This window comes from Notolepis coatsorum (assembly GCF_963971535.1).
Source record: "Notolepis coatsorum genome assembly, chromosome: 4".
Lineage (NCBI taxonomy): Eukaryota > Metazoa > Chordata > Actinopteri > Aulopiformes > Paralepididae > Notolepis > Notolepis coatsorum.
In genome coordinates this window covers 21277970-21379541 of record NC_140168.1, presented here as the reverse complement: position 1 = coordinate 21379541, position 101572 = coordinate 21277970, and the positions used below count along the sequence as shown (strand labels likewise).

The window sequence follows — 101572 nt, the reverse complement described above, 5'->3', positions numbered from 1 at the left end:
CTAGAAGATGATGATCATTCTACAAACCCTCCACCGGTTTTCGTATTGGGAGCACGCCGCTGCATGCTTCTCAACTGCAGTTCCTTGCTGTGTTTGTTGGGGTGAAACCTGTCAGGCCACAGCTGAACTGTCGGACATGCCGCTGTTGTGAGGAGCGGTGCGTTCCAGGTTGGGTGAGTAGTGTTTGCTGGCGGGCTCCACTTGTCTGTTAGTGCTATGGGGGCTACTTGACAAAGTTTATGGAAACCGGCCCCAGGCTAGGGTCCTTTGTTTAGCCGTCTAGGCGACAGAAGGCCTTGGTCTGGCGACCATTATAGTTTTAACTAGTGGGCCGCGACCATTGACACTGGTGATCCCTGTGTGTTCTGGACGAGTGGATTCTCTCTGTCACCGTGTTAAGACCCCATCTTTCATATCCAAATGAGAGTATTCCTTCACGAGGGGATATGTGCATGTAATGTGCGATAGCGGCAGATTCATGTTCAAAGTCAGCTATACAGGCCAGTTGGTACTGTGCTGATTCCGCCGGACGTGTTAATGTCACCGTTGTGAAGCGGTGTTGACGTCTTGTTTTCTCTTTTCTCTTAAAAAGTGAGGAGGGTTCAGAACGGCGGCCTGTCTGGGTGAGTGTTATGTCATTGTTTACATGTTCATAGCTTACGGTTAGCCGGTCGGTGGCCTGGCGCGGGGTAGCTTGGCTTCTCGCGCGCCGCCGGGAGCTCGCTCCTGATCGCGTGCGTCGTAGATCGGCGTCTCGCGAGCGGAAGCAATAGCACCCGAACGGTTGGAGCAGCCGTTAGCTTGATGCTATTCTGTTGAACGTGCTTTGATTTTTAACATGTTTTACACTCTTGACCACGACGTCATCCTTGACAGGGGATGTTCGTCGACCCTGCCTGAGCCTAGACGGGGATTGCGTCAACAAAGAGGACTGTAGCGACTGGTGGAGCGGCGACGCTGCCCGGATCGAACAACACGGGACGGCTGTGTTCTACGGTGGCTTGTGACTGCACTTCGCTGATCTGCGTTCCGGGCAGGTACGGGGTTGGCCAGACCTCATAACACGTCTTCTGGTTTTACCTTGCTAAATGTATTGTGAATAACGGTGTTTTTTCCCAAAACGTGTGTTGTTGCAATGCATTTGAGATACGTTGCGGGTTGTGTGTGAGCTGTTTTTGTCACTGGCAGTTAGCTTCTCCGTGCAGGTCGTGATGTATTGATCTGGTTGTTGTGTGAGAAACATCATGGTGTTTATGTGTACCGTGTACTCACTACTAAGGCAACTAACCTATGAAGCTATGCTTGGTGACGAGTGAGTAAAAGAATGTTCTTTCTCAGACTGTAATGACAATGAACAGTGTGTTCACACATTAACAGGTTTTCCTGTTTTAACTGGCCGTATTGAGGGTAAAATAGGAGGATTGTGTTTCCCCCCCCGGTTCCCTGGGGACTTTATCACCTCCTATCAGACATGTTGTGCATTAATTGTGTCTTTTGTGTGGTAGGGATACGATGTAACTCTCAGCTTGATTGCTGAGGTTGTGCTAAATCTGCTGGAGAAACTTATTTCCTAAAGGGAAATTGGTTTGGTTGCTGTCATGTGTGCTTAGCAAGGCCTGTGGTCGATACTAATCAAGAATGATGTATTCTCTCATTGTGAAAAAAAACGGCGTTCCTCTGTTGAGTGTTTTTGCCATTTTTTGTAGGTGATGATGGGTTGTGTGTGTCATGTGACCTACAACTGGGTTGTACTGGCCACAGAAGCACATGTGTATGTTGGACCGGGGTTCTTAGAGCCCTCTCTATTCTGTGTTTTTCCTTAGTAAAAATCAGATAGCAGGTTAGCTCGTGCGCTGTGTGGAGCTGTGAAACGCTTCATAGAGCTGACTATGACTGTGTCATATTCTCTTTTTGTCGTTACGTCGTATCATGGGTGTGGGGTCGTAAAGGGGTGAACTGGTAACCTTTCCTCTCCCCATTGTTCTGTCGGTCAGGGGTACACCCCCTGTCCTTCAAGGTTCCCGTCACGTGGCGGTTCGGCACGTTACGGGGGGGGGGGGGGGGGGGGGGGGAGGGAGTTCCTGGTCCCACGGCCTGGTATATTGGGCGTGTGCACCGCAGGAATTCCCCCGCCATAGAGTACGTCACCGTGCGCGTCTCTGTTGGTAGGACTTCCGTGTGCTGTTCAGGTCCATGTGATGGATCTGTTTTCAGGGGGGGTGGTCAGGGCTCCTCCTCACCAAGCGCCTACTCAGGCCTTCTGTGAGTTCGGACTCCTTCTTCCATGTGAGGAAGCCTCCATCAGAGTACAGAGCCTTCCTCCTCAGATTGTCAAAGTGAGTGGACCCTCTAGAAGGGTCCTTTTCTATTGTATGTATATTCGATTCAATTCGTTTATTGAGTGTGTATGGGTTCGGTGCCTCTTCCCCGGAGGCCCTAAAACCAGTTTTTTACATGGCTCAAGGTGCAATATATTCTTTTCAATCTGTACAGCTCGCGTGGGAAGTCTCTCTGGGGATCCCCGTCTCTTTCCTATGGGAGGGTGGTGGGATGTAAAAATGTGAACATTTTTTACCCCGGCTGTGTAGACTGGGATACATACTGTTGATGCTTCCTTCTTTCTATTCCAGAAGTGTTGGAGTTAGGGAGTGTCACACCCCTCTTGTCGTTCCCCTGGGCGCCTTGGGGATTCAATGACAGGTCTAAATAGCCTGTTCATTGATGGGGGTGTGTCCCGACGCACGTATAGTGCTAGCTCGCTGTAAACAGGCGATTGACTGGCACGCCTTAGTTGCTTGTGGTTGAAACAGCGTTTTTATAAAGCAACTGAGATGGGGGTTTTTCCTCTTCCGGCGACCACATCCCATGACCTGGGTGGGTTGTCGACGGATTCTCGTTCATGTCTGGGGGATGATGACGGGATGGATCTGAACATATGTAGTGGGGTCTCACGCCCTTGGGGTGGGCCACCAGGCGCGGTTCGTCCCGACGTCTGGGTGGCGCCTTCTTTTCATGTTAAGATCAACACGCATATCTGCCCTTCTCCTGGAGTAGGCATGTCGGCGTGGTTAGGGCACGGGACTGGTTCTGGTCACGCTGGTCCAGATCAGTTGAACCCGTTGTCCGCCGGGGATGCAGATCTGCTGTTCTGGTACCCTGAGGGACTTGGGCTTTTTTCAGGGGGAAAAATGCCAGGTCGGTCTGGGTGTCACAGGGTTAAGCGCTATGGAGACCCTGGTTGGGTATGTTTTTACTCAGCACTGTCGTCATGGCTTACAGCCATGCCATTCTGTACGCGCTCGATCTCGTCGGATCTCGGCCGCTACACAGGTTGGTCCTGGTTAGTACTTGGTTGGGAGACCGCCGGGGAATACCAGGTACGGTGTGCTTAGGGGCTGGTTCTCCATTATTTTTCGCTCCTCTCTCACGCATGGCGAAGAGGGGCCTGTGGGGGTGGTTTTTTGACCTCCTCTGGTGACCCTGTGCTTCCCGTACCGCCAGGCCCGGTCCGAAGTGATGTTTGCGACCCGTAGGCCTGGGTTAACCCTTTTTGGAAACTGAAACACTTGTACTGCGGTATAGCCGGTGTATACCCGCAGGTGTGTTTTGGAGTTTTTTCTTGAGGGGTTATAGGAACAACCACCGCATTGGGTAACACCGAGGTGGTTGATTCCCTGGTGTGTTGGAGCAGTGTCAACTCCCGGGTTCACCGTTTGAGGGTGCCCCTGCACGTTCATGACGTCTGCCAATCGTGTCAGCCTTCTCTGCCTCGACCCCTCTGGGTGGGGGTTGTTAAATGGAGGCTTGGTCATGCAACACCGCCAGCTTACGCTCCTTCCGCCGGGGCGGCTGTGTTCAGCTGTCCCCTCTGGCGCCTGTCTCGTCCGCAGTCTCCAGGCTAGGGTTAACAGCCTGTTGCCTGGTTTTTCCCCGGTGCGCTGCCTGCTTCCGTTGGTTAACCTTTTTTGTGTGCTTACGGCCATGCTGACTGCCTATTCTGCAGGGTCAGTGTGCCAGGCGGTGTACTATTGGGGGGACGGGGCCCGCTCGGCTTACGGCCATACCGACCTGAACACGCCCGGTCTCGTCCGATCTCGGAAGCTGGGCAGGTTCTGGCCTGGTTGGTTCCGCCTGGGAATACCAGGTGCAGTAACTGAGGGGCCTTTGTCCGAATACGCTGGCGATGTGGGGGGCGGGGCACTACGTGCCCACCTGGTGGGGTCTTGATGCTGGCATCATGGACTTCTCCGGGCCCCCATTCCAGGGAGTCCAGTCCTTTTGGTGGGTCTGGGTCTTCCTTCGTGCTCCGCTGCTACGGCCTTGCCACGGGGTTGGGTTTGCCCTTGACCCCGTGATTCTGGGGGCAGTAACGAGGTTGTTCCTCCGTTCGTTCCCGGGTGGCATGCGGGTTGTGCGTGTGTGTAGTCGTGGGGTCAAGCCACGGTCTGCTCACCCTGTGCGTTGAGTTGCTTGAGTGCCTCTTCGCACGGTCGGGTCCGTCGCCCTCCCGTGACGTCCCTAATAGGGGGGCTACCCTCCATTAGGGGGGGTCGGGGGGGCTCGGCCCTCCCTGTTCTGATGGTTTTGGGGGGCTGTCAGCGGGGTGTATTTGTCAGCCAAGTGGCTCCGCTTGGCCTCCCTTGTGCAGTAGCGATGCCAAGCTAAGCCACTAACGATACAGAACGTTGGGTTATGACTATAACCAAGTTCTGTTAGTTAGGGGCGATGCTTGGCATCGGACGCCGCTGCAGCCCTTGTCCTCACCTTGTGGTGAAAGCTTGGGAAGGAGGAGAGCAGGTGACCACACACCTGCTTATGAAGGTAAGCTGATGAGGGGTGTGGTCAGACTAATACTGGTATTAGAGGTACATTTGTGGTTTATTCAGTACGCGTGCACGTACGCGAGATAGTGCAGTAGCGATGCCAAGCATCGCCCCTAACTAACAGAACTTGGTTATAGTCATAACCCAACGTTAACTGTGTCCTGGAGTGGTAGTAGTAGTAGCTGTAGTAGTAGTAGATCTAGGTTAACTGTGTCCTGGAGTGGTAGTTGTAGAGTAGTAGTAGCTGTAGATCTAGGTTAACTGTGTCCTGGAGTGGTAGTTGTAGAGTAGTAGTAGCTGTAGATCTAGGTTAACTGTGTCCTGGAGTGGTAGTTGTAGAGTAGTAGTAGCTGAAGTACAACCACACACACACACACACAACACAATAAACACATATACACACTAAACAACGATGCATACAGCAGAGGACATACTGTTAGACCGGAACCCGCTCATAAAGAACCTAATTCTCAAGGTTGGTGTCCGTTGGCAGAGACGTTCAAAGGCCGGGGACACAAAATGGCCTTCCGGAGGTACTTTTGATCTCGACGTATGCGAAGAGATGAATGTAATGATTCGTAACCACAAGCCAGGCGACAGCAGCAAAAAGAGGTTGAAAAAGAGGACAGAAGAGTTGGGGGTAATGAAGCTCTACGCCCAGAAGGGGAGAGCATACAGGCAGGAAGCTTTAGCGCTAAATCAGAGAGAGACGGATATAGGATATATATCCCTGTTGACGCGCTTGCTAGGAATTGGTGCCTGCCGGGACATCATGGGTGATACATCGATGCGAGTGGCATGCGACACGCAGGCCCATGATGGAGACATATTCAACGCGCATAGAGCGGCGTTGTGGTACAAACTCAGGAATCAATATCCATCACGTATTAATCCGGCAAAACTGGCGGGCAACCCCATAATGGAGACGGAAGGGCCTGGCACCTATGTGAACAAAATACTGAAGGAGTGGAGAGGTGAGCTAGGACACAACCCAGAAATTGACCCGTTGCAGAGGGCGATGTTTAGAGAAAGTGTGATGAGAGGGCTTCCAGAGGTGGTTAAGAATAGACTGGAAGACGTGGTGGGGTTAATGGACATGACTTATCCTTTGTTCTGTGCACATGTAACACATAGTGTGGAGAAGCAAAGGGCTCAGGAGCAGAAAGTCAGGGAACAGGATAGAAATGACTCAAGGAAGTTAACTCAGCAACAACTGCAGCCCCAAAGGAGGTTGCAGGCAGTAATGGTGTCATCTGCTACCTCTCCACCCATGCAGGACCAGGGACCCCCGCCTGCACCTCAGGTAGTGAGAAGCTATGGCTATAGTTCACAGAACCAGGCGTCCAGGCGGCAGGCAGGGAATGGGCAATCAGGCCCACGGTTTACACAGGGACCGGGGAACGAACAACAGTTTCCCCGTTTCCACTGTTGGAACTGCGGCATGCAGGGACACAGGGAAATGAGATGTAGGCAACCATACCGTCCCGGCTCGGAGTATGGAAGACCCGTGCGCCAGGGGGAGTCACAAGGGCCCCACGACCAGGGGGAGACAGGAGGGCCCCGAAACCAGGGGGGTAATCACTAGGGGTGCCCAGAGAATGCGACGGGGGGAAATCAAATGATTGTGGTTTCCAAGGGAGCTGAGCAAGAACCTATTCTGCAGGTCCTAGTGGAGGGCAAATTAACAGAGATGATGGCAGACACTGGAGCAGGTTTTTCCTGCATAAAGCAAAAATACGCCGCTCACTTACCCCAGTCTGGACAGTATGTTCGGACGGTCGGATTCTCGGGAAAAACACAATTAATACCCACATCAGATCCAATCTCTATGACGTATAACAACAAGACCATAACAATACCTGTATTAATTTCGGACAGCACCCCGCGCAATCTCTTGGGACGAGATGCAATGTGTAAACTAGGCTGTAAAATCCTATGTACGCCTGAGGGGATTCAAATTGAACAAGACGTGTACCAAATGATGCTACAAGGGACGGGGGAGAAAGAGGCCACTGTGTTCTGGCTGGGCAACATAGATGCAGAGCTGCAAAGGGTCTGTGACCCCTGGGAGCCATTTCTGAAAACCCAACTGCCTCAGTCTAGACAAACAAACATGGAGGCACATTGCACACTACAATATTTGACGAATAGTGACCTAGTTAGGAACAAGGCATGGTTGCAGGGACAGCCCGAGCAGGTGCAGATTAACTCATCTACGATAATTGTAGGGAGACAGGGCGCGGCGTTGAGGGTTAACACGGGTAAATATCTACGGGAACAACATAGACTAAGAGACGCCGCCCCACACATCACTCTGAGAATAAATCCTGGTTACGAATCCGAACATCTAGGTTCAATGATACAGGAATCCGAGACTCAAAGGTGGGTCTCCGCGGAATCTCCGCTAATTTGGAACAGCGCAGATGGGAGTTTCATAAAAATAATGATTTCCTTTTCAGTTTTGGCAAAACCGCAAGTAATCAGATTACCAGGAGACCCTTGCGTTATTCCAGAGGCGGATGCTTTGCTGGAACAGGACATGTTGGCGCGCACCCCGGAACGGTTGTGGTCAAAACACGACACAGATGTGGGTCTAATATTGTCGGCACAGCCAGTGAAGGTCAGGTTAAAGAAGGGTTGTAGACCACCCTTTATCAGACAGTATACAATGAAGCCAGAGTCGGAGGAAGCTATATCACATCAGATTGAGGGACTGTTAAAGGGGGGAGTGCTCGTCCCTTTCAAATCCAGATGTAATACACCTATCCACCCAGTGCTAAAGGCGGACAGGGCTAGGTACAGACTGGTACACGATTTGAGGGCGGTGAACGACGTGGTGTCTGGACCAGAGGCGGAAGTCGCTAATCCACACACCCTCCTGACAAACATCCCGAGTAGCTCGCAGTACTATACGGTCATTGATCTCACGCAGGCATTCTTCAGTGTTCCATTGGAAAAAGAGTCTCAGTATCTGTTTGCTTTTACCCACAGGGGGAAACAATACTCTTACACCCGGTTGCCACAAGGGTTCGCGCACTCGCCGCATTACTTCTCGAAGGCGCTCAAGGAAGACTTGCAAGGAGTGTGCGACACACTACTCAGCACGGTTTTACTGTATGCAGATGACATTCTAATCTGCTCGGATACACGTCAGCAGTGCCATGAGGACTCCATCAAAGTTTTGAGTGGATTGGCCGTGGGAGGCCACAAGGCATCCCGTTCAAAACTGCAGTACTGCCAGCCAAAAGTTGAGTACTTGTCTCGCGTCATTCAAAAGGGCATAAAAACATCTCACCCACGCAACTCGAAGCTGTATCCAAGGCACCTAGGCCATTGACGGTCCGACAGATGATGACGTTTTTAGGGATGACTGGGTACAGCTCTGAGTGGGTGGAGGACTATACGATAGCGACAGCGCCGTTGAGGATGATGATAAAAGAGGCGGGTACAGACAAGCTTCGCACTCCCTTGACATGGACCGAGGAGGGGGAGGACGCGTTCATAAACATTAAGCGTCTGTTGTTACAGGCCCCTGCCCTGGCGCTGCCGGATTATGAGAAGTGTTTCCACCTATTCGTCTCACATAGAGCGCAGCATGCGACAGCTGTCCTGACTCAAACACAGGGGGTGAGTGGGAAAAAACAACCGATAGCATATTACTCTAGAGCTCTTTCGCCGGTAGAGCAGGGTCTGCCACCTTGTTATCAGGCCCTGGCCGCAGCACATTTGATGTATGAGAAGGCAACGGCCGTGACAATGGGATATGACATTTGCATTTGGACACATCACAAATTGGCAAACTTGATTGAAAGAGGCAAATTTGTTCTGACCAGCCAACGGCAACAGGCTTACATGAGGCTCCTGCAGTACTCGGACGTTACGATAAAAACATGCCACGGCAGTAACCCGGCGGATCTGGTACCACTCCCGAGCGAGGGTCAACCGCATGAGTGCGAGGTGGAGGTACAGGCTTTCGTGAAACTCCGTCCTGATTTGGGAGTCGACCCGCTCGCGATAGCAGAACTCTCACTTTTTGTGGATGGGTCCTGCTATCGGGAGGGGGAAAATTTAAGGTCAGGATACGCCGTCGTACAGTGCAAACCTAACGGAGAAACACTAACAAGAAAGGCCGGACAATGCATGCAACCATGTTTGGCCCAGCTTGCAGAACTAATAGCACTAACAGAAGCATGCATAATAGCTAAAGATCGCACGGTTAACATCTTTACAGACTCTGCGTATGCGCATGGCGTATGCCACCTATTCGCGGCCATTTGGAAGGCAAGAGGCTTTAAGAAATCGGACGGCTCACCGATCCTTCACCACAAGCAGGTTGTGGCGCTTATTCAGGCTGTAAAGTTGCCCAAAAGCATTGCTATCGTAAAGTGCCAGGCACACAGAAAAGACCTGTCCTTTGTGACGACGGGAAACAACGCGGCGGACGAGGCCGCGAAGGCGGCGGCTGCGGTGCCGTCCACGGCTGTTCTGATGTTTGCGGCCGAACTGACGACTGAGGTAACTGAGGATAATTTGAGTGATCTTCAGGACTCAGCCACGCAGGCCGAGAAACAGTCGTGGACGGAGAGGGGGGCTGTAAGGGGGGCAGATGGTCTGTGGAGGAGTCATAACGGTTTGATAGTCGCCTCCATCGATCTTCTGTCCTTGGTGATACCTGAGGCTCATGGTGTTGATCACTGTGGAAGAGCAGAGACCCTGAAACGAATCACGAAAATGGGATTTTGGTCCCCAAAGCTTCAGGCACAAATTGACGTTACACTAGCCAGGTGTTTAACATGCTTACAGGGCAATGTGCGCAAAGGAGTACCGACAGTGGCGGCTTACACACCCCTCCCTGAGGGACCATTCAGACATCTGATTATGGAAAATCTGTATGCAAACTAAGCTTAACTGGATTGATGCTTTGCCACTTGCTCTGATGGCTATTAGAAGCAGCGTAAACCGCCAAACACAGCTAACACCGCATGAAATGCTTACAGGCCGCAGCATGCCAGCACCGCCATTTAGACACCTGGCTAGGGGCCCGGCATTAGATATTTTTGAGCAAGATCTGAAAAATATCTTCAGCAAGTGACTAAAATACATGAAGCTGTGTTTCGACAGGAGCAGAGAAAGGAGAAAAAGGGGGTGAAGGAGGCGGAGAAGGAAGCCACCAAACCGAGACTGATCCCTGGGGACCTGGTCTTCGTAAAGGTCCACAAGAGAAAGTGGTCATCACCCCGGAGAGAGGGCCCGTACGAGGTGATCCGATCGACTGGAACGGCAGTCCAAGTCAAAGGATCAGCGACCTGGTTCCACTTCAATCACTGCATAAAGGCCAGCGGCGATCTCTTGGGGGATACAATCGATCGCAGTTATGCAGAACCCGACAAGGAGGGTCCGAGACGGCAACTGGAAGGTGCAGTGCCTGCTGATGCTCCCGCAGATGTTGGCAGCAGTGTGCGGACGGTCGGCCGGGCACAACGACGTCATTGAGAACCGTCACGGTCGACCCGTCCTTGAGGATGACGGGTTTGAGTGGGTAGGAGTCCCACGGGGTCCCGCTCAGGCTCAAGTACCGGCAGGCTTTCATGACCAGGCTCAGAATCAGGCGCCCCCTCTGCCCTCCATCGAGGAAGGGGGGGAGAAGATAAGACTACAACCAAAAGGGGTGTTTCCCGTAGGACCGCAAGGGCATGTTTTTGATTTTGACCATTCCCCCGTTACAGGCGGGGATACTTACCATTATACTAACGAGGATCGGGTTGTGGGGGTAGATAGGAGGGTTGAGCCTGTCCCGAACCAATCACAGGGGACAGGGGTGAGGGGAAAAAGGGAGGTCAAGGACACTGAGTCGGAAGAGGTGGGGGGACAGGATATGTTCCAGAGGACAGCCGGAACGTTGAGGGACTCAGTGGGCTCACTCTGGGCCAGGTTGAGGGGTTTGCTTCCTTCCGGGGAACAAGATGGGGGCGACTATGACTATGACGAGGAAGACCCGGAGGCTGACCCGATGTATAGGGCGGCTTTAGGGAATGAGTGGTTTAAGTGGGTCCAGTACACGAGCGCGCAGAATCAGATAGAGGATTGTTATGTCTGCTCCAAGGCACGTCCGGATAGGCTGCTGGTGAAGGGCACGAAGTTCAGTTGGGCTCAGTGTGACAGGGACGCAGAGGCATGGAAGGGGCCCCATAATAGTCGCCCTTGGTGCGAGGCAGAGTGTTTGGGGTTTCTCGGCTCTAGTCGTTTTAAGGCGGCAGGAAACGTCACGGATTTCAAGGATGTCACTATGCGGGAACGTTGTAGGAAATTGGATGTACGTGTGCAGGGGGTAGCGACGGGGTTGCCAATACCCAGAGGTGTCAAACTATGGCTGACCAAGGATTTCGAGTGCTTGCAAAAGGAGGGGACCCGGGACGTAGGGGAGGTGGCAGAGGGGCGGTGCACTACTATTTGGAGCATCACGACTAACTGCACGAAAGAAGGAAAGTGTGGACACGGGGTCGTGTTAAAGGGAGTGGATACCAACCCACGGCCTGTAGCTTGCCCTTTTCATGTCCAGGATATGGCACTGGCGGACCAATACTGGCTCTGCGGCGGTAGGAGGTTGAGGAATACACTTCCTTTAGATTGGTCAGGTAGATGTGCCCGGGTTCAGGCGATCATGCCAATGGTGGTCCTACCATTATCAGTGACGGAAGGACCTTCTGAGTCTCCTATCTCTCGAACGAAGCGTAGCTACAAGGCAGACCCAAGGGTGTATCTGGACAGCATAGGACAGCCAAGGGGCATTCCAGCCGAGTTCATGGCTAAGAATGAGATTGCGGCAGGGTTTGAGTCTATTCTGCCATGGATATCGGTCAATAAGAACACCGGGTGGATCAACTATTTGTTTTACAATCAGCAGCGGTATCTCAACTACACCGAGGAGGCGTTGGATGCAATGGGGGACCAGATGCACGCGACCAGTACGGTGGCGTGGCAGAATAGACAGGCTCTGAACTGGTTAATGGCGGAGAAGGGTGGAGTCTGTTCCATGTTTGGACAGTACTGCTGCACATTCATTCCGACGAATGTGGGGCCAGGGGGAAAGTTCTCCGAGGCCATGGCTAAGCTGAAGGATTTGAGGGAGGAGTTGAGGGGGAATTCTGGCCGGAATGAAGAATGGTGGGGGAGTGGGGTGTTGGAAAGATTGGGACAGTGGGGAAGCATAGTGATGCAGACAGGGATATCCATTGGGGTGGCAGGGTTGATATTGGTTCTCCTTTTCTGTTGTGGTATGCCTCTCTTGGGTAGGCTGGTAACTTCACACGTAACAAGCCAAATGCTGATGGTGGGACAGAAAGAGATTGAGCCACAAATCGGGCCATGTCCTCAGCTTTATGCTGCCTTAGAGGGAGACGAGGGGATAGAGGATTAGGGGTATGGTGAGGTAGGGACATTTTCTTTTTGTTGGTTCTTTCCTTTAAGAGTGACGGGGGATGGTCTGAGTGCAGTTTTGTTGGTTTATTCCTTTAACTAGGAATTTTAGTCTGATTTTCTAATGATCCTTCGGCATAGAGATTGCAACCATTGAAAATCATTGCATTATTTTTTTTTTTTTTTATTATTTTTTGTTTATTTTACTCATGGTCCTGGTCAAACCGGAATGGGAAGGGGCATCGGCAGAGTGTCGGTTCTGAGCCTGAGGAAGCATTGAGAAGAAGTGGTCTGGGGATCGGTTCTGGGGACTGGAGGGACAAAGGGGGGGGGCTAACGCAGTGGGCAAGATGGGCACCTCCCGTCGAAGATGGGGGGACACGTGGTGAGGTCGGGACCAGCGCCTCCCGTCCAGGCATGGGGACATGCTTCTACGGGGACTGGAGGTGTGGCGTGGTGGTTGCGGTATTGGCAAAATGTGACTTTTTGGCAATACGGTGAGGAGACTATGGCGTGGGCATGGAAGGGGGGCTGAGCGATGGACACTAGGACTCAATGTTATGGAAGAGACAATGTCATTTTTTTTTGGGAGGGATGTTCTATGTTTAGTTCTGACGGTCAACTTCTCCTTTCCCTGATGAGAGTCGCGGTTTCCGGCCGGAACTGTGGCTCATTTGGTAAGCGGTGGAGGTTGGGGGTATTTGTCTGTCAGGTTAGGATTATAAATTGGGGTATTTTTTTGATGTTTTATTATTACTCTTGTTTGGAACGGTTTTGTGTTTTGGTAAGAACGGTAGTCAGCCTTTGTTGGTCCGTTAGGGGTCCAGTGAATGAAGTAAGGTTTCTGGTTTAGATTAGGCATTTAAACTTTTATTATATAATTGTGGTTTCTCGTTTAGTTAGACGTTCACATTTTCTTGGTTATATGATTTGGGTGGGACTAGGGATAGCCCCAAATGGGGGAATGTTGTGGAAAATGTGTATACGGGGGTGGAGGTAGGAAAGGGGTTAGTCTTGACTAGTTTAATATAGGTCAACTAGCAGGGCTCAAAGACACTAGGGCGACAGTCTGGCTGATGTTCTTAAAACAACCTCAAGATAGGCAGATGGACATTTCAGTACATCATATCGTGTGCTCTAATCTTGTGTCTTTTCTCTCTTTCATACATACACAGCACACACACACAGACACACAGACACACACACACACAGACACACACACACATACACACACACACACACACAAACACACACACACACACACACATCTCACTCTCTCTTCGACACACACACACACACACACAGACACACACAGTCGTACAGACATACACACCGACACACACACACACACACACATTCCCTGTGTCACAATACACACATACAATACACACACGTCTGTACACAGACGCACACACACACAGACACGCACACACAATACACACATACAATACACACACGTCTGTACACAGACGCACACACACACAGACACACACACACATACACACACACACACACAAACACACACACACACACACACATCTCACTCTCTCTTCGATGTTCTTAATGTTTTACATCATATCGTGTGTGTACATCATATCTTGTTTATCTCTCTTCGATGTTCTTAATGTTTTTATCTAAATCTATGTTCTTCTTAATGTCTTTATCTCTCTTCGATGTTCTTAATGTTTTTATCTCTTTCCGATGTTAAATCTACGTGTCATCTTAATGAACGTCATGTCATATCTGACATGATATGACACGTCATCATATCTGTCATGTGGGGGCAGGACTGAGAGGGGATTTAGGGGACAAGCAGAGGGATTGAGGGGTAGAGTGTTTTTTGTTCAAGCTGTGGTGATCCTCTGCTCGATCCATAGCTTTTGCTGTTAAGAACTTCTTTTCCTAAATAAATTACCTACTTGTTAAAATTGGAAATATCGTCTCCTGCTGTGTTAAACAACCATCAGCCACAACAATGCCTTGTACATTTTTTCGTATTGTTGAATTTGTCTCTGTTTGTAAAAATAAATACACGCTTGTCTTAGCGTTTAAACTGTTGGACTGTTTCACTCTCTTATTTGGGTCCCGTTCCTCTGTTCCCATAACACATATGTGTACATTGTGTGTCCCATATGTTACTTTATGTTTATATTAGATTTTTTTTTTATATACGCTGTGGGAAGGGGTAAAACGCTATTTCATTTTTCTGTATGTCTTGCACATTAAGAGAAGCGACAATAAAGCTGACTTTGACTTTGACTTGTACTTATGCAATGACAATACAATGACTCAAATCTATAATAAAGTCAGAGCCAGCACCCATTGTCTATGGAGCAGTCCCCAGATTTCACATCCCAGTTACATCATTGATTAGGTTAGGTTTACTTTATTTGTTCAGGGGGGACAGTGTACATTAATAAACATTTTAAAAACGTAAATGTACCCAATTTTAGCCAAAAAGGCTCAATTCCATTGGTAATCCCCCTGCCAGAAGGTACAGGCTAAAATCATATGCAATACAAACAGAATACAAGCAAGATAAATAACATTACAATAAAAACAAAAGCACATAGGACATAAGATAGGGATACAGCCATACAGGGCACAATACAGTCATAGACACAAGGACAGAGCACATCATGACAGATTAGATGGCCCAAAACGCACAATATCCACACACTGCACACACACACACACACACACACACACACACACACACACACCACACACACACACACACACACACACACACACACACACACACACACACACACACACACACACACACACACACACACACACACACACACACACACACACACACACACACACACACACACACACACACACACACACACACATCTCGACGAGGTAAATAGAATACAAGCGGCGAACGTTAACACCGCCATTTTGGTGCTGGGTGATTTCAATAGCGCCAATCTGAGAAAGGTATTACCTGACTTCTATCAGCATGTGACTTGCAACACCAGAGGCGGTAACATCCTAGATCACTGTTACACGCAATTTAAAGGTGGCTACAAGGCTCATTCTGATAGTGGCTTTGGTAAATCAGATCACGCGTCCATCTTTCTTTCATCAATGTACAAACAGAGAATCAAAAGTACTCCTGTAGTCTCGCGAGAGGTGCAGAAATGGGATTTGACGTCGGGGGAGACGCTCCGGTCTGCGTTTGACTGCACAGACTGGAATGTGTTCCGCGACACAGATAACATTAATGTCTACACGGAGACAGTGGTGGATTATGTTTGTACTTTGGTGGAAGAAACAATCCCCACTACCAAAATGAGAGTTTACCCAAATCAAAAACCCTGGGTAGACAAATCCGTCCGTGAAGCTCTGAGAGAGCGCACCAAAGCATACAACGACGGCCTAGTGGCAGGCAACATGAATGACCACAAGGTGGCGCGATACAACGTAAGGAGGACAGTGTCAGAGGCCAAACGGCGCTACAGGGATCAAATTGAACTCCAGTTTGAACAAGCTGACTCTAGAGCTATGTGGCAGGGGCTCAAAACGATGACAGACTACAAAGGCGCCTCCCTCAAACTGAACAGTGACATCTCCTTAGCAAATGACCTCAATACCTTCTATGCGAGGTTTGATGCTGGTAATGAATGAATGAATGAATGAAAACTTTATTAACAGATTGCAGAATGGGTACAGTACAGTACAGCTCAATACATACAATTGTTAAGGGGATGCAGACCAGAGAAAGACTTTCGTCTTGTTTACATCAGGGTCCCCCATTTTCAATTCATCGTAACATATATGACATACAGATAGACAGTACTGCTCCATCTATACATTTATGACATACCAGATTTGCAATTACAGTACTGTTTGTGATACAAAAAGAGTCCAGAAAGAAAAGAGTATATACATTAGGCGTGGAAACTGTACATTGGATTGGGTAGGTGGGGGTGGGGGGGGACTGTACATTGGAGGTGGTTGGGTGGGTGGGGGAGGGGGGGGGTTGGGTAGGAGTGGGGGGGGGGTTGGGTAGGAGGGGTGGGTGGGGGACACTGTACAACTGTACAAACAACACTGTACATTGGATTATTGACAAGACCATACTTGGTAATTTACTGTACATTGGAGGGGGTTGTGTTCGGACATTTACAGGGGCCAGTTTCGGGTTGCAGTCTCCCTTAGGTGTTTTTTGAGAGTGTTTTTGAAAGTGGGTAGTGATTCACATTCCTTTACAGCTTTGGGTAGGGCGTTCCACATTGATGTGGCATAATTGCGAAACGTGTTTAGTCCCTTGTTTGAGCCGAATCTGGGTTTAACATGATTTGTGGAGCTCCCTCTGGTGTTGTGATCGTGGTATTCACTGACCTTTGGGAAGTATTTTGTCATGTACATGGGTACCTTGGTCGTGTAGTGTATCTTGTAGACCAGGCCCATTGCAAGTTGCTGTACTCTGTCGTCTACTCTAAGCCATCCTAGGTTGTCAAAGTGGGCAGGGGTGAGGTGGGTTCTAGGAGTAAGGTCAAGCAGTAGTCTGACCAGTTTGTTTTGAGATGTTTGTAATTTTGTTTTTAGCGCCTTTGAGGTGCTTTGGTACCATGAGGTGCAAGCATAGTCGTAGTACCCTTGAATGAGTGCTCCTGCTAGAGTCTTCAGGGTATTCTTGTTTACCAGTGAGGAGATCCGGTACAAGAATCGAGTTTGTTGGTTGACTTTTTTTATTACATTGGATGCCATTTTGTCACAGGAAAGATTTGCCTCTAGGATGGAACCCAGGTAGGTAATATCTTCTTTCCTTGTGACAATATTGTCACCCACTGTAACTGAGAAGCCGTCGGTCTTGCTGAGTTTGTTATTTGAACCGAAGAGAATGGACTCTGTTTTGCCCATGTGTAATGATAGTTTGTTATCAGCGAGCCATATGCAGATTTTGCCTAGTTCTGAGCTGAGGGTTTTTTCAACCTGTAACTTGTTCTTGTCAGAGACCAGCAGGGCTGAGTCGTCCGCAAACAGGAACAAGTTGCAGTCACAAGCTGACGACATGTCATTTGCATAAATTAGGAACAGTAGCGGACCTAGTATGCTTCCTTGTGGAACACCACAGTTTACTGTGAGGGGGGGGGATAGGGTACCGTTTACCTCCACCATCTGCTCTCTCCCCTCCAGGTAGGATTGCATCCAGCTCACTGATAACAACACCAGCTCACAAGCCACGGCAATGGGGGGGGGGGGGGGGGTCGGCTGCTGATGGAGGCGCAGTGTTCAGGGTAACAGAGCATGAGGTGAGGCGGACCTTTAAAAAAGTGAATATCAGGAAGGCAGCAGGTCCGGACGGCATCCCCGGCCGCGTCCTAAAAGTCTGTGCCGACCAACTGGCCCCAGTATTCACTGACATATTTAACCTGTCCTTAGAACAGGCTGTCATCCCCACCTGCCTGAAGAAGTCCACTATTATCCCTGTACCCAAAAAATCCAAGCCTGCTTGCCTCAACGACTACCGCCCTGTAGCTCTCACCTCCATAGCCATGAAGTGCTTTGAGAAGCTAGTAAAGGGCTACATCTGCTCCTCCCTCCCCATCAACATGGACCCCCTGCAATTTGCATACCGCCCCAACAGGTCCACAGAGGACGCCATAGCCCATGTGCTGCACACAGCAGCATCACACCTGGACAAGAGGCAGGGGAACTATGTGAGAATGCTATTCATCAACTACAGCTCGGCATTCAATACCATAGTCCCCTCCATACTCATAGCCAAGCTCAGGGACCTGGGCTTGAACTATGACCTCTGCCAGTGGGTCTTGGACTTCCTGACTGGCAGACCCCAGGTGGTGAGAGCAGGCAACTGCACCTCCTCATCCATCACCCTCAACATAGGGGCCCCCCAGGGCTGTGTTCTGAGTCCCCTCCTCTACTCCCTGTACACACACGACTGTGTGGCTCAGCGGAGTAGCAATACAATCATCAAATTTGCTGATGACACAGTGGTGGTGGGCCTGATCTCTGCCAACGACGAGAGGGCCTACCTGGAAGAGGTCAAGGTCCTGGCGGGATGGTGCCAGGAAAACAGCCTCTCCCTGAACGTCAGCAAAACAAAGGAGATGATTGTGGACTTCAGGAGGTCGGGGGTCAAGGACTACAGCCCCCTCAGCATCGACGGGGCACCGGTTGAGAGAGTCAACAGCTTTAAGTACCTCGGAGCCTACATATCCGAGGACTTGACATGGACCACACACATTGACAGTGTTGTGAAGAAGGCACGACAACGCCTCTACTTCCTCAGGCGCCTAAGGAAGTTCCAAGTCAGTCAGAAGATCCTTTTTTTTTTTTTTTTTTTTTTTCATATTTTTTTTATTATTGCAAAACAAAAATTATTAAAAGTCAGTACTCAACACATAATGCATAATGAAACTTTCAGTCAAGGTGGTTAAAATACATGCAAGTACAGAAACAAGATAAAACAAAAATAGTCTATAATAACATTTTAACCGTATACATCGTGTATATCCAGCGAAATTACAATTATATAAATGTTAGTATAGAATATACCCCTAATACCTATTTTCTAAAACCCTACACACATATGCTCCAGCTCGACCCCCCCCCCCTCCCGGACCCCCTCTTGGATAGTACCTCCATTATCCCTCACTCCTAACCAGACACTACCATTATAAGCTAGCTTTTATTCTCTCCACCACTTCTACCCACATTGACATTTTGGATTCATTGAGACCCAGAATTCTTGCTGTAGATATTTCTTGATATATCACATCGAGATATGTAAGAAACCAAACTTTCCGGCACATTTTTTCCGGTTGAAACCAGCGTGATGCGATCAGCTTTTTAGCTACTGTGATACCCGATAAAACCAATCTCTTTAGCTGTGGATTCACTGCAAACTCAAAAACATCATTCAATAGTAATACCGAGGGGTGTATAGGTAGGGTTAGGGTTAGGGTTAGGGTTAGGGTTAGGGTAAGAAGATCCTTAAGAACTTCTACTCATGTACAATAGAGAGCATCTTGACCGGCAACATCACCTCCTGGTTTGGGAATAGCACTGCACAAGACCGAAGCAGACTACAAAGAGTGACACGTTCAGCCGAACGCACAATTGGAGGGGGGCTCCCCACCCTCCAGAACATTTACAACAAGCGTTGCAAGGGCAAGGCTAAGAGAATCATTAAAGACTCCAGTCACCCGAACAACTGCCTCTTTGAACTGCTGCGGTCAGGCAAGCGATACCGGAGTCTCAAGGCGAGCACAGAAAGACTCAGAAGAAGCTTCTATCCCCAGGCCATCAGGCTGCTAAACGAACAATGAACACTACACAACAACAACCACCAAACGCACATAGCACACACATCCACACGCACACACTCACTTTAAACAAACACACTGTAGCACCCACTCCACACACTTTATAGCACACACCCACTTTAAACAAACACACTGTAGCACCCACTCCCCACACTTTATATTTATTGATGAAGGATTGCACTACAACTCGTACACCTTACTGTAAATTGTACCTAAATTGTACCTCATCCCATTTCTGCTTTGCACTATATAGTACTGTACATTAGTACACTGCATAGTATTGTATATTATTATATGGTAACTCAGAACATTGTACATATGTCTATACCGAACACTGTGACCTCATTTTCTTCTTCTAAATTACATGCTATACTATGTTATTTGATACTATCTTGTCTAGCACAGTCTCTGGAGCGTAACAGTAAGAAGCATTTTGTATGAAAGTATTCTGTACTTCTGTATGACAACTATTAAAGAAACTTGAAACTTGAACTCTCTTTGATTAGGGGAGAGTGGCATGTGTGTGTTCGTGTGTGTGTGTGTGTGTGTGTGTGTGTGACTGACTGAACTGGGCACATGTGTGAACAGGTGTGAATTCTTAAAATGGGCGACATCCTCGATCCTCTTAATGTTCATAACCGGTTCCTGGAGTCTTAAGAACATATTATCTAAGAACAACATGGGCCAGGGGTTTACAGTGCTGTTTTAAGACATTTAGGTATGCTGTACATTCTGTTGTTTTACTGACTCTACAAATGTCACACTCCTAGACAGAGCTATATCTACGCCTGTACGTCACAGCCTGTCCAATAGACCACCGCAATACTTCCGATATTTTGAGCTCATGGGATTTTGAGCTCATTGACCACTTACATCAAGGCTCTAATCAACATTCATTAATTTTACCCCCCCCCCCAAACACACACACACACACACACACACACACACACACACATTTGCATATCATGTCACAAATGTAACAGTACTATATACCTGTATAATAATAATAATAATAATAATAATGTATTTTATTTATAAGGCGCCTTTTAGGACACTCAAGGTCGCCGTACAACAATTAAAAACAGTTCATTAACAATCACAATAGTTTTTTTTAAATATAAATACAATTTATCAATTTATACAATAAATAAAAACAATAAAATACAATCAATTTAAAAAGAATAAAAATCAGACATACGCCTGCCTAAACACGTGGGTTTTGAGGTGGGTTTTAAATAGGATGATGGAGTCAATGTTCCTGATGTCGGGGGGGGAGGGAGTTCCAGAGGCGGGGGGCAGAGTAGCTGAAGGCTCTTGACCCCATGGTGGACAGACGGGCTTGGGGGACGGTCAGGTTGATGGAGGAGGCAGACCTGAGGGACCGAGTGGGAATGTTGATGTGGAGGTCGGACAGGTATGGAGGGGCGAGGTTGTGGATGCCTTGAATGTATGGAGGAGGATCTTGTAATCAGTGTTTAATGGGAAGCCAGTGTAGTTGGCGTAGGACGGGGGTGATGTGACTGATGACAGGGGTACTTGTTATTATACGGGCAGCAGCGTTCTGGACCAGTTGGAGCTTATGGAGGAGTTTGGGGGAGCAAAGAGAAGGGAGTTGCAGTAATCTAAGCGGGAAGTGACGAGGGAGTGGACCAGGATTGCAGAGCTGTTGGGGGTGAGTGAAGGGCGGAGACGGTTGATGTTGCGAAGGTGGAAGTAGGCGGACCGGACGGTGTTGTTGATGTGGGAATGGAATGATAGGGTGCTGTCGAGGATGACACCCAGACTCTTGACTTGGGGGAGGGGGAAACCAAGGAGTTATCTATGGTGAGGGTGAAACTGGGGTAATTGGTGAGTGTGGACTTGGAGCCAATGAGGACTGTTTTATCACTGTTTAATTTGAGGACATTTGAAGTGAACCAGTATTTGATTTCCTGTAAACAGGCACAGAGGGAAGAGGGAGGGAGGGTGGAAGTGGGTTTGGAGGAAACATAGAGCTGGGTGTCATCCGCTATTTATGTATGTCACATGTATGTCCCTATGTCTATGTCATAATCATAAATGTCATGATTTCATGTAGGCCTATGTTGTGTATGTCATAATAAATGTCACTATGAATTGAAAATGGGGGACCCTGATGTAAACAAGACAAACGACTTTCTCTGGTCTGCATCCCCTTAACAATTGTGTGTATTGAGAGCCGTACTGTATTGTACCCATTCTGCTATCTGTTAAATAAAGTTGTCATCCATTCATTCATTCATCCCCTCGTCTCACACACGAGCTCCATGCAACGCGGAAGTGCAGTGGTCCAACTCTGTGCGCGTGGGGAGTGTGTGTGTGTCAGCTGTTCACGTGATGACGTACTTCCGTAGCGTTTCCTACCACCACCAACACCCCACCCCCTCCCAGCAATGAAGCCGTTTCCGGGCACAGCAGGGTACCAGCAGTAAACATGGCGGAGGAGCTGCTGGAAACAGTCGAGAGGCTCCAGTCTCGGCTCTCGGAGAACCAGGAGCCCCGCAAGGTAACGACGAGTAGAGACTGTGGCCCGGAAAATGAAAACAATCGTTGTGTTGTAGCGAGAGGTCTCAATCGGCCCGGTTCTATAACGTTACGTGGCAACCAACGGCTTTTTAAATAAAGAAGAGGCGCACGTCGCGGTTATGTGGTGCTTTAATAACTTGTGTTACAACAACGGGACACATACACCTTGTGTTGGGCCTTGGGTTGATTTGTTTACACGTGTGCCAACTCATCATAATAATCATTACAACAACAACTGCATGTATACACATTATTAATACAATTTTGGCCATCGCGCTAACTATAGCTTGTTGTTAGTTCTTCAGATGAAATGACCGCCACGGCGATTGCAATCTGTGCTATAGCTAAAGATGAACTAGGCCTCCTTAGTGATCCATGATGGTTAACCTTAGTTGCACTCTTTAGTTTAGTAGGAGTGAAAGGGAGCCAACCTGTAATAACATTGAGTGGGTGCGTTTTTATAACCATTGATTTCACCCTAACGCTAGGCTATAGCTACGCTATCTCATGTAAATCCCCTTCCCCCACGAAGAAGCTATCTCTTTCTGGTGGTATAGCATTGATATAGTTGTGTGTGGCGTGATTTCTGTCAGCCACAGATGAATCAAGTGAACACACAACAACAACCCCACTCTGATTGTTACTATTATTCCATCAATTGACCACCACACACAGTTACTACTAGTTCGCCACCACTTCCATCCATTAGCAGCCAGAGAAGCCACGACACCAGACTTGATGACGCCATGACTGTGCGCAGATGTGTGTTCTTGTGGGGTTTTGCAGTCTCAGGCATCATGACTCATATTATTTACAAACTATAACCAGGAACACAGAGTGATCAGCCCCATTAGATAGTAGTGCAATGTTGTTGTTGTCACAGTGTGCTGTTATTTCTCCTTATCCATTTTTCATTTAGCCTGTAGGAATCAGACGTATAGCTTGGCCCTGGTTTGCTATCAGTTGTATATTGCTTGTGCTCTTGTTAAATGAATGAATGAAAACTTTTATTGAACAGATTGCAGAATGGGTACAATACACAGTACGGCTCAATATGATGCTTCTTCTATTGCCCGTGCTGCTGTTTTTTTTATGTCCGGTGACTGATATCTGAGTCATCTCGCAAGCTGTCACTCTTGTGTTTTTATTTTTTTTTGCAAAACAGCTAATGAAGACTCTGAAAAGGCTGGGGGAGCTTCCGATGACTGTGGACATTCTCGTGGTAAGGCATCGGTTGATCTAATGTGACGGAATCGTCCGTCGTGTAGCCACGCTGTGTGATGGTGCCCTAGTCGTGTTATACTTATAGTATTCTTCCAAAGAAAAGATGCGTTCGTACGGCCTGCTCTTGCGATGGGGGAGGACTGGTGCACGTTGAAGCACGTTGCTGTGTTATATATCTATGGCTGCTGCAGGTGCAGATGCACCGTTCAATGTTGTCACAAGCAAAGTTCAACACACTCTCACTTCCCTTTATGATGGGGCAATAACACTACACTACAGCAGGCCCCGCTCGAGTCCATGTGCTGGGATATTTAGTGCACTTAGCTCTAGAGACCATTAGAGCTTCTGAAGATAATATGCGGATCACATTAACACACGCTGTGCCTCCCAAATATGACGTGATGCACAGACCATACCACTGAAAAAGAAATGCCGCTAAATGGTGCATTTATATAGTGCTTTAGTTTTATCCAAAGCTCTTTAGAGCTTTTGTTCCTCACATTTTACCCATTTGCTCACAATTCACACACAGAAGGCGGAGGCAACCATGCAAGGTGCCGACCTGCTCAATGGGATCAGTTAGGGGCTAAGTGTCTTGCTCAAGGACACATCGACACGCTCCCCGGGAGAAGCGGGAATCGAACTGGGAACCTTCCGATTACCAGACGACCGCGCTGTCTCCTGAGCCACTATCGCTCACCGGACGATACAGTGAAACTAACGGGGGGGAATGTCAGCAGCACTTCACTCAATATCCTACCAGAGCGAGATAGACTGATCATGTAGTCTGATTTATAAAAATAAAAAACTTAAAAAACTTGACTATCGCCCCTTTCTGAAACTGAAGTCCTTGTCCTCTATTCTCTCGTAGGAAACTGGAGTGGGGAAAGCTGTGAACGCTTACAGGAAACACGATGCCGCTGGGGAGATAGCGAAAGGCCTTGTGGCCAAGTGGAAGAAACTGGTTCCCCAGTCGGCCGACAGGTACTTGTGTGTGTGTGTTTCATTACTGAGGTATTAACACATTGGTTGCCAGCCGGATTATCGCTTGGATGCCACCACGTTAATCAATGGGAGGACGAGCACATTTGCGAATGCATAAACTATATATATTTTTTTGGGTCCACTTTTTCTCCCCATCCCCATTTTCTATTTTTCTCCCATCCCAATTTCGTATTATCCAATTCTTCCCTCCCCTGTCTTGAACGTTGCTAGACTATGCCTCCCACTGGTCGGCTGTAGTGAGGATAGAAGCCTTGCATCACGTGTCCCCTCCGGTACACGGGGAGGCAGCCTGTCGCATCTTTTCACAGCAGCAGCTCGAACTCTGTGGCGAGGAGTAACGCGTGGGACGCTCACGCTGCCCCCGCTACTTCCTGTTTCCGCCGCACCGGCGTCACCCAACCGACCTGTAGGAGTCGCTGTCCACAACGTCCAATCCCCACCCTCTAACACTTGCCAATTGTGTTAGTATGAACGACCGGCCAAGCTGGTAGCAACGCCGAGAGCTGGGCTCGAACCCAGCGTCTCATGCGTTAGTGGTGAGCGCCTTGCCCACTGCGCCACTCAGCCGCCCTGCATAAACTATATCTTAAATTATGGCTATGTGTCTAATACACCCGTCGTCGCTTATCAATGACTTGCTTGCAGTCAACATGTACGAAACGGATTGTTTTTTCATCAGTACATTTCCGTTTTATACTGTTTTGATTATGAGTATAGTTTCGGAGTTCTAGTAATTTCAGAGAAATTCCGCGAAAATAGCCATTTACTGGAATACACAAAACACGTTGTCATTTTCCGGCTGATTTATGAATAGTTTTCAAATAAATGCTAGATTATCAAGAGTATTTGTGTTCTTATGCACAATACAAAAGCGGGCTGAAGAATCATTTATTCGTGCCGCGCTCAGCGCCTAACGCCACACACACACACACGTTGTGAAATCTGTGAAAAACAACTCTTGATTACCCCAAAACTGGTAACATAGATTCCTTACCTCAGATCAGATGTTCTGCAAAAAGATGAATCCAATTCCTGATCGCCATTCCAAATATTGATCGCGTTTATTGATCCAACGTTATAGTCTGAAAGCTGCTTCCAGCCTTGCCAGTGAATCTGGTAACACGACACTGCTTGCCAGAGATAGGAAAACCCTGGACCGGAGTTTTTCCTCTGATGCACTTTTTCACTCAATCCAATCCAATGATGTGCATTACCATCCGGGAGACGATAGGGGGCGGTATTTGCCCTTTTCGAGCTCCGAGCCATTCCCAATGATAATGTCAGGCTGGACTAGGGGTGCACCGATGTATCGGTCGGGTATCGGTATCGGCCGATAAGTGCCTTGTTGACTGCCTTGTTGACTGCAATCGGCCTATCGGCCGATAAGCTCGAATGTGCCGATGGCAGTAGCCGATAAATATCCATCAATTTGTGTCGCGTCAAAAGGCAAAACGCGTCGCGACCTGCACAACGCCGCCCCCGGCCCCCGTTCTTTCAACCTAAAAGTGCACTTTCTTCAACCTCGAAGTAAACAAATCACAGAACGGTAGCCAGTTAGTAGGTATCAACGTGAGCTCCCGGGACGGTAGCTAGTTAGCTAGCACCATCCATGTATCAATGTGAGCTCCCGGGACGGTAGCTAGTTAGCTAGCACCATCCATGTATCAATGTGAGCTCCCGGGACGGTAGCTAGTTAGCTAGCACCATCCATGTATCAATGTGAGCTCCCAGGACGGTAGCTAGTTAGTTAGCACCATCCAGGCATCAACGTGAGCTCCCGGGACGGTAGCTAGTTAGTTAATAACGTTATATAGTTAGTGTTACACGTTCAATAACATCAGCATATTATTTACCCGAAGATAGCAGTAAGCAAGGCATTACTCCGTTCATAGCTCAGTTCCATTCCGTTGCTCATTCCGTACCCAACTACCCATTCTGCAATCTGTTAATAAAGTTTTCAACCAGACAAATGTATAGAAAGGCTTTGTTTTATTATAACATTTGTTGCAGTAAAATCATTATGTCTCATTTGGTCATGCTGTGGAGCGCTGGTCGGCGGGCCGAGCAGCTAACGTATTAGCTACGTTAAGTTTGTTGTGCTCTCGACTCGCAAGCAGATCAATGGCGGCATGCCCGAAAGTAGAAAATGAATAAACGCTTGCCGATTGGTGGTAAGAACAGCAGGAGGTGGGTGCTAGCGGTGTGGCGTAATTGGCCGAATCGACTGTCAATCAAAATGGTTCTATTGCATTGGCTGAGGGCTCTGGTTGAGAGAATATTATCCATCTGCAGGCTGCCAGACGATACTGGGAGAGGGATAGTGCTACATGGCATGGTGGAATTAATACCATAAACATATTTCTTGATGTTTCCTTTTTTTTAAGTAAGTAAAGAGGCCTACAAATACAAACATACACATACAAATATACAGTAGTTTCATTAAAAAAAAAAAATTACAAATACTTATTTTTTGCCACAAGTATCGGTATCGGCCGATTGTGTTAGTTGAACAATCGGTATCTGTGGCCAATTTTCATATCGGTGCATCCCTAGGCTGGACGGATGAAAAATGAATATCGCTAATAAAAGAAATGACGATTAAATAACGAGAAATCTCGTTATTGGCAACCAACACATGGCGGCCAATAACGAGATCTCTCGTTGTTGGCAACCAATGTGTTAAGAGACACTCAATTGTTGGTTTGAGGAGATTACATTATACAAGACACGGCTTTACACAGAATTTTGGCTCACTTATTTTTTTTGGTAAGGACTACAATGGAGTTTTGTGCAGTAATTTGATATAGCTGTTTTTCATATTGTGATGAAATGATTGTGATAATGTGGTGAACCCCGTCCCATGACCAACGCACCCCTGGCTAGGGTGCAAGGTATCATTTGAGATGCAGCTCAAAACTGTATGTCGGTCTTTTCTATCAACATCCAGTAAATGGTAAATGGCTGCATTTATATATAGCAGCTTTTATCCAAAGCGCTTTACAATTTGTTCCTCACATTTGACCCATTCACTCACACATTCACACACAGACGGCAGAGGCAACCATGCAAGGTGCCAACCTGCTCACCGGGAGTAGTTAGGGGTTAAGTGTCTTGCTAAAGGACACTTCGACACACTGCCCGGGAGGAGTGGGAATTTAAGCGGGAACCTCCGGATTACCAGATGACTGCTCTCTACCTACCGAGGCACTGTTGCCCCCAGTAAATGTTATTTTGAATCTTGTCTATTCAAATTAGGAAAATTTAGTGTAGACGGGCTTGGGACATTTTGTGACGGGCTAATGATTGACGTTCCCACCTTCTATTATGTATCATAAATTGCTGCAGCATTTTCTGGATTATACCATTACTTACTTATTTTTGGTGCAAAACCAAACTTAATAAAAAATAAGAAAATGCCAAAATGCCATCTAAAATACCACATTAACACTTTGAATGCCGACGGCGTGTATTCTCGTCCTATCAGACCCCCTGTTGAGTGCCGACGACGTGTATTGTCGTTTGATTTTTTTATTAGCGATCTGAATTCATATTTCATCAACCGAGTCTCCCGTTGGTACAGCAGACTCTAGGAGCTCAGATGGGAAAAAACCGCCCCCTATCGTCTATCCCTGTGTAACTGCAGGTCAGTCGATTATACTGGGAGATCCCTGTTGGGGTGGCCAACTGGCTCCATTGTGCTGGCGAGCCGTCTGATGATGAGGGATCTGATCGCGAGTTGGAAAGCAGCCTGGAATATATATTTACAGCAGCCAATAATCAATCAATAAACGCGATCGATATTTGGAATGGCGATCAGGAATTGGAATAATCTTTTTGGAGAACATCTGATCTAAGGTAAGGAGTCTATGTTACCAGTTTTAGGATAATCAGACCTGTATTCACTGAGATATCAGCATGTGCCGTGTATGTGTGTGTGTGTGATCTTGAGGAAATGGATAATAGATTTTTCAGCCCGCCTCTATAGTGTGCATAAGTACACATATACTATCGATAATCGAGCGTTTATTTGAAAACGATAAATAAAAATGCCGTTTATGGGGGAATCTTTAAATTTTCCGAGAATTTTCGAGAGAACGATAGCTTTTCGAAATGCTATAAAAAGGATATGAACCGATTTTATATAGAAAAAAAAAGTTTTGACAATGTTGACTGCAAACAAGTCATTGATAAGCGACGGGCAGATTAGACACATAGCCATAATTTAAAACATAGATTATGCGTTTTTAACGCTAACATTGAAGTGGGTGATGGCATTCAACGGGGTAAAAAGGTAAACAAGGCCAGCACTGATGGTGTTAAGACACGGCAATCGGCAACCTTGAAAAACACTTAGGGTATGAAGAACTAGTGCAGTGCCCATGACGTGCCCCGAACCAGTCGATTGCATGGACCCCCGTATTGCTGCTTGCAGCTTTCTCAAGTACAGCTCATCCAATCAGCTTCACACTCGACACTGCACTTACTTGGGTCCCCGTGACAACGTGCCCATTCGAAATTAGCCGATTGCTTGGCCCCCGGTATTGCTGCCTGCAGCTTTTTCGAGAACCTCTTATCCAATCAACTTTACAATCGACACTGCACTTACTTGGGTCCTCAGCAATACACCCGCCATGTGTGAAGTTGAGTGGATGAGTAGTGGTTCTCGAGAAAATCGAAAGACAGACAAACAGACATTTTAGTTAGACTAATGCAGTGCCTCTTCCGGGAGTGCCTGTTTGGAATGGGCCAGTTGCTTGGCTTCCGGTATGGCTGCTTGCAGCGTTCTCGAGAACCGCTCATCCGATCACCTTCACACTCTACACTGCACTCCCCTGGGACCTCAGCAATACATGTGTGAAGTCGATCAGATGAACGGTTCCTGAGATATGCAAAGGACATACAGCAGAGACTCCTTCCTTTTTAGTTAGATGACGTATGACATGGAGATTTAAGTAAGAATTGTTTTTTGATTGGTCAGCATGCACCTTGTTCTGAAGCAGGGGTCCGCAAACGCAAACCTTTTTATACCACAACCCCATTTTATTTTATTTTTTATTTTTTTGGCGACCCCACACTTAACTCATCAGCGCCGGAGCGATATGCCCGATATAGGTCTAGAACGCCACCGCTTTAATCAATGGGGGGACTGTGAGATTTGCGAGTGCTTAAAATATATCTTAAATTATAGCCATGGGTCTAATACACCCGTCGATTATCAGTGAGTTGCTTCCAGTCAACATGTACAAAACGGATTGTTTTTTCATCTGTACATTTCCGTTTTATACCGCTTTGAATATGAATATAGTTTGGGTGCTTCGGAGTAATTCCAGGAAAAAGACAGCGTGTTTGTGTAATTCAATAAACACGTCGTCATTTTTCGCCTGATTATCGAATCTTCCTGAAATCAACGCTAGATCATCATTATCCTTCCTCGTGCAAGAATGAAAATAGCCTCGTAGCGCGAGGCTCCCCCAGTCCCCTCCTGCACTCAACGGCACACAGCCACACACACAGACAGCATCGATTGGGGTAGAAATAAATATCAGATCAACGATCAAATTTATATATAGTGTTCTTACCTTGTATCTGATGTAATGCAAAAGAAATAATCCAATTATCTGATCCCAAATACTGCTTGTGGAGGTCCGTACCACATTACCGACTGTTACACACTGACGGGCGGGCTGGGTTACTGTTCCATGCCATCGTTGTTGAGGCCTACCTCGCCTGAGTATTTAAACCCCGCCCGCACGGCTCGGATCATCCCAGAAAAGAAACCACACCATTCCCAATGGAGTGCAATACCAGCTGGAAGGTGTAGGCGGCGGTATTTGCCCTTTTGCAAGCTCAGACCCATTCCCAACGATAACATCAGGCTGGATGGATGAAAATGAATGGATATTGCTAATAAAAGAAATAACGATTAAAACCCGACTATACTCGTGATTGGCGCTCAAGCGATGGCGAGTTAACCAGACTATCATCGTGACTGGCGCTGAATGAGTTAATGTATTGCGTAATTTCAATGTGGAATTCAGGAATATCAAAATAAAAGCACACGTTGTTGAACTTGATCATGCATATTTATTAGAAAATTGTATTACAGCACTATGTTATCGATGCACATTTATAAAACTAGGCATATTTAGCCAAAATATGTTGCCAGAACAGAAAAAAAATATATTTTTAATAATAAAAAATAAAAAACTTGGACTTGGCAATGCAAGTAACAGCAAGTAAAACTGTCACCTACCCACGACCCCACTTTGGGTCACGACCCGTAGTTTGAGAACCGCTACTGACTTGTCTCTACTAAAGACCTCTACTGACTTGTCTCTACTAAAGACCTCTACTGACTTGTCTCTACTGACTTGTCTCTACTAAAGACCTCTACTGACTTGTCTCTACTAAAGACCTCTACTGACTTGTCTCTACTAAAGACCTCTACTGACATGTCTCTACTAAAGACCTCTACTGAGTCGTCTCTACTAAAGACCTCTACTGACTTGTCTCTACTAAAGACCTCTACTGACTTGTCTCTACTGACTTGTCTCTACTAAAGACCTCTACTGAGTCGTCTCTACTAAAGACCTCTACTGACTTGTCTCTACTAAAGACCTCTACTGACTTGTCTCAAGACCTCTACTGACTTGTCTCAAGACCTCTACTGACTTGTCTCAAGACCTCTACTGACTTGTCTCTACTAAAGACCTCTACTGACTTGTCTCTACTAAAGACCTCTACTGACTTGTCTCTACTAAAGACCTCTACTGACTTGTCTCTACTAAAGACCTCTACTGACTTGTCTCTACTAAAGACCTCTACTGACTTGTCTCTACTAAAGACCTCTACTGCGTCGTCTCTACTAAAGACCTCTACTGCGTTGTCTCTACTAAAGACCTCTACTGACTTGTCTCTACTGACTTGTCTCTACTAAAGACCTCTACTGAGTCGTCTCTACTGAAGACCTCTACTGACTTGTCTCTACTGAAGACCTCTACTGACTTGTCTCTACTAAAGACCTCTACTGACTTGTCTCTACTAAAGACCTCTACTGACTTGTCTCTACTAAAGACCTCTACTGCGTCGTCTCTACTAAAGACCTCTACTGACTTGTCTCTACTAAAGACCTCTACTGCGTTGTCTCTACTAAAGACCTCTACTGACTTGTCTCTACTAAAGACCTCTACTGACTTGTCTCTACTAAAGACCTCTACTGCGTCGTCTCTACTAAAGACCTCTACTGACTTGTCTCTACTGACTTGTCTCTACTAAAGACCTCTACTGCGTCGTCTCTACTAAAGACCTCTACTGCGTTGTCTCTACTAAAGACCTCTACTGACTTGTCTCTACTAAAGAAGACCTCTACTGCGTTGTCTCTACTAAAGACCTCTACTGACTTGTCTCTACTAAATACCTCTACTGACTTGTCTCTACTAAAGACCTCTACTGCGTCGTCTCTACTAAAGACCTCTACTGACTTGTCTCTACTAAAGACCTCTACTGACTTGTCTCTACTAAAGACCTCTACTGACTTGTCTCTACTAAAGACCTCTACTGACTTGTCTCTACTGACTTCAAGTTTCAAGTTTCTTTAATAGTTGTCATACAGAAGTACAGAATACTTTTATACAAAATGCTTCTTACTGTTACGCTCCAGAGACTGTGCAAGACAAGATAAGTATGAAATAACATAGTATAGCATGTAAATTAGAAGTAAAAAAAATAAATTAGGTCACAGTGTTCAGTATAGACATATGTACAATGTTCGATGCAGAATAGACGTAACTGAGTTACCATATAATATACAATACTATGCAGTGTACTAATATACAATACTATATAGTGCAAGGCAGAAATGGGATGAGGTGCAATTTAGGTACAATTTACAGTAGGTGTACGAGTTGTAGTGCAAATCCTTTATCAATAAATATAAAGTGTGTTTGTGTGATCTAAAGTGTGGAGAGTGGGTGCTGCAGTGTGTTGTTTGTTTAAGTGGGTGTGTGGTTGTGTGTGCTGTGTGCATTTGATGGTTGTTGCATAGTGTTTATTGTTCGTTTAGCAGCCTGATGGCCTGGGGATAGAAGCTTCTTCTGAGTCTTTCTGTGCTCGCCTTAAGACTCCGGTATCGCTTGCCTGACCGCAGCAGTTCAAAGAGGCAGTTGTTCGGGTGGCTCGAGTCCTTAATAATTATCTTAGTCTTCCCCCTGCACCGCTTGTTGTAAATGTTCTGGAGGGTGGGAAGCCCCCGGCCCCTCCAATTGTGCGTTCGGCTGAACGTGTCACTCTTTGTAGTCTGCTACGGTCTTGTGCAGTGCTATTCCCAAACCAGGAGGTGATGTTGCCAGTCAGGATGCTCTCTATTGTACATGAGTAGAAGTTCCTAAGGATCTTCTGACTGACTTGGAACTTCCTTAGGCGCCTGAGGAAGTAGAGGCGTTGTCGTGCCTTCTTCACAACACTGTCAATGTGTGTGGTCCATGTCAAATCCTCGGATATGTGGGCTCCGAGGTACTTGAAACTGTTCACTCTCTCAACCGGTGCCCCGTCGATGCTGAGGGGGCTGTAGTCCTTGACCCCCGACCTCCTGAAGTCCACAATCATCTCTTTTGTTTTGCTGACGTTCAGGGAGAGGCAGTTCTCCTGACACCACTGTGACAGATTCTCTACCTCTTCCAGGTAGGCCCTCTCGTCGTTGGCAGAGATCAGGCCCACCACTACTGTGTCATCAGCAAATTTGATGATTGTGTTGTTGTTCCGCTGTGCTACGCAGTCATGTGTGTACAGGGAGTAGAGGAGGGGGCTCAGAACACAGCCCTGGGGGGCCCCTATGTTGAGCGTGATGGATGAGGAGGTGCAGTTGCCTGCTCTTACCACCTGGGGTCTGCCCGTCAGGAAGTCCAAGACCCACTGGCAGAGGTCATAGTTCAAGCCCAAGTCCCTGAGCTTGGCTATGAGTTTGGAGGGGACTATGGTATTGAATGCTGAGCTGTAGTCTATGAACAGCATTCTCACATAGTTCCCCTGCCTCTTGTCCAGGTGTGATGCTGCTGTGTGCAGCACATGGGCTATGGCGTCCTCCGTGGACCTGTTGGGGCGATATGCAAATTGCAGGGGGTCCAGGTTGATGGGGAGGGAGGAACAGATGTAGCCCTTCACTAGCTTCTCAAAGCACTTCATGGCTATGGAGGTGAGGGCTACAGGGCGGTAGTCGTTGAGGCAAGCGGGCGTAGATTTTTTGGGTACAGGGATGATGGTGGACTTCTTCAGACAGGTGGGGATGACAGCCTGTTCCAAGGACAGGTTGAAGATGTCAGTGAATACCGGGGCCAGTTGGTCGGCACAGACTTTTAGGACGCGGCCGGGGATGCCGTCCGGTCCTGCTGCCTTCCTGATATTCACTTTAAAAAAAATCCGTCTCACCTCATGCTCTGTTACCCTGAACACTGAGTCTCCATCAGCAGACCCCCCCCCCCCATTGCCGTGGTTTGTAGGCTGGTGTTGTTATTCACAGCCTCAAACCTCGCATAGAAGGAATTGAGATAATTTGCTAAGGAGATGTCACTGTTCAGTTTGAGGGAGGTGCCTTTGTAATCTGTCATTGTTCTGAGGCCCTGCCACATGCCTCTAGAGTCAGCCTGTTCAAACTGAAGTTCAACTTTATCCCTGTAACGCCGTTTTGCCTCTATTACTGCTCTCCTGACGTTGTATCTTGCTGTCTTGTGTTCTTCCATGTTGCCTGTCACCAGCCCGGTGTTGTATGCTGATGTGCGCACTTTCAGAGCCTCACGGACGGATTTATCTACCCAGGGCTTTTGATTTGGGTAGATTCTAATTGTGTTAGAGGGGATTGTTTCTTCTACCAGAGTACAGACAAAGTCAAGCACCGTTTCAGTGTATTCGTTAATATTGGCTGTGTTATCATGGAATACACTCCAGTCTGTGCATTCAAGTGCAGCTTGGAGTGTCTCCTCTGACGTCACGGTCCAACGCTTAACCTCTCGCGAGACCACCGGCGTTCGCTTGAGACTTTGTTTATACTTTGGCAAAAGAAATATGGCGGCGTGATCGGACTTACCGAATGGACTAAGAGCCTGTGACTTGTACCCATTCTTAAATTGTCTCTACTAAAGACCTCTACTGCGTTGTCTCTACTAAAGACCTCTACTGACTTGTCTCTACTAAAGACCTCTACTGACTTGTCTCTACTAAAGACCTCTACTGACTTGTCTCTACTAAAGACCTCTACTGAGTCGACTCGTCTCTACTAAAGACCTCTACTGACTTGTCTCTACTAAAGACCTCTACTGACTTGTCTCTACTAAAGACCTCTACTGACTTGTCTCTACTAAAGACCTCTACTGCGTTGTCTCTACTAAAGACCTCTACTGACTTGTCTCTACTGACTTGTCTCTACTAAAGACCTCTACTGCGTCGTCTCTACTAAAGACCTCTACTGACTTGTCTCTACTAAAGACCTCTACTGCGTTGTCTACTTGTCTCTACTAAAGACCTCTACTGAGTCGTCTCTACTAAAGACCTCTACTGACTTGTCTCTACTGAAGACCTCTACTGACTTGTCTCTACTAAAGTCCTCTACTGACTTGTCTCTACTAAAGACCTCTACTGCGTTGTCTCTACTAAAGACCTCTACTGAGTCGTCTCTACTAAAGACCTCTACTGACTTGTCTCTACTAAAGACCTCTACTGCGTTGTCTCTACTAAAGACCTCTACTGAGTCGTCTCTACTAAAGACCTCTACTGACTGGTGTTACTGAACAACATTCCCTCTCCCTGTCCGCAGACCCAGTAACAGCGACGCGGCCAAGGAGGCTCCACGATCACATGCGCAGCACCCTCTGGTCCCAGAGAGAGACGGCGGAGCGGGTCGCAAGCGCCTGCGGGAGCCGTCCCCCGAGGTGGAGCCCCTGTACGAGGAGGAGGAGGAGAAGCAGCGGGAGGAGGAGGAGGAGGAGAGGATGGAAGAAAGAGGTTACAGCACCAACTACTCCCCCTCGCCCCCACGGCACCAGCACCACAGCCCCCCCCCGCCGGCCCAGAGGGGCGGGTACCAGTCGGAGGGATACGAGAGCCCCGAGCCTGAGCCCAGCCCTCCGCCTCCTCCCCCCCGCAAAGAGGTCCGACACGCGAAGCCGCACAAGGAGCCCGGCAGGAACCACCACCACAGTTCCCATGGCGACCGAGACAGGGAGGAGGAGCGGCGGCGACGCCACGCACAGACGAGCAGCGACCGAGGGGGAGAAGAAGAAGAAGAAGAAGAAGAAGAGGAGGAGGGAGGAGGAGAAGAAGAAGAAGAAACGGGAGGAGGCGGGAACAGTGAAGGAAAGAAGCGCAGTGCAGAGAGAGAACAGGATAGTGGACACAGGGCTTCCAAGCACAGCCGCCATGCCGCCCCGAGCGAAACCAAGAAGGAGAAGGACAGGGAGAAAAAAGGAGGAAGTGATGGTGAGTTTTGGGGGGGGGGGGGGGGGGGTCGGGGCTGGTACTTCTATTCTTGTGAGGTCCTACACAGATGAACAAGCATGGCCATTTTGTCAGTCCTCACTGGGAAGGTTGGAGATTGGTTAGTGGTCGGCATTTTGTGATCGGCGGTTAAGGGATGTGAGTCAGTAGGCGGCTGGGTGGCGTAGCGGAGATTGCGCTCGTCACCAATGCAAGAGACTCCGGTATCGAATCCCAGTCTCAGCATTGCCTTCGGCTTGGGCCGGCCGTCGTACTGGCTCATTTGGCAGAGTCTGTCAGCGGTGGAAAGTCGATGGGTGGGGATTGGACGTTGTGGACAGCGGTCGGTTGGGAGACGCCTGCACAGCAGAGACGGGAAGTGGCGAGGGTAGTGTGAGGCTCCCATGCGTTACACCTCGCCAATGAGAGTCCGCGCTGGCAGGCGAAAAGATGTGACAGGCTGCCTCCTCGTGTGCCGGAGGGAACACGTGATGCAAGGCTTCTATCCTCTCTACAACCGACCAGTGGGGGGCATAGTGGAGCAACGTTCAAGACAGGGGAGGGGAGAATTGGATACACGAAATTGGGATGGGAGAAAAATAGAAAATAAGGAGAAAAAGTGGATAAAAAAAAAGGGATGGGAGTGAAGTGACCTCACAAGTATAGTCATGCGCGTGTGTGTGCTTTCGTGTTTGTCTTGGAAGGGGCTCACCGCGACGATGTCTCCCTGAAGGCAACAGGGTTTTATGGCCATGTTGACCCTTCTCCATGTTGACCCTTTTCCGTGCCAAATAATTGCTGGTTACAATAAGCCATTGCATCACAAGTGCAGTCACATGGCTCGAAATTAACATTTTTACTTGGTAGCACTTTTTGAAGTTGGGAGCACCAGCAAAGATTTAGGAGCACCCACCAAAATGTAAGGAGCACCAACAATATATATGTAATATATTTTTTATTGATAAAAAAACGACAATATAACAGTACTGTAATGCAGTAAAACGGTGAAAGTAGCCTTAAACTATAGTATAGTGTAGACTAGGCATGTGCCGGTATGACATTTTGAAGGTATGATAACCTTGGGCAAGAATACCCCGGTTAACGGTATATCACGGTAATCGGTAAAAAAAAGGATTCCCCCCCCCCCCCCCCATTGAACAAAACGTCTTTTATTACAGTCTTCATTCACACATTCATAAATAACTTGCAGAAAATGTGATTGTGTTAGACACACACACATAGGGAACTGTCTGACCACTTTAACTAAGTAGGTACAGAAACTACAGAATAAAAAAAATACTTCCAATTTCCAAATAAAATATAATTCCTTTCTGAATAAAATAAATACACTTAACACTTTCTGTGCCAGCCATGCGGTGCGTAGGAACCCTGTTGCGTGCCACCGCTCTATTCAATGACAGAGCTCTCATATTTGCGAACGCATAAACGAATCGGTTCATTTCTGTTTTATACCATTTTGAAAAACACTATTTTTTTTTTAAATTTTCAGAAAAAATTACGTTTCTGTGATAAACGCCCCTTTACTGGAATACACAAAACACGTTGTCATTTTTCGGCCTATTTATGAATAGTTTTCAAATAAACGCTAGATTATCGATAGTATATGTGTACTTATGCACGCTATAGAAGCGGGCTGAAAAATCGATTATCTTATTTCCTGATCGCACACACACACACACATACACACATATGGCACACGCTGATATATAGGTGAAAATAGCTCTGATTATCCCAAGACTGGTAAAATAGATTCCTTACCTCAGATCAGATGTTCTCCAAAAAGATTATTCCAATTCCTGATCGCCATTCCAAATATCGATCGCGTTTATTGATCCAACCTGGGTACTAGAAACACATATACTCCGCTGTTCTGGTGGTGGACAATGACTTGTATCGTCTCCGGTTACTTGTCTGACAAGTAAACTGTGGAAGCAGGGCTTTTTTTTTCTCCATGCGTTTCATTCACTCCAATCCAATGGGGTGCAGTACCATCCGGAGACACGATAGGGGGCGGTATTTTCCCTCTTCGAGCTCAGACAGATCCCCACTGGTAACGTGAGGCTAGATTGATGAAAAATGAATGGAAATTGATAATAAAAAAATGTACGAGAAAAAGACGATCTCTCGTCGTTGGCACTCAACGGTTGGCATGAACTAATGAGAAATCTCGTTGTTGGCACTGAAAGTGTTATGAGTGTATTTATAATATAATAGAAAGGAATTCTATTTTATTTAAGTGTATTTGGAAATTGGAAGTATTTTTTATTCTATATAGAAAATACTTCCAATTTCCAAATAAACTTAAATAAAATAAATACACTCAGTCTTTGACTGCCCAAGTTTAATTCCTTATTAGTCCCTTGAATGCCCATGGCCACTTCAATGTTAACGTTAATATCGCCTGTTTTAAATTATGGCTATGTGTCTAATCTGCCCGTCGCATTATCAATGACCTATTTCCAGTCAACATTGTCGAAGCAGATTGTTTTTTTATCGGTTCATTTCCGTTTCATAGCATTTAGAAAACCCCTCGTTTTCACAGAGAAAAAAGAGGTTTCCATGATAATCGCCTTTTACTGGAATATTCTAGAACGTTGTCATTGTTCGGCCTATTTATGAATCGTTTTCAAATAAACGCTAGATTATCGATAGTATATGTGTACGCATGCACGCTCGTGGCGCGCGCTGAAAATCGCTTCTCCTATTTCCTGACGGCGCGCATAGTCAAACAGCCATATCACATAATCACATAAAAGCTTATATATCCGTGAAAACGGGTCTGATTATCCTTAGACTTATAACATAGATTCCTTACCTGAGATCAGATGGTATCCAAATGGATTATTCCAATTCCTGATCGCCATTCGGAAAAAATCAATCTTTTTATTGATTCACCGTGTACAGTAAAACACATATTCCCCGCTGCTCTGAGAGTCCAGCATGAAGCTGGTAGATGCCGGCTGCGTGAGTGAGAAGTAAAATGTGGAGTGCGGATGTTTTTTTCTCATTCATTTTCATTGAGTTCAATCCAAAAGGGTGAATTACCACCTGAGCGCCTGATGTAGCTGAATTTCCAACGGTAGACACGGTTGATGAAATATGATTTCAGATCGCTTAAAAAAAAAGAGAGAAAATACGAGAATTCTTGTGAGTGGGCATTCAACCCGCGGGGGGTAAACCCGAGAAATCTCGGGCGTGGCATGCAAAGTGTTAAGTGACCATTTGGTCACTTTCAGTCCAGGTCAATTACGCATCTACGGGATCATCACCCAGTGCTATTTGCCAATTTCAAGGTAATGTTGTCTTGTCTTGACGTGGTGTGCTGTTATCTGAAAATAATGCTCAATGCACGAAGGGCTACCGTTAGCCCTTCGCCGACTGGGATTTGCCTGGAAAGTAGCGTTAGCTACGCGTACAGCGTTAGCCTAGCTAACGTTAGCTACAAAGCTAACGTAGCTAATATACAAAGCTAGTATATTCGGAATGAGCCTGGGGCTGGATGTTTAGTTTTGGAGTTCAATGTGCCATTAGCATGTGCTGGCTGACTTGACTCCGACCGACTCATCCATAGTGTATACTAGCTTTGTAGCTAACGTTAGCTAGGCTAACGCTGTACATGTAGCTAACGCTACTTTCCAGGCAAATCCCAGTCGGCGAAGGGCTAACGTTAGCCCTTCGTGCATTGAGCATTATTTTTAGATAACAGCACACCACGTCAAGACAAGATAACATTACCTTGAAATTGGCAAATAGCACTGGGTGATGATCCCGTAGATGCGTAATCAAGTTGGATGTATTGCCTCCTCTTGCAACCACTCTTCGCCGGGACTTTTTGTAAATAAAGTAACAAACTGCACCACGCAAAGCGGAGGGCACTGCGAGCAGCGTGTGTGTGCCTCAACAAGAGGAGGGGGGGGGGGGGGGGAGGTCGCACCAGAACAATTATTTCCACTCGCACGAATGCTCCCAATTATATTTTGAGGTTGCACAGATACAATTTCGGTCGCATATGCGACCAATTTGGTCGCAATTTCGAGCCCTGAGTCATTGTGGTCATCTCGCAAGCCTCTCACACTATAGCACACAGTGGCTCGGGAGGTAGAGCAGTCGTCTGGTAATCCGGAGGTTCCCGGTTCGATTCCCGCTCCTCCCGGACAGCTTGTCGAAGTGTCCTTGAGCAAGACACTGGACCCCTAATTGCTCCCGATGAGCAGGTCGGCACCTTGCATTGTTGCCTCTGCCGTCGGTGTGGGGATTTACCATTTTATGTGGTGTAAACCCTTTAGCACATGAATTATGACCATGCTCTGAGAAACGGTTGCGGGCATCATTGCCTAGAGTTGTCCTTTCACACATGTAGCACACAGCATGTGATTCTCTGTGGAAGATGTGTTCGCACATATGGAAATACTGTGCTTGGTTTAGGAGGGATGGTTTCTAGGAAGAGGGGCGGGGCCTAGGAAGAGAGAGGGCAAGACGCAGGAAGCCTACCTCCTCCACCTGTGTACAAAAGATCATAATTTTAAATATTTATTTATATCAATGGCATCTAAACTCAACATCTTGCAAATGAGGGCAACCTCAACTTTTTCTAAAGGTATGAAATTATAATAATGGTCTTCTGTACAGAGTGAAATAAGCAAACAACAGTATTCAATACAAGTATTATTCAATACAAACCAGGGTTTTACGCTATGAAACGGTATATAAATTGTTTACAATCGATCTAAAACGTTTGTATGACTCATAAACTGTTCATTTATGTTAAGAATTTTGGATGAAGAGTAAACAGCATTTCATAATATCTCTCATCCCCAGTCAGACAGCGGAGCAAACTGGCCAGCATATCTTGATATTTCAAAAGGCTCCCATTTAGATTAGATTGTACTTTATTATCATTATATTTGCATACAACGAGATTTGGGACTCAAACCTAATGTGCAGTAGTGGAATATAAAAAAAAATCACACGGGCAATAAAAGAGAAACATAAAATACTATACAGAAAGTCAGAAACATAAAATACTATTAAAGAAACATAAAATACTATACAGAAACATAAGATACAATACCAAATCATTGCTTTATTTCAATGCATTATTGAGCAACAGCTGATATATTTGACAAATTATGACCACTAAATGATCGTTTTATGCAGGCTAAAACAGTGAAAATCACATGTTTAATATGAATGCACGTAGTGATGCACGATATATATCGGCCGCCGATATAATATTGGCTGATATGGCTGTTTTTTTACACATCGGTATCGGTCCGATATCAAGATACACCACTGCAACACTTCCGGGATTCTGAAATCGGGGAGGAGATAGCGGGGGGAGCATATGAATGAATGTGGACGAGAGCCGTGATGTAAGTGGTTGCCGATACGGCTGTGGGGGTGCTAGAGACATGATCGAATAGACGTTTATGCGCCTCAATCTCCTGAACACGGCGTGACCCATTCCTAATCGATCAGAACTAAATCGGCAGAGAAAAAGCCCATTTTAAAGCACCTATTCCGCATGCACATGCGCAGAGTGCCCAAGGAGTCTGGACGATGCGAGATGACGCACGAATGAATGTGGACTGTTCCATCAGAGGGCGGAGCTTCGGTAGTAATGTGAGTGGCTACAGACCGCTGCACTTAAATATAAACATTAGTCTACCTGGAGACTCAATGAGGTAATTGTAGATGTCGCCATAAGACGCGTCTGGCCATTTAGTGGGATAATTTTTTCATTATCCTGTTCGGCTGAAAGGACACTGGCCACCGAAGCTCGCCCCTCTGATGGAACAGTCCACATTCATTCGTGCGTCATCTCGCGTCATCCAGACTCCATGGGCAATCTGCGCATGTGCATGCGGAATAGGTGCTTTAAAATGGGCTTTTTCTCTGCCGATTTAGTTCTGATCGATTAGGAATGGGTCACGCCGTGTTCAGGAGATTGAGGCGCATAAACGTCTATTCGATCATGTCTCTAGCACCCCCACAGTCGTATCGGCAACCACTTACATCACGGCTCTCGTCCACATTCATTCATATGCTCCCCCCGCTATCTCCTCTCTCTCGGAACGCAGTGCACACTTAGTTACACTGTGCGTAATGAGAGTATCTCTCTGTCTCAAACTTCACACTATAAAAACAAACTGGATATTTGGATAGAGTGTGTGTGTGTGTGATCTTTGGCTGGTAAAAATTCTGAGTGGCTACTCACTGGCTACTGGCTAGTGACTTTGGAAAACCACTAGCCACAATGGCTGGTGAGCCAAAAAGTTAATGTCGAGCCCTGTTCACAACCCATATTTAGTTTTCATTGAACTATCAGTGGAAAAAGGCCACGCAACATCTTTCACTGTGTGAATTCTGTGAACAGGGATCTGCTTGTGTTCCGACATGGGTTCAGTTTGTCATTACGCGGACTCGGGTGCTGGAAGGGTAAACTCTGCGTGGAATAATTAGAACTTTTGCGTTCACATTGGCTCAGTGACAGTGGCTCAGGAGGTAGAGTGGTCGTCTGGTAATCCGGAGGTTCCCGGTTCGATTCCCGCTCCTCCCCAGCAGCGTGTCGAAGTGTCCTTTACTAGACTTAACCCCTAATTGCTCCCGATGAGCAGGTTGGCACCTTGCATGGTCGCCTAAGCCGTCTGTGTGTGAATGAATGGGTAAAATGCGAGGAACAAATTGTAAAGCGCTTTGGATAAAAGCACTATATAAATGCACCATTTACTGTAAATACAGCCCAATTAATGTGCAGTTAAAGGAACACGCCAACTTTTGGGGAAATGTGCTTATTTGCCATCTACCCTGGAGTTAGACAAGCAGATACATTACATACCCCTTTTCTTCTCTGTTCATGCATTAGGCTTAGGGAACATCCAGTAGCTTAGCGTCATTCACTGGAAGTAATAATAATAATACATCTATTTTATATAGCGCTTTTTCAGGTGCTCAAAGACGCTTTACATGGCAAAACAAAACTACGGCAAAACAAAAAACAGAACAAAAATCAAATAAAACCAACAGAATTAGAGGTCAAAAGCAAGATTGAAAAGGTGGGTTTTGAGGGTTGGTTTAAAAGATGTCAGGGTGTTTGCATCACGGATATGGCTGGGGAGGGCATTCCAGAGGGAGGGGGCAGCAGCAGAAAAGGCCCTGTCGCCCCAGGTCCGGAGCTTGGTCGTGGGAGGTGTTAGGAGGTTGGCATCTGCAGACCTAAGGTGTCATCTGCATAACAATGAAAACGGAGGCCATGTTGGCGGAGAATTAGACCAAGTGGAAGGATGTAGAGGAAGAAGAGCAGGGGGACCAAGTACTGAGCCTTGGGGGACACCATGAGTGATGGGGGCAGTGGGGGATTTGCAATTGTTGATGGACATGAATTGGTGCCTGTGTGAGAGGTATGATTGGAGCAAGAGGGGGATTCCGGAGATGCCAACGGAGGACTGGAGACGAGTGATGAGGATGGGGTGACTGATGGTGTCAATTGTCAAAAGCAGCGCTGAGGTCTAGGAGGATGAGGATGGAGAGGGAACCAGAGTCGGCAGAGAGGAGTATGTCGTTGGTGACCTTTAGAAGAGCAGTTTCGGTGCTGTGTCTGGTGCGGAATCCGGATTGAAAGGTATCATAAAGGTTATTGTTGTCGAGGTAGGATTTTAATTGGGAGGCAATGGCTCGCTCAATGATTTGAGAGGAAGTGGAGGTTGGAAATGGGGCGGAAATTATCAAGGGTTTCAGGGTTGAGTCCGGGTTTTTTTAGTAAGGGGGTGACAGAAGCAATTTTGAGGGCGGGGGGAAATAGGCCAGTGGTCAGAGAGGAGTATACGATGGAGGTGATTAGGGGAGAAAGGGCAGGGAGACAAGCCTTGACTAGGATGGAGGGGATAGGGTCCAGGATGCAGGTTGAAGTTTTCATTGTAGAGAGAGAATGGAGGATAGGTCCGATGCGGTGATTTCAGTGAAGGATGTAAAAGGGGGGTTGGGCGGTGGAGGGGGGGTTGAATCCGGAGGGGAGATAGTGTTGGCGGAGGCAATTGTTAGTTGGGTGTGAATTTTGTAAATTTTAGTTTGGAGATGTGACAGATAGGAGACACATTTACTGACCGTGAAGGAACAGGAGATTGTGTCAGAGGGTTTAAGAAGTGTGTTGATGGTGGAAAACAGAGTCCTGGGGTTGTTGCTGCCAGACTGTATGATAGCGGAGTAGTGGGAGGAGCGTGCAGAGTTGAGGGCGTCTTTGTAGAGCTGTTGATGTTGTCTGTAGGCATCTTTATGGACAGTGAGACCGGTTTTATCGGATAGCCGTTCGAGCGGGCGGCCCTTGGATTTAAGGGTGGGTGTAGGTGATCGGTGTACCAGGGGGCGGAGTGAGTGAAGGAGACAGACTTGGTTTTGATTGGGGCGAGCTGATTGAGACAGGAGGGGAGAGAGTGTTGTTGTAGATGTTGACCAGGTCTGTAGGGGAGCCATGCTGTAAGAGGGAGGCATCAGGGATGGTGTCAGTCAGTAGGGAGGAGAGAGAGGAGGGGTGGATGGATTTGAGATTACGGAATGTTATGGAACGCATCTGCTTGATTGGGGGAGTAGGGATGAGAATGTCCATGGTGATAGCCAGATGATCAGAGATGGTGAGGTCGGAGCAGGTGAGATTACTGATGGAGATGCCAGATGTGCAGACCAGATCCAGTGTATGACCTTTCTTATGAGTGGGAAAATCAACATGTTGGGTGAGATTTAAAAAGTTTAAAATGTTCAGGAATGCTGTGGCGGTTTTGGAGGTGTGCCAGTGTAGCCTAGTTCCCAACAGTCACGAAATACACTCCAAATACAACTCCAAAACTTTCCTGTAAACATGCTGTGACCTGTGTATTTACCACGTGGAGAATTTTTTTTTTTTTTAATGCGACATTTTTGTTTTCTTTTTTGTATTTTCTTTTTTTTATTATTTTTTAAACACACATATAAACAAACATGACAACACACGATAAGATACACAAGCATTAATACACAGTGTATATCCAACGAAATTACCATTTATACAAATGTCTTATACAGGATATACCCCTAATACCTGTTATCCAAAAACCTACACACATATGCTCCAGCTCGAACCCCCCCCTCCCGGACCCCTCTTTGGATAGTACATCCATTATCCCCCGCTCCTAACCAGACACTACCATTATAAGCTAGCTTTTATTCTCTCCACCACTTCTAACCACATTGTCATTTTGGATTCATTGATCACATTTTTGTTTTCTAAGCAGATATATACTCTGATTTTAATTTTTTTTTGCTGAACCACTGCTGCCTGGGCGCAGTGATTTCATCACCTCAAAAGCCCTGTTGCTTTTTGAAAAAAGCCCTGCTGCTTTTTGAAAAACGGGAGTTTTGAGGTGATGAAATGCAGTGGCAGCAGTGGTTCGGCAAAAAATAGTTCAGAGTATATATCTGCTTAGAAAACGAAAATGTCAAAAAAAAATCTTTTATTTCTCCAGGAAAGTTTTGGAGTGTATTTCGTGACTGTTGGGAACTAGGCTACACTGCAAGCAACACCTACTTCCAGTGAATGACGCTAAGCTAGGCTAATGGTGCGGCTGTTCCCTAAGCCTAATGCTGAGAAGAATAGTGTATGTATCTGCTTGTCTAACTCCAGGATAGATGGCAAATAAGCTAATTTCCCCAAAAGTTGGCGTGTTCCTTTAAGATCAGTGCTTTTTAAATTGCTGCATATTTTGACGAACAATATCACTGACCCTTAGCTGCCAGCTGCTGACTTGTTGTACAGAACTTGTAAGAATGCTTACAAAAGCGTTCAGCTAAATGTAAATGGCTAAATGAGGGGCCGGGTCCACATCTCTCACTGTTCAGCTAAATGTAAATGGATAAATGAGTGACTGGGTCCACATCTCTCACTGTTCAGCTAAATGTAAATGGATAAATGAGTGACTGGGTCCACATCTCTCACTGTTCAGCTAAATATAAATGGATAAATGAGTGACTGGGTCCACATCTCTCACTGTTCCAGTGTACAGAGTAACAGTATAAATTCTGGCATATCTTCCTGGACATTTTACATCTACATTTTACATTCTTACTGTATATATTTTTGTCTGTATATTTTAGAATCGTATATACTAGGGATGTCTGATATTATCGGCCGATATTGGCATTAAAATGTAATATCGGTATCGGTTTTCAAAAAAGAAAACATTTTATTTATTTTTTTTACATTTCTATAACCTTTATTTACCCAGGCAAGCAAGTAAGAACAAATTCTTATTTTATTTATTGTCAAAAGTATGCAAAATGTTGTGTTAATTCTAGGGATGCACGATAATTATCGGGCCGATAATTATCGGGCCGATATCAGCAATTATGACGTCATCTCGATAAACCCGATAACGTTATTAATAGCTCCGATAATATATAATAAATTTTTTGGTTAAAAGAAATCCGTTGTTGTGGGTGGATTTGGATGAATGGCGCTTGTTTTTATTATAGCCTCCTCCCGTTTTGCCAGTACTGTGGTATGACTGACAGCGCACGTGGTTTAGGAACAGGGAGTTTTACACAAATCCAGCGCTCCCTTTCTTGGCTGTGACGTAGTCACGTTACATTCGGAGACAGACAGTCGATCTGCCAATTACGTCCCTCCGCTTGCACCCACCTCTTCTTCTTACCACCAATCAGAAGCTCTCGTTCGTTTATTTACCTCCGGATTGTCGGCCATTATTCTACTCGGAGCTATAACGTTAGCTGCTCCCCGCCAGCCACATTGACAAGTACCAGCGCTTATACATTACTGGCAAATGTCTTGTTGCACTTGTGGCAACGAGTGTTGTCAGCATCGACTTTAGTAAAATAGACCCAGACTTTTTTTGAGGAATTTAAACGTCGCAAACTAATCTTGTTGGCCGTTTTCTATCTCTCCTCCCTCGGTCTCTCTCTGCTTGCGCGAGCCGGCTGTGCTCTTACACACACTCACTCACTCACACACACATTCACTCACTCTAATTTCTCGAGTACCGATAGCAGTACCGATGACGTCGGAGCTTATAAATACTAAAAAAAATAAAATGATAAATGATAAAAAGAAAATATATACATTTAAAAAAAATTATAATACAATAAATATCGGATATCGGCTTGAGGAGCATAAAGTTATCGGTATCGGTATCGGTGTCAAAAAAATCAATATTGTGCATCCCTAGTTAATTCCACGACAAGAGATATGTAATGTTAATTACCTGAAATTATTCCGTTTTTGGGGGGGGGGGAACCCTGCATATATCGGTTGATATCGGTATCGGAAATTAAGAGTTGGACAATATCTGTATATCGATAAAAAAGCCCATATCGAACATCCCTAGTATATACATATTTTAGAATGTATATCCTTGACTGTATTTTTCTTCTTCTTTTTAGATTTTTTACTAGGTAAATGTTTATTGTGAGCAATCTGTGGTGCTAAATTTCCCTCGAGATCTATAAAGTACTTCTATTCTATTAAACACACCCCATAATGTGTCCCCCCGTGTGTGTGCGTGTGTGTGTGTGTGTGTGTGTGTGTGTGTGTGTGTGTGTGTAACCAGGGCGACCAAGGGTGCCAAAGGACACACCGGCCGAGGAGGAGGAAGGCTTCGATGCCCCGACCCAGTCGTTCGAGTCCTTCCTCACATACGACGCCCCGACGCCGGTCAAAAAGAAGAAGAAGCCTTCGTCCTCGTCACACGGTCGACCGTCTCACCCCTCCTCTTCCTCCTCCTCCTCCTCCTCCCACCACACGCGTGCCCCTCAGCCTGCGTCCACGCCTGCTGCCTCCTCTTCCTCCTCCTCTTCCTCCAAGGCCAGCAAGGCCAACGGGACAAAAAGCAACAGCAGCAGCAGCAGGAGGAGATCCGAGGCGGGCTCCACCCCCGCGGCGGTCGTCCCGACACCGGAGAAGCGCAGAAAGGTGAGGGGAAGCGGCGGGAGGTTTCTGCACGTTTTGAACGTCGCCGTGGGGTCTGCCCGATTTGGGGGGAAAACAGTGTTTCCCACAGGATTTTCAGGGACTATGGGGGGTGAACCTCCGACCCTCTAGGGGATTTTTTTTTGTTGTTGTACATTTTAAAGTTAAATGCATCAATCTGGTGCACTTTGAGAGCAAAATAAAGAGGCTAGATCTATGATGAACTTTGTGCTCAAAACACAAAATCGACTAGACTAGTGCTTCCCAATCCTCTCCTCGAAGCACCCCAGCCGTTCAATGTATTTGTTAAATTCCACCACCAGCACACCTGATTCAACTTAACTAGCCCTTTATTAGTTGAATCGGGTGTGCTGGTGGTGGAATTTAACAAATACATTGAACGGCTGGGGTGCTTCGAGGAGAGGATTGGGAACCACTGGGAGCATACATTTGAGCCATCAAAGAAATGAAGCAAAAGTGGTTACCTGTGTTGAACTGGTTTATTTTTTAGAAAATAAAAAAATATAGTGGATTACTATTACGACTACTACCACTGGCAATACTACTGATACATCCCTATTGGCAAACTTTATATTAAAAAAGAAATAAAATATATATATATATATATTTTAGAGCTGGGCATAGATTAATTTTTTTAATCTAGATTAATCTACCTGCAATCCTGGAATTAATCTAGATTAATCTAGATTAAAATGGCTCAAAGAAGAAGAAAAAAAGTCTGCCGAAGGCGTTCAAAATAGGTGTGTTCTACCCAAATAATGACCAGAGTAGGAGATTTATCCTCTCCTCTTCATCTGAGGAGTCACTAGCTGTTCTATCTCCTTGTTCAACAGCATGAACATGTCTCTTCTTTTTGTAATTTCCAGTGTTTCTTTTAAAACCAGATTTATCGTAATTTTCTGTGCCCTTCCTTTGATGCCATTAACATTGTTACACTGATATTGACAGCTCTCTCCAGTGTCAAATCACTCTCTGTCAGTAGTTTCTTCTGTGAACCTTCATTTCTTAATCCACACACAAACCTGTCTCTCAATGTGTCTTTTAGTGAATCTCTAAATTCACAATGCTGCTGACTGGTTGCTCACACACAGACTGCTGCAGAAGCAGGTTTCTCAACAAATTCAGTGCAAGCTCAGGCCCCGTTTAGACGGAAACGCTAGCAGGTGAATCCGCAAAAATATTTTTTCGGATGTGCCTTTCGTTTATACGGAAACAGCGTTTTTACGGGGTGAAACCGCAAAAAAGTGAGACTACCTTCCAGGGTGGAATTCCTAGAAACGCAAAAGCTTTGCGCTCTCGTCTAAACTGTTAAAACGTATAAATCTGATAAAACGATGACGAAAGGGTTGTCACGGCTCTGGTCGCGCGTACTGCTTACGTCACAGGTAGCAGGTATGCGCCAGTAGCCGAGACGTAAACAAAGCAAGTATGTCTGACTTATATCAACGGAGATCACCTGAAGGCTACATTGGCAGTACTTTTAACCCTTTCACTGCCACACGACAGAAGGTTAACCCTTTACTATCACACAACCGGCTGTCGTGTGGCAGTGAAAGGGTTAAATACACAAGAATCTGTCCCGCGGCGTGAGTGGACCCACTGTCTGTGAGTGACTCTGCTTTGGTGCAATCACATTCCCCATCCACAGTCTGCGAATCAGAGGCAGAGTAGGGCGGGTCTTCACAGCACGTCATGTGACATATGCGCCAATCGTGTGACAGTGGGGCTCCGTCGTCTCGAGTCGTTACAGCGTCGTCTGCACGCAGAATTCCATCCCAAAACGCTCGTCTAAACGTAAAATTTAAAGTGAAACCGCAAGATGACTTTTGCGGTTTCTGTTCACAAAACGCTCGTCTAAACGGGGCCTCAGTGTAACAGTTCCATGAATGAATGAATGAAAAACGTTATTTAACAGATTGCAGAATGGGTACAATACAGTACGGCTCAATACATACAATTGTTAAGGGGATGCAGACCAGAGAAAGACGTTTGTCTTGTTTACATCAGGGTCCCCCATTTTCATTTATTTGCTCCACATTGTCATTATCCCCTTTCGTGACTGTGATGCACTGAGTGAATCCACAGTCACTTGCTCCTCAATAGGAAACCAACCTAGATTTACCATGAAGGACTGGTTCTGGCCGAACCGTTCGTTATAAAAGTATCACAGAGAAATTACAAAGGTACTCACAGTTGCACGAGGGTTTCGGACAGAGATACGGGATGGTGCGCATGCGCTGTGATCACCCAACGGCGGAAATAATGTCGTTTTGAGCAGTTTATAAAAATTATTTAAAATGTTTATTAGCAACGCAGAGCTTTCAAACCATCCGAAACCCTCGTGCAACTGTGAGCACCTTTGAAACGTCTCTGTGATTCTTGTATAACGAACGGTTCAGCCAGAACCAGTCGTTCATGGTAAATCTAGGTTGGTTTCCTATTGAGGCGCAAGTGACTGTGGATTCACTCCGTGCATCACAGTCACGAAAGGGGCTACATTGTCATCAAACGGTCCAATATTTCCAATAACCCAAGCCATTTCTGTTGTAAACACTCACGATAGTCCAGTCGATCCTTCCTTTAGTGTGTAAAGTGGATTTCCTCCTCTTGTAGATGTTTCCCAGTGCCGCCCGTATCAACGTGAGCTAACATGCTAACTCGCTAACGGTAATAATGTAAACAAAGCTTGCAACGGACTTCTTCTTTCTTGCATTGTGCAGATTCAGACGTCCTCATCGCCGAATTGTGTTATATCCTGAGGACTTCTTAACCTCACCTGTATAACAATGATTACCGGACCACTACTTTAGTTTAACACATTATTCTGACTACAGCTCCGGTAGTGCAATCACTTCCTGGTACCACAGCTGGGAACTACGGCAAGTATTTAAGGACAATACAGACCCAACGTTGAGAAAAAGATTAACGGCGTCAATTATATTATCACGCGATACTAGTCTCGCGATAACGCAGCACGTTAACGCCGTTAACGGCCCAGCTCTAATGTTTTTTTTTAGTTACATTTTCTTTTTTTTTTGGTTCAGTATACAACTGTGGCGGGACTAATTAGACTGTGGCGGGTCATTAATGGGAAACCCTGGGGGAAATATCGAATTGCAATTTTTCGGACCGATATTTTGCTATTCAATTTGTGATATAATTTATTTTTAAAGCAGCCCAATGGAGATTTATTGAGAGAAATGAGGCTTGCATGAAATGATACTCCCATGAAGCGTCCGTTGGGTTGCTTTAAAGTCGAGCTTCAGTTTAATATTCATCTTGTAATGGATTTAAAACGAACCTGACTACCGCCAGATGGTTTTTTATCACACAACCATCTTACGTCTTCAGTTCACACACGGTCGTTTCACGTGTTGTTGTTGTTGTTGTTGTTGTTGTTGTTTACGTAGCTACCTTGGGCTACTTCTGATTGGTGAGCATGACTGACACGCAAGAAAAAAAAACTTGAATCAGTTCAATAATCGTTCAGCCCTATTTCTGCACGTTTTGAACGTCGCCCGTGACACAGCTGATAAGATGAGATTAGGGCTGACCCCTATTAATCGATTAGTCGACTAATCGGTCGAAAGGGGCCGTAGTCGACTGGCCAACCTCTTAGTCGAATATAATAAAAAAATTTTTTTTTTTTTTTTTTTTTTTATATTTTTATTTAATTTTTTATCATTTTTCTCAAAAGAAAAGAGGCATAGAAGCGTGGCTAACTGCCTACGAAAACAGGCACAGAGGCACTGAAAGAGGATTTCACCCATCTAATGAACACACTATACTAGACAAATATCAAGATGTATCCATCAGTGGACCAATTGCATGCTTTTGCAGAGGACAAGAAGCCTTCAGTCGACTCCTTCAGACATTAACACTTTGCTTGCCGGAAGACGCTTTTAGGCGTCCTTCCCCGCCATGCTCAAGTTGCCGAAGACGCCGTAACTCGTCTTTGATATCAATATTTCAAAAATCTGTGATCGGATTCATATTTCCCATCCGCTGGCCTGAGACCCACCAAAAAGCCCCACAGAACCCTCTAGCGGCTCAAGAGCGCCATCTGGTGGCCGATCGGCGCAATCGCCAAAGAGGATGTTACATGGACGATGTGCTATTCGCCCATATTACTTCCGGGCACTCGCTATAGGTTCCGGCACTCTAGCTCGTCACAATACATAGCGATCCGTTGCGAATAACTCGATAAACAACATGATTTGGACGTATATACTATTATACAAGCTGGAAATGGACCCGATATTTCTATATCCCATAATTAGAAAATGTCTGTTCCACGCTCATCGCCCAACGGCGCGAGGAAGATACGGTAAGATTCAGTGTTATTTTTGAACGTGTTCGATATAAACTGCTCTGATGATCATATCACCCACACTAGATGAATGATATAACGCTGCCCACGGAATTATAAACGATCCCCCGCCCATCCGGTCATCATCAGATGATACGTAGAAACTTCTAGAAGTACGTCCAATTGAAATTTTTTATCTCGCACAGATTCCTACCAAACTGTATTTCATCATCAATATAATGCATTTGGGGCTATAAATCACGTTCTGGAGAAAGCTGCAGAAAGAGATGAAAACATACTTATACTTTAGACCATATTTTACTATGAATATGTGAATGAAAAAGTTTAACGTTGCTACACAATGAACAATACATATAGGACCTTGAATGGGCCCTAATAATGGCAATCTGGCAATAGAATTTAAAAAGTTATAGCTCTGCAAAGAAGGGGAACTTATCCATGTTAAATAGAGCTGGCAACGGATGGTATATCATGAATTTAGCCTTAGGCAATCAAAGTGTTAAGCACCCCCACAGCCCAAATGGAATGATAAAAAAAAAAAAATAATTAAATTTAAAATTAAAAATATTATATATATATAGGCCTATATATATATATATATATATATATATATATTTTTTTTTTAAGTCGACCAATAGTCGACTAATGGCAAATTTTGGCCAATCCTAGTCGACCATCCAAATCCTTAGTCGGGGACAGCCCTAGATGAGATAAGATATTCCTTTATTGATCACCTTAGGGAATCAATAAAGAAATATAAATAACAAGATGGTATTCATATCTGAAATGAAGAAAATAGTCTTCTACTATCATGCACTCTTGCACTAAATAATCTTCGTAGCCTATATTACTACCTACTATACTAATATCTCTGCTACTATGCACTGCAGCGCCAAAGTTTCAGCACTGTTTGATGAACATTGTTACTCGGCTGAAAGAGTTGTACCCTTCCTGCTGACTTGTCGTACAGAACTTGTAAATCACTTTGGATCAGGGTTCGAAATTAACGGGGGCTTGGGGCAAAATGCCCTCGAAAATTGACCAAATGCCCTCGAAAATCAGTTAAGGGGGGCAAAAAAAGCCCCCGACAGTTTACTAATTATATATATGCTCTACAGTGCGAGCATTTCCCTCGTATTTGCCCCTAATAATATGTGTGTGTGCAAACCGGAAAAATAATTTACTTGCAGTGTGCGAGACAGACGAGTGATTGTGAAGATTACAAAACAGCTCCGCTGTTAATAGTTCAGATTGAAACTGGACTGAAATTCAGTTTTTGGGTGGAATGTTTGTTCCAAGGAGGAGGGAGGCGGGGCCCGCTGCGTGTTACAGGGAGATGCTTCCAGGCACTTGAGAGGTGCGAACACAGACAGAGCGCTCTGCTCTCATCAAGCATTACACTGCTATCTTAACGTTAGCAAGCTAAGCATCTGCATAGCGCGACCTGTGTAACGTTAAGTAACTTGTGTTCGGCGGGGAAAGACCGTTCCATTTGTAACACAACTCCAATTTGTAACATCCAAATCCGATCCCGATGCGCATTTCCTTCATTCCACAGCGCTGAGCGTGCAACGTATTTCATTGATCGATCTGGCCAGAGCCTATACTCACAAACGTTGCGTGTGTGGGGTTTTTCATCAATTTGAAACAAGCCTCTTGACTGTTGGAATTAGGGATGTTAAAAATAAAATATCTAATAATATTATTCAATATTAGACATTCATTGATCCAGAGGCAACCGGTTATTCGTCTGCTATTTGTAGATATATCAAGACAACAACACAACTTGCCCTCAGGGACAATAATATTTAATCTATTTAGATAAGAGTATGTATTATTTACAGATAATTGAAGGTACCTCAAAACATGAAACCAAGCCATGATGTCACACATCGTGTGTGCGTGTGTGTGTGTGTGTTACTTGAACAATTGTCACTGTGCTCCTAAATTTCTGTGTGCTCCTAAATTTGTATTTAGATTTTATTTATTAACATTTTATTTAGGAGCACATGTGCTCCTTGGGAAAAAGGTTAGCGTAGAGCCCTATATATGGAGACATTAACATTACGTTATCAAACATAGGGACGAAGACTGTAAAAAAAAAGTGTCAACAATGTTTTATAATCTTTGTTAATTTTCACTATAAAAATGTTGTGCCCCCGAAATACAAAAAAAAGCCCTTGAAAAAAAATGTTAATTTCTAACCCTGCTTTGGATAATAAAAGCGTTTAGCTAAATGACTCAATGTGATATGTGATGTATTTAGGGCAGGTTGGTGTGTTCTTGCTGCCCTCTGGTGGTCAGAAAATGATTATTGACCTTTTAAATGTTATATGTGATGTATTTAGGGCAGGTTGGTGTGTTCTTGCTGCCCTCTGGTGGTCAGAAAATGATTATTGACCTTTTAAAATGGACGGATCTAAAACAAGGTGGTAGCGCTGTACTGATTAGCCTAGATGCAGAAAAAGCATTCGACAGTGTGAGCTGGACATTTTTATATAAAACATTGATGAGGTTCGGACTGAACGGGAGGGCGATGAAGATGATCAAGGCGCTATATCAAGAACCGACAGCGAGGGTTAAGGTGAATGGCAGCCTGACGGATAGAATCAGATTAGAGAGGGCTACCAGACAGGGATGTTGTCTCTCACCAACGCTCTTCGCCGTTTTCATAGAACCACTGGCACAACTGATCAGACAGACCGAGGACATTAAGGGAGTAAGGATAAAGGGAACGGAATATAAACTAGGCCTATTTGCGGACGACGTGATAGTATACATGAGGCAACCAGACAAGAGCTTCCCGGCACTGATGGATCTACTGAAGGAATATGGCCACTACTCAGGATACAAACTAAACGTGACAAAGACACAGACCTTAGCATGGAACTATACCCCAACGACGGAAATTAGGGAACAGTACGGGATAAGATGGGGCATGGACAAGATTAAATACTTAGGGGTGAACATCACGAGAGGGGTGGGGAAACTGTTTGAGGCGAACTATACACAGATAAATCAGAACATCAAGAGAGACTTGGAGAGATGGACAGTAATGCCCTTGGACTTCAATTCAAGAATAGAGGTCATTAAAATGAACATACTAGCAAGGTTACTGTACCTGTTCCAATCACTACCGATACAAATACCACAGAATCAATTCAGGGAGTGGGACAGACTGATATCGAGGTTCATATGGGCGGGGAGAAGACCACGGGTCAGATATAAAACACTACAACTACCAAAGGAAGAGGGAGGGATGGCAGTACCCAGCCTACAAGATTATTATTATGCAGCGCAACTGAGAGCAGTGACGTGCTGGTGTAACAACAAATATGAGGCAAGATGGAAAGACATTGAAAAAGAAGGGGAGGGATACAAGGTACAAGCTCTGGTGGGAGATAGGGAACTATTTAAAGAAAAAGAGGGACTGTTAGATCCTATCACCAAATGCACCTTGACCATATGGAACAGAGTAGTAAAAACACACAAATTAGAGAAGCAGTCAGGGGTTCTGAGATGGATAGCACATGACAAAAGATTCAAACCAGGGAGGCTGGACCATGGATTCAGGAGGTGGGAGAGGGGGGGGGGGGGGGGGGGCAACAGCGATATGCAAAATGATATAGAAGGGGGAATTGCAAACACTACAAAAATTAAAGGAGAACTTTGGACTAGAAAACAGGGACCACTTCAGATATCTACAGATTAGAGATTACTATAATAAAGAAATAAGAGGGGACAAGGAAGAACAGAATGGAATAATTAATTAGGATGATAGTAAGGGCATACGAAGGAGGGAAAGGAAGGGTAATATCAGCACTGTACCGGGCTATAATGACCAGCAAGGGACACACGACTGATTATATAAGGGAGAAATGGGAGAGAGAACTAGAGATAGGAATAACAGGGAAGGAATGGGGGAACATATGCGAGGTGCAACATTCAACAACAGGATCGAGGATATGGAAAGAGTTTGGATGGAAAAACATAATCAGATTCTTTATAACCCCAGAGCTGAAGGGAAAATATGCACAAAGAGCATGCTGGAGGATGTGTGGGAAGGAGGGGGCAAATCACACACACATATTCTGGGGATGTCAGAAGCTGAAGGGATATTGGGAGGAGATAGGGGAGGCAATGATCAGAATATTAGGATACGGGTTGCGTGTAGCTTTATGCCAAGCAAGCAGTGCAAAAATTTACCGTAGTGGCATGCAGTAATGCGCCTTTCATTTTCGCGGAAATAGGCTGTCTATTGCCATTCTCTTTGACAAACTCTAACCTTAACCAGCTCCTTAACAACGCCTAAACTTAACCGTTCTAACCTTAACCAACTCCGAAACAATGCCTAACCTTAACCTTAACCTTAACCATGCCTAACCTTAACCATAGAAATTATATTGCCATTCTCTTTGACAAACTCTAACCTTAACCAGCTCCTTAACAGCGCCTAAACTTAACCGTTCTAACCTTAACCAACTCCGAAACAATGCCTAACCTTAATCGGCGAAAGAATACACGTTAAAAAAAAATCACGTTAAAAAATATTTTCGATGGGATTCGAACTCGCCAGCAAACAAGCCATAGGATCCACAGCCATGTGTCCTTGCCAATTGAGCTATTTGTTGGATACTGAATAAGGGGCGGTGACTTATATATATTGAGCTCCGCTCGTGTCGCATGCGCGGGCACCTCGCGCGAGCACGCCGGCGCACGCACGCACCTGAGCGAGCACGCCGCCGCCGGTGCACGCACGGTAGCATTTGTCTGAAAAGAAGGGCGCTTTACCGCACTAGCGTGCGGTGACGAATGCGGAAGCATTTTTGCACTGCTTGCTTGGCATTAACGTACAGGCAGAGGGGTTACCACAAACAGGACTGGTGCTTTACTTAGGAGACCTGACACACGAGGGAATACAAGGGGGGGACAAATATTTAATAAAGATAATGTTGATAGCGGCCAGAAAAGCAATAACAAGACTGTGGTACAAAGAAGACCCACCGACAATAGCACAATGGGTAGGAATAGTGGAGGAGATACAGGATATGGAGAGGATAACACACATGCTGAGGTTACAGGAAGAGAAATTTGGAGAAAGATGGGGAAAGTGGGAGGATTACAAGGGGAACGAAAACGACATCACAGAGGAAGAACCAAATGCATCACAAGAGGGCGAAGGGTAAAGGAGGAAAGAGGTTCAAGGAGGGTCTCTGAACCCATGTCACACACTTTTGACTTAGTTAGCATTTTCTGATTTTATTTTTTATTTTTTTGGGTATTACAATTGTATTATATTTTTTGTACTTTATTATTTATGTCTGTTTAACAATGTTGTATTATGGGTTCCATTTTTGTCTAAGTGTTGTTTGTCTATAAATGTTAATAAAAATTTAAGTTAAAAAAAAAAAAAAAAAATGGACGGATCTGTGTATAACTCGGTATGAATGGTCTTTATGTCTTTGTATCAGGCGGTGGTGGATGTTGCTCTGACTCTACCCGATATCCCACTGCCAGCCATCCAACCCAACTACAGACCTCTGCCCTCCCTCGACATCACGCCACTGTCCCCACAGAGACGCAAAGGTAGTGCCCCCTCATCTACCTACGTCTGTGTGTTTGGGGTGTTTGGGGCGACAGTGGCTCTCCGACGGTAGAGCACTCGTCCCGGTGATTGGAAGGTTCCCGGTTCAATTCCCGACCGCTCCCTCCTGGGCAGCGTGTCGAAGTGTCCTTGACTCCTAATTACTCCCGATGAGCAGGTTGGCACCTTGCATGGTTGCCTCGGCCGTCGGTGAGTGAATGGGTGAATGTGATGAACAAAAATTGTAAAGCGCATTTGTATAAAAGCTGCTATATAAATGCACCATTTAGCATTTTGTGTGTGGGTGTGCGGTGCACTGGTACACCCTGGAGGCCTAAAGGTGTTGTGCTTGTTCATTCGTATCATACTTGGCATGTAAAATGGCAACATGCTATTTCTCCTCGGAACAAGATTTGACTGTGCATGACCTGCCCCCCCCCCCCATGTCTCTTTCTCTCCCCCCCCCCCCATGTCTCTCTTTCTCTCCCCCCCCCCCCCCCATGTCTCTCTTTTCCCCCCATGTCTCTGTTTCTCTTCCCCCCATGTCTCTGTTTCTCTCCCCCCATCTCTCTCTTTCTCTCCCCCCATCTCTCTCTTTCTCTCCCCCCATCTCTCTTTCTCTCCCCCCATGTCTCTCTTTCTCTCCTCCCCATGTCTCTCTTTCTCTCCCCCCATGTCTCTCTTTCTCTCCTCCCCATGTCTCTCTTTCTCTCTCCCCCATGTCTCTCTTTCTCTCCCCCATCTCTCCCCCCCCCCCCCCCCCCCCCCCCCCATGTCTCAGTTCCTGTGTCCACCAATGAAGAGGAAGACTCCGGGTTCACGGGAAGACGCTTCAACTCCAAGATGTCTGTCTACTCCGGAGCCAAGACCGCCTACCTGCCCAAGATGATGACGCTGTACGAGCAGTGCATCCGTGTGCTGCAGAACAACATCGATTGTGAGTTCTCCTCTCCTCCTCTCCTCCTCTGCTCTCTTCTTCTCCTCTCTTTTTCTCACCGCTGCTCCTCTTCTACATCTTTTCTTTTATTATTTTTTTTAGCATTTTCAGCTTTTTTGGTCAACGCAGGACCTTTTGGCCACGCAGGACAGACAGAGGAGAGAGGGTGAAACGGGAGGGTAAGACATGCGGCATATGGCCACCGGGTCGCGTCTATTCTTAACCCAACGCATGTTTGCTTCCGCGTTCGCGTTTTGCTAATCTGATTGGCCACTGCCGTTTCTGGTGCGCTCTGATTGGCCACTGATGTTTCTGGTCATGTGACATGTGCGCCCAATCGCGTAAGCTTAACCGGCGAAAGAACTTGCCGTCACACGATATCGCCCGCTGCTCTAAGACAAACTCTAACCTTAACCAACTTCGAAAGAGTGCCTAAGCTTAACCGGCGAAAGAACTTGCCGTCACACGATTGGCGCAACCAGAAACGTCAGTGGCCAATCAGAGCGCAAAACGCGAACGCGGAAGCAAACATGCGTTGGGATAAGAATTTAGGCCACCGGGTCGGGGAATCGAACCCGGGGCGACCGCTTCTAGACTCGGCACGCTATGTGGTGTGCTACTGGAGCGCCCCTCTTCTACATCTTTTTATCCACGCTGTGTGTCCATGATCTCTCTCTCTCTCTCTCTGTCTCTGTCTATCTCTCTCTCTGTCTCTCTCTCGCCTTTCTCTCTCTGTCTCTCTGGGACATTCTAAAGACAAAAAGAACATGATTGGATCTCGTAGTGCTGTGTCACGTTGAAGCATTTTCTTCCCCTTTTTATTTGGACAAAAATAGTAACCGCAAATGTCGGTCTAGCAGTGCCGAACTTGAGTGCTTCACCCTCAGTGCATAGTAATGTATAGGCATAGTAGATGGAAGTAAAGTACATAATATATATATATATATATTTAATATTATTTGAGATATTGATTGAAGTGTGTCTTTAGCCGATGGTGGAAAATGATGGGTGGGTTTCAGCTGTGGTGGGAAGTTCATTCCACCATTGTGGAGCGAGGGCAGAGAATAGCCTTCTTCTCTTTGATGACCCCCCCCCCCCCCCCCCAGGAGCTCGGATAGGAGTAGGTCTCAGGCGGCCAGAAGATGTAGAGCGTAGGGGTCTTGAGGGTGTGTAATTAGAGAGCATTGGCAGGAGGGGAGCCGTTCCCCTCACCGCACGGTATGCCAGGTCGAGGACCTTGAAGTGGATTCCTGCGGCAATGGGAAGCCAGTGCAGCTCTCTGAGAAGTGGGATGATGTGTGGGCTGACTTTTTGGTAGACTGGAGATCAGACGGGCCGCTGCGCTCTGTAGGAGTTTAAGTGCCTTGGTGGCGCAAGCCGGTAAACCAGCCATTGCAATAGTCTAGGTGAGAAATTATACTGTTGATTGCAGGAGGAGTTGGGCGTCTTTTTATCATTTTTACGTTGCTCAGGAAGGATCTGCAGGTTGTGGTCGTTGAGGCGAGCAGAGAAGCAGCCAGTCATTACAGGCGACGCTCTGGGAGATGAGTTCTGTTTTGTTTATTTATTTTGATAGAATTTTATTATTGAGCAGAATTTAAAAGAGCATACAATTGCAAGACTGTCCACAGGAGGACAGGCACAAAAACACTCGAGAGCTTGTTTCCATTGTGGTCCCATAGTGCGTGTGCAGAGGTCAGTGTGTGAATAAACAAATGTTTTTTTAATAAAGCAAGATAAAACATGGAACATAAAAACATTACATTACCTTCACACAAGAATACAGTAAAATAACACTAAAATTACAGTAAATGTCATTCAGTAATACTAATATATTACTAGCGATACCGGAGTCTCAAGGCGAGCACAGAAAGACTCAGAAGAAGCTTCTATCCCCAGGCCATCAGGCTGCTCAACGAACAATAAACACTATGCAACAACCATCAAATGCACACAGCACACACATCCACACGCACACACTCACTTTAAACAAACATTATACAACGGCATGCAAATTTCTCGATTCTGATTGGCTGAAACAGTCATTTTACACATGTTTATTCTTCACAATTCCACGCTCTTTGTCCCAGGACCCGCCCACAACCGAATCACTATCACTCCGCGTGCGAGTTAAAAAAAATAAACAAGATGGCGGACAATAATCTTTACAAATGGATATGTTGATAGCGTCAAAACGACTAAATATAAAGCGATTCTGTCAAGGCGAATGTCTTAGACGTTTAAACAATGTTGGATGATGTAATTGATGGGTCATGAATCATTGTGTAGCAAAAGAAAAATCGTGGATTGATTGATTGATACATTTGCAATTTTCTTTTCAATTTCTACTTCCTTCTCCCTGACTGCAGCGTTCACTGTCACACTGTCCGACGCTGGCGTACCCACCCACACACACACACACACACACACTCCTGTCTGCAAGAGTCAGACTGAGAGAGAAGCAGCCTGTTTTAAGTGAGCATGGTCTATTGAATTGATTGATTGGTTGATTGCTAATTTTATTACTGTACGCCTGATTTCCAACTGGTTAAGTTTAGGCTAAAAAAATAAATAAAAAAATTGGGCGAAGAAAACTTTTTTTTTCTTATAGGGCAAAGAAAACTTTAATTTGTTTTACCTACTTTCTATAGAAGCATCTAAGAATGAAGTTATATAGAAAGTAGGTCTGCATCCCCTTAACAATTGTGTGTATTGAGCCGTACTGTATTGTACCCATTCTGCATCTGGTAATACAATTTTCAATCAATCAATCAATCATTCCAATAACCACTAACTTCATAATTAAAAACTAAAGAAAAGTTGGATGTGTTAGTTGGTTGGATGTCTTAGTTGAAAGGCAGTTGGATGTGTTAGTTGGTTCGATGCCTTAGTTGAAAAGCAGTTGGATGTGTTAGTTCCAATAACACACAGTTGGATGTGTTAGTTGGTTGGATGCACTTCAAGCTGCTTCCACATGGAGGCAACTTGTCTTTTTTGTAGTTGTGGGAACTACTTTTTCTGGCGGATGGTTTTTTCAATAAATCTTCGATTAATGTGTGTTTATTGTATAGCAATAAGGTTGGATGAATGTGGCAGTTGTATAAAAGCATTACACCACTTGTAGTCGTGATTTGTGAACAATAAACCATGCCTAGGGGGGTCTAACGACCACCCCTAGGCATGGTTTATTGTTCACAAACCACTCCTGCGCGTGATGTAATGCTTAAACACACTGCAGCACCCACTCTCCACACTTTAGATCACCTAAACACACTTTATATTTATTGGTAAAGGATTTGCACTACAACTCGTACACCTTACTGTAAATTGTACCTAAATTGTACCTCATCCCATTTCTGCTTTGCACTATATAGTATTGTATATTTGTACATTGCATAGTATTGTATATTGTATGGTAACTCAGTTACTTCTATTCTGCATCGAACATTGTACATATGTCTATACTGAACACTGTGACCTCTATTTTTACTTCTATTTTACATGCTATACTATTTTATTTCATACTTATCTTGTCTAGCACAGTCTCTGGAGTGTAACAGTAAGAAGCATTTTGTATAAAAGTATTCTGTACTTCTGTATGACAACTATTAAAGAAACTTGAACTTGATATAACCGTAAGATAACAAAAAAAACGAATGGGGGGGGCGGTCAGTGGAAGACCATGCAGAGTAAAACTACCAGAATCTGATGTTGATTTCTCGTACACACTTTTTTTTTTGATATTCAAGAGACATTTTAGACTATCTTCATGCATGAGGCCCGTTGTCTCTGCCTACCTACCTGCTTACTTACCTATTACAGCAGAAACTGGACAGAATCTTGGTGATTGTTTGGCCTACACACACACACACACACACACACACACACACACACACACACACACACACACACACACACACACACACACACACACATTCACACACATTCCTTTCCATTAGCTCTATCTCTCTCCTGGAGTCATTTATCCAAGAGTGAAATGTGATCTCCTCCAGTCACCTGCAGTATGGAACACTGAGTCCAGGACAGCTCCACAAGGTCAACCACTCTCTTTCAGTCCAGGACAGCCTAACTCCACAAGGTCAACCACTGTCTTTCAGTCCAGGACAGCTCAACTCCACAAGGTCAACCACTGTCTTTCAGGACAGCTCAACTCCACAAGGTCAACCACTCTCTTTCAGTCCAAGACAGCTCAACTCCACAAGGTCAACCACTCTCTTTCAGTCCAGGACAGCCTAACTCCACAAAGACAACCACTCTCTTTCAGTCCAAGACAGCTCAACTCCACAAGGTCAACCACTGTCTTTCAGGACAGCCTAACTCCACAAGGTCAACCACTCTCTTTCAGTCCAAGACAGCTCAACTCCACAAGGTCAACCACTCTCTTTCAGTCCAGGACAGCCTAACTCCACAAAGACAACCACTCTCTTTCAGTCCAAGACAGCTCAACTCCACAAGGTCAACCACTGTCTTTCAGGACAGCCTAACTCCACAAGGTCAACCACTCTCTTTCAGTCCAGGACAGCTCAACTCCACAAAGACAACCACTCTCTTTCAGTCCAAGACAGCTCAACTCCACAAGGTCAACCACTGTCTTTCAGGACAGCTCAACTCCACAAGGTCAACCACTCTCTTTCAGTCCAAGACAGCTCAACTCCACAAGGTCAACCACTGTCTTTCAGTCCAAGACAGCTTAACTCCACAAGGTCAACCACTGTCTTTCAGTCCAAGACAGCCTAACTCCACAAGGTCAACCACTCTCTTTCAGTCCAGGACAGCTCAACTCCACAAGGTCAACCACTGTCTTTCAGTCCAGGACAGCTCAACTCCACAAGGTCAACCACTGTCTTTCAGTCCAGGACAGCTCAACTCCACAAGGTCAACCACTCTCTTTCAGTCCAGGACAGCTCAACTCCACAAGGTCAACCACTGTCTTTCAGTCCAGGACAGCCTAACTCCACAAGGTCAACCACTGTCTTTCAGTCCACCAGGACAGCTTAACTCCACAAGGTCAACCACTCTCTTTCAGTCCAGGACAGCCTAACTCCACAAGGTCAACCACTGTCTTTCAATCCACCAGGACAGCTTAACTCCACAAGGTCAACCACTGTCTTTCAATCCACCAGGACAGCTTAACTCCACAAGGTCAACCACTGTCTTTCAGTCCAGGACAGCTCAACTCCACAAGGTCAACCACTGTCTTTCAGTCCAGGACAGCTCAACTCCACAAAGACGACCACTGTCTTTCAGTCCAGGACAGCCTAACTCCACAAAGACGACCACTGTCTTTCAGTCCAGGACAGCTTAACTCCACAGGGACCATTATACCACTGTCTTTAGTTTCCGAGAGCATTGAAACTTGCTTCTTTCAGTCCATGCATAGCCATGAATAGCCTACCTGCAGTACCATACATTTTGTGGGTAGATAAGCCATCTTGTTCCTTTGCAGGGTGTTATTATTATAATAATGATAGTAATAATAACAATAGTAGTAATAATCATAATAATAATAATAACGGTAATAAAAACAATATAATATTGTGTATATGTAGTATAACTGTAATCTATGGTATCTGTACATTCTGTATGTTCTTTCAGCCATCGATGAAGTGGGAGGAGTGCCATTTGAGATTCTGGAACCGGTTCTGGAGCGATGCACGCCGGAGCAACTCTATCGCATAGAGCAGTGCAATCAGGTAAGACACAGGCGGCAGCGCAGTGCAGAGGCACCGCGTCGTTCCTGGAACGCATTGACACTTGAATTCATACTTGTTGAGTCGGTGTCCGCAACAAAGAGAGTTCATTTCTTTGTATATACACAATAGAAATACACACATAATTATGTCGAGCTCGACACTACAAGCGGACAATGATAGGCAGTTAGGCACACAGAGAATACCACTTGGGTCGACGGTCAGCAGTAGGTTACCTTATATGAATGAATGAATGGGTTATTTCGAACAAGAAATATTAAGAAGAAATAACAATGTAACAAAGATCATTTGCTGTGAAAAGATTTCTTTTTATTTTGATGGAATAATAAACAAAATAGTCTTAGGAAGAAGCAATATGCTTATCAGGTCCTACCCCCTTATTGCAATATACCCATAAAAAGATTTCCAAACACGGTGTTCAATTTTCTCTGTATACAGGTGGGAACTTAAATAGAGGTTAAAAGAAGGCTACTTTTAGATCACTTCTGTGTAAAAGGACACAAAGAGATGCTAGATTTGAAATGTTTGATCGAGAGCGAGCAAGAGCCATGGGACTGCAGTGGGGGCCGTGGGCCAGGACAATAGGATGCTAACTAATTTGATATGATACTAACTAATATGATATGCTAACTTCATCCTGACGTCGCTCCCTCCCTCTCAGTGCTTCATGGAGGACTCCGACGAACTGTGGAAGTCCCACTGTCAGCGGGACTTCAGGCGCGCGTCCCCTCAGGAGTACGAGTCGTGGCGGGAGATGTACCTGCGGCTGCACGACGAGCGGGAGGAGCGCCTCCGCATGCTCACCCAGAACATCAGCTCTGCACACGCCAACAAGCCCAAAGGTAGGCCCCCCTCACACGCCAACAAGCCCAAAGGTAGGCCCCCTCACACGCCAACAAGCCCAAAGGTAGGCCCCCCTCACACGCCAACAAGCCCAAAGGTAGGCCCCCTCACACGCCAACAAGCCCAAAGGTAGGCCCCCCTCACACGCCAACAAGCCCAAAGGTAGGCCCCCTCACACGCCAACAAGCCCAAAGGTAGGCCCCCCTCACACGCCAACAAGCCCAAAGGTAGGCCCCCCTCACACGCCAACAAGCCCAAAGGTAGGCCCCCTCACACGCCAACAAGCCTAAAGGTAGGCCCCCCTCACACGCCAACAAGCCCAAAGGTAGGCCCCTGCACACGCCAACAAGCCCAAAGGTAGGACCCCTCACACGCCAACAAGCCCAAAGGTAGGCCCCCTCAGATGCCAACAAGCCCAAAGGTAGGCCCCCTCAGACGCCAACAAGCCCAAAGGAAGGCCCACTCAGACGCCAACAAGCCCAAAGGTAGGCCCCCTCACACGCCAACAAGCCCAAAGGTAGGCCCCCTCACACGCCAACAAGCCCAAAGGTAGGCCCCCTCACACGCCAACAAGCCCAAAGGTAGGCCCCCTCAGACACCAACAAGCCCAAAGGTAGGCCCCCCCAGACGCCAACAAGCTCAAGGGTAGGCCCCCCCAGACGCCAACAAGCCCAAAGGTAGGCCCCCTCAAGCGCCAACAAGCCCAAAGGTAGGCCCCCTCAAGCGCCAACAAGCCCAAAGGTAGGCCCCCTCAAGCGCCAACAAGCCCAAAGGTAGGCCCAGAACATCAGTTCTGTGTACGCCAACAAACCCAAAGGTAGGCCCGGCACCCACCTACATGTGCATTTAGAATAGAATAGAATAGAAATACTTTATTTATCCCAAAGGAAATTCGGCACTACAGATCACTCACAGTAAACGGTAAACATTGAGGTAGTCAAAAACAAAAGTCACGAATAAGAATAAAATACGGTCCGGGACTTGCGATACCATACGGTGATGAATTTGGCACACGATATCGGCGATAATCGATATATGGCAAGAAATCTATGATATCTGTGTAATTGAAGAAGCAAAAAGCAGGAATAGGCCATAAGGTGAGGCCTGTTTATCGTTTCATCCCATTCCCACCTCGGGGGACTACGCAATTTTCACTCTGGGTGAAAGATCTATTTGTGTAGATTTAGGAATAAAAAGTTCTCCCATTTAGAATCTACCCGGTTTTGCGCAATTCTAATTTTAACGCCGGGACTAGATCTTTCCTTGCAAACGGATAGTTGGTCATCACGTAGTTAAATTTGATGTAATTGGTGCGAGTTCTGTCACGTGTCTTGCACTCGACCAATAGCAGCCTCTTTGTTGGCAAGTTACAGACCACAACACATTTGTGTAAACAGTCTAACGTGACGTTAGAATGCCATCTAACGTTCGCAAAAATGTTTCTAAACAATGTTATATGCATACGCTACTTGCTATAGGCGTTTTATCAACACAAAGCTACTGGATACAGCTGAGAAACGGGCCACAACTGTGTATTTGTATGTCATAAATGTCTTGATGAAACAGTACTGTATATCTGTATGTCATGTGTGTCATAAATGTCTTGATGAATTGAAAATGGGGGACCCTGATGTAAACGAGACTAAAGTCTTTCTCTGGTCTGCATCCCCTTAACAATTGTTTGTATTGAACCGTACTGTATTGTACCCATTCTGCAATCTGTTAATAAAGTTTTTTCAATGTCGGCCTCCATCCCACAGTTTATAAGATGGCATTAAGTGGAATGACATGGTATGAAACACAGGGGGGAGACTGCAAGCCCTAATTTGGGCGAACATACCCAGAATGCCTTGATTTCCGAAAAAAAGATAAATCTTGATAGCCATGCTGTATTGTGGGCGTGTATTATACACTTTGTGTTCTTCCTCGTCAGGGCGACAGGTCAAGATGGCGTTTGTGAATTCCGTGGCCAAGCCCCCGCGTGACGTGCGCCGGCGGCAGGAGAAGTTTGGCACCACCACCACCTCCACCGCCAGCTCTACAGCCGCCGCCGCGCCCATCAAGTGAGTACACGCTAGGGATGTCCGATATTGGCATTAAAATGTGATATCGGAAAATATCGGTATCTGTTTTCAAAAAAATATATATATATTATTTTTTTACATTTCTATAACCTTTATTTACCCAGGCAAGCAAGTAAGAACAAATTCTGATTTTATTTATTGTCAAAAGTATGCATAATGTTGTGTTAATTCCACAACAAGAGATATGTAATGTTAATTACCTGAAATTATTCAGTTTTTTGGGGGGGGGGGGAACCCTGCATATATCGGTATCGGTTGATATCGGTATCGGAAATTAAGAGTTGGACAATATCGGTATATCGGTATCGGTAAAAAAGCCAATATCCAGCATCCCGAGTACACGCCATGTGGCTACATGGTTAAGAGATCCGGACTCGTGACCGGATGATCACCGGTTCGAGCCCTCATCATCACGGTGATGGGGGGACGGACACCGTACAGTTGTGAATAATGCTGTCCTTCGGATGCGATGTTAAACCAAGGACTGAATTCGGTCGTCAAAGAACCCAGGAGGGCGCCTATTATCACCTTGGGGGCGACGTGGCTCAGGAGGTAGAGCGGTCGTCTGGTAATCGGGATCGAGCAGCGTGTCGAAGTGTCCTTGAGCAAGACACTTAACCTCTAATTGCTCCCGATGAGCAGGTTGGCACCTTGCATGGTCGGTGTGTGAGTGACTGGGTGAATGTGAGGAACAAAATTGTAAAGCGATTTAGATAAAAGCGCTATGTAAAATGCACCATTTTCTTCTTCCCCCCCCCCCCCGCAAAGAATAAGGGGTTCCCAATCAGGTCTCTGACATCAATGCCACCTAATCATCCCTCCCCCTTAATTGGCTGATATCAATCCCCGTCTCCTGAGCCTTTTGACCATTGTGTGATGTGTGCCTGGTGCCACAGTATGGCAGCCATTGAGCCTGCGTAGCCCAAGGTTGGGTGCTACTATTGTAAAGTGCCTTGAGTGTCTAGAAACGCGCTATATAAATGCAATGACAGTGGCTCGGAAGGTAGAGCAGTCATCTGGTCATTTGGAGGGTTCCCAGTTCGATTCCCGCTCCTCCCGGGCAGCGTGTCGAAGTGTCCTTGAGTGAGACCCTTAACCCCTAGTTACTCCCGATGAGCAGGTCGGCACCTTGCATGGTCACCTTCACCGTCGGTGTGTGAATGTGTGAGTGAATGGGTAAAATATAAGGAACAAATTGTAAAGCGTTTTTGGATAAAAGCATTATATAAATGCACCATTTACCATTTTCCCCATTTCATTCATTCATTCAGCAGTGTTTCTACCGTGGTCATTAATCACCACATCAAAGAAATAATATGAACACGGTTCCGTTTCCATAACAAACGGTAGCCTTCCTTTATAAGCAGTCAGACTGTCCAGCGGCCGAGCTCTAGAGTTCTATATCACATTATCACAGGTATTCCTCATTATCACAGGTACTCATTATCACAGGTATTCCTCATTATCACAGGTACTCATTATCACAGGTATTCCTCATTATCACAGGTATTCCTCATTATCACAGGTACTCATTATCACAGGTATTCCTCATTATCACAGGTATTCCTCATTATCACAGGTACTCCTCATTATCACAGGTACTCCTCATTATCACAGGTACTCCTCACAAAAAGACAGCAAAGTGTCCCTTTTGGAAACGTCCCTCGCTGAGTTTTTAATTAATGACACAATGGTAAATGATAAATGACTGCATTTATATAGCGGCTTTTATCCGAAGCACTTTACAATTAGTTCCTCACATTTTACCCATTCACTCACACATTCACACACCGACGGCGGAGGCGACCATGCAAGGTGCCGACCTGCTCACCGGGAGCAGTTAGGGCAGTGCTTCTCAAACTTTTTCTGTCAGGCCCCCCTTTGGCAGACCAAAATAATTTGGGCCCCCCCCTCGCCCCAACAAAATAGTCATTAAATGGGCCATGTTTAAATGTATTGAAATAACACCAATATCGTGACCTTTCAAATTGGCCCTATATTTTGTTTTCAGAGCTGTCATGGATGAAAAGCCAGCTTCACACAGATACTGTATGTGGTGCTGAATGGTATCAACACCTTAACTGCTGCATCATGAGATACTTGGTGGGCCATGAGATGAGATACTTGGTACTCAGCACCACACTCTGAAACTAGCTCTCTAGGTGGTATCAGATGAGATTTCAAAGAGTTCTTCCAAGATTTTGGATGGAGATGTGTCGGGAAGCTTTGTCTCAATGTTGTCTGTAAAGGTATTTTTATCCAGAGTAACTTGGTGATCCTTTTCTGTGTTTTATTAAATAATGATTTTCAGATTTTGAGAAATGGTATTTTCATGGAGAACAGTGCAGCTGCAACAGATAGCACTTTAGTGATAATTTTCTGTAATCCCAAAAAAAAAAAAAAATCTTTTTTCTTTTTTTATAAATCTCAAGGCCCCCCCTGTCATGCCTCTGCGCCCCCCCTGGGGGGCGCGCCCCCCACTTTGAGAAACACTGAGTTAGGGGCTAATGCCTCTTTTCCATTGCATAGTACCGACTCGACTCGACCCTACTCTACTCTACTCGCTTTAGGTACCTGGTACTTCGTTCCTTTTCCACTGCAGGTAGTACTCCGTTTCATCTCCGTGTGGGGAGGCGGGGCCGCTGGCGTACAGCATGAGAGCTCCGTGAGCATAGCTATGTCCGTGAGGGCTTGGAGCAAGCCAGAGTAAACACAGTTTTCAATCAATCAATAACAACATTAACCAGACTCTCGGTGTGTCTATTCCGCTAACGTTAACGTTACCTCTCGTGTATATTCTACTAGCGTTAACATTACCTCTCGTGTCTATTCTGCTAACGTTAACACTACCTCTCGTGTCTATTCTACTAACGTTAACGCTATCTCTCATGTCTATTCTACTAACGTTAACGTTAGCATTAGGTAATAACCGGTTTAAAATGGATGATGATGATTACCTCACGTTGTGTCTATTCTACTAGCACTAACGTTACTAGTACAAACGATCAATAGGGAGTTATATTGATCTGTGCACGCTATGTACGCTAGCCAAATGCTAACGGTAAAACGCAATCACATAAGCTAACAAATCAGCTATCTTTTTGTGAGAGTAAACTCTCCGCTCGGTGGTAAATTGTGTTGATGTTGATTTTGTTTCATCAATAAATGAGGCAGAATAATGAAATCCTATGCGAGGCATTAAAGATGGCGGCTTTCTGTTTTTGTGCAGACGCTCCGTGTGACGCTTCTCTCTTCTGACCAATCAGTGGTCTGCAGTGTTTCACGTCACTTTTTTGGTACCACTTCTACCCGCTTGGAACCTCGACAGAGCAGGGACTAAAAAAGTACCGGGTTCCAGGTACTATCCGCAACTTTTGGCAATGGAAAACCGAAAAGGCCGAGTAGAGTAGAGTTGAGTAGGTACCATGCAGTGGAAAAGGGGCATAAGTGTCTCACTCAAGGACACTTCGACACGCTGCCCGGGAACCGAACCGGGAACCTCCGGATTACCAGCCGACTGCTTTACCTTCCCCGGGCCACTTTGGTAGAACTGGGAGATTGCAACCGATTTTTTTTTGTTTTCCTTTTGTCTCAGGATCAGGCCGGCAGTGTCGTACAGCTCCCACTCTACTGAGCCCAGTCGATCCTCCTACGACGACGCCTCCTCCGCTCCGAGCAGCAGTCCTCCGCAGAGCTCCTCCCGTGCGTCAGGCGGGGGCGGGGGGGGAGGAGGAGGAGGACACGCAGCCCGGGACAAGCCAATGGTCAAAAGTAAGTGTTGGAGGTGGTGGTGGGTGTGTGGGGTGACGGTGAAGGTGGGGTGATTATTACAAAAATATTATATTAAAAAAACGTTACATTTGCATTCAAATGTATTGATTTATTAACCCCTTTCACTTTCACTGCGACAATACAGAGACGGTTAACCCTTTCACTGCCACACGCCAACGGGTTAACCCTTTCACAGCCACACTGCCGAAGGTTAACCCTTTCACTACTAGTGTGGTAGTGAAAGGTTAGCCTTCTGTAGTTTGGTAGTGAAAGGGTTAAAACTAGGGATGTCCGATATTATCGACCGATATTGGCATTAAAATGTGATATCGGAAAATATCGGTATCTGTTTAAAAAAAAATAAAAGATAAAAAATAAATAAAAAAAATTTACATTTCTATAACCTTTATTTACCCAGGCAAGCAAGTAAGAACAAATTCTGATTTTATTTATTGTCAAAAGTATGCATAATGTTGTGTTAATTCCACAACAAGAGATATGTAATGTTAATTACCTGAAATTATTCCGTTTTTGGGGGGGGGGGGGGGGGCCCTGCATATATCGGTATCGGTTGATATCGGTATCGGAAATTAAGAGTTGGACAATATCGGTATATCGGTATCGGTAAAAAAGCCAATATTGAGCATCCCTAGTTAAAACGTATGATCATTATTTGCTACATGACTGTGTGCGGATCCAACAGAAAATAGGCCCGCGGCCTATGTAGGATTCCGGTTCCAGCCGTTCTGAATGTAGTGCCCCGTTTGCAAACTGTGTAAACACTGTCTTAGTTTGATTGCGAGTCGTTTTCCGTTGTCTCATAAACCACCTTTTGTTCTCTCTCTCTCTCTTTATAGAAATTGCCCCTATGATGGCCAAAACTATCAAAGCTTTCAAGAACAGATTCTCCCGCCGATAGAATGAGAGGAAATGAGAGACTGAATGTATTTTATGAATTGAGATGATTTCGGAGGACGGTCGCTTGGATCGAAGTTCTTCTTTTTTTTCTCCTTTTTTAATTTTTTTAATTTAAATCCAGCAAATGATATTGGAGACTTGTACACACACACACACACACACACAGATAGAGAACTCAATCCCCCTCATTCTACTTAACCCTTTCACCGCCGCACTACCAAAACGGTTAACCCTTTCACCGTGACAACACCCAGAAGGTTAACCCTTTCACTGCCACACAACAGCCGGTTAACCCTTTCACTGCCACACAACAGAAGGTTAACCCTTTACTATCACACAACCGACTGCGACCGTCGACTGTGTGATAGTAAATGGTTAACCTTCTGCCGTGTGGCAGTGAAAGGGTTAAGACGCTATCAACAGTCTTGGCACTTGGTATCCAAAAAGTCAGCTTTTCAAAAATGAAGAACCAGCCTGTTGATTTTATCATTGACCCTGTACTTTCTTTCTTATTATTATTATTTTTTTTTACGTCTTTTCTTTTTGTTTTACATTTTACAATGAACTTTCATCATGTATGGTACAATGTTGGCTGTCAATTAGTACACAAAACAAACTAAAAAAGCTAAATTACAGACGCAGGGTGTTTGCAGGAAACCAATGATATCTAGATACATGCCCTCCAACCAGTCCAGCTGCAGACACACTCGTGCACTCTGCTACCTACACACACACACCCACCCACTCTGTCCCTGCTGTTCTATGGTTATGTGAGACGGACATTTCATTTCAACGGTATAAAAAGTCATTTGTTACTGTTCATAACAACTTAATATTACACTACATTAGGAAAAACCTTTGTCAAGAATGTCATTTTTTTTTTTTTTTTTTTTTTTTTAATAATTGTACACGCAGCGTAGTGTAGACATCAATGTTTTTTTGCTGTTTTGGATAGTGAGTGACACAGCATTTATTTTTTAAAGAACAATGACTAGACCCTTAAAGCTTGTTTCCCCCCCCCCGAATTTTAAAGATCAATGGCCTATGGACACAGCATAGACCTATTTTATCCCTCTGTACGACATCCACATAATGTGTTCCTACTGTGTTCGATGTAGAACAACCTGTGCATCCCTACTTTTATCAGCTTCACTGTGACGATTAACTTGAGTGAGGAAATGAGGTGAACGCCTGTAGGAAGTCAAAGGAAAAAAACAACACAAAAAACACTTCCTGCAGCTTCAATGTACAATGATGACCATGAGATGATGTATTTATTTTCAACACTGGGACTTGGCAACCCAGACCTTGGACCCCCAAAGGAAGTGGATCAAAAATAGTAATTTTATTAGATTTTAATAAATGTTATATGGACATTTTTAATAAAATTGACTTTTTGCCCTATTTGAGTATTTTTCTGTTGTGAATGAAAATGGTTTGATTGATTGATTGATTGATTGATTGAAAACTTTAACAGATTGCAGAATGGGTACAATACAGTACAGCTCAATACACACAATTGTTAAGGGGATGCAGACCAGAGAAAAACTTTCGTCTTGTTTACCTCAGGGTCCCCCATTTTCAATTCATAACATATATGACATACAGATAGACAGTACTGCTACATCTATACATTCATGACATACCAGATTTACAAATACAGTACTGTTTGTGATACAAAAATAGTCTAAAAAAGAGAGTGTATATACATTTGACATAGAAACTGTACATTGAAGGAGGTGGGGGGGGGGGGAACTACATTGGAGGTGGTTGGCTAGGCGGGGTGGGGGAAACTATAACTGTACAAGCAAAACTGTACATTGGAATATCGACGAAACCATACTTGGTTCCAAGAAGAGGGTCTCGTGTATTATTGGGTTAGGAAATTTACTGTACATTGGAGGGGGTTGGGTTAGGACAATTACAGGGGCCAGTTTCGAATTGCAGTCTCCCGTAGGTGCTCTTTGAGAGTGGTTTTGAAAGTGGGTAGTGATTCACATTCCTTTACAGCTTTGGGTAGGGCGTTCCACATTGATGTGGCATAATTGCTAAATGTGTTTAGTCCCTTGTTTGAGCCGAATCTGGGTTTAACATGATTTGTGGAGCTCCCTCTGGTGTTGTGGTTGTGGTATTCACTGACCTTTGGGAAGTATTTTGACATGTACATGGGTACCTTAGTTGTGTAGTGTATCTTGTAGACCAGGCCCATTGCAAGTTGCTGTACTCTGTCGTCTACTCTAAGCCATAGGTAGTCAAAGTGGGCACGGGTGAGGTGGGTTCTAGGAGTAAGGTCAAGTAGTAGTCTGACCAGTTTGTTTTGTGATATTTGTAATCTTGTTTTTAGCGCCTTTGAGGTGCTTTGGTACCATGAGGTGCAAGCATAGTCGTAGTACCCTTGAATAAGTGCTCCTGCCAGAGTCTTCAGGGTATTCTTGTTTACCAGAGAGATCCGGTACAAGAATCTAGTTTGTTGGTTGACTTTTGATTACATTGGATGCCATTTTGTCACAGATTTGCCTCTAGGATGGAACCTAGGTATGTAATTTCATCTTTCCTTGTGACAATATTGTCACCCACTGTAACTGAGAATCCGTCGGTTTTGCTGAGTTTGTTATTTGATCCGAAGAGAATGGACTCTGTTTTACCCAGGTGTAATGATAGTTTGTTATCAGCGAGCCAGGTGCAGATTCTGCCAAGTTCTGAGCTGAGGGTTTTTTCAACCTGTAACTTGTTCTTGTCAGAGACCAGCAGGGCTGAGTCGTCCGCGAACAAGAACAAGTTGCAGTCACAAGCTGACGACATGTCATTTGCATAAATTAGGAACAGTAGCGGTCCTAGTATGCTTCCTTGTGGAACACCACAGCTCACTGTGAAGGGGGGCGGGGATAGGGTACCGTTTACCTCCACCATCTGTTCTCTCCCCTCAAGGTAGGATTGCATCCAGCTCACTGATAGACTATCAAAACCAATTGCTTTTAGCTTGTCAATCAGAATGGAGTCATTGACAGTGTCAAAGGCCTTTTGTAGGGCCAGCATGACCATATCGCAGTATTTGCCCGTGTCCACCTCTTGTTTGATGTGGTCGTTCAAATAGAGAAGGCATGTGTCAGTGGAGTGGGATGTTCTGAAGCCAGATTGGAATTCGTAGATTAGATTTTTTTTCCGTTAGGTACTTTTCGACCTGTTCGTAGACAATTTTTTCCATGACTTTCGAGATGGAGGTAAGAATAGAAACGGCGGTAGTTGTCTGGGTCTAATTTGCTGCCCTTTTTGAGCAGGGGGGTCACTCTAGCAATTTTGAAGTCCTTGGGGACGTGTCCCTGTTTTATGGAGAGGTTTATTATGTGTGTGATGACTGGGGTGATGGTGGCTGCTGAGTCTCTGAGGAATTTGGAGGGGATGTTGTCATGGCCAGTGGCCTTGTTAGGTTGGAGGGCGCTCAGTTTTTTGAGTACCTCATCTGTTGTTACCATTTCCAGTTTGAAGTCGTCTTTGCGGACCCCTAGGTTTTTGTAGTATGCTACTATGTGTTCTACCCCATAATGCCCTGAGTGGGAGGGTAGTTTATGTTGTGGCTATGTTTGTAAAGAATATGTTTAGGTATTTGGCCACATCCAGTTTGTCTGTGATGAGAGTGTTTTCTGTCTTTATGTTTATGTTTGTAAATCTGGTTTTTAGTTTTTTGCTGCAGCCTAGTTGGTTGTTGAGGGTAATTTCCAAAGTTTGCAGGGTTTGTTTTTGTTTTCCTCAGTTTTGTCATTGATGAAATTTCTTTTTGCTGTTTTGATCATGGTGTTTACGTCATTTCTTAGTCTGTTTCTTTGAATTTTTAGTTCAACCACGTGGGCTTGGAGTTCACTGTTTGAGCTTTTGGTAAGCTTTGTCTGACTTTTATGAAGTTCAGAGCATTTTTTGTCTCTGGTTTTCATAGCTGTCAGTATTTCAGTGTGCATCCATGGCTCAGCGCGATTTTTAACCCTGGTGGTTCTTAGGGGTGCCACGTCTACTTTTTCTCCCCATTTTCTATTTTTCTCCCATCCCAATTTCGTATTATCCAATTCTACCCTCCGCTGTCTCGAACGTTGTTAGACCATGCCTCCCACTGGTCGGCTGCAATGTGGACCAAGCCTTGCATCACGTGTCCCCTCCGGTACACGAGGAGGCAGCTGTCGCATCTTTTTCACCTGTACAGCGTGATCTCTCAGCGGCGAGGAGTAACACGTGGGAGGCTCACGCTGCCCCCGTTGCTTCCTGATTCTGCTGTACAGGCGCACCAACCGACCTGTAGGAGTCGCTGTCCACAACGTCCGATCCCCACCCACCGGCTTTCCCACCCCCTAATACTGCCAATTGTATTAGTATGAACGACCAGCCAAGCCGGAAGCAACGCCGAGAGCTGGGCTCGAACCCAGCATCTCCTGCGTTAGTAGCGAGCGCCTTGCCCACTGCACCACTTTGGGGTACCATGTTGTTAAGTATTGTTGTGAATTTGGTTTTGAATCCAAGCCATGTTTCTTCAACCTGTGTACCTGTGTGACTATACTGACATCTGACCAGTCCATGCTCTCCAGTTCTTGGTGAACCTGTTCCACCCGATGGGACCGGTACCGGTCCCAAAATGGCATCTGGTCATAAATCAATATTTTTCAGAGTGTTCCATAAATTTTGCGATTTTAATATCAAACGTTTTCAAGTATTAACATCACTAACATGTCACAAAAGCATGTAGAATGTATATTATCATCAATACGTTAGTTTAGCAATAGGTTAAAAGTGCCTTTAGATAGGCGGTCAGGTGGCGTAGCGGAGATTGCGTTCGTCACCGACACTGGATTCGCCTGTTCGAATCCAGCTCACAGCTCCGGGGTTGTCACCAGCTGGGCTGGCCGTTCACACTAATACAATTGGCAGTATTAGAGGGTGGGAGAAGCTGGCGGGGTGGGTCCGGGTCGTTGTAAACAGCGACTCCTACAGTTCGGTCGGGGCGCCTGCTAAGCGCGGATAGGATCTAAGGGCGGTTGTGTGATCCTTCCACGCGTTACACGCTCTCAGTGAGAGTCCGCGCTGCCAGGTGAAAAGAAGCGGTTGATTGGCTAGACGTGTGTCGGAGGAAGCACGTGATAGCCTCCACTCTCCCAGACCGACTGTGGGGGGTAAGTGCGCAGCGACCAGGAAGGGGATTGGGAATTGGCATAACGACTAACATTGGGATGGGAGAAAATCGGAGGAAAAAGGAGGGGGGAAAAGATCAATAAAAAAAAAAATTAAAAAAAAGTGCCTTTAGATAGATTTAACTTTCCGATTTGGTGAAGTCTAGTCGACCATTTTGGAAATGTTCAACCGTGGCAATTGTAGTCTTTTTGTGGCCATTTTGTAGAGGAGGTGCATAGCTGTCGATCAGCGTTGGAATTTTTCCGAACTACACTTCCTGGAAGGTTATATGGGGTTCAAGGTTCAGAGCTCTGTATGAATTATTTCAATAACTGTTATTATTCAGGATAATAAGCCACAAAAGGTAACATTTTTGACCAATTTTAAAACGCAGTTAGTTTCTCTTCCCTATTGTTAACATGTAGGAACAATTAGATCTGAAATTAGTTTCAAAACGGTTGCACTGTGGGGACAATTATAAAGTACAGTAGATTACAGTAGATTTCATTATCTGTTCTTAAAATAATATAGACATATGTACATAAAAATGAATGTAAAAAAATTAGTGCTGTCAAACGATTAAAATATTTAACTCGATTAATCGCATGATTGTCCATAGTTAACTCGCGATTAATCGCAAATTAATCGCATTTTTTTTTTTTTACCTTAAACAGATCTTTTTCAAGTTCCAAGTTTTAATACTCTTATCAACATGCGAGTCAACAAATGCTTGCTTTATGCAGCCATTTAATACAAAAGGATGACCCTCATGCATTGCAAATTTGCATCAAATTCAAAACAGAGTGATGCACAAAATAACTTAAAAGAAAATAATAATTTAAAACAATGAATAAAGTGTGCATGAAATAATAGGGGAAAGAAAACGTTAGGAACTTGTTACATTCACACACACAAGGGCTGATTAATCACACACCCCCCTCTCTCCCTCACACACACACTCTCCCAGCTCTCTTTCTCTCTTGCCCCTTCCTCATCTCTCTCACCCCCTCTCTCTCTATATCTCACACACACACACACACACACACACACACACACTTCAGAAACAAACATAGTATCAATGAGAGCATCAATAATACACCTGAGTGAAATCTAGTAAAAAAAAAAAAAAAATCTTGAGTTAAAAAAATTAGTGGCATTAATAGAATCTTGTTTGAGAATGCAGGTTTAACAGTTTAACTTCTTCTTCTTCTTCTTCTTCTTCTTCTTCTTCTTCTTCTTCTTCTTCTTCTTCTTCTTCTTCTTCTTCTTCTTCTTCTTCTTCTTCTTATTCTTATTCTTATTCTTATTCTTATTCTTATTCTTATTCTTATTCTTATTCTTATTCTTTTGAATTTATCGTTAGTTCATGCCAACCGTTGAGTGCCAGCGACGATAAATCTAGCTTTTTTTTATTAGCGATTTGAATTCATCTAGTCTCACGTTAGTGCTGCAAACTCTCTCTGAGCTCCATTGGGAAAATACCGCCCCCTATAGTCTCTCCCTGTTGTACTGCACCCCATTGGATTAGACTGAATGAAACACATGGGGGGGGGGGGGGGGGGGGAGAACACGAGCCCGCGGAGAGGGGCCTGGAGTACGGACTGTATCAGCAAAACCACTCTCAAGGGACACCTACGGGAGACTGCAATTCAAAACTGGCCCCTGTAAATGTCCTAACCCAACCCCCTCCAATGTACAGTCATTTACCTAGTATGGTTTTGTCAATAGTCCAATGTACAATTTTGCTTGTTTGTACAGTGTCCCCCCCCCCCTCAATGTACAGTTTTGCTTGTTTATACAGTGTTTCTCCCCCCCCCCCCACCTCCAATGTAAATTACCCAGTATGGTTGACAATATCCCAATGTACCCAACCCCCCCCACACAACCCCACCCAACCTCCTCCAATGTACAGTTTCTACGTCAAATGTATATACTCCCTTTTCTTGACTCCTTCTGTATCACAAACAGTACTGTATTTGCAAATCTGGTATGTCATAAATGTATAGATGTAGCAGTACTGAATATCTGTATGTCATATGTCCTGATGAATTGAAAATGGGGGACCCTGATGTAAACAAGACGAAAGTCTTTCTCTGGTCTGCATCCCCTTAACAATTGTGTGTATTGAGCTGTACTGTATTGTACCCATTCTGCAATCTGTTAATAAAGTTTTCAATCAATCAATCGACACCGAGAAGCTGCAGTGCCTCAACGAGAGTAGAGACGGGGATGGGAAGCTCGTATTCAAACCCTGGGACCAACGGGCAGATCGAGAAAATGTAAGAAACAAGTGAGTCCCTTTGTGTGTGTGTCTAGATGTAGCAGTACTGTCTATCTGTATGTCGTGTATGTCATATAGTGCGGTGGCTTAGCAAAAAAATGTGGACGTGCCGGAGATTTTTTCCACGTGTTCTCCATCACCATAGCTTTCATTTTGGGGTAAGGGCCACGTCATCATGATCGATTTCAAGATGGCCGCCATGTAAAATCAAGGTTCTGCTCATTAATAAAAATCTTGGTCCATAGCGCGCTCAATATTTGAGCGAACACAAATGTATTGGTATCCCTGTAAACTAGAGAAGCTAAGCTTTCCATTGGTACCATTTTCATTAAGCCCAACTGTTGGGAAGGGGATTTTAATAGGCAATGATTCAAAATTATGTAAAATTTTCGACCTAGAAAAAACTGCCATGCTCATCTTTCAAAAGGTCCCTTGGCTGTTCACATGAATATCAGTGAACATTGGTTTTATAGGTACCCACAAGCCTCTTCTTTCCAGACATACCCACTTTGTCCAACTTGCATGCTATTTGGGGCAATAATCAAGCAGGTTTGTGCATGTGGTGTGGTACAAATGTGTCGAACATTGGGGTAGGGTTTGTTGTTAGAATGCTTTTTCTTTTTTTTTTTTTTTTTATCTTTCTTCCCCTCCTTTTTCCCGATTTTTTCTCCCATCCCACCCTTCCTGGTTGTTGCGTACTTTCCCCTACTGTTGGTCCGGGAGACCGGAGACTGTCACATGCTTTCCTCCGACGCATGTGCAGCCTGGGGCAGGCCAACCTGGCCGCGCAGGTTCTCACCGGGGAGAGTGTAGCGTGTGGGAGGCCACACTATCTCTCCTCAGTTCCAACCCTCGCTGAGCAGGCGCCCCGACCGAACTGTAGGGGTTGTTGTCCACAACGCCCAGGACCCACCCTTCAGCTTTCCCACCCCCTGATACAGCCAATTGTATCAGTGTGAGAGGCCAGCCAAGCTGATAGCAACGCCGGGAGCTGGATTCGAACAGGCGAATCCTAGTGTCTCCCGGTGTTGGTGACGAACGTAATCTCCGTGCGCCACCTGCCCCCCCTGTTGTTAGAATGTTGAACATATGCGGCGGTCAGGTGGCGTAGCGGAGATTGCGTTCGTCACCAACCCCGGAGACGCTAGGATTCGCCTGTTCGAATCCAGCTCACAGCTCCGGGGTTGTCACCAGCTTGGCTGGCCGTTCACACTAATACAATTGGCAGTATTAGAGGGTGGGAGAAGCTGGGAGAAACAGCGACTCCTACAGTTCGGTCGGGGCGCCTGCTAAGCGCGGATAGGATCTAAGTGGGATAGTGTGATCCTTCCACATGCTACGCCCACTCAGTGAGAGTCCGCGCTGCCAGGTGAAAAGAAGCGGTTGATTGGCTAGACGTGTGTCGGAGGAAGCACGTGATAGCCTCCACTCTCCCAGACCGACTGGGGGGGGGTAAGTGCGCAGCGACCAGGAAGGGGATTGGGAATTGGCATAACGACTAACATTGGGATGGGAGAAAATCGGAGGAAAAAGGAGGGGGAAAAAGATCAATAATAAAAAAAAAAAACAATGTTGAACATATAAGATCAATTTTGGTGTCAAACTAGGGCTGGATGGTATGGTCTAAAATGTATATCACGGTATAATTTGAAGCATAGACTGTAACGGTATATTAACTTATCTTAAAATGTCTATATAAATGCTTCTGAAGGGGTAAAACACTGTTATTCTGTTACAGCTGCTGAGCTATACTATAGCTAATGTCCATCAATATCTTCCTTTTTAATTAAATAGGTTTAAGAATCGAATCAGGATTGTTAGCAGAGAGAGAGAGGGAGGGAGGAGGCTGCTAGAGTGGAGCTAACGTTAGCTTGCTGAGGCTAGTACATCGACAGGCTGCTAGTGGAGCCAGCTAACGTTAGCTTGCTGAGGCTAGTACATCGACAGGCTGCTATAGTGGAGCCAGCTAACATTAGCTTGCTGAGGCTAGTACATCAACAGTTAACATTACATAAGGTTTTAGCGTGACGTGGGCATTCCAGAATGGCGAGGATGCAAAGCATGTTAGACCATTGGATTCGTCGCAGAGTTTACATTACACATAAAAACTGCGCGACTTGCGAGAGAAGTTGTCACACAGCCTTAAACCGCAGGGTGGAAGAGCTAGTTTGCTTCTGTGTATTATGAAATGACAATTGCGCGTTGACACGCCCACTGCCTCTGTGCTCCTAAATAACTTTTTCCAGTTTGCACATCTATTATGACTAATTCTATCTATTTTAGGGGCAAATACGAGTAAAAGAAAGAAAAATCATTATTTTTTTTGCACTTTTTTTATAATTTTTTTTAACCTTTTTTTTATTTTCATGTCAACTTTCACACGCACAATATACGTATCAGGGCCGACATTCCACTCTACTGGTTAAAGTTGCTTACTCGTGAGTAGTACGTTCGTTGATAAAGAAAAATAAGGTCCACAGCCGCTCCGGTGTAAAACAAATGGTTTATTTATTTATTTATTATTTATTTATTTATCCAAATGGTTTATTTCTCTTCCACAGCGAAGTCTTTCTTTACAGAAGTGATCCTAAAGCTATTTTCCTAAATATTCACGTCACTACTACAAGGTAAGAAAACTGTATTTTCCCAGTCTCCAAAATCACCACCGCCTCGACACATGAAAATTCCTCCTCACCTGAAAGCCGTAAATAAACAGCAAAACGGTAGGCAAGGCACCCTGGTCTAGAAATGCAGGCTTCAATCTATGTTGTTCAGTACTGCTCAGCACTGTTTCAAGATGCACAATGAGCTCTTCTTCTTCTTCTTCTTCTTCTTCTTCTTTTGAATTTCCGGCAGTGTAGACGCATTGTGGCATATTACTGCCCTCCGCAATTCTTTTGATGGGCTCTTCTTCTTCTTCTTCTTTTCCCGCAGTCTACTGGAACTCGTCATCCCCTAGTAGGCTACATTGTCCATTGGAGTGCAGCTAATGCTGCTACTTCCTGTCTGAGCCCCCCTTTGCGGGACACTCCTTGCCCCCTGCAATCTTATTCTGGGCTGCTTGGTCCCTCACAGCCCCCTCATCCAATTCCCTAACCACCTTCTCCCATTTCAGACCTTCCATTCCCAAATGTTGAACCGCTATCCTAACAATCATCTTTCTTTACCCTATCTGTTCTACCCTTAGCCTCTGCCAGACCATTAACTACCCCTCCCACGAAGGCCACAATACCAAATTTGTCCTCCCTTACCCTCTCTCTATCCTCCTGCTCTACCCTCTCTGCCAAATGCCCTTCTCCAACCCCCTGCACCCTTTCTTGGCTTCCCTGTCCTACCCTGCTAACCGCCTCAGCGTACGATAACTTACCCTCCCTTCTCACTCTCCGAACCGCGACCTCCTTCTTCATCACCTCGAACTCCTTCTTCATCACCTCACACCCCCTAAACGCTACACTATGCTCCCCACCACAACTACAGCACCTCGGCTTCACTCCCTCTCCACACTTCCCATAGTCATGTTCATCGCCACACCTAGCAGCGCACCTCTGCCCCTTCCTACACGTGTTAGCTATATGGCCAAACTCCTGGCACCTATAACACCTAAGAGGATTCTAATTGTTGAATATATATAGATACACAAATGTTCTAGAATGTTTGGACATCATACTGTGACATCACGAATGCTCTAGAATGGTCCATTATGACATCATACTGTGACATCACAAATGTTCTAGAATGTTTGACTATGACATCATACTGTGACATCACAAATGTTCTAGAAGGTTCTATTATGACAAATAATACCGTTCAATGACTTTATCTAAATCCAATCAATATTCCTAATGCCGTTTCAATGTAAGGTTATAAAAATAAACATATAAACATTCATATAATACAATAACCTAAATATATAGCTTTGGCTCCTCTACAATACGCTTGCCTAGGATTTGACTTGATTCAACAACAAAGCAGTCGGGGCAATGGCAAGCCGAAAACGGTAGTGTAGTTATTTGAAGTTTGGATTTTATTTTTTATGACTGAGGTAGGTAGATTACATTTTTAGAGACTAAAGTACCGAAAAAGGGTACCACTGGGTACCGGTATCGATTCACAGGTACCGGTACCGTATCGGTTCAAATGTGAACGGTACCCATCCCTATTGCTTATGTCCAGAGATTCCACCTTTGATAACTAAAGTAATGACACTTGACTTACCTGTTATATTATGTTTTGCCTTTTTAAACATGTCCCTTATCGCGCTGTCCTCTGGCTGCGCTAAGCCACGACAGCTGTCACGAGACGCGCACTGAGAGCTAGGGGTGCACCGATGTATCGGTCGGGTATCGGTATCGGCCGATAAGTGCCTTGTTGACTGCAATTGGCCTATCGGCCGATAAGCTCGAATGTGCCAATGGCAGTAGCCGATAAATGCAGTCGCGTCCTGCCAACGGCGCCGCCCCCAGTCCACTGTCCCCCACACACACACACAAGCTACTGCATCAAAGTTACTACTAAATATTCAACATTCTCTTTTGAGACTCCGCTTCAGACTCTTATCATTTGGCACTAAAAGCTAAACATTGTCACCGATATGGCTGTCCGCAACATGTCATTAATTGTGTACGCGAGGTGGTCGCTCAGTGACGACGCTAACATGAGCTAGGTTAGCTAGCATGAGCTACCGGGAGGCAGAAGACTAACGTTACTGGTGAAAATGTGATTTACGTTGGAATACTCCTTTGCCAACTTGCTGTACTTTGCTTGCAGGTCTGCAGCCATTATTGCTGGATTATGAATAGCCCCAACTTTAGCCAACGTAACGGCTAAACCTTTAACGTTAGTTAACGCTAGCTTTCGGTTAGCTGTTCAATGCTATTAATAACACAATCAAGCGAACCCATCACACCCGTCAACACCCCTCTCTCGGGAAGATGGCATTTAAGAAAGTATCTGCTGTTAAAATGACACAAACATTTGTTTTGTGGCATTAACGTTATATAGTTAGTGTTACACGTTCAATAAAATCAGCATATTATTTACCCGAAGATAGCAAGCAAGCAAGCAAGGCATTACTCCGTTCATAGCTCAGTTCCATTCCGTTGCTCATTCCGTACCCAACTACCCATTCTGCAATCTGTTAATAAAGTTTTCAACCAGACAAATGTATAGAAAGGCTTTGTTTTATTATAACATTTGTTGCAGTAAAATCATTGTGTCTCGTTTGGTCATCCTGTGGAGCGATGGTCGGCGGGCAGCTAACGTATTAGCTTGTTGTGGTTCTCGCAAGCAGATCAATGGCGGCATGCCCGAAAGTAGAAAATGAATAAACGCTTGCCGATTGGTGGTAAGAACAGCAGGAGGTGGGTGCTAGCGGTGTGGCGTAATTGGCCGAATCGACTGTCAATCAAAATGGTTCTATTGCATTGGTTGAAAGCTCTGGTTGAGAGAATAATATCCATCTGCAGGCCGCCAGACGATACTGGGAGAGGGATAGTGATACATGGCATGGTGGAATTAATACCATAAACATATTTCTTGATGTTTCCTTTTTTTAAGTAAGTAAAGAGGCCTACAAATACAAACATACACATACAAATATACAGTAGTTTCATTAAAAAAAAATTACAAATACTTATTTTTTGCCACAAGTATCGGTATCGGCCGATTGTGTTAGTTGAACAATCGGTATCGGTATCGGTGGCCAATTTTCATATCGGTGCATCCCTACTGAGAGCTGGCCAGTATACCATGGGAATTTTTGTGAAACATTCTGATATTTTCGCGGGCACGAGACCACTGCACAAGACCCGCGAAAATATCTCCATAACAGTTAAATACGCCTATACGGGCTAGAGAGTTATGATAATAATAATAAATGTAATGAGTGATCCTAATAAAATGTCTATTCGATTCATGAATGTCTGACTGTTAAACAAGTAAAGTAAGTACAAATATTCATCTGGTGACATGCTTCATAGCATTAACACATTTATTGACCCAGAAAATGTATAGTTTGACACCAAAATTGATCTTCTATGTTCAACATTCTAACAACAAAACCTAACCCAACATTCACATTTTTGGCAGTTGTTAGAATGTTCGACACATTTGTACCACATGCACAAACCTGCTTGATTATTGCTCCAAATAGCATGCAAGTTGGACAACGTGGGTATGTCTGGAAAGAAGAGGCTTGTGGGTACCTATAAAACCAATGTTCACTCTGATATATTCATGTGAACAGCCAAGGGACCTTTTGGAAGATGAGCATGGCAGTTTTTTCTAGGCGAAAATTTAACATAATTTTGAATCATTGCCTATTAAAACCCCCTTCCTTGAAAATGATACCAATAGAAAGCTTAGCTTCTCTAGTTTACAGGGATACCAATACCTTTGTGTTCGCTCAAATATTGAGCGCGCTATGGACCAAGATATTTATTAATGGGCAGAACCTTGATTTTACATGGCGGCCATCTTGAAATCCATCATGATGACGTGGCCCCTACCCCAAAATGAAAGCTATGATGATGAGGAACACGTGGGAAAAATTTGGTGCTTTTGTCCGGCGTGTCCACATCCTTCTCAAATCTGATGCTAAGCCACCGCACTAATATGTCGTATGTCATATTGGACTCTTTTTGTATCACAGAAACAGTACTGTATTTGCAAATCTGGTATGTCATAAATGTATAGTCGCAGTACTGTCTATCTGTATGTCATGTATGTTATGATGAATTGAAAATGGGGGACCCTGATGTAAACAAGACGAAAGTCTTTCTCTGGTCTGCATCCCCTTAACAATTGTGTGTATTGAGCTGTACTGTACCCATTCTGCAATCTGTTAATAAAGTTTTCAATCAATCAGAGATTAATACACATTTTATAAAGTTCTATTATCAATTCCACAGAGCATCCATCCTGGATTATTTCACAGGAAGCCAAACTGCTACACGTTCAGATTTGTTGGATATGTTCGAAGACCTGTGCATCAACATGCAACAAAGAGAACTCACGAATGTACTCGGGAGGCTGTATCGACATGATCCGTCAGACTTCACCATCGACGAGGTGAGAGGAGGACATGTTTATCCAGAGCGTACCATGAATCAATATATTCTTAGTACAGTCGGTGGTGCTAGTGTATTTATAGTCTGCAGTAAAAAAACTTAAATACATAAAAATCAATGCAGAGCAAGAAAATGGAAAAAAAATCTGGTAATAACCCCCCCCCCCCCCCCCTTTCCTCCAGTTCCCAAGAATCTGCAAACAAGTGGTGGAGTTGTACTACCGAAGATTATGGCAGTGCTTCTACTACTAGAAGAGGCAGAATGGAGGATGTTGGTGGAGAGTCGGCCTCTGTCTCTACTGGCCATCGCAGTCATTTCCACTACCAAGGCTGGAGCGAGCCACATCTTCGCGTCTCTCACGTTGCTGCTCGGATCACTGTTCCTTCTATCACTCCTGCACTGAGGCTCAGGGCTACAATGACTGTAGAGAGAACCAATACTGTGTGATAATAATGCCCTGACCATATATTTTTTGGGGGAGTGGAGGGCATCGGCGTATTTAGACTACTATCAGTAGAGCACATGCCCTACTGATGATCATCTGTGCCCCACTGATTAATTTTTTTTTTTTTTTTTTTTTTTTTTACAAATGTTTTTTATTTTCCCTTTTTTAACATGATCAAATGATCATTTAACATGATAAAATAATTATTATAATATTTTTTACTTCGCTTTGAAATATTATAGTGAAATATTTTGCACTGCATTTATCTTGTTGAAATCCTCCAACAGGCTCTTTTTTGTAAGTTGACTGGTTTGCACACCAATAATACAGTGCAATAATAGAATAGTAGAATAAATAGTCAAATTATGCAATCGAATGGCCAGAGTAAAATAGTGCTACAGTACAATCAACAGCGGGGTGTATTAGAAGGCTATGGTGAAGAGGTACGTTTTTAGCTTATTTCTGAAAATATTAAGAGATCTAGCTTCCCTAATGTCCATAGGTAGTGTGTTCCATAACTTTGGTGCATAGTTAGCAAAGGCTGCATCCCTGATTTTCTTTAGACTGTGGCTTGGAACCTTCAATAGACCAGTAGTAGATGATCGCAATGTTTATACTCTGTATATAAGGAGGAGGACCTTGAAATCAATTCTAAATGTTACCGGAAGCCAGTGTAGGTAGGTTACTTGTAACTTCGGGTTTGATCCAAGGAGTAAGTTGCCCCATATTGCTCTGTAACATTTCTCTTTTTGTTATAGGACCGACTAGTAGGATTTCAGTTTTGCCCTCATTTAATTTTAGGAAGTTGTTCGTCATCCATTTGTTTATTGCTAAGAGACAGGCGGAAATGGAGTTTATAGCTGTGTGATCATTTGGTTCAGCGGAGATGTACAATTGTGTGTCATCTGCGTAACTATGGAAACATACATTGTGCTTTCTAATGCTTTCTCCTCAATGTTCAATGCAAGTAAAGCACTTTAAACTTTAAGTATGACTAAATGCTTTCTTGACTATATATATAGTAACTGTTCCAAAATGCATAGATTTCTATGTATTTTAGGGGTTTGGGTGGCTAGCTCTTTTTAATATAAATGTCAGATTGTTTTATTTATTTCATAGATTTCTATGCATTTCAGGAGTTTGGGGGGCTGGCTCCCCAAAATAATTAAATAACATAACCCTAACCTAACCCTAAAACCGAAATAAAGTTAAAAAAAAAAAGTTACAAAATCCACCCATTTTCGCCCACAAACCGGCCAAATTTTTTTCTTCATAGTTTTTGGTGCCCTTCTGTGCCCTTCTGTGCCCTACTAGTGCTGGGTCTAGATACGCCCCTGGTGGAGGGGTGTGTGTGTGGGGGGGGGGGGGGGAGATAATGAGGAAAGTGATTGTAATGTTATGTCTAGTAACATCAGGGACTATATTACGCTGTGCAGGATACCTGCGTAATACGAGAGCCTACAACAGGACGGAGCATGCGCAGGATCACCCCGGGAGTAGCCGGCTAAGCATGCAGTCGTGTTCCGAGTCAACCCATACCTGATGTTGAATAAAGAGTGTTTACTAAACCAACCGAGTGATTATTCAACATTACATGGTGTCAGAAGTCAACCATGGCAAAGTTCCCACCGCCGAGCAGTTTGGACTTCAGCCATCCGGAGTAGTGGCCTGAATGGAAACGCAGTCTCGAAAGTCATGGAAAAAATAGTCTACGAACAGGTCGAAAAGTACCTAGCGGAAAAAAATCTAATCTACGAATTCCAATCTGGCTTCAGAACATCCCACTCCACTGACACATGCCTTCTCTATTTGAACGACCACATCAAACGAGGTGGACGCGGGCAAATACTGCGGCATGGTCATGCTGGACCTACAAAAGGCCTTCGACACTGTCAATCACTCCATTCTGATTGACAAGCTAAAAGCAATTGGTTTTGATAGTCTATCAGTGAGCTGGATACAATCCTACCTTGAGGGGAGGGAACAGATGGTGGAGGTAAACGGTACCCTATCCCCCCCCCTCACAGTGAGCTGTGGTGTTCCACATGGAAGCATACTAGGACCGCTACTGTTCCTAATTTATGCAAATGACATGTCGTCAGCTTGTGACTGCAACTTGTTCCTGTTTGCGGACGACTCAGCCCTGCTGGTCTCTGACAAGAACAAGTTACAGGTTGAAAAAACCCTCAGCTCGGAACTAGGCAAAATCTGCATATGGCTCGCTGATAACAAACTATCATTACACATGGGCAAAACAGAGTCCATTCTCTTCGGTTCAAATAACAAACTCAGCAAGACCGACGACTTCTCAGTTACAGTGGGTGACAATATTGTCACAAGGAAAGATGAAATTACCTACCTGGGTTCCATCCTAGAGGCTAATCTCTCCTGTGACAAAATGGCATCCAATGTAATAAAAAAAGTCAACCAACGAACTCGATTCTTGTACCGGATCACCTCTCTGGTAAACAAGAATACCCTGAAGACTCTGGCAGGAGCACTCATTCAAGGGTACTATGACTATGCTTGCACCTCATGGTACCAAAGCACCTCCAAGGCGCTAAAAACTAAATTACAAACATCTCAAAACAAACTGGTCAGACTACTGCTTGACCTTACTCCTAGAACCCACCTCACCCCTGCCCACTTTGACAACCTAGGATGGCTTAGAGTAGACGACAGAGTACAGCAACTTGCAATGGGCCTGGTCTACAAGATACACTACACAACCAAGGTACCCATGTACATGTCAAAATACTTCCCAAAGGTCAGTGAATACCACGATCACAACACCAGAGGGAGCTCCACAAATCATGTTAAACCCAGATTCGGCTCAAACAAGGGACTAAACACGTTTCGCAATTATGCCACATCAATGTGGAACGCCCTACCCAAAACTGTAAAGGAATGTGAATCACTACCCACTTTCAAAACCACTCTCAAGGGACACCTACGGGAGACTGCAATTCGAAACTGGCCCCTGTAAATGTCCTAACCCAACCCCCTCCAATGTACAGTAATTTACCTAGTATGGTTTTGTCAATATTCCAATGTACAATTGTGCTTGTTTGTACAGTGTCCCCCCCCCCCCCCAAATGTACAGTTTTGCTTGTTTATACAGTGTTTCTCCCCCCCCCTCCCCAACCACCTCTAATGTAAATTACCCAGTATGGTTGTCAATATCCCAATGTACCCAACCCCCCCCCACACAACCCCACCCAACCTCCTCCAATGTACAGTTTCTACGTCAAATGTATATACTCCCTTTTCTTGACTCTTTTTGTATCACAAACAGTACTGTATTTGCAAATCTGGTATGTCATAAATGTATAGATGTAGCAGTACTGTCTATCTGTATGTCATGTATGTCATATATGTCCTGATGAATTGAAAATGGGGGACCCTGATGTAAACAAGATGAAAGTCTTTCTCTGGTCTGCATCCCCTTAACAATTGTGTGTATTGAGCTGTACTGTATTGTACCCATTCTGCAATCTGTTAATAAAGTTTTCAATCAATCAATCAATCAATCAGATTCCACAGGTACAGAATTGCGACCAAATTAGACAAAGAGGAGGAAGAAGTGCAAGTGTGCACTCTGCTGTACGCGCTCGGAAGTGAAGCCGAATCGATCGTCAAGACCTTCGTCATTGAGCTCTATCATTGAAGTGGGTGGCACTGGTGGCATTCAAGGGGGGTAAGGCGCACCGCATGGCTGGCAATGAAAGTGTTAAGGGGATGCAGACCGGAGAAATACGTTTGTCTAGTTTACATCAGGGTCCCCCATTTTCAATTCATATTGATGAGCTAGCTAATCAAAATGAGCTAGCTAATTAACATGGCAATAGGCCATCGGGTTTCAATGGTCATTAAAAAGCAATGAGCTGTCATCATTTGCCGTGGACTATTCAGGAAAGTCGTGGAATTTGATTAGTAAAAAAAATGTAAGTAGGAACTATGAATTAGGTTATGTATTATTGCGCTTTTATTGTGAAATTGTTGGGCCGGAAGTGACTGTGACTCCGAGCCTGAGGCTGAGCTCAGTCGCGTTACTCGCGTAGGACTCAGGTAACTAACTGATACTTGCTGATCTCAATTCAAAACGTCTCTGAGCATTTCGCAGCCTATTTGATCTTCACCAGACATTAAAAGAGACCAACACATTTGACCATGTCTGGCCACGGCCACGGTGGTCACGGTGGCGGCCACAGCCACGGCTGCGGCGGGTGCGAAGGAGAACACGAGCCCGCGGAGAGGGGCCTGGAGTACGGACTGTATCAGCGGATCGACACCGAGAAGCTGCAGTGCCTCAACGAGAGTAGAGACGGGGATGGGAAGCTCGTATTCAAACCCTGGGACCAACGGGCAGATCGAGAAAAGGTAAGAAACAAGTGAGTCCCTTTGTGTGTGTGTGTCTAGATGTAGCAGTACTGTCTATCTGTATGTCGTGTATGTCATATGTCGTATGTGTCATATTGGACTCTTTTTGTATCACAGAAACGGTACTGTATTTGCAAATCTCCTATGTCATAAATGTATAGTCGCAGTACTGTCTATCTGTATGTCGTGTAAGTCATATATGTTATGATGAATTGAAAATGGGGGACCTTGATGTAAACAAGACGAAAGTCTTTCTCTGGTCTCCATCCCCTTAACAATTAATTGTGTGTATTGAGCCGGGCCCGTACTGTATTGTACCCATTCTGCAATCTGTTAATACAGATTTCAATCAATCAATCAAGTCTCTGAACTCTTTGTTGTGTCAGTGTCTAAAATTTGCCCATGGACTTTTGACAGCTACTGCAAGTGGCTTAGAATATGCACCACCAGCAACTATCTGGATGCAAAGCACTATCTTCATGCATGCATGCTGTATGGGCGTGTGAAATTTACATCGCACAGTTGAATTAACGTTATATACACTCATGCATGCATCCATGCAAGTGCAACTGACATAGCATCTTTCATAGAGCCCCGTAGATGGTTGCAACTATGGTCCTATGATGGTTAGGAAAGGAGGCTAATGTAGCCTTTTCTTTCTCTTTAAGTTCGTCGAGAGTGATGCAGACGAAGAACTCCTGTTCAACATCCCGTAAGTCATCAACCTGTTATGAAGGTTCAGTTTTTCTATTCCAGGATTTCAGTAGTTTTTTTTACATGCACCCCCCTTCCTTTTATTTCTAAAGGAGATTTCTGGTTCCCTGTCCCTCATTATTTCGTGTGCTTTTGTGTTGTCCTGATCAGGCCCCTGTCGTGATGACTTAGCTTTAGGGCGGCGGTGGCCTAGTGGTGGCTTCCCTGAATGTAACAAAGGAACGCTGTCTCTCAGTTTTACAGGCAGCGTGAAACTGAAAGGGATCATCATCTCTGGGGAAGACGATGAGTCCCACCCTGCAGAAATACGACTGTGAGTGTCTTGCAATGCTGCTGGACAGGGGCGGGACACAGGGTTTGCGGGCAGGGCAGGGCAATACCATAGAGGCCATGATGTACCAAAGAGTCAATAGACCCCCCCCCCCCCCCACACACACACACACACACACACATACATGCCAACATTACAGTGTTCCTTAACATTAACAATTGCATTCAAATGAACAATTATAGTCACTTGTAGGAAAAGGGGCCCATCGTGATAACTCCACCAGTGGCTATAACCATAACTAGGTAAAAGATTATTGTCATAATTTCAACACAGGCTTGATCTTTAGAATTTTGGAATTATTACAGGGGTCCAAACTAAGCGTAACTAGGACATCCAGGTGTGTGTGTGTGTGTGTGGTGTGTGGTATGTGTGTGTGTGTGTGTGTGTGCTCGCGCATTGAGATGCAGTGAAGCCACTTTTTTCCTCTTAATCAGTCGACTGCTGGAGCTGACCTTGATTTCTGTTTATTTGTTGTCGTCTTTCATCATCACTGTCGTTGCCTTCTAGGTACAAGAATATACCCAACATGTGCTTTGATGACGCCGGAAGAGAACCTGAGCAAGCTTTTCGCCTCAACAGGGACCCGCGGGCGGAGCTGGAGTACCCGACCAAGTGAGAATGAAAGCAAAGAGTCATGTTTTGCTTCTCCATGTGATTGATTGAAAACTTTGTTTAACAGATTGCAGAATGGGTACAATACAGTACGGCTCAATACACACAATTGATGCAGGGGATGCAGACCAGAGAGACTTTCGTCTTGTTTACATCAGGGTCCCCCATTTTCATTTCATAACATTTATGACATACAGATATACAGTACTGTTACATCCCGACATTTATGACATACAAGATATACAAATATACAGTACTGTTTATTTACAGACAGAGTTTCTAAAAGAGAATATATACATTTGAGGGGGAGGAAACTACATTGGGGGGGGGGGGTTGGTTTGTGAGTGACTGTCTATCTCTTTCTCCCGCAAAGTCCCTCGTTGTCTCAGATGAAGACGTACTTTAAATTGACTGTCTCAATATGAATGTGTTCACATCATCCAAGCCTTTTAACCAAGTCACCGTTCTCTCCTCTCACCGTTCCCAGAGTTGCCCGTTTCTCCAATGTTAACCACCTGTCTATTCATATATCAAAGAACTTTGGGACAGAGACCACTCGGGTTTACTACATTGGACTCAGAGGAGAGTATTCCCAGGTGAGTCCTATCGACCCCAGCCCCTCAACATATGTGGAGTAGGAAAGAACATGAATATCAGCAGGTGAATATGTAAGGGATAATGTATATATATATAATGACAAGGTCATTGTCGCAAAATAATTGACCGACACAGAGTTTAAAATACCGAGGCGCCTCGCCGAGGTGTTTTAAACGTCAGTGAAGGTCAATTATTTTGCGACAATGACCGAGTATAGCTATACATTATCCCGCTTATTACATGGCTAACTTACTAACAATATACCTAATTCATTTTACACCATCGACAAGACGAGATCAAATGCAGACGCAGTTCTGTTCTGTGGCTCTGTCAGCCCAAATAAAGTGATTATTATTATCGCCGGCAGACGGCAGGTGTGTGTGTCTGATTGCACTGAAACAGTGTGTGTCAGTGGGCTTGATTGCTCCAGCTGCGAAAAACAATAATCACCGGTGGTTATCGAAAAATAATTCACCGCTGTCGGGGGCTATTGACCAATCACAATCAAGCATTTCGGCGAATGTTAAAACGCCATGTAATAAGTAAGGGATAATGTATAGCTACGAGGTCGTTGTCGCAAAATAATTGACCGACATGGAGTTTAGAATACCGAGGAGCCTCGCCGAGGTGTTCTAAATGTAGTGAAGGTCAATTATTTTGCGACAATGACAGAGTATAGCTATACATTATCCCGCTTATTACATGGCTAACTTACTAACAATATACCTAATTCATTTTACACCATCGACGAGACGAGATCAAATGCAGACGCAGTTCTGTTCTGTCGCTCCGCGCTGTCATCGCCGGCAGCTTCGCCGGCAGCCGGCAGGTGTGTCTGATTGCACTGATGCAGTGTGTGTCAGTGGGCTTGATTGCTCCAGCTGCGCACAGCGGTCATTATTGCTCGGCAGAGGTCCGTTATCGAGTAATAACGGACCTCTGCCGAGCGCTATTGACCAATCACAATCAAGCATTTAGGCGAATGTTAAAACGCCATGTAATAAGAATTATTAATCAATATTAACAGCAGATGAATATGAACTACTGATAAATATCAACAGCAGGTGAATATATGGAACACCTCTGAAAGGTTTGGAGAGAAAAAAAAAAGGGGAAAATAGGAGGATCATTGTTCTATATTTCTAATCAGGTACTGAAAAGCAGCAGTGTTCTACCTCAGGATCTGGGGACATATTAAGGCTGGGCTCCTACCACTGTGTGGCCTGGGGCCAAATGCCACACCGACTGCCACATTAATAGGTGGTTGAGGATTCTTGGACATTGAGAGTCGGAGACGTGGAGCCTGTTGATATGAATCCACATAGCTGGGGGATGAGGCTGGACACTGAGGAATGCCATTTATAAAATGGTTCTCCTTTAACGATTAACAATTAAGCATTAACAATAATTGTTTCTATGGTAATATGTCTGCGGAAAGGTCAATTGTGTTGTAATTAGGGAAGGGAGGGGATTGAAGGGTGTCTTTTTTATTTTTGTCATGTGCTGTTGTTTGTATATATGTATGTTTGTGTAAAAGAAATGTTTTACAATAAAAACATTGTTTTTAAAAAAACAGCAGGTGAATATGAAATACTGATAAATATCAACAGCAGGTGAATATGAACTACTGATAAATATCAACAGCAGATGAATATGAACTACTGATAAATATCAACAGCAGGTGAATATGAAATACTAATAAATATCAACAGCAATTGAATATGAACTACTGATAAATATCAACAGCAGGTGAATATGAACTACTGATAAATATCAACAGCAGGTGAATATGAAATACTAATAAATATCAACAGCAGTTGAATATGAACTACTGATAAATATCAACAGCAGGTGAATATGAACTACTAATAAATATCAACAGCAGATGAATATGAACTACTGATAAATATCAACAGCAGGTGAACATGAACTACTAATAAATATCAACAGCAGGTGAATATGAACTACTGATAAATATCAACAGCAGGTGAATATGAACTACTGATAAATATCAACAGCAGGTGAATATGAACTACTGATAAATATTAACAGCAGGTGAATATGAGCTACTGATAGACACCAACAGCAGCTGTGCTTATAGCAGGAATGTGCTTGATCATGGATGCTGTGCTGGAACACTCGGGTCTAGCGCTAGATGTTCCATTTTCCAGGATGTGCTAGAATGCTCGTTCTAAGTCTTCTGACAGACATGCCATTTTCTCCTCACACTCCGTCCATCTGCTTTGTCCCGTTCCTCCCCCCAGGCTCACAGACACGAGGTGACTATTTGCACCTATGAGGCGTCGGCAAACCCAGCTGATCACAAAGTGGAGAGCATCATCCCGCAAACTAACTTCATCTCCTGAACAATGTGGAAGAAGAGGGGAAGTTGAATGGCTTCCGCTGACTTGACAGTTACTCGCTTTGCTGGAGGCAAGAAGTCAAAGATGTGTGTGGTGCTGCGTTTTGGCAGGGGAACACTCAGGAGTGGGCCAGGTTTGACTGAGACATGCCACCTGGATACTGAATACCAGAGGCCTTGAAGTGCCAAATTGTTGTTCTGTTTGTACGGCAATAAAGCGTGAAGGCTGGAAGTATTATTTGTTAAATAAATGCATAATACATCTGACGTTCTCATTAAGTGTCATTTTAATTTGTTTTCTTCTAATGTATATGCGTGCATGCAGTCCACACGTGTGCGTCGTCTGAAGGAGTGAGAGCCATAAAAGACTATCTTAACAACTCTGCTCGCAATCAGTGTTGTACAGCCCAGGTGTGCTGCTGCAATTGAGGGATAAAGTACCAGAACGGAAGTACAAGATCTCAGCCTGAGAGTACAGTTTCTAATATCTTCCGCTATATCTGAAAGCCTTCTGCCCCCTAGTGGTCGGTTGTTGTGTGACACTGCATGGCATTCTGGGACTGGCCTCCATAGTCTGAAGTACTCCAAGTTTCAAGTTTCTTTAATAGTTGTCATACAGAAGTACAGAATACTTTTATACAAAATGCTTCTTACTGTTTCGCTCCAGAGACTGTGTTAGACAAGATAGTATGAAATAAAATAGTATAGCATGTAAAATAGAGGTCACAGTGTTCAGTATAGACATTTGTACAGTGTTCGATGCAGAATAGAAGTAACTGAGTTACCATACAATATACTATGCAATGTACTAATATACAATACTATATAGTGCAGAGCAGAAATGGGATGAGGTACAATTTAGGTACAATTTACAGTAAGGTGTGCGAGTTGTAGTGCAAATCCTTTACCAATAAATATAAAGTGTAAAGTGTGTTTAGGTGTTCTAAAGTGGGTGCTGCAGTGGGTTGCCTGTTTAAAGTGAGTGTGGATGTGTGTGCTGTGTGCATTTGATGGTTGCTGCATAGTGTTTATTGTTCGTTGAGCAGCCTGATGGCCAGTGGATAGAAGCTCCTTCTGAGTCTTTCTGTGCTCGCCTTAAGACTCCGGTATCGCTTGCCTGACTGCAGCAGTTCAAAGAGGCAGTTGTTCGGGTGGCTGGAGTCCTTGATGATTCTCTTAGCCTTCCCCCTGCACCGCTTGTTGTAAATGTTCTGGAGGGTGGGAAGCCCCCCTCCAATTGTGCGTTCGGCTGAACGTGTCACTCTTTGTAGTCCGCTACGGTCTTGTGCAGTGCTATTCCCAAACCAGGAGGTGATGTTGCCAGTCAGGATGCTCTCGATTGTACATGAGTAGAAGTTCCTAAGGATCTTCTGACTGACTTGGAACTTCCTTAGGCGCCTGAGGAAGTAGAGGCGTTGTCGTGCCTTCTTCACAACACTGTCAATGTGTGTGGTCCATGTCAAGTCCTCGGATATGTGGGCTCCGAGGTACTTGAAACTGTTCACTCTCTCAACCGGTGCCCCGTCGATGCTGAGGGGGCTGTAGTCCTTGACCCCCGACCTCCTGAAGTCCACAATCATCTCTTTTGTTTTGCTGACGTTCAGGGAGAGGCAGTTCTCCTGACACCACTGTGACAGATTCTCTACCTCTTCCAGGTAGGCCCTCTCGTCGTTGTTAGAGATCAGGCCCACCACTACTGTGTCATCAGCAAATTTGATGATTGTGTTGTTGTTCCGCTGTGCCACGCAGTCATGTGTGTACAGGGAGTAGAGGAGGGGGCTCAGAACACAGCCCTGGAGGGCCCCTATGTTGAGCGTGATGGATGAGGAGGTGCAGTTGCCTGCTCTTACCACCTGGGGTCTGCCCGTCAGGAAGTCCAAGACCCACTGGCAGAGGTCATAGTTCAAGCCCAGGTCCCTGAGCTTGGCTATGAGTTTGGAGGGGACTATGGTATTGAATGCTGAGCTGTAGTCAATGAACAGCATTCTCACATAGTTCCCCTGCCTCTTGTCCAGGTGTGATGCTGCTGTGTGCAGCACATGGGCTATGCTATAGCATCCTCCGTGGATCTGTTGGGGCGGTATGCAAATTGCAGGGGGTCCAGGTTGATGGGGAGGAAGGAACAGATGTGGCCCTTCACTAGCTTCTCAAAGCACTTCATGGCTATGGAGGTGAGGGCCATAATACCTCTCTCTTTTTGTCCCCTTCCCTTTTATCTCCCACATGTCATGTGACATGTCAAATTAGCTTGAAGGACCATTACTTGATTGGAGTCTTGCTCATCTGATTTGACCGTGGACAGGGTGAGCAGCTTTAAGTACCCGGGGGTCCACATCTCAGAGGACCTGACATGGACAACACACATAGACTCAGTCGTAAAAAAAAATAAAAAGGCGAAGCAGCGCCTCTACCACCTGAGACAGTTAAGGAAGTTCAAAGTATCGGGGAAGATACTCCAGTCCTTCTACTCCAGGGCTGTAGAGAGCATCTTGACTACAGAGAGTGGTGCGCTCAGCTGAGCGTACTACGGGTATTAGAATAGAATAGAAATACTTTTATTATCCAGAGGGAAATTTGACACAGCAAATCGCTCAACATTTAAACATTTATAGACCGAACAGGTCACGAATAAGAATAGCAAAACAAATCAATTCAAATTGCCTAAGATAAGAGTAGAATAAAATATACAGTAAATAAATAAATACAGTAAAAATATACTGAGGTCTACAGTAGGTGTAGTATTGCACAGTGCTGTTTCAAAACTAAGTCCAGGAAGATGGTAACTGTCACTCTGTGCTCAGTGAGGCACAGTGATGCATTGTAAAGTCTGATGGCTGTTGGAATGAAGGACTTCCTGTGCCGTTCAGTGCTGCATTTAGGTAGTGTAAGCCTGGCACTGAACATGCTGCTCCTGTCAGCCAAGTCTGTGTATAGTGGGTGGGAGGGGTTTTCCCTGTTGGCCTGGAGCTTAGCAAGGCTCCTCCTCAACGCCACCCTCGCTAGGGAGTCCAGCTCCACCCCAACCACGCTACTGGCCTTCCTGACCAGCTTATCCAGCCTGTTTGTGTCCCCTGCTCTCAGACCCCTGCCCCAGCAGGTCACGGCGTACAAGAAGGCGCCCGCCACCACCGACTCGTAGAACATCCTCAACATCCTTGTACAGACGTTGAAGGATCTCAGCCTTCTGAGGAAGTAGAGTCGGCTCTGGCCCTTCTTGTAGCGGCACGGTGGTGTAGTGGTTAACACTGTCGCCTCACAGCAAGAAGGTCCAGGGTTCGATTCTCGCTTGGGGACCAGGTTTCCATGATGCCAGGTACTCAGGTGGGGTATCTCCCAGGCTTTTCTGTGTGGAGTTTGCATGTTCTCCCCGTGCTCGCAAGGGTTTCCCCCCCGATAAGATAAACCCAATGGAAAAACATGCACAACAGATCGCTAACACTGTGGCGTCCTTGACGAAGACGGACAGGAGCACTTGGATTGGTCCTCGGGGCACAGCTCACGTTGACGCCCTATCTGCTCCCGGCTGCCCATGGGGGGAAGGACAACTGGATGGGAAAAGTGCAGAGAGACATTTCATCTGCGACTCAGTGCATGTGTGTGTGCGTTCCTGTGGGTCACCCATCTCGCGTGTGTGTTAAACTGCATGACAAATAAAGACTTCTAGTCTTCTAGTCTAACAATTATTATTGTACGGTGCCTCTGCATGTTTTAACCCGTTCAGTTTGTTGTCGATGTGCACACCGATTGCACTACCACCCCTGCAGGACTTATATAACAAGAGGTGCAAATCCAGAGCCTGCAGAATAATGAAAGACCCTCACCACCCCAACAACAGCCTGTTCAAGCTGCTGCGGTCAGGCAAACGCCTGCGCACACCAGAAACTAGGACAGAGAGACTTCGGCTCAGCTTCTTTCCCCAGGCCATCAGAGTCTTGAACACTGAACTCTCCACACATGAGCACACACACAACACACATACTGTATAAGCACACACTAACAGTCACTTTAGCACGAACACACACACACACACACATGCTGTACACGCTCACACTAAACGGTCACTTTACCAATGAAAAGGTCACTTTAAAAAATTAAATTAAAAAGAACGGGAGTGGTTCTTGTATAGAAATAGATGGATATAGCAAGATAGCATATAGGATAGTATAACTGTATATTGTATAGTAGTGTACATAAGACCCAGTGCCTCATCCGTAGCTTAACACTATTGCACTATCGCAGGACCTTAGCATGTCTTTTACCATGCATTTTTTTTTTTTTTTTTTTATGTACATTATACCTGTTATGTCTTATTCTTATTACTTGTATTATTGCACAATCACTGCGGGCATGACCACCCGCATTTCACTGTATGCCTTGTATGCCGTGACAAATAAAACTCTTGACTTGACTTGTAGGATATCAACTGGGGGAGAGAAAGAAACGTAGGGACATCATAAAGCCTTTATGAACTATTATTATGGACTCAAAACCTGGATGCAGTCCAAGGTCCCCTGCAGTGGAAATTCACACACTCCCTTTATTTCACAATAGACATGAGTGGCCAACGATTCCACCATGTTAACATTTTAACACAAATGTTTAAGTGAACAGTTTAACCAAGCTTCCAGGTCTGAGCTGAGTGAGAAAACATTTACCTCCAACCATTTTCATAACTTCCTATTAGCAGAGTGATATTTGATTCATGGTTTTGTTGCATTATTAATGCTGTGTATCACATTGCAGTCTGCAGCAGTTTGAGTGCATTTACTGTGGAGTGTAAACCTTGTCTGGAGGAGTATGTTGCTATTGGGATTAACTTTGATCTCATTCCAAGAATGCTGTTGGTTATTTTAAGAATACAAATAAATGGAAATATATTTAGTTTTCCTCCACAATGCATCGAAAGATATTTTAGATCACAAAATAAAATGTAAATGTATAGTATATAAATATAGATATATTGTTCTCCCTGTATCTATTTAGTAATAATAACAGTGATTGAAAACTTGAATTAACAGATTGCAGAATGGGTACAGTACAGTACAGCTCAATACACACACTTGTTAAGGGGGTGCAGTTGCAGACCAGATAAAGACTTTCGTCTTGTTTACATCAGGGTCCCCCATTTTCAATTCATAATGACATTTATGACATACACAACATACAATACTATCTTTTTTAGACCCTTTTTGTATCACAAACAGTACTGTATTTGTAGATCTGGTAGGCCTATGTCATAAATGTCTAGATGTAGCAGCACTGTCTATCCTAGAGACAAATCTTTCCTGTGACAAAATGGCATCCAATGTAATAAAAAAAGTCAACCAACAAACTCGATTCTTGTACCGGATCTCCTCACTGGTAAACAAGAATACCCTGAAGACTCTGGCAGGAGCACTCATTCACGGGGTACTTGCTGGTCTCTGACAAGAACAAGTTACAGGTTGAAAAAACCCTCATCTCTGAACTAGGCAGAATCTGCACCTGGCTCGCTGATAACAAACTATCATTACACCTGGGTAAAACAGAGTCCATTCTCTTCGGTTCAAATAACAAACTCAGCAAGACCGACGGTTTCTCTGTTACAGTGCCATGGGTGACAATATTGTCACAAGGAAAGATAAAATTACATACCTAGGTTCCATCCTAGAAGCAAATC

At 45.1% G+C, this 101572-nt stretch overlaps 2 protein-coding genes across 2 annotated transcripts; both read left to right on the top strand.

Annotated features, from left to right (window-relative positions):
• Window positions 1-21948: 21948 nt before the first annotated feature.
• eloa (elongin A) lies at window positions 21949-73377 on the top strand. The gene is made up of 12 exons (XM_084311791.1): window positions 21949-22070; window positions 23256-23312; window positions 24186-24298; window positions 35124-35785; window positions 47395-47756; window positions 57576-57690; window positions 58470-58625; window positions 64242-64339; window positions 65019-65199; window positions 67134-67263; window positions 70880-71055; window positions 71913-73377. The coding sequence occupies exons 1-12, from the start codon at window positions 21999-22001 to the stop codon at window positions 71972-71974; spliced, it is 2184 nt and encodes a 727-aa protein (XP_084167917.1). The 5' UTR covers window positions 21949-21998; the 3' UTR covers window positions 71975-73377.
• Window positions 73378-90393: 17016 nt separating this feature from the next.
• pithd1 (PITH (C-terminal proteasome-interacting domain of thioredoxin-like) domain containing 1) lies at window positions 90394-96170 on the top strand. The gene is made up of 6 exons (XM_084312664.1): window positions 90394-91297; window positions 91966-92009; window positions 92247-92324; window positions 92850-92954; window positions 93442-93550; window positions 95816-96170. The coding sequence occupies exons 1-6, from the start codon at window positions 91088-91090 to the stop codon at window positions 95915-95917; spliced, it is 648 nt and encodes a 215-aa protein (XP_084168790.1). The 5' UTR covers window positions 90394-91087; the 3' UTR covers window positions 95918-96170.
• Window positions 96171-101572: the final 5402 nt, after the last annotated feature.

Coding starts and splice junctions, on each gene's coding strand:
- eloa (XM_084311791.1), top strand. CDS start 21,999: ATGGCGGAGGAGCTGCTGGAAACAGTCGAGAGGCTCCAGTCTCGGCTC. Junction 23,313..24,185: donor TGACTGTGGACATTCTCGTG/GTAAGGCATCGG, acceptor ATTCTCTCGTAG/GAAACTGGAGTGGGGAAAGC. Junction 47,757..57,575: donor CACCGGAGAAGCGCAGAAAG/GTGAGGGGAAGC, acceptor TCTTTGTATCAG/GCGGTGGTGGATGTTGCTCT.
- pithd1 (XM_084312664.1), top strand. CDS start 91,088: ATGTCTGGCCACGGCCACGGTGGTCACGGTGGCGGCCACAGCCACGGC. Junction 92,325..92,849: donor CACCCTGCAGAAATACGACT/GTGAGTGTCTTG, acceptor GTTGCCTTCTAG/GTACAAGAATATACCCAACA. Junction 93,551..95,815: donor TCAGAGGAGAGTATTCCCAG/GTGAGTCCTATC, acceptor TCCTCCCCCCAG/GCTCACAGACACGAGGTGAC.